General features: G+C 40.9%; 8 protein-coding genes across 12 annotated transcripts; 2 read left to right on the plus strand and 6 right to left on the minus strand.

The window, feature by feature from the left end:
- Window positions 1–2,754: 2,754 nt before the first annotated feature.
- slc16a4 (solute carrier family 16 member 4) lies at window positions 2,755–32,627 on the minus strand. Of its 3 annotated transcripts, none has more exons than XM_023292518.3 (11): window positions 32,066–32,627; window positions 31,633–31,706; window positions 29,139–29,267; window positions 20,101–20,233; window positions 19,690–19,822; window positions 19,363–19,506; window positions 19,067–19,228; window positions 18,319–18,969; window positions 12,407–12,618; window positions 8,149–8,242; window positions 2,755–5,782 (listed from the first exon to the last, which is right to left on the minus strand). In XM_023292518.3, the coding sequence occupies exons 4-11, from the start codon at window positions 20,215–20,217 to the stop codon at window positions 5,574–5,576; spliced, it is 1,722 nt and encodes a 573-aa protein (XP_023148286.1). In that variant the 5' UTR covers window positions 20,218–20,233; window positions 29,139–29,267; window positions 31,633–31,706; window positions 32,066–32,627; the 3' UTR covers window positions 2,755–5,573. The 3 variants fall into 3 exon arrangements, with proteins under 3 accessions (XP_023148286.1, XP_023148285.1, XP_023148288.1); XM_023292517.3 differs by having other exon boundaries at window positions 31,633–31,709; XM_023292520.3 differs by having other exon boundaries at window positions 31,633–31,811.
- A 189-nt stretch (window positions 32,628–32,816) lies between these two features.
- lamtor5 (late endosomal/lysosomal adaptor, MAPK and MTOR activator 5) lies at window positions 32,817–38,258 on the minus strand. Its single transcript, XM_023292514.3, has 4 exons — window positions 38,120–38,258; window positions 37,968–38,029; window positions 34,842–34,959; window positions 32,817–33,185 (listed from the first exon to the last, which is right to left on the minus strand). The coding sequence occupies exons 1-4, from the start codon at window positions 38,152–38,154 to the stop codon at window positions 33,125–33,127; spliced, it is 276 nt and encodes a 91-aa protein (XP_023148282.1). The 5' UTR covers window positions 38,155–38,258; the 3' UTR covers window positions 32,817–33,124.
- Window positions 38,259–40,758: 2,500 nt separating this feature from the next.
- On the plus strand, window positions 40,759–43,350 carry prok1 (prokineticin 1). The gene is made up of 3 exons (XM_023292521.3): window positions 40,759–40,981; window positions 42,387–42,512; window positions 42,890–43,350. The coding sequence occupies exons 1-3, from the start codon at window positions 40,907–40,909 to the stop codon at window positions 43,007–43,009; spliced, it is 321 nt and encodes a 106-aa protein (XP_023148289.1). The 5' UTR covers window positions 40,759–40,906; the 3' UTR covers window positions 43,010–43,350.
- Window positions 43,351–45,820: 2,470 nt separating this feature from the next.
- On the plus strand, window positions 45,821–48,632 carry LOC111583420 (pepsin A-like). The gene is made up of 9 exons (XM_023292508.3): window positions 45,821–45,965; window positions 46,246–46,387; window positions 46,476–46,593; window positions 47,115–47,233; window positions 47,338–47,534; window positions 47,624–47,740; window positions 47,862–48,006; window positions 48,218–48,316; window positions 48,406–48,632. The coding sequence occupies exons 1-9, from the start codon at window positions 45,910–45,912 to the stop codon at window positions 48,541–48,543; spliced, it is 1,131 nt and encodes a 376-aa protein (XP_023148276.1). The 5' UTR covers window positions 45,821–45,909; the 3' UTR covers window positions 48,544–48,632.
- A 431-nt stretch (window positions 48,633–49,063) lies between these two features.
- On the minus strand, window positions 49,064–51,353 carry LOC111583428 (uncharacterized). The gene is made up of 6 exons (XM_023292522.3): window positions 51,215–51,353; window positions 50,808–51,119; window positions 49,992–50,118; window positions 49,772–49,890; window positions 49,596–49,642; window positions 49,064–49,489 (listed from the first exon to the last, which is right to left on the minus strand). Exons 1-6 carry the CDS (start codon window positions 51,246–51,248, stop codon window positions 49,334–49,336), a joined length of 795 nt encoding a protein of 264 aa, XP_023148290.1. The 5' UTR covers window positions 51,249–51,353; the 3' UTR covers window positions 49,064–49,333.
- Window positions 51,354–53,348: 1,995 nt separating this feature from the next.
- LOC111583421 (zinc finger protein 335) lies at window positions 53,349–67,995 on the minus strand. Of its 3 annotated transcripts, none has more exons than XM_035958285.2 (28): window positions 67,757–67,995; window positions 65,641–65,834; window positions 65,243–65,519; window positions 65,031–65,108; window positions 63,635–64,705; window positions 63,371–63,553; window positions 63,086–63,250; window positions 62,731–62,989; window positions 62,461–62,638; window positions 62,252–62,364; window positions 62,133–62,151; window positions 61,659–61,775; window positions 61,368–61,444; window positions 61,083–61,243; window positions 60,762–60,982; window positions 60,139–60,238; window positions 59,955–60,043; window positions 59,588–59,844; window positions 59,323–59,437; window positions 59,034–59,231; window positions 57,998–58,140; window positions 57,753–57,892; window positions 57,008–57,105; window positions 56,821–56,907; window positions 55,481–55,567; window positions 55,319–55,378; window positions 55,102–55,207; window positions 53,349–54,060 (listed from the first exon to the last, which is right to left on the minus strand). In XM_035958285.2, exons 2-28 carry the CDS (start codon window positions 65,830–65,832, stop codon window positions 53,939–53,941), a joined length of 4,713 nt encoding a protein of 1,570 aa, XP_035814178.2. In that variant the 5' UTR covers window positions 65,833–65,834; window positions 67,757–67,995; the 3' UTR covers window positions 53,349–53,938. The 3 variants fall into 3 exon arrangements, with proteins under 3 accessions (XP_035814178.2, XP_023148278.2, XP_023148277.2); XM_023292510.3 differs by having other exon boundaries at window positions 62,746–62,989; window positions 63,635–64,756; window positions 67,757–67,994; XM_023292509.3 differs by having other exon boundaries at window positions 63,635–64,756; window positions 67,757–67,994.
- Window positions 67,996–68,275: 280 nt separating this feature from the next.
- Window positions 68,276–72,742, minus strand: mmp9 (matrix metallopeptidase 9). Its single transcript, XM_023292507.3, has 13 exons — window positions 72,422–72,742; window positions 71,894–72,132; window positions 71,608–71,756; window positions 71,362–71,490; window positions 71,090–71,263; window positions 70,809–70,982; window positions 70,543–70,716; window positions 70,293–70,448; window positions 69,960–70,185; window positions 69,725–69,864; window positions 69,489–69,639; window positions 69,129–69,232; window positions 68,276–69,011 (listed from the first exon to the last, which is right to left on the minus strand). The coding sequence occupies exons 1-13, from the start codon at window positions 72,557–72,559 to the stop codon at window positions 68,887–68,889; spliced, it is 2,079 nt and encodes a 692-aa protein (XP_023148275.2). The 5' UTR covers window positions 72,560–72,742; the 3' UTR covers window positions 68,276–68,886.
- Window positions 72,743–82,862: 10,120 nt separating this feature from the next.
- On the minus strand, window positions 82,863–88,343 carry adora1b (adenosine A1 receptor b). The gene is made up of 2 exons (XM_023292513.3): window positions 87,166–88,343; window positions 82,863–85,672 (listed from the first exon to the last, which is right to left on the minus strand). Exons 1-2 carry the CDS (start codon window positions 87,504–87,506, stop codon window positions 84,865–84,867), a joined length of 1,149 nt encoding a protein of 382 aa, XP_023148281.2. The 5' UTR covers window positions 87,507–88,343; the 3' UTR covers window positions 82,863–84,864.
- Window positions 88,344–115,501: the final 27,158 nt, after the last annotated feature.

A 115,501-nucleotide genomic window follows, 5' to 3' on the forward strand; every position in this document is an offset into this window, starting at 1 on the left:
GGAGACGAGTGAAGACGTGTGTTTGCTTTCCTGAAGCTGTCCTGTGCCGTCGTCCGAGGTCTGCTGCAGCATGGAAATGAAATGCAAACAGGCCAGATTGTTTACCCTTTTTGACATCGCTGGAAGGAATCCACGCTGCGGACCTCGCCCTCCCTCACATTCTTCTAGGAGACTTGTTTATTTTGCCAGCTCCCTTTTTAAGTTTTAAGGCCACTTTACACAGCAAAAGAAAGTTTTCCATTCCCTCCTGCCATCCATTTTAGCCATAGCAGTATGAAAACACACGCCGTGTCCTGTGCTGAGAAGGACGCCTTGCTGCAGCAGAGAAACATTGCCATCTTGAGGACCACGGAGCACCTGCTTTCCTGTCTCGCAGCGAACCACCTGACACCCAGGACAGAGCCGGCATCACTCTACAGCTGCTGTTTAGAAGCGGCACGATGGTGAGTAAGGTGAACAAGTGCAGCCTGCCAGGTCTGTATCGGTGGCTTAGGCAGCAGCGGTGAGTATCAAGTGTCAACACCACATGTTTTCCACTAACTCATGCAGAATGGTTTTCAGACAAAGTACTTACAGAGGTCTTTTTTCCCACTGATGGCAATTGGGACAAATCCCAGAGGCCAGTATAAGAAAGTACAACCCATAATATTATATTGCATATTGTGCTGCTTTTACCACGATCAGCTCCAATAGTGAACATTTCTTAAACTTAAATTGATACTCTTGGTAGCATTCACATTCTGAGATGTTTGTTTACATTCTTTGCATTTTTGTTTACTGTTATTCTATTGCAGCCATCAAACTTTTTGCTAAATTAAAACACTGCACATTTTGTTGTTTCTGTAGATCAGTAGAGATGTTCAACTAAATGGGGGTTTCTATCAGTCACTTCAAGATCTGAATGAACGACCAAAAGCCAGAATCTGCAGGTAAAGTTTAATGTGGTGTAGATTCAGTTTAAAGTCTTAATTCTTTCATGACATAGCGAATAATAGTTTTAAACACTTCTGGTGAGTGAAGTACATTTACTCAAGTACTGTCGGCATACAATTTTTAATTAATTTTATTTTACTTGAATATATGTAAGTATGTATTTATACTTTGAAGGTTTTCTATACCTTTACATACTGGACTGGTTATTATGCAGATTCTGATTAATAATACTAAATAAATCAGAATTTAGGATCAGAGACACTTTATTTATTCTTGGAAATAAAAACGAAGTAAATGTAGTGTCATGTTTACCAGCTAAAACACTAAAGTGATGTAAACGTTAGTGCATAACTAAATATAATGTATTGGTTCAAACCACCGTTGTCCTTTTTAAGACCCCACAGATCATGGTCATAGATGAGGTTATCGATTATGCAAAAAAAAAAAAAAGCTTTTATTAGATTATTACCCCCAGCTCAGGAAATGGACAGTATTGATTAATTGATGGATTGCGAAACCTAGTCCTCAACCCCATGAATCCAACATGTAGCCACTGAAATGTAGCTTGTACAAATAAACCCAATCAATCTGTGGCCGGTACTTGACTTTCCTGATCTGGCAGCGAGTCTTTTATTCAAAGCAGGCAGTGGAATCGGGCTGTATGAAGAGCCCGATTCCACTGGCAGAACAGTCAAATAACACAGATAATAAAGAAAAAGCAAATAGACATTTAGGTTTATATTCACTCATTAATGTATTTTTAGATTAATTATACATTAAGATATAATTGGCTCATCAAACACTACTGGAGCAGCAAGTTGATGCTTGTTACGGTATTTTTTTTGGGGGGGGGGGGATATAATCTTTCTAAATAATGTAAAAAAAAGTTTTTCACAATCAGTTGGTTATTTTAGTCATTGATTTCTTGTTAGTTTCTATACACAGGAGGGGGGAAACATGTTTTAAATCTTTGTAAGATAAGGAAATCTAAAAAAAAAAATCATAAATGTGAAAGGTTGCTTGCTGAAACCCATTTCACAAAATTTCGACAAAGTAAAACACTGAAGTTTATAATAGACTGACTGCAGTATGGTCAAAGTGCCACAAGTAATGTTATGTTGTGCTGTTAGTCTTAACGAGACACCTTAACTAGATAACTAGTTTTGCAAATATTTGTCTAGTTCTGGTGCAGACTCGTGTACATTAACGATGTAGAGTGAACTCAGTTTGAGGTGCATGTTCTAATATCCTTGTTCTGTGGAAAAGATAATCTGATTTACTGGAACCGGCTGTAAAAGCCACAACATGCACATTTTCACACATTCATATTATCCATGCTGATTGCAGTGCAGCTCATTCACTAATCTGAATGTTGTCAACATGCTAATGAGCACTTAAATGTCTCACAACAAACAAACAAGACTCTTTTTTAGTTCTGATTTTGGAAGCATTCAAGCTACTGATATCATTGTCAAGATTAAAACATATTTCTGTGTCTTCTCTACAGCGTTTCTCTGGACAGCAGGTTCTTTCCAGGACACTAAGCGAATGATCAGGTGTCGTCTGCTGTGAGTAACCTGTTTGTTTTTATGATTAACAATCTGAAATGACATGAATGTGGAGCACTTTAAATGAATTAGACAAATGCTGTAAGAAGTTTTACAACCAAAGATGAAAGTGATTGTAATAATTAACATGAACGATTTTGTTTATTAAGCGATGTGTTAATAAAATGTGTTCAGTTTGTTTAAACTTGCGGTTTCTTGGCCTGGTGTCGGTGCCTTTGTTTCTCCGAGTCGTCTCAATCACACAATGACAGACTTGAATCACACATCAGTTTATTACAGCTGACCTGTGCACTGTTACAAGGCTTAAAAATGAACTCTACGGGCTTGGAACAGAATGTCTATGATTGGTTAAGCATTTCTCTAAAAGTCAATCAGTTAACAAATCCAGGAGCCAGAGAAGTGACGAAACGGTGCTTCAGCCGTTACTGCATTCACTGCAACAGAAACGTAAGATCAAATGCCATCAGAGAGCACTCAGTTCTTTATCAGCGGTGTTTGAGACAAAAGAACATAAAAATTACACCAAGATGTAAAATAAGTAAAATGATCCCAACCTAAATCTACCTTTTAAAGCATCAAATACTTGTTCATAAAAGATTTATTATGGTACAAAATATTCAGTGGCCCTAAATCACAAGCACAAGCATACTGGTGGTGAATGCAACTCAGGAGCCAAAAGAGCTTTTGTGCATGACTTGTCGTTATAGAAACAATACAAAGAGCCTTGCTCAGTATTGTGAAAGCGAGCTGAGGGGGAATAATTTGGTGCTAATTGACACAGCATTCTTTGAGCAGAAGCCTCGTTCTGCCACTAGATGGCAGCATAACAAAGCAAATCCATCACTGGAGTTCGGCCTGCTTAGTTGTTGAGTAACTGACGGCCCTCGTGGTTGAAATTACACACATCGTCCACATTATTTTACTGCTAATAAGCTTCAAGTTGTTGGTTTCTATCGTGATCTTTGGCTGATGTTACTGGAAAGTTAGTAAAAGATACATGACCTTGTAAGGCAAACAGTGGTGAAAAACAAGGAATCCACTGAAAACACAAAAATCTCTACAATATAAAAAAGATTCGACAAAACCAACAGACCCCCATGTATAAACACAATATCATTATAAGTTGCATTGCCATTAGCTGGCCGCCTGCAGGCACTGTAGAGTCTGGCCTTTAACGGCCCACGTGGGGTTTATGTTCAACATCACTCCATCAACACAGTTGGTCAGAGATTTACAGACACACAAGGCCGACGCAACAACACTTAATCACACACAATAGCATAGAAAACCCTGCTGTTCGATCCGACTGCCATCGAAATGTGTAGAAAACCTCAACCAAACAGGCCTTTTCTTCTCTCAGGAGCTGGTATATTTGCTACAGTTAAAATGTGTGCGTGTTAATCCCATGAAACAAATCTCTCGCTCTCTCTGTGTGTGCTTGCATAGAACAGCTCAGGAACAATGAGCTCAGCGTGACCATTATCTCATCTGCAGGTGCTGCCAAGCTGAACGTGTTGAGAAAAAAAATGTCTTATCATCAGTGACCCACAAAAGGATGAAGGTAGTTTATAGATGTAGTCTTTAAAAAGGTCACAACTGAGGTTTTGATTGAATAATTCCAAAAAGAATTAAGTGTTGTGACTTGTGCGGAAGATTGCAGGTGCAATTGCAGTAAACAGGTAAAAATGTGATTAAAGGAAGCCAAGTGTCAGCTGGATTTGCATTGGTTTGAATTTGAAGTGAAAGGAGCTGAGGTGTCAGTTTAAATGTCAAGAGCTGAAAGCAGAAGAATCCGTAGTTGAATCTTCACTTGCAAAAGAAACTAAAATGAAAGCAGCTAACTAAGTGTCGGTGTGAAAGAAGTGACAGCGGCTGAATGCAAGTTCATTTCAAGAGTAAAATCAGTTAAAGTGTCGGCTTACTGCTGAAAGCAGTTTAAGTGTCAGCTTAAAAATATGACATGAATGTTGGAATGTGAGCTGCTAAAAGTGTCAGTTGCTGGGTAAAAGGTTTAAAAAGGGGTTCATTTAAGTGGAGAGAGGGTTTAGTCAGACTTTCTAGTGTCCTTAAATGCTCCACTGGTTTCTATAAAGCAGCAAACATCTATTTTGACTCCAGAAGAATTATGAAAAACTGAGCTAAAGTACAAAGTGTAGAAGAGAAGATGATAGGAACATTCAACAGATTCATTTCTATGAAAAAAAAAAAAACAGCTAAAACAGGGAGAATATTTAAAAATCGCAGATTAAAGTTGAGAATATTGAGTTGTGTGTCCATATGAAAGTATGCTGTAATATGAATAATAAAGATATAAAATACAAGAGTATCAGTGTGCGTCGCTGGAAGTGAGTATACCCGTTAAATGCTAGCACATGCCTACAATAGTTACATGTTGTTTCTGTTACTGGTACTACTGGAGCAATCACGGCTTTTTGGCATTGTACAACAGATTATACACTGTGTCAGCAACAGGCTGCAGTTATGTGGCTGTCTGATATCTCGACTGTCCTGGCAGTTAAGGGTTAAGAGAAAATGTCATGCAGCATAATCACAACTTGGCCCAAAGTGCGTATCAGTGAGTACAGGTTTTACAGGTAAAGGCTTCCAAAGACATCAGGTGGAAAGAACGTCTTCATGGATATGTGCTTCTGTTTATGTTGTGGAGGACTGGAGATCGACTGCATAGCTTAGTTCCAAAGTCAGTGTTTGTCGTTGCATCAGGAACCAGAACTTGTTGATCTTTCAATAAGTTATGCTTAATATGTGTAACTGAGTGTCGGTTTTCTCAGTTTTGATGCTGATAAGAACAGGAAGAGAGGATAAAGTATTTCACAGAACACTAAAATTTTGGCTTTTTTAAAAAAATGATCTTCTATTCACCAACATCCTGACTATTGTATGTTCTTAGACATCATGTTACCGCGGTCACAACTGTCTGTTCCTCGGCCCGGGCTGCGGTCCTGCTGAAACGAATGGTCCGACTGTAAGCTGGAGTCAGAGGTCCAGGGTGTGCAGGCCTGTGGTCGTGAGCGTGTTGGTCCGAGATCGAAGGCCTTCCTCTGGATTTCATTCCTACACAGCGCCGTTCTGCAAGCGGTCAGGGGTGAAGCAGCCATTGGTCTTACAGCTGCTTTCCGCCCTCTTGGTGTGGGACAGTTTCTTCCGGGCCTTCCAGCGCTGAGCCAGCGGCTCCATGAACAGCGAGAGGGAGGACAGCAGGTAGCAGAGCCCAGCCAGGTAGAAGGAACAGTCGTACGTCTGAGTGTAGTCGTACAGGAACCCTGCGAAACACAAAACACCACGGGGACTGAGCACGTTTACTTTAGAATAGCATAACTTTACTTGCACATCATGCTGGGACAAAGCTGGGGAAACCAGATGGAAGTACAGATGTGGGCCTTTCACATAACGCCTAGTCTAAGTCTGTAAATGCAGTTTTAAGATATTCTTAAAGCTGAAATCAACAATTTTTGAGATTCAGTGAAAGAATAAAAGAATAAACTTGGATAAAAGCATTTGGAAACATGGAAAAAGACTATTGTAATTTAAAATAATACTGCTTTTTAATAGTAAAAAAAAATGAACGCATAAGTGAGAAAAAAATGCCAAAGTGAACTTCAACTCCAGAAAACACTATTAAAAAATATATATATATATATAATAAAAAATACAGGTATATACTATATGGGCTAAAATGCAGCAATAGGACCTTCACTGTACAATTCCCCACTTTTTTCCCCCACATTTCTTGTCTGTCTTTACTGTATATGCACATTCGAATAAAGCTATAAAGATAAAAAAAAAACAAAAAAAAACAATTTTTTAATGCAGCACCTTTTACAAGGTGTTTTTTAAAAACTATTTTCTAATGATTAATCATAGATGGGTTCTGGGTAACTGCTTTATAAAGTCATTAGATGGAACTTACCAATGTCATTTCCAATACTTCATTTTTCAGGTGCAATATTTCAATTTAATGTGCAATATTTCATTATCACGTCATATTACTTATTACCTTGTCATCAATGCAAACATTGCTTTTTATTTTATTTTTTATTCTAGTCCTATTTTAGTTTACTTATTTTATTTCAGTAATGTATAGTACTTCAGTGTATCATGTTATGTCATTTTGTTTTTTCTGAGCGATATGTGGCCCAAAAATTTCCTTTCGCGATCAATAAAATTTCATCTTATCTTATAAACCCTAAAATAAAAATATTTTTAAAGAAACTGTTACCTACATTTATTTCTAATATAATCTTAAATTTTTCAAACAGTAAGTTTCAGGTAAGGTTATGGAATGTAATTTTTATTTTTACCATTCTCATCTGACAAAAACTTAGAATTACTTTACATTACAACATGTGAAGGATCACGTTTTTAGCATTTCTTTACCATAAACTATTCGTTCTGTGTTCCTATTTGTCTTTTTCATTTCAAGCAAGCGAATGTGAATGAAACAGGACGTAAAGCAGGTCTGATCACGCTACAGCTGCTGCTCACACAGTTGACAGTTGGTGATCCTGACTCAAAGACTTGGACAAACGGGGATGTTATCGTGCCCTGTGGCCCAAAGGAGCCCACGGTTTGCCAAACGTCAGTTTCTTGCTTGAACAGTGGGGAGGGTAAACAGAACCACATGCTATATCCGTAGCTCTCTAAAGGGGGTCATTAGTCACGTTTCAACCACCGAAATCCATCAGCTCCTCTCAGGGCATTGCTCAGCACAGTGGGCAGGGGTCCCGTCAGGAGGTTCAAGGCCCCCATTCGCTGTAACTGGGGCCAAGTGTTACCAATTAGGCCAAAGAGATGTTATTTTTCCTCGAAACACCTCCTCGCATATTCGAAGACAAAAAGCACGGGTGAGGATTTATGTTTCTCAAAGTCGTGTAGTTCAGGTCTTACACAGATGACTGGTACTGATGGTGTTTTAACGCTGATCTGGAGAAGACTTAGTTAGTTACAAGGAATCTGATGTAACAAAAACACTGTAACTAAAAACTGATCCCAGAGTAGAAACAGCTCTCTAACACTAACAAAGGCAATCTGCCATCGGTTAAACAGACCGCCTCAGACCTGTCATGAATACAGTGCTGTTATTCCGCTGGCTGGGCTTGACTTGCTTGTAGGCGAGATGAAATCTGACCCACTAACCTCCGTATACATTTTTCTCTTAGCAAACCCAAAATTCCAGCACGCCTTGAGCACTGCACTAACTTTAGGTTGTTTTTCTCCTGTGAGTTTCAGTTTTCACACTATGCAGTGACTGACACACACAGACACACACATGCACGCACACACACACACACAGACACACACACAGACACACACATGCACGCACGCACGCACGCACGCACGCACGCACGCACGCACGCACACACACACACACACACACACACAAGAAAAGCCTGTGAACCCCTTTAACTGATCTTCAAACACTTCCCCGTTTGAAGCTCTTTTGGACCAACACATGTTCAAACTTCACCCTGCCCTCTGTGCAACTAATCACTCTGGAGAAGTGGACGTCATCACTACAAGCCTCTGCACATGCAGCACATATGGATGTGTTTGCTCTTGTGTATATTTTGAAAAGTAGGTTAACACATGTGCGACTCCTGACGGTTTTCCATGATGTGATTCGACTTACCTGCCAAAGGAGGCCCTGTGAGGCAGCCGAGGCCGACAAAGAACATGGAGAAGCCCATGGAGTTATTTAGTTTGTCTGATCCCACGAGATCTACCTGCAGGGCAGAACAGACACATTCAACCCCAAAGCTCTTCTTATGTTGGGACTTGCAACTAGCAGCTACTTTCTGACAACACTGACTATTTATTCAGTGTAATCACACATTCATTCATCATTAGCATCTTATAGCAAACATTTGACAAAACACACCATTTTATAGGAAGCTGGGGACATTTTTATAAAAAAATAAACAAAACCCGAACCTATAGCAACCCCAGTCCAAATGATATCAATGCACAGCTGTGTGTGTTCATATTATCAGATGGGAACATTCTTGAGAAAATTCCTACACAGCATACACTGCTGATTGCTGATTTATGATACTGATTCTAATTGATTTCTAATTTTCTGTTTTTGTTTTTTTGAAGATTTATCCTTTTTATAATGTCTTATTGTCATTGTACAGCCACTTTGCATTTCACTGCACAGACCTCATGAGCATGTGACAAATAAAAACTCTTCAAAGGTGAATTTTAAAGCACATTAGTTAAATCAAAGGGCTGCACAGTGGCTGGATGGTTAGCACTTTTGCCTTGCAGCTAGAAGATCCCCGGTTCACATCTGGGCCTGGGATCTTTCTGCATGGACTTTGCATGTTCTCCCTGTGCATGCGTGGGTTTTCTCTGGATACTCCAGCTTCCTCCCACAGTCCAAAAACATGCTGAGGTTAGATAGTGATTCTAAATTGTCCGTAGGTGTGAATGTGAGTGTGGTTGTTTGTCTCTATGTGTAGTCCTGTGACAGACTGGTGACCTGTCTAGGGTGTCCCCTGCCTTCACTCAGCTGGGATAGACTCCAGCCCCCCACGACCCTGATGAGGATTAAGCTGTGTATAGATAATGGATGGATAGTTGCTTGTTAGTTTGAGTTAAATTCACAAAGACAAGCAAGCATTGTGTCTTTATATGTATTATACCTCAAAAATAGATGCACTTCAAACATAATTAGCTGCATAGAAAACATGACCTAACTCCAGTGGTGGTGGGATGGTACTTTTGCATTCATATCAGTTACAACTTACAAACAATTTCTAAGAAAATCTTGCCAGGAAATTTGGTCATTTATGTCAACAGGAAGAGATCTCTTTTATTCAGATTCAGAAAAAAAAAAAAATCATCATTTAGGTCGTCACACGTCATCATTTAAGCCCAGAGGCCTGTCCTGGCCTTTGAGACCAAACCACGGGCAAGTCAAGTCACACCACATGCGTCCTCACGTTTTTGTTTTCAGCAGTGACATAACCTGAAGATACTGGATACCCGTTGACTTAATATGTCGTTCCACCCATAACAGCAGTTGGGAAACTTCTCCAACGGTCTGCTTCACGGATACGTTTTCATTTCCTGGCGTAATGTAATGAAGTCGCTTCACCTTTACTGGGTACAAAAGTTCCCCAACGCAAATGCACTTACTATGAACTCACCGGATTGGAGAGTCGGACACTGTGAGGTCTTTGAAAGTAAATGAACTACAGACTGATGATGTAGTGAGAATGATCCTGGTGAGATCGTCTGAAAAAGCAGACTGTGGTCCTATCTATAGGCACCACGGATGCTTTAACTGACCTCTAGTAATCTGCATTGATTTGACATTTGTCGTTAGAATTCTTTCCAGGATTTGCTCTCTGCCCTGTGATGCAATATGTTAAAAAATAAATACATTAAAAAACATGCCCTAGATGACATAGTTCTTGCACCTTTGAATTTCCAGTGAAAATTATTTTATGGATTTGTCGCTTCCTAGTAATTTGTGTGCAAGTTTCCCGTAAAGAATTAAGGAATTATTGAGTTTAGTTGGTTGTGTTGAATTCATACACCAATAATTTCTGGTTAATTTTTCAGAAGAATTGAGAAATTTAGAAATTCTCAGATGTATGTCGCTTTGGATAAAAGCGTCTGCTAAATGAAATTGTCAAAATTTTCTAGTATGTACTAATTTATTTTGAACCAATTTGGACTAGACTCAACTTTACAGCAACTATGAAATGATTTGCCATGAAATTTTGCTCAGCAATTCATGGTCCCCAGAGGAGGAACTGCAGTGACCTTGCTTTTCCTCTAGCGATATCAGCTTTCTTGTAAAAACCTCAACATCTATTGGATAGATTGGTGCAAAATGGTGCACAGACATTCATATTGACCTCAGGATGAACTGAGGTTGGGGTTGAGGGGTGAGTTATTTCCCCAAGCGAAGGAGTTTAAGTATCTTGGGATCTTGTTCACGAGTGATGGGAAAATGGAGCGAGAGATGGACAGGTGGATTGGTGCTTCGTCAGCAGTTGTTGTACTGAACCATCGTGGTGAAGAGGGAGCTGAGCAGCAAGGCGAAGCTCTCAATTTACCAGTCCATCTACGTTCCAGCCCTCATCTATGGTCATGAGCTCTGGGTAGTGACTGAAAGAACGAGATCACGGATACAAGCGGCTGAAATGAGCTTCCTCGGCAGGGTGGCTGGGCTCAGCCTTAGAGATAGGGGGAGAAGCTCAGACATCTGGAGGGAGCTTGGAGTAGAGCTGCTGCTCCTTGGCATCAAAAGGAGCCAGCTGAGGTGGTTTGAACATCTGATTCGGATGCCTCCAGGGAGGCTTCCTTTGGAGGTTTTCCGAACATGTCCGCTTGGGAGGAGACCCCAGGGTAGACCCAGAACTCGCTGGATGGATTATGTCTGGCCTGAGAGCGACTTGGGATCCCCCAGGAAGAGCTGGAAAACGTCGCAGGGAGGAGGGATTGTCAGGCTGGCTGCTGCCAGGCTGAGAGAGTGCCCTCTCCCTCTTCCTCCGCCCTTTTTTCCCTTTTAGGTTTGGTTCAGCAGTGCAGTGGCTGCAGCAGGAGATCCTCATCACTAATTATCATCAGCCTGGAGCAGGAGCAGGTGGTCTCTGCCAATCAAGTCCCTCTCTCAACACAATATAGTCTGACGCCGTTCACCTCTCTGTGCCGGATCGTGACACCACCAGTAACAGTCACTTCTCGTTCACAAAATCTTAGTATGCATTTTCAAGTTGCTTTTAGTAATACTGGTTGTCCTCCTCCGTTATAGTTCTGGTTCCACCTGCTCCTGCTGGTTCCCACGGCCTCCGTCATCAGCTCCAGTTCCAGTGCCATTCAGCGTCCTGGAATTCACTCACCTGTGTTGTTTCTACCTCGTGGTGTCCTTCCACACCGTCCTGCTGCAGCATCTCGACAACCACCACCTGGACACCGGCCTGCCAGCCCAGAACAACGCACCTCCACAGTTATGTACCTAGTCCAAGCATCTAATAGTTTTTTGTGAGTTAATTCAAGTTTCGCAGTTTCGCATACTCGTTAGTTTCCTGGCGTAGTTCCTAGTTCGTGTAATTGAGTGAATTTGAGTTATTGTCTTTCTTGCCTGGGTGTTACCCAACGTGAGTTAGAATTTTGTAGTGAATCCTCCTCGCTTATAGTAGTCGCCATAGGTTGGCAATCTATTTTCGTTGACGTACTTCCTGTTGTAGTTCTCCGTTACGATTTGTGGTTCTTATATAAGTTTTTGTAAATAAACCCTTTATTGCATTCTGATCTTGTCGGTTCATTTCCTGTGCTTGAGCCATTCAGAATCCGTAACATTGATGTCTGGAATGACCTGCTTCATCTGCTGCCTCCGTGACCCAACCCCGGATAAGCAGAAAAAAATGGATGGATGGATAAATGGATGGATGGACGGACGGATGGATAGACTGTAATCACTTTAGGGATAACTTACTTAATCCCTTTTCATCTAATGCCATCAGGAAACATGAGGTTTTTTTTGAACAACTACCTGAAAAATGAACAAACTAATCCTCTAAAGCAAGCATCAGCATGCTAGCTTTGTCTCTGTGAATATGCTGGCATGCTGACATCAGCATGTCCATAAGCTCAGCCTCACTGCTGACCTGCTGTTCACTCACTAAAGGAATCTATATGTGACACAAGCGATCGATTGGAATTTATTATCTGCATGTGCACCAACTTAATACTGCGACCATCCCCCTACTATTAAGTATCAAATTACACAGCCTATTGCAGAAACCTTCCTTTAAAATTGAATTTACACAAAACTACACCACCTGTAAATTAAAGCATCACAACCACAGGGAACTAAGGTTGATATCTTTCAAACAGGATGCACTGCCTATGTTCAGAAAGGGTTTTCTTACTAGAACAGGCAGCAGCAGAGCCATGTAGCCGCCGCAGAAGATGGCAAAGAAGACAGCGTAGACCATGAGCAGGATGTAGGAGGTTGCCAGCGGGGAGAGGAGGTTGACCAAACCACAGAGGATCAGGTAGGCTTTGTGGTAGTGATATTTATGGAACAGGTTCCTGTCTGTCACCCAGCCCGAGGCCAGCTGGGCGATGGTCTCTGTGATACCTGAAACAGAGTCGGAGCGGGTGGACGAACGGATGAGAAACTGGGATGCCGTGAGACAACAGAGGAAAAGGTGACATTACATACCGTTACAAAGTTCAATGTGAGGGAAACTGATTAAAGGTTAAAGTGAAAACTGTAAAAAAGCAAGTACAGCTACATCATATGCAAAATAAATGCAACAGATGTATCGTTTATGTAGATACAGGATTTCAAAAGAATATGTTTCTTATGCTTTTATCATTTGTTCCAATTGTCTTATTGTTGTTTAAAATGTATACATGTCAAACTACTCTGAGGAAAACAGCATTACTACAGTTAAAGCGGATTATCCTGGTTGATTATATTAAAGGAAGATGCTTCTAACAGCTACTGTAGGCAGGTTTGAGGGGGGGAAAGTGTATACTGGTTATGTTTGGTAAGTTTTTAAAGCAATACAATAAACATACCATGCTACTAATGTCCGGATATGGGGGTAAAAAAGGCACACTGATGATTAAAACACGAAGAATAAATAGTATATTACTGCAACACATGTACAGAGATTTTCTACAGCATTTAGTACACTGGGGTAACCATGCACGTAGTTTGATTTTATTTGCATCTCTGACATTTTTACCCCCAAAGCCAGGAAAAGAAAGAGGTAGAGTGACATCTCCAAACTAACTGCACGACTGGATAACACTGGAGGTGAGTGAGAAAACATGTTTTTCTTTTTGAGAAGATGGAAGTGTGTCTGCAGCAGCTGCTATTTGTAACCAAATGTCCACGCAATATAAGCATGCTTTGTTGAAAAATGAGCAACAACAGCATTACTCTGTGTTTTCAGGATTAAAACTTTAACCAGCAGTAGATGTTCTGTAAAAACATGAGCCACAACGCGTGCTCCAGTCCACGAACTGCAACGCTTGAACAACAACACATGCATAACTTAAAAGTTTTGTGATAAATCAACTGCAGCTTTTAAAAGAACGATGCCTTACATCATCTTCCAGTTTGTTACACTGACAGATGTGACCAGATGTGTTCATCAACAGCAGCCGTAGACCACCGGATACATTCCTGGCACCTTGCTGACTCATAAATCATTAGCTGCTCATTGAACTGCTCCTGTTTCATGCACTGAATACATGTTTAATGAACAGCTAAAGTAGTTTGGAGTCGGTTTACATGGAATATCGATTAGGGGAATCTGCCTTCTTTTAGATTTTGGAGCCAAATGATGTATACAATTGTTCTAAATTTTTAATAACGTTATGATTAAATGCTCTTTATGATTTCAAACTACTGTATAACTGTGTGACTGTGAAATCATATAACCCAATGTACTCAGTCAATTTCCATGATTAACTTTCACCATGAAAATATAACAAGCTGGTTTTGCAAGCAGCCTGTTGAAACTGGCTGCTCAGAAACTAATTATACCACTGCAAAACCAACATCCTGTAACTCATAGTAGTGTAATTTGTTCATGAGCCTGTATAAAAGCTAAACAGGATGACTCCACTGAAGAATTTTCCTGATAATAATTATCACTACAAATATTAATGAAAGCATGTAGATGCCTGTCTTCTGTGGTTACTACCACTTCAATCATCCCCTGACTTTTCTTCTAGCACCAAAAGGACATTTTTCTCATTTTTTTTTTTAGTGAACTGTCTTGACAACTCAAGGATGGATTACCATTAATTTGATGCGCCTTTATTTCCACTAGTGAACGACATAAAGTTTTGTGAACGTTTAACTTTTCACAAGCTCAAAGTTTTAATTTGTCTTGTGTATTGCTCCAAAATAAGCGGCTACATTATATATTGTTGGGAAAATCCTACTGGGACTTAAGTGCAAAGTTGCAAAGTGCTGCTGCAGCAGAATACTGTGGTCAGAGGCCAACAGTCCTGGCTGTATCCTGAGCTGATGAGGGAGAAAGTTCACTGTCAGAGTCAACCACATCAGTGCAAGGAGCAGTTTAAGTTCACCAAAGGTATTCTGGTACATGCAGAGACACGAGAGCATTTAATGACTTGCATCCTGTCAGTGATTGTGTGTGTGGATGTGATACTTTCATTAAAGACCACACAGGCCTGCACTACTATCAGACTGTTCTTCTTGTTTCTGGCACACGAGTGCTGACAGAAAATAGAAGGTGGCAACACATTTACCTGTTAACATCTGCCTTACGCTACTAACAGCCAGAAAACTATTTATTAAGCGCTCCACCTTGTCTGCCTGATTGTTTGCTCCGCTCGGGTATGATGACTGGGCAGATATGGTCTGTTCTCTGCTGAGGTCAACTGGAACGCGATAGGCGATGCTGAAACTGCAGTGGCGTATTGACCGTCGCAGGAATAGCTACAAGCAGGCGGTGCAGAGCCATTAATCAATGAAACAAACTGGTTCTATGCAGATCAGAGTTACCCATCCTTTGCACAGCCTCTGCAACACAACTCCACAGGCTGCAGCCATTAAACCTCAGCTTGAAACCACACGAGATCCTGTTGAATATGAGTTGGTGAACATTATGTCTTACAAAAAACACGTCTGCTGAAAGTACATTTCAGTCAATGTTAGATTCATCTACATACATTAACAGGCAGATGTTGAGTAATCAGGTACATCTTCATTCTTTGAGGGTTTGATTGAAGTCTGAATGAATTTACAATAAAATGCTGCATCAGTGAACACCTCTTCTTTCCTTACATAACAGAACCTACAGCGTGTCTCTGCACCGAGGTTAGAGGGATGACATGAGGCAGCTGTGCAGTGTTTATGTGTCCTCTGCTAGTGACCCAAGACATGTCCTGGGGTGTCCCCTGCTTGCACACAGACAAGTTGTGAGTTTGTTTGTGTGTTTTAGCCTCAGCAGGTTGGTTCAGCCCTGCAGCTGTTCCTGTTCAAACTCAGCATAATGCTATTTAAATTTAGCACCTTGAGCCAAGTGCATCAGGGACATTAGCTCTGGTCATTTTTCTCCACAGTGCTAACAGGTATAGTGGTTCTTGACTGGCTCTGGGTGCTAACACACCATAGGGGGTTGCGTGGCGTGCAGAGATGTCATTTATTCTGCAGTAAAGATGGATGTTTTGTCACTAGATTAAAGCAAAGTGGCTATAAAAGGCATGTTGGTTTTCCCAGCTCTTCTGAAGCCGCTGCTGGCTGGTCTTGCCTCCTCTTTTATACGCACTGCCGCCTCAGTGCTCCTCTGCAAACTATCAGCCACTTTAGAACTGGGCTCAAACAAAACCGGGAGCCCCTCTTGTCGCCACGCCAACAACTTTACTCAGTTAGTTGTTGCTTAGCGACTCCCATCAGCTCCAGCGTTGGCGGCAGAGGGTTTGATGAAAGGACTGACCCGGACGATAGTGGCCTCTCTCTCTCCCTCAGCCGAGTCAATGGGCCTCTATGACGAGGCCGGGTCAGGAAGAAGAGGGACAGCGGGACGTTGGGATGGTGGCTTTGTGGTGTGGGTGGCACCCCGTCTCTTTAGCTCTGTCTCTCTTCTTTCCCCCTCATTACAGTGCACATGACCAGCAAATGTGACAGAGCAAACGTGTCTGAGTCAAAAGAATCTGTCAGTCTTGCAGCTTGTTGGACTGAAGCTCGTGTTAATAAACCAACAGGCCTTTCTTGGAAAATTCCGACATCTATATCCTCTGGATTTCATCACACCTCGATAGAAACATTGTTGGGATTTAAAGCTCTTCAAGACGTTTCACCTGAAGCCTCTTGGATGAGAGGGGAAACATCTTCTAAAAGAGAAGTCCAGTCACTTTTTACTGAAGCTGATGGGGTTACAATGACTTGGATGATTGAGAATCTGCACAGACATTGTAGGAACTGGTTTAGCTGCCCTTTTTCTAGCTAATTTTGATATATTTGTGTAGTTTTATACCACAGCTGCAGTCGTCTCATTTCACAAAGGTTTTCACCCCAGCTGTGTTCCTGACGCAGGTTATACTGCTTTCTTGAGACCTATTTCATTCAATCTTGCCCATTTTGTGCAGCAGTGTGGTGCTCAGCTGCTGTTGCACACCAATGCTGACAAAGGAAATTCCGATCTTTTTTCCTCAAAGCTTAAAATGCATTGTCCCAACGGTGATCTCAAATTAGACACAGATCATCAAAGTTCTGTTTGAATTCAAAATCAAAATCAAATTCAGTTTCATGACTGAGTAATGTGAAAGAAAAGAATGTTTGAAATGTCAGGTGCTAAGATAATGGCGTCTTTCAAACTTTCTTTTGTTGTCTCTTAACTAAGAAATCAACTTTCATCAAAGGTTCCAGTCTGTCTGCTGATGGCTGATCGCCAAAGGAAAGATTATAAAACTGAAGAGAGTATCTCATAAATGCACGGACCCATCTGGAGCATTTCAATTATTCACAAAGACCGAACAAGCACTCTTACAGAATTACACGCACATGTGGCTGGTCAGTGGTCAAAACGTTAATGCTGTTTTGTGTTCGTATGGAGTGGCCTCATCGATGGCATACTGCTGAACCCTGCCGTCCTGGCCAGTGGACCAAAGTTCAGCTTTTATGTAAGCGCATTCATTACATAAGACTGCAGAGTCTGAGCAGCTCACAAATAATTAATGCCTAGAAGTTGACTGAGCACTTTTTTGCATCACTTCTTTAGACCCAGTCTTAAAGAAACCTGAACCTCCCTGTTCACAGTCTCTGCAGAATATCTGCTAGAGGACACAAATGCATGAAAAGACATAAAGGCAGAAGTGTGTGTATTTAATCCAGAGTCTTTCAGATCTGTAGAGTGAATTTAACTCTTTCGGTGATGACGCTTCATTGATAAAACCGACTGATTTTGACTTTCATGAAGGTCAGTGAACAATGAAGAGCATTTAAATAGGAGAAATGAGACCCCATTTAAATCCTGTAATTGAGTGGGAAATTTTCACGCATTAAAATGGCCACAGAATGGGTCAGCTGCTAGCCTGCTATTGTTAACTTCTCTTTGAAAAGGGGGCTGCTATAGTAACTGTGTCATTGGCTGCTGCCCTCTGTATTATATATGTGACAGGCTGTTTTTGTGTTTTCATACTTCTTTTTAAAATGATGCCATCAATAAAGACTAGGGCTAATGAAAACCTTAAGACAAATTAAGAGATGAAGTTGAGCCTGAATACAATCAGACTGAATTCACATGACCTTACTAAGCTTTATATATGCAAGAATACCTCATATATTCACACATATACTGTATGTCTGTGTACGTACAGTATATGTTTAGATGGCTTGCAATTCTCTACTTATTTTTCTTTATTACATGTGGTTTTTGTAACTTTTTGTGTGATGAAGGATCCATGCTCGTCTGGTCTTTATGCTGTAAGGCTTCAGGAAATTTACTGCATATGGCCAAGAAATAGTTTTGCACATAACTCTCTCTGTGGTTTAAACTTGTCATTTTCACACTTAGCTTTTTGTGCTGATTAAACAAAGGGGGCAGAACATGTTCACTGAGAAGTTTTAAAGACGGTGGTAGTTTGAAAAACCTTCCCTTGTTTTTCCTGTTTCCAGTCTTTTTGTTAGGCTAAGTGGCTGCTGTTTGTAGCTGCTAATTTACTGTGCCCATGTGACAGCAATTTCAATATTTTCATCCAATTTTTTGCCAGAAAAAGCAAGTTAATTTTATTTCCCAAAATGCCAAACTGCTCATTTACAGCTGAATTAAGTCACCAATATAAGCCTCACCTGCCACAGAGATGATAAACGAAGCATCCATGGCATCGATGCCGAGGGTTCTGGCCCGGGCGGACAGGTGGAAATAGGGGATGAAGTAGGCCAGCTGACTGAAGACCAAGGACCAAGTGTAGATGCAAAAGAACGGGTCCTTCAGCAAGGAGAAGTCCAGTACTTTGGCTTTCATGACGGTCGCCTCACTCGGCATACTGGCTTGGGAGGGAACTCCAACGATGGTGGAACCATTCATGCTGCCATTGAGCTCCACTGAGCTGTCTGGAGTTGTGGGTTTACACTGACCCATGTCATGGTGGGGCTCGTGGCCATTCACACCATTGAGGACCAGCCTGGTCAGTTCAGGGTTCACTGGCTGGTCCTGGGGTCCCTGAGTACACTGCCCCCCCTGACTCTCAGATTCCTTTTGAGATAGAGGAGGGGAAGGGAAAGAGTCTGATTTGGAGACGCCGTTGGATAAATGAGAGGAGCCACTCAAGCAGCTCTTAGAGAACTCCTTCTCTGCAGAGCTCTTGAGGGAAACAGCAGGGCTCTTTTGGATGGGAGAAGAGGTAGGGTTTGAGATGGGCGGCTTCACGTTGATGGGTCTCAGAAGCATCCCGGAGGCCACCAGATTCAGCATGAGACCACCGAGAATCAGCATCGCCCCTATGAGGGACAAACAGAGCTCACAAATTAAAATGTCACCTTTTATATTCTGTAATTCTAACACAAATACACTCATTAAAAGGTCCATTCTGCCTACCTTGCCAAGCATATTGGTCCAGAAGCAGCTGAGTGAATGGAGCAAGAGCAAAGGTCAGTCCCATCCCAGAGCGCCCGATCGCATACGCTGTTGCTAACCTTTTTCGGAAGTACAGCGCTGTGACCACTGAGAAGGACTGGTATAGAAGTGCAAAACCCATTCCTGGGAGGAGTGAACACAGTCATCATTACCAAACACTGGGTCAATCACAGGATCATACGGGATGAAAAGTGAAAACAGTCATCAGGGAAACAGCTTTATGGAGGTATTTTTGCTTACTACGCATTTCAACCCACCAACTATCACTCCCATGCTGATGTAGAGGAATACCACGCTGCTAGCAAAAATACTCATGAGGAAGCCTCCGCTAACCAGAACCGCCCCGACGATGGAGGTCACCCTGGTTCCCACCTTGGCACAGGCAATAGAGGCAATGGGTGCTGCAGACATGACACAAAGAAACCAGAGCTACAAAATATCTACTGTTTTCTAAAATCCAATACCTAAATGTAAGCATTCTGATGAAAACGTGTGCAAATAAATGTTGGGGCAAGCCGGAAAGAATGCAAAATCAGATGTAAGAGTTAAATGGGTGACGCATTTTGGCAGTTTTCAAATCGAACCTCCAGACAGACGCAGACTGGACATGATGGAACCGATCCAGCTGATGCTCTCTGCTGAACCTCCAAACTCATCTTGGAACGCCACAAAGAAGATCCCAAAGCTCTTCAGAGTGCCCATCACAAGGACATTTACCTGCACACACACAAAACGGAGAGAAATGGATGAAAATGAACCCTGTGGAGGTCATTTCTTTCCATGTTACACAGTGTCATGGTTCCCTAATATACATATTGTTAACATTCAACAGCTTTAGACACGTGCAAACAATGAGACTTCCTAGTCTGATCTATAGCTATCCAAATCTATCAGTGTTACGGTTAATATTAGATGAAGATTTAAAACCATCCTTAGAATAAAATAAAGTAATACATTCAGCAGAGAAATAAGGATTTTAACTGAGGTGTACAAACCAGGAAGCAATGCAGCACAACCATCCAGCCCCAGCCTCCATCTGGAGGATCCTCATACTGGATGTCTTTCTCTTTGTCCTTCTTCGTGGCCATGACGTCCTTCCTGAACAGGTTCATGATGGCCTTAGTTTCACTTCAAGACAAAAAGAAACATTAATGGAAGCTGAGGCATTCGTGTGGTGTCTTAATGTGGGGTAATGTGGATGTAACCACACTTGTGATCATTTGAGGTACACCATTTTAAGGTAATGTACAGGATCCACCTGCTTCACACACTCTCAGTACTGTGTTTAGTGATTTCAATCATTTCTTAGTGTCACAATAACATCAGGAACAACAGCAATAGCATAACATTAAAGTTTTATTCATTTTTTTTAAAAGAGGAAGACAAGCAGACTCTTATCAAAGGCTTAATTATTTGCTAAATAAAACTTTTGATCAGTTTTGCTTCATGCAGCTCTACGGAAAACCGCAGACCAAAGAGTCAATCAAATTATATAATCATTTATATTTAACATGGATTTGTTATCAGTGCACTCTAGCACAGAATGATCTTCTAAATGTGAGTGACAGCAGACAGGCATATTATAATAACCTGTTAAATCACTGAGCTGTGACTCAGATCAGTGACAGTACAACTAACGCTGGTTACTTTTCCACCTCTTTTGCTCTTATTACAGCTTCTGCACCAGACTCAGTGTCTCAGCACTGTCACACACACTTTCTATAGAAAGCAGAGAGTGTGTATGTCCAAGAACAAGCAGCTACACAATCTCTATGCTGATGAAGCTGAACATTTGTGAAAATTTAATTTGTGAAGTGAAAAACAGATCCTAAGAAGAGGCGCATAGACCTGGATCTGGTATAGCGAAGAAAACCTGTTACTAGAAAGCCATTTTTCAACAATTTGAAACAGCACAGTCCCAGAACCATGACTAACAAGCTCAAGTTTCTGTTTTTTTCCCTTTCATCCCATGCTGTCACGGCAGCACTTTGAAAAATTCTGTCTAAAAGCCCAGTTTATTGTATTCATGGCCAAGAAATCAAGTTTCTCTTGCAAAAATGTTGCTGTGTTAACCAGCTTTTTTCTGAATAACACCAATTAAAGCGACCCAGTGGAGCTTTTGGCCATTATCAGTCCCACAGGGTGATGCTGTGGGTCCCGTTTTGTGAGTTTATATTGCAATCACAGACACGAACGCTTGATGATACATGTTTGGGTGACACAACACACAAACCTGCTGATATGCACCAACAAAGGTGGGAAAGAAGCAGACTGCATGCAGATAAATGTGGATGTAAACAATGTAGAATTTGAAAGCTAAATTCCACCTTCACAGGGCACCTTAATGTAAACCAGGTTACTGCAGAAAGCACCGATAGTTTGTGTGATGATGCAGTTTGATGTCTGTATTGGCAGACAGCAGAGGAGGTCAAAGAGGACAACAATGGATTACTGAGTTCACTGATAATTAAATGTTGTTTTTTTTAAACTAAATTTCCACCCATATTGTTGTGGCTCACATGTGAGCTCACACGTGTGTTTATGTACACGTATATGTGTAACCAAGGAAGTTAAGACTTAAGCTGTAAGCTCTCTGAAATGAACCTGTGCTCCTGCTGAGAAGTGATTCAGAAGCTGCTGCGCTGTGAGATCCAGCTGTACTGCTGTTCGACCTGCCATCCCAACAGGCAATGTGTGACCTTGAATCATTTTGAGTGCATCTTGGAGCACATTTCTACAGGATCCTCCTCCCAAGACTTGTGTCAGCAGATTCAGAATGAGCCTTGTTAAAGTGAAACATACACTCATTTATGCACTCACACGTGAGCTTTAACAGCATCAAACATAGGGAAAAAAGCAACTATCAGGGAATTATTTCCAAGGAAAAGGACATCCAAGACAACCACTAGCTAATATGAGGATTACCAAAGTCAAAATTAACTTGTGCAGCTCTCTGTAAGGACCAAACCCACAGCTGGATGCAGGGGCCATCCAGAGATACAGCCTGAGGGCAAACATCAGCTGAATGAGAGAGCTTCACGCCTTTAACATCCCAGCTGATGGTTATAAGCAAACTCTGGTATTCACTGCACATACCGTACATAAGTCATGTGTCTTCACCTCTGCTGTTGACTTACACTCAACCACCTGCACCGAATCACAAGGAGACAGAAGCACGTGCACTGATGCACCATCTACGGTGTACTTTAACATTTTATCCGTGCAAAATACCGCCTCCTCTGAGTAACTCATTGACTAATCAACTTTATCCTGATCAACTTTGAAGAATGATTTACTATAAATCACGGGATTTGGTAGAAGTTCTAGTTTAACTTTTATGCAGACTCAATAAATGAAAAGAGTCAGTGGTGTATTTACAGCTACTCGTTTGTCCGTATTCAGTTAGTTCATTCAAATCAGGCGACTGCTCCATCTGCTACGTTTCACCACATTGCTGTAGTTTGTTTGCATTTTCTAATACTTGGCTCTCGCTCATTTTCTCCTGACAGATCCTCATCCCTCCGTGGAGATGAGCTTTGAGATTAGCCAGCCCTGATTCAGCAATAAATGTTGTACACATCATTTATCTCCAAATACCTCTCATTTACAGCTTCAACACCGCACAGCTCGTTCCACAAACTCTCTAGTTTAATTATCATTTTGGCAGAATTTAACATTTTAAATGATCATGAATAAACACAGTCCGTCCTACAAGACATCCTCATGTGGTTGTTCTAACTCTATGAAACTTAAACCAAAGATACATGTGCTGTCCACGAGGACCAAACAAACAAACAGTGTTGTCTCCATGTAAAAATAGACCAGCCAGTATTATTCTGCTGCACCTGGAGAGTAAAGCAATGCGACATCAGATCAAATATTAACCATAAGCTCTCTCTGTGTGTCTATGAAGACGATGCTTTGCGCTAAGATATGGGCAGCATTATCGAAAGGAAGTTTGTAAAACAGCTGCAGGGCGTGAACTTAGTTAATCCTTGTATATGTTATCTATACCTGCTTATCCTGAGCCTGAACCATAGGAGTCCTGGACAGTTCCCACCATGATACAAACACATTTCATTACGCGAAACCGCCTCGACCCTGAAAAAGGACATGTGTGGTATAAATATTAAGTAGAGCTCTAAACTCTAAACAATGCATGAAAGCAATAATGTGCAATATTTTTTTTCCATTTCCAAACAATAGTTGGTTTAGATCTGTAGAAGGTCAGAAGGTTGCACTGAAGCAGGAAAGGCATGAATAGAGGTGTGAGGTGAAGAAAACATGCAACATGGGCATGAATATTAGCAAGACGAAAGTGGAATGTGACTGTATTTGAACACATATAGAGTTTCAAATATTCATAGTCTCGTTTACACACTGGAAAATGTGGAATTTGACTGTGGGAGGAAAATAGATAAACAGAGAAACATGCATATGAAAAGGATGGCAAAACCCAGAACAGAGAGTCAGCAGTGCTAAAAACCTAAACCTATAACAGAAATAATTACTAATCCATTAAGAAAAGGCTTTAAAAGTAAAGACGTTTCCTCCTCTACAGATGTAAGTATAAATATGTAAAGACAGTATTAATGAGGCTTTAAAAGTTTCTCTCCAGGTGCCAGTATAGCTCAATGTGTTAAGCAGGGTGATCCATGTACGGGGGCTGGTCCCTCATGCAGCGGCCCGGGTTCGATTCCCGCTTGTGGCCCTTTGCTGCATGTCTTCCCCTGTTTCTTGTCTCTCTCTCACTGTGCCTAAATAAAGCCGAAAAAAGGTCAAAAAAATAACTTTAAAAAAAAAAAAAAAAAAAAAAAGTCTCTCTCCAGTCATTGATTTAACTCCTAAAAACACAACTCTGTGTATCGTATCGGTTACATATTAAGAAGTTATTTCCATGAAAATAATTCCTTCCCACCTTAAAATGGCTCACATGTAACACTACACTTCCTTTAGAATGTGAGGATGTATGAAAGTCCCACCTGCTCATCTACAACTCTGCTCCAACTCCGTAAAGCTGCTACACAACGGCAAGTTTTCATGTTGGAGTAATTTAGCCACACGTGATAAAACTGGAAAGTGATTCTGAGGAACAATAATGATATAGAAAGGCCACACTGTGTAGTTAGACAGGATCAATTCCTTAGGTTTGTTACATATGAAACTCTGGAGGTCTGAATCTTTATGAGACTGCCATCAATACACTGCAGTTTAAAGGTGGGAGAAGAAGACGAAACACTTTGTCAGAATGAAATGAGATTAAGACTGGTACCAGGTCTAATGCTCAGTGGATCATTCTGCCTCAGTTCACCAAAAGTCCCAAGCCTGGCCGTCTTCAGTTTGACTGATTGTCTTTAAAGTTTAATTGAGTTGACCATGTACAGACTCTGGACTTAGTTTCCTTACATTGTTTGATATTCTACTGTAAAGCACTTTGTAACTCTGGCTTAGAAAAGCACTATAGAAATAAAGCTTGTGTTATTATTAGTTTTTGAGATGTAAATTCTTAATGAGTGTAGGGTTTGGTTGATTTTTGCGTTGTTTTCTTCATGCAAACCTGTGGAGCAATGTATGTGCCCTAACTTGAGAAATAATGTAGTTAGTGTCACAGGCTGAGCTCAGCCCCGCCCCCTTTCGGCTGTACGTTCCCCTGCCGGTGAGTCGCTGGTCTGTGAGGCTCTGCAGCTGTTGATTAGTGGATTGGATGCAGCTGCAGGAGAGCCTCACACCTGCAGATCATTCCATCTACTGCTATAAAGCTATAAAGCCCGGCTTCACATTGCAGGGCACGAGGGACCATAGTGCCTCAGTACCTTCAGCTGAAGTTGACGCTGCAGCATTGAAGCCACGGGAGCAGCCCGTTTTCCCCGAGCCGTCCACCAGATAGCGGGCATGGACCCCTGCCACCCTCTAGAGAGAGCATGCCCCCCCCCCACAAAGTAAAACTTATCTATGAAGCACTTTAAAACAACCAGCAGCAAAAAAACCTTGATTTTCACCTACAAAATGAAACATTTGTCGAATGTCACGAATAAACCCTACCCTTTTTCACCTCACTGCCAGCATGTAAAGAGCACAAATACAACCTGGTCTTAGATGCTGGACAGAAAAGTCACCTAAAAGAACGTAGGAGGTTGAAGTCGTAGTAAAAGCTTGTGTTTATTGCCGGTCTTTTGTAGCCTGCATCACTAACTCGCTGTGACTTAGACATGTATAAGAAGCCAGGACCAAATTAGACGGAGAGCACAGAGCGGATTAAAAGTGGAATGAATTGGGCCAGTGTAGTGTGAGGAAAGGATTTCCCCCCCATGTGCTGTTAACAAGTTGTCCTTAGAGTGTGCTTGAGTGCATGTTGGTGAATGTGCTGAGGGGTTTGAGTGCTGGGGGATTGGAGTTCAGCACCTTGTAGTGCAGCATGAACACCATGTTGCTGCATACTTATACAGGGACGTTCTCTCTGTCTCTCTCCAGCTTTTACATCGCGTTGCACGTTTATGGTCTCATGGCAGATTCTAGTAACTTGGTGCATAACGTTCTTCGAAATCTGTCCCTGTTTAACCTACATTTCATTTACGGTGCTGTGATTTAGAACACATTTTCTGTCAAACAACAATGAGATGAATTCAACGAATCTTTTCGCCTTCACCTCGAAAGCCTGATTTATGAGGTCAAGACCGTGTGTGGGATCTACACTGAGCAAACTGAAAACAGAAGTTTTCGATGTATTCTTATAAACACTGAAGAGTTTTGGTTTCCTTCAGTTCTAACAAATATGTTGGATGCATTCACTCCTCCTTAAAACACTTGAAATTCCCCTTTTATCTTATCTATTTATCAGTCTTTCTGTTCCTTGTTGGCTCATCGCTTTAAATCTTTGTCACCAGTCTATCACAGGGATACACATACAAACAACCAAGCACGTTCACCTACAGACAATTTAGAATCACAAACTAACTTCAGCATGTTTTTGGACTGTGGGAGGAAGCTGGAGAGAACCCAGGTATGCACAGGGAGAACATGCAAACTCCATGCAGAAAGATCCCAGGTGCCCTAACAAGGCAATGATGCTAACCACTGCGCCACCTTGCAGCCCCCATATTCATTCCAGATTTCTTTATTTTTCATTATTTTTTAAAATGAATAATCAAAGAAATTCAACTTTCATTCTGATTTTTTTATGGTTTATGCCATTGGAACTTTGTCATACTGCACAAAAGGCATGTTTGAGTTCCCTCTACTTCTAGCTATGATTAGGCTGTTTCCATAGATGTGCAGGACTTAATACTGGAGTGAAAAATGAGTTCACAGTGAGTAAAAATGTCACCCAGAAAATGTCTGCGGTTCAGAATATTCATCTGCCCAAACACCTACAACATCCATCCATCTAACATCTTTAGACCGCTTACACGTCATTAGGGTCGGGGGGGCTGGAGTCTATCCCAGCTCTAACTCAACCTCAGCATGTTTTTGAAGTGTGGGAGGAAGCAGGAGAACCTGGAGAGCAGGGAGAACATGCAAACTCCAAGCAGAAAGATCGTTGGAAGGCGGGGATGCGAACCGGTGATGTTCTAGCTGCAAGGCAGAAGTGCTAACCACAACTAAACCAGAAGTATGAATATTAAAATGTTTTGGCTGTAGGTGTGATATTTCCCTCCTTGTTTCCTGTCAGTCTCTACATTTTCCTTTTCTGGTAAAAATGGCAAAACAAAACAGGAATTTGTTGTATAAGAATGAAGAATAAGAATCTTCTCATCTGGCTCTCGGCAACAAAATATCTCCCAAAATGTCAAACTACAGTTTAAAGTGCAGACTTCTGTTGAATAGTGAGTGGAACTGTGTGTGTTCATAGTAGTCACAAAGCCATTGTGCTCTTAGTGCCTGTAGCAGTAATAGCAGCAGAGAGACCAAAAGCTTTGGCTTTAGTCCGACACGAGTCCTGGAGCTGCAAAGCCCAAAGTCAGAGTTTCAACTTCAACTTAAAAGTCAGCCTTGTGCACACACACTAACTGGAGGATAAACTGATTACATGGTCTGTGCAGCAGTGCAATAAAACAATACAAAAGAGCAGTTAAATAAGCTTCAGAGTGGAAACATTTTCTCCGGATCAAATGTCAAACTATAAAGTTTTCTATCTGACTTCTGCATGAGAAAAACATAAAAGTTACACAAGTGGGAGCTGAATGATGCTCCACCTGTCAGTCTGGTCTATTTTATTGTTCACATCAAAACTGTTGTGTAAGGACAATTAAGTAATGAAGGTGGGAGCGTATTGGAGCACAGCTCTGTTACAAAATCTAAAAAATAACCCTCTTTATTTCTGCATCAAATTCCTGAGAGGAGAAGCAAACAGATCCAGGGACAGTTGTGTTTTTAGAGACGTTTTGCGTGTTTCTTGGTTGATCTTAGTTGATCAGAAATTAACACCTGTAGTTGGCTCATTGGTTTCTGCCCCCATCTCTCTGCTTGGCTGGTGATCAGTGCAGAGTGAGAGCAGCTGTGGCTGATCATCATCATTACCAGGGCTTTAAGAGTGAGTCCCACACTGCATGCAGGTTGCATGCTTGCACTGTCTGCGCTGAGTGAGCACTGTTTCGAGTCCTTTTTCCGGACTGCACGACTGAGCTGCCTGCCTTCTCAGTGGGACCTCCTGATAGCGGTCCTGGATCAGCACTGGCCTCCAGATAGAGGATGTACCCCCCACCGACCAGCTCTGTCCCTAACCGCCAAGCCACCAGAGCCTGCCTTCCTTCCACCTCTTCCCAATGTTTGGAGTTTCTGGCCATAGTGGCAAATTATTGGTTATTGGTTAATTCTAAAGAAATAAAGGAAATCTGATTACCTCCACCTGCGTACCTCTCTGTGAATTTTCACTCTGGGTTCTAAATTCCACTAGAACCGCAACACCTTAATACTGTGGAAAAGACAAAAAAACGCTCTAATCTATCATTTGGTCAGCTGAATAATTCTGGATAAGATAAGAAACTGCTGTTTTACCGTGTTTGCACTGTGTTTTTGCTGCTGTTGCTCTTGTAGCTGTGCCACTGGTTTCTTTAATCAATTTTTCACCATTTGAGTCGTTAGGATTTGTGCTTTCAAATGATTTCTATTTGGGGTCATTGCCAATAAAAATACATGCGCAGAAATTTCACTCGGCCCGTATTCAGGTTGGAGCATAAAAGGGTCAAAGACAGAAGCTGCACATTAAGAATGAAGAAGTAAAAGGCTCATTTTCTCAAAAATCACATCCCGGAGCAATGTTCTCATGTCAAAATGTGCACAGCAACAGTTTTTGTTTGCTGTAGTTGATCCTGTTTTCCACAGTAGCTGAAAGGAGATGCCCTACTAATGCGATTTCCCAAAACGATGGGAAGAAAACTGACAATTCTTGCATTGTTCTATCCAGTTGAAGTTAAAACAAGTCTACAGGGACTCAAGTGAGAAAAATTGTTGGGTTTCATCGTCCACCTTGTGCTGGCATCTGGTTGTGACTAATTTGGGCAGAAGGAACAACTACAGCATCTGGCTCCTCCGATGCAATCACCTCTTCCATGTCAAACTGTAATCAATGTGTCCCCTTTACAGTCTGTGGATGCAGTTTGCTGTGAACCTAATATTACACAACACACACACACCTCAGTTGTGGAAACAAATGGCACTAAGCTTCGGAGATCAGGGTCAGCGTGTTACGAGTTTATCCAGCCAAACTGTGCAGATATCAATCCTTCTCTTTGGGACCTTATAATCAGATTTTACCGCAGAATATTTTACCAGCTGCAAATTTTTGTATTCGCTCAGATCAAAAAAAACGATGTCAAAGATTTTTTTCAACAACAGTGTCAAAACAACAACAAAAAAAAAATCAATAAAAAGCCTCCCTTCACTGTGTGCGCTGCATAATTTACTTTCAGTCGGGCAGATTTATTGGTCTGGAGTCGTGCTCAGTTGCACATCAGCTGCTCTGAATGTTAACTTCATGCACATTACAGCTCCTCTGTATCAGAAATCTACCACTTCCAGAGGCTTGTGGAGTTACCTGTTGTGCTGTGTCGGTAGTAAGGCACCTGAGGTGAAGGGGAGCTCAGAAGTCCTATTTTCTGAGCGACATTCTCCGGCTGGTTGAAGGGCACTTGAAACTACAGTTGCATCAAGATTAGCTTCAGACCTACAACAAGAAAGGCGGCGATGATGAGTGAAGGAACAGGGTCAACATATAATTGACTATTTGTACCATAGTTGACATTTTTACTGTTTTCAGGCTGAAAATCAACTTGGCTGCCAATAACCAAACACCACATGGCATTTTTACAGAAAGATTCTTCTAAATATTATATACACAATTGAGTAAAACTGAAATTGAAAGTTATTTATAAAGATATTGTAGTAAACCTGTTGACATGCCATAAATCCACACTTGACTCACACACTATTAAATATTAAGTATTAAATAACTAAGAAAAAAAAGAAATAACTGTCATGATTATCTTAATAAAAAGAACACAATCAAAACTGTTTTTGAATAAGCTCATTTTATTATTGTTTAGCTAATTAGAAGGTGGTTGTTAATAAATTGGGATGATTATTTAGTTGACATTTTAGTGATATCCAGTCATTTTTTATTGATAAATGATTGTTTCCATAATTAAAAATTATGGAATTTGTAAAGACGTGATCATTATGAACATAAAAACATTACTTTTTTTTTTTACTTTTAATAAAAATGTATGCACGATGTATCCCATGGACTTCAAACGTCCCTCAATTATATATTTACCAAACGAGTGGTACAAGGAATAAACAGTTTGGATATTAGACGAGGAAATCTGGCACCAGCTTCTAAAAGAGCAGTATTTCTAAAGCAGTGGTAAATGATGACTTAACCGTTGATAACATAAAAGCGACGATTTCTAGGTGATGCACATTGTTTTGTGTCGTTTGTCTCATTTTTTTTGTCATGCGTCTCATTTTTGTAATATTTTGGCTTGTTTTTGCTGGTTTTTTGTCTGACTTCTGTCACTTTGATCATAAAGTTAAATACTATATTGTTCAGTTCCTGATACCTGTGACTAAATGTTGTGTTCCTTTGCAGACACTGATCTGTAGGTTGTAATGTGTAAATGATAAACTGAGGCATAATATTGTTGAACTCTCACTTATTTTTCTTAAGAAATTTTGGGTTGTTCATAGTGGTTTGTAAAAAGATAATTCCTTAAATGTGAACATTTCCAGAATGTACTTTTTTGCACTTAAAGGAAAAATTTGGAGTTGTGGTTATTTATAGGTCATTATGTTGTGATTTTACTGGTCTGGTCCACTTGTGATCAAATTGGGCTGAATGTTGCCCCTGAACTAAGATGAGTTAGACACCCTGGTTCTATGTGTATGTTTCTTCAATGACAGGAAAATTTTAATTAAAACCATAAATCCAGTCGGCCTGATTCCCTCTGACTTCTGTACTCTGAAGAGGAAAGCAGCTACACCTGGGGAAAAACTCACCCACCAGGTTCTACAGGTTATGAGTCAGTAAGGTGACGTTCTAACATACTTTTCTCTCCTAGTTTATTAAAATACATGTGTTTATTTAAACTGTCAGGGTGAGTCTGCGGTCTGACTGATGGCATGTACGTCAGTACGTTAACTAGAACTGTCAGTGGCAGACACTTTAAGGCTGACACACTTAAAACGATCTGCACTGACATGTCAGCTGCAGCATAAACAGCTGGCGATCTGAAGTCTGCCAATGCTTTGTTCTTCATATATGTTGTCTATAAGAGCTCCGAGCTAAAACGTGAACATCAGCTTCTTGTTGGCAAAGCAACCGTTTAAAAAGTGGGTCAAATAAAGATCATGACTTCCAAACAGTGACACGTTTTACTCGAAAACATCCAAAGCTGCACTGTGTCAAAATTCTGGAAAACAGGTTAGAGTGACAAAACACATCATGTTTCATTATGGATCCACTAGAGCGTCTGAGATAACCAGACTGGTGAAATGATCTACCTGTGCAGCTTTTCTGTTATTTTTAAAACTCTCATTGAGCCAGTAGCAGTGAAGGTTTATTGACTGGAGTTCAGAAGTGCTGTTCAGACCTGCCAGTTGATCATCAGAGGCAAACAATAGCATCTTTTAATCCTATTAGGATGGTTTTGTAAATTATAAGGAATAGAAAAAATACTCCCACAAGTAAAAATATCAGGAATTGAGCTCCTTCCAACACTAGTAATCTACTTTTGTGCAGGTCTGAGCAAATTTCTAACTCTCGGAAAGTGTCACTTTCATCATGTTCCAATTATTTTTGAGATCATTTTGAATAGTTTTCATCCATCAAAACAAGCCTCGACCTTGAGTCTCCAACTCTGATCACAGCTTCACTTCTGCACTGAGAAAAGCCCGACATCAGTCGTGAGGAATTGTGAGATTATGTAGTAAATGCAGGCTGTTTAGCTCAGAGCTTTTTGGCTTAGTCCGCAGGGTGCATACAGAAAAACGCATTATTGTGGCGGTGGGGGGAGAGAACAGGGTGGTCTTACCGTGTGGAGCTGTGAGCCAGTTGTTATCTTCACTTCGCAGGCCTGTTGCATTGCGTCCTTCGCTCAACTCAACTCTGCTGGTTGGACGAGAGAGAGGAGAAAAAAAGGGGTCGAAAAGCAGACGCGAAAAAATTTCAGACACTTCACGGGTGAATTTCAAGATGTCATCTGGGTGCCATCTGAGCAAAAACACAAAATAGAGGCTCTAAAACCAGCACTGACGTAATCTGGGTGAAAAGTTTTACACCCAAAAATAACTTTGGAGGGTCACAGAGGAGAACAGTTTGGGGGGGAGATTTATTTTTTACGCACGGGGTAGCCCAGATGAAATGACTTCAATTTTAAACAGAACGTCTTCTGCACACCTAAAATCGTTTAAATGTTGTCAGTTATCCATTCTCACACCAGAAGAACAACAAGGAGCTGCACATACCTGGATTCTCCTCCTGCCGTCGACTTGTTTTTCTCCGATTGTATTTAGTTTAATTTGACGCGTAATTTGGTGTTTTCCGGCTCCGGGGTTGTGCGTCCCTGAAAGACCTGCGCGGCACCACTGAGGTGCTTTCTGACACAGAGAGGGATCGCTGCGGGACCTGTTTGTCCGAGGATGGCCGTGCCATAACTTCTTCGCCTCTATGCACCTGAGCCTCTGGATTGCATCTCACACCTCAGCCTCAGCATCGCTTCGCTGTGCCGAGGAGCCGCAGAGAGCAAAAAGCCTTCACCGAGGGAGGCCACGTGACTGAGACGTAGCAATGAACCCCATCTGAAGGCTCAGAGGGTGGGAAGTAGGAAAAAAAAAAGAAAAGAAAAAGCTCTGCGGTCAAAACATCAGAGCCACCGCAGGACTTTCCTCAGATCCTGGAGAGGAGGCGGTGCGCCACCAAGACGCACTGCAATCTAATATGCGCAAAGGGAAAAGCAGGTTTTCCTTTTAGAAACATCTACAAATAATACCCCAGAATCATCCAGCACACACAATCCTGCCTGTTCCTGCACGCTCCTGTTCTGTCTCTATATAAGGCAGAGCTTAGCGCAGAGTAGCACGGGGTTCACGGCACTGTGATTAATGATTACAAACTTCAAAACTTGCATCAATGTTTCGCAGGTGTCAAAGGGAAAAATAACTGGATAACCAAGGCAAAGGAGAAAATAATGAATACTTAACACATAAGAGGGCATGCTCACAGTCAGGTTAAAGTTTATTAAGGGTTGTTCATGACTGTGCATGACTGCCTGGGAATAAAAGACAACACAAGAGACACACACAGCAGCAACAGCACGGCTGCATTCAGCATGAGGCAAGCCCTGTTCTGTACATGACATCAGTAGAAGAGCATTACTTACAGAAAGAGAGGAAGAGCACACAAAGTTAACAAGCTTTTGGAATATGAATTTACAAAAAAACACAGCACATCAGTGTAGAAACTCCAGATTCCTCTTTCTCAGATTGTGTGACTTTCTTTACAATGAAACTCGTCAGTGGTTGTCTTCAGGATGCGATCTTGTGAACTGCTACTGTGATGGTGCCGTGACTCCTCACCAGGATGTTTCTACAAAACAAACACAAATAAAAACACTAAGAGAGACATCCACCTGATAAATACTAGCAGTACAGACAACAGGGATAAGTTCAAAGCGATGATGTCAGTCATTCACCTCCACTGCAGCTACTGGATGATCAATCAATACTACGTTCCCTCCACAAAACTTCCTAAAAAGCAATATTACTGCGATGCTGTGACTTATTTTTAGCAACATCATCTTCATGAAGCATCCCTTATTTATGCTGCTGCAGGCCCAGGCTGCTGGGGGAGCTCCCATGATGCACCGGGCACCTCTCCTCAGCTCTCACTCTGCATGCATTTATGCCACTGCTGCATGTTATTAACTGTGTCTCTCCCGTGGTTTGTCCTCTCTGTCCTCTCTCTCTCTCTCTCTGTCTCTTTCTGCACCTTTCAGCAGGTATTTCCTGCTCCAGAGCTGTATATTTCTGATCTGCAGTTACTCGCTGCACCACCCAGCTCCTTGTTTATTGTTTGCAGACAGTCGACTTTCCTGAGTCTGGTTTTGTCAGGTTTATTCTGGTTAACTCTGCCAGGAGGTTTGAAAGGCATGGTATTGGTTTGAAAAAATTATCAAAATGACAGCATTTATCAGAGCCAGACACTGTAAAAGAAAAAAAAAAAAAAAAGACAAACAGTCCTTAAACTACTCATCCATTAAGGGCCATTCAGTGAGATAACTTAACCAAACCTAAGACCACTGTAATTAATCTAAAGTACTGTTTTCTACTTGGCTCATTTAAACAAAAAAAAAGTCCAAAGTGCTTCTTGGCGCAACCATGGAGCCACTAGAGACTCAGGGATTCAGTTGAACTTGCCTGAACTGCAGAAGGGAAACAAATTAAAAAAAAAATGGAAGTAGTAAAACATCTACAATATGTAGAGTCACCATTTTTTCCCAGTATTGGCAACACCTATGAACACTTGAAAAAATGTACATGTTGAATCCCAATTTTTTTACATTTTTGTAAAATGTTTCATTATTTACAGCATTATAGCTTTGTCACGTTGCTCAGAGGACATTTTTGAGTTCTCTCTTTTTCCATAGAGGTGCAGGTTTTTACACTGCAGTTTAAAACAATGAGCCCACAGTGAGTAGAAATGTGACAGGAGCAGAGAGAGGAGAATTAATGTGAGATTTTCCTCCCCGCTGTTACCAAATGCTTGCTCAAGGGGCATCGTTGGGTTTCTGTGTATAATATAAATTGTAAGATATGGATGTTTGTTGTGTATGTGAAATATAGATTTTATTGGAAAGGGGTTGCAGGGACTCACACTCCCTTCAGCAGGTTCATCCACAGTTTGTATGCAATCACTACAAAGTCCAACATTTTAGATCACTTCTCTCTAATAATCAGAAGTACAGCTGAGAGTTAAAATTACTGATGCCAGTCCAGCAGATGATGTTTTGCAGAGTCCAGAAGGTGGCAGTGTAGCCACAAAAATAATCTCCCTTGCCAAGGCTTTGGAGGTAGAAACACAATCTTTGATTCTGGATCTCTTTCAACACTTTCTTCACGAGTTATTGATCTCCCCACATATTAATCAAAAACCCCCAAAGACGCACCTTAAATCCACTGAGACAGAGATAAACGAGTTGAGTCGGTCAAGCAAAAATGGACAAGAGGTTGTGTCAGTTCTCACCCTGACTCAGACTCCAGACACACGGTCGGGGTGTCGGTCGGGTCTCTGGTCAGAGCTGCAGCTTGTTTGGCCAAAACTGACACGACTCCACCATGTTCATCCGACAGGGACCCACGGCCTGGAAATAACACAGTTATTACACAATGTTAAAGAAACTGTGAAGATGGTGCTAAAAAAACTTCCCCTGTGAATAACTAAAATCAAATTTGCAAACTCAAGCTGTTTCTCCAAAGCTGAAACATTTAACCATCGAGAAGCCAAATCAAAGTGTTTTTGACTTTATTATATTATGAATTATTTGACATCTTTTCATAAAGGTGATGAGCCGATTGGGTTTTCACTGCTGTGAAGTCGCTCCGGCTGCCCTTAAAAAAACAGTTAAACATTCAGGGACAAGCACACTAATTTCCTGCATTCGCTGCTGGTTTCTTAGCAAACTCATAATGGTAATAACAGGCCTGGAAGTTACTGCACCTGGCCAAAAATTTTGGCACATAAATCCCGAAAAACACAATTTGCTATTTGCAGACCTCAGTTTTTGTATGTATGAGAAAAACCTACTACAGTATCAGGTGTTAATTAGTGAAGTTTGCAGACTTTGGAGAGATCCAGGCTTTTTGTTTCTTCCTGTTTTTGGTCTTTATGCTAAGTTAAGCTAACTGGCTGCTGCCTGTATATTCAGATTTACGATGGAGACATGAGAGAGCTAAAAAGCTACTCATCTAAATCTCAGTGAGAAAGCAAATATGCACATTTTCATGGATATGTAACTGTAACTGTTCTTCTAAGCTCCTCTTCTGTGTTAAGCTGATTTACTCTTGTTTTGAACAAACAGTTAAATCATGAGAGTGTATTTCCAAGGATAAAGCTTATGTATTACAGGTTTTCTATGCTTTTCCTCATCTCTATCAGAAGTGTTTTTTGTAAGATGATAACAAAATCTGAATGTAATGACCAGTGAATTCTGTGATATTTAGTCATTAAAGTCCACATGTCAGTGGACAGAAAGGAGGTAATTTGCTATACCTGATTTTGCTACTTATTATCAGCAATGCTCACAAATAACTTCACTTTGTCATTTTTCTTCAGTAATTCATTTAGCATTTATTTCTACAAAGTAATTTCCGATATGAAGCAGTTATTACCCTGATGACTGTGATTAAACCCTTCAGTGTTCGTGGCGCAGTTGGACAGAACAGAATGAGCCGTTTGTTTCATACAGGTTTAAAAATGTACATTTTCCATCTGAAGCATTTGCACCTGGGTTTTGTGATTATAATGATTGTCTACTTAATCTTTTTTAGTTGCTTAAACTGGCACAAACATCACAAATGATCAAGATTATCAAAACAAGGCGTGAGATTCTCAAAGTCATAGTTCATTTTCTCACATTTGTATTTGCATTTCTTTCTGCTTTGGAAAGGAATTCAAATGTGTAGGTATCTCTTCCCTGTCAATGAGAGGGGCAATGCTCGTTTTATTAAATCAGCCCTAAGAGCAGCGAATAAATGTAAAGTCATTTGTTGGAAAAATTAAAACCATCTAGCGTATCTTTGTGGCTTACAGAGCTTTCATCATGTTTACCTTTAGAAAAGATTAGCTTCTGTTTAATCTGAGAAATATATTATTGCTTTTCAATAAATGCTGGGGACATTTATTTTTTACTCATGAACTAAATGTTCTGAGTTATTTCCATTATCAACATGCCTATTATTTTCTTGAGTTATCAGCTACACATTGGAATGTCATCAAAAACTTATCGACTGACTGTCATAGAAGACAAAGAACAACAAAAAACACTCTCATCTGAAAACCAGATTCTAGTAAATTTCAGGAATTTATGCCTGGACAATTATTTAGCACTGTCTGATTTATTTGTGTTTGAGTGATTTTATATGAGCTAATCAAAGTTTAATCAAACGTATGCTGGTACCACATTCAGGTAAGATACCATTTATCAGGTTTGGGGGTTTAAAGCTTTAATTAATGGCTTGTTCAAACATTTACCAACACTTCGTGTTTACTTTTGGTGGCATCTGTGATATCCTGTGTGGTGTGCTGGGGAGGGGGCTGCTCTGAGTGGGATAAGAACAGACTCAACAGACTGATAGAAAGAGCCAGCTCAGTCTGTGGCTGCCCCCTGGACTTCATGGAGGTGGTGGGAGAGAGGAGGGCTCTGGCCAGATTGTCCACTATCATAGGAAACACCTCCCACCTTCTGCACCAGACTGTGAACTCTGTAAGCAGCAACAGACTGTTACACCCTCAGTGTAAGAAGGAGCTTTTCTGCAGGTCCTTTATTCCAACATCTGTCAGGATTTACAATGCCGCATTATAAACTGGTCTACCTCTGTTTACTGCTGCACTTTTCCCTCTTACATACGCAAATCATCATCTGTATATAATGTTTCTCTGAAAATTTGCAATGTGTGTTTTTTCTTATTTATTTTTGTGCTGCCTTTATACTTTTTCTTTTGGAGCTGCTGCAACAGTGAACGTTCCCCACGGCGGGATCAATAAAGTTTATCTTATCTTAATAGATCAGTTACAGGAATAACTTCTGTATGTAGGCACTGCTTTTTGGTTATTTGATTCATTCTGCCAGAGCAATTATCGCCTGGGAAAAGACTAAACAACCATTCATTACCTGCCTGAGCAGATTTACAACTGCAGAATTATTATGGTAAAATTACTAATTGATAATACACACACATGTAGAAAGAACCATACAGTAAAGGTGAATTATTTTGGCTTATGCTACATCATCTGCTTTACAGCTGATTTTTTAGCATAACGGTGGAGTTACAACGCTGAACTAAAGTGTCAATCAAACAAAATCATCAATTATTTTAATAATCAATGAATCATACTGTTCAGAATTTAATACTGTGATGGTCTAATTTTCTGTACAGTCCATACTTTGCTCTTATTGATTTCACTAACCTGATCTATAAAGCCTTTCTAAGTTATGTGTTGACAAATAAAACGGCCACTAGTTCCAACTTACAACCCTTTAAAAAGGGAACCGGACAAACAGTCAGTAGAAGGTCAGTTCAATGTGAAACCAGTTGAAATGCATTTTACTGTAAAGTTTATAAAGAAAACAGGAAGAAAGTGTTGTCTTACAGCCCAGGTTGTGTCCTTGCTGATCCGTACAGAGCACACCGACCACTGCTGGGTTCTTCATGCTGCCAGAAACACCGACAAGGAGCCCAAAGTTGCCGTTAACGGAACAAACTTAACGATACAAACTCAGTCACGGTGCGGTTTTAACTTACGTATCATCAAGATGCTGTTCGAGGGTCGACTCCATTGTTATCACTCCCAAAGAACTCCGAAATTCAAGTTTTCTGCATGAAGACCTGCTCTTGTTGTTGTCTACTTCCTTAACGGTTCCGGGTGCAGTCAGGTGACCGTCACGTGCACGAAGGATCCCCATGAAGACCAAAATATACGAAACGCGGAAACGAAAGAGCAAAACCAGTATCTCTCAAGCAAACCATTTTCAGGAAAGAAAATGCTGCATGTATAATATTATATTTATTTACTGCATTATAGATAGATAGATAGATAGATGGATAGATAATATCTATTTTATATCTATCTTTTTTGGGGGATATATGTAGATGTGTATGCGATTTTCTTTTTTTTAAAAGTTTTTTTTTAACATAAAATATTGCTAAAATACATTTGCAATTTTTTTGTTAGAAAGTCAGAACTTTTTCTTAATTCATTTTTAATATTTTCTCTCTCTATATATATGTTATTTCAATAGATGAGATTGTTAAATTCAAGTTTTATACTGTAATTATACCTCAAAAATAGATGCAATTATGACAAGAGATAAATCAATTTTCTTTTTTCAAAGATTTTTTTTACATAAAATATCATTAAAACACATTTGCAAATTTATTGCAACTTTACAAATATTTGCTTTTTATCAAATAAATGAAACAGCGAAGCAGTTACATTCAAGTTTACTATTGTAAACATTGTTTTAAATTAAATAATCCAGTTTCCACTGTGTTCTCAAGGACTGCACAAGGAAGCACATATGACGTCTTTCCTGAATAAGCTGAAGATGCCAAACAGCTCCAGTGCCACATGATTCCCAGTCTCTCAGTTATTTGGACATGACGTTTTTGTTTGGCGTTATCATCTAATCACTGAGAAATCACGTGCAGAAACACAATCATCTCCACCGCCCCTGTTACCATCTGAGTCAAACATTACTGTTACCATCTGAGTCAAACATTATTCAGCATAATAAAAGCTTAATACATTTAGCAAGATAATGTGACCTTTACCAATGGCTTTCTTACTGAACATAAAATATGGTGTTAATACTGTGAGTCTTAAGCCTTGTTTCTTGCAGCCTCTTGTTGATGGATTCTGTTAATGTGTTTTCTTCAAAAGTTAGCTTGAGGCCTCTTGGCTCACCATCTTGCATGATTTCTGCTGGCTGTCCCAAAACGGTGAGGCTTCAGTGCTCCTGCTGACGGGGCAGAAATGGCTGAATGTAATTATGTGGCCGCTGCATTGGAGGAATCCATCACCTGAGCAGCAGCAGGGTAATGTCCTGCTGACTAACCCACGGGTACGCTCCCCCTCCTCCCCTCTAATTCCTCTATCTTAGCCTCTCCTCCTCTCGTGCTCATATTTCTCTCCTCACAGCTTAAATCACAACCCGCCCGCCTCCACTGACAACCAGCTGCCCATCACCGTCCCAGTATGCACGTAGGCAAACACCAGTCCAAGTTTATGAATGCAGAATTATTTACTAGAGTCACATCTTATCGCTTACACACACACATACACACATACACACACACACACACACACACACACACACACACACACACACATACATGCACGTGTAAGGAATCTTCAGTCTTGTTCAAAGTGAGGCTGACATAAATACTAGATCCCATTATTTGTAACAAATATCCACTTTACAGCTGCTGTAAATCTGCAAATGAGCTGGAACCCAAATAGAGATCAGAGCCAGTGTCGCAGCACCCTGATGTACGATATAACAGCTGCTATAATTCAGGGACATCAAGACCCATTACAACTATTCTGGCATATGTACAAAGAATGTGCAATAAATGTGAAAATCATGCTGATTGAAGATATAAGGTGCTACAATTGCTGATATTTACAAGAAAGGTGCAAAATTGTTGGTATTTGCAATGAAGGTACAAAATATTGCTGATATTACAGAGCCAATGATGAGCATATAGGCTGGGTCAGGATGATTGGTTTTATATATTTGTAGTTTATTTTGGGGGGTTTTTGTCAGTGTGGATGCATTTGTGCTGCGCAGCGATAGTTGACGACGGCTGTCACAGTGCACGGCATCAAGACACACATATCTCAATATAATATAATGAACATCATCTCCCTCCCTATAAATGCTTTACATGATGCCCCGTCCCCGTGGTAATTTTGGTAAACTCATTATACAGCTTTGATTTTGATTCGTTTTGTCTTGGGTCCTTCAGACAGACAAATAATTCAGGGTTTCATTGCACCTGTGCCCTTGTGTCTCACAAAGAAGTGCCAGATTCATTTTAGTTCAAATCCATTTCATCACTTTCTGATCTGCTCTCCACAGCAAGTGATGAAATTGCTATGGAAATCAACTCAGTGGTGTTTTGTTATATATTGTTGCTATCATGTTTTTGTTATTTTGAACTACTTGAGTCATGAATACTGATGGAAAGGCAAATGTGGAGTCAAATGCTGCACAACAGCTACAGCAAGCCTTCATCAGCTGCCATCTGGATGAGTAAGATGACGAAGCTTCAGAACAGACAGGCAGGGAGGGGAGATGTTTGACATGAGGAGGGAGCAGAGGGGGGAGGGAGGGGAGAGAGTTGGGTGGGGGGTCGCATGTGGATAAAGAGAGGGAGATGCTGAGGCTCCTCTCTAAGGAGTTCTGGGAACCTTCATGACCGGCTGAAGAGTCGGGGATCCAGCGTGAGGTGCCCGAGAGTCTGTTTCGTGGTTGCTGTTGCTCACTGTTGAGGGCGTTGAGAGAGTCCACTTCTCCTGTTGCTGTCATGAGCTTCAGGGTGGTGCTGCTGTCCTTCCTGCTGGTGTCTCTGAGCTGCTCCAGAGGAGCCGTCATCACAGGGGTGAGTGACAACTTTCTGGTTCAGTTGCTCAATGTTAAATATGATATTTTATTAGTTTACCAGTTTTTCAGAGGTGTGTCTAATCAGTCTAAATTATCAGTTAAATTCAATCAAATCCAATTTTATTTGTCACATACACAGTTGTACGATGCATAGTGAAATGTTTTGTGCACCTGATCCTGCTTGTACATACAGTGACAGCACACAGAGGAGGGAATGGTAAAAAGAAAAAAACAAGACAAGAGCATACAAAACACAGAGCCTGCATAGATATAAACAATATATACAGACAAAAGTCTAACAATATTTACAACTGAGTATGAAGATTAAAATATAAAATGACTGTAGTCTTGTTGTTGTGATGTTTAATAATATAAGAAGAGAGTGTTTATGTAGTTCTTATAAAATGTGCAAAGTATGAATGTGTGTTTATGTCATGTGCAATATGTGGTGTGAGTGTAGTGTGTATGTTGTGTGCAATATGGATGTGCGTCCAGTAAAGTCCTTTTGAGTTCTTGATCAGAATTACTCTAATTTTTCCTTTGAACATACTGTCAAGTTTAAAATAACATTTTCCCTTGTTGTTATCCACTCATTCTGTAACTGTTTTCTTTCTTCTTCTTTTATAATGTATATTAAGAAACTGTGATTTAAATATGAATCCTAGAATTATTTACTAGAGTTGCAACTATCATTGCAGATCAGTTTGTCTTCAAGGTTTATATACACTTTGTTTTCAAAGATTATCAGTTGTTAATATCTAAACCATGCATTTTGTAGCATGTATAATACTGTAAGATGCTAATCAGACGTATTCTGAGTCCAAGCCAATGTCCTCAAACTGCCTTGTTCAGTCTGAAATTAAACTAAATATGCAAAGATTTGAAATCTGCAGCAACATAAAACAGAGAAAAGAAGAAAATTCAACTGTTGGACAAGTTTGATAGATAAATAAACAATGGGTGGATTACCCAAATTATTTGCTCTTGATCATATATATATATATATATATGTGTGTGTGTGTGTGTGTGTGTCTGTGTGTGTATGTATATACACATATATATTATATTATATATGATTACAAATTACAATCAAGAGTCCACATCCTCCTCCGCTGGAAAAACCAGAGGAAATTATCTCAGTCCTCTGACTGATATTCATTTGTAAATGGATTAGGGAGATGACAGGCAAAGGATGAATTGGCTTTAAGTGTACAAACATGAGAAGGTATCTCTGTCGCAACAAGTAAAAATGCAACGGTTTGAAGCCTGATAGTCTAGCTCTATCAACATGAACAAAAATAAAATTGACTGACTGGCATTAAAAAAACGTTCTGTGTCTCTCTGGTCCTTTTATTCCTTCCTGTCTGTACCTCCACCGTCTCGTCTGTCCATCTGCCCTGCAGGCCTGTGAGAGAGATGTGCAGTGTGGCTTCGGTCTCTGCTGTGCTGTCAGTCTGTGGCTGAGGGGTCTGAGGATGTGCGTCCCCAGAGGAGTGGAAGGGGATGAATGCCACCCCTTCAGCCACAAGGTGGGCAGAAAAAAATGAAGTCGATAATCTTCCTGCGTCACAAACACACGCAGTCGAATGCCTTTTCCCTTCCTTCCCACTCTTGTTTTGAAAAATCCAGATTGCATCAAGTGCTGGCAGATCGGCTGAAGCTTTAGAAAAGCTGCTGATAAGTGCAGAGACTATTGATCTTCTCGACAGGGAATCAGAGTCGTTCATCTCTTTGATTATCTGGACGAGGCAACAATTAGTTCAGCTAACACCACATCCATCACTGAAATTCACACTTTTAAAGGATTTTTTTTTTTATATCTTGCAGCTCTAGGTGTCAGCTGATGAAGGATTTAAACTGTCAGATTATCCTCCCACACTCATTTCCTCCTGTCTCACTCGTCCAGGTGCCCTATGCAGGGAAAAGACAACACCACACCTGCCCTTGTCTCCCCCACTTGGTCTGCACCAGGTACGCCGACAGCAAGTACAGATGTACTGACGACTTCAAAAACATGGACTTTTAACCAAACATTGAGATGAAAACAGAATTTCAGAGGACAACTTGAACCGGATCAGAATCACCTTCACTGACTGTGTTCTACGTTTGTTCGCTTTGTGTTGAAATATGAAGTTGGGATTTTACTGATGCACTCAACAATCAAATGAAAAGAGATGTTAAGACAATTAAACTTATTAGCAAGAGCCTCTATAGACGTGAGACACTTTATAATAATTAAAGCCGATGTTACCCAGGAAGTTATTTGTGAACCATTAAAACATCTGCGTTTTTTTTTTCATGCTAATTTTATGTTAATTTATCAAGAGAAAATGTACGAGTGTTACTGTCAATAAAAATATAACAACACTATCGTCTGGTTCGTGCTCTGTGGAGGTTTTTCCATGTTTAATTTGTCTGTGACATAAAGTGGCTTTAATCGCAGTGTGATTATGATGAAGGTCACAAATCAAGAGTTAAACTCCGACCTTGTGCAACGTATCTGATTTGTGTAGGTGCCAGTCAAAGGTAAATTCAGGGGAACATTTTTAACAGTTTTTTTGTTTAGCTTTTTGAAAAGCAGACAAAAGTGGTTTAGCATAAAAAGTCCAAGGAGCTTTAACATATTAAAAAAAACTGAATGAAACAGCAATGTGACATCACGTTGCAGTTGTTAGAGAGAAAATGTCATTCATCTGAAAAGACGTGTGATAAAGGTTGAATGGTTTTTTGTCCTGTTTTGGGATCTTTTTTATGACACCAAAACCTTTTTCGTCTCTCTTATAGAAGGAAATTATAAGGGAATATGAATCACATGCTTATATTATTATTATTACTATTGATAATAGCAATTGTTTTGATATTAGAAGTGGTTTTATTACTAGAAACGCTGCATGAACTTTTGCTAATATGCAGATGACAGCTATATTTATCTATGAAGCCAGATGGATTAAATCAATTACTCAACTTAAATCATGTTTTAAGAACATAAAGATCTGGATTACCTGCAGTCTTCTTGGAAGATTCAAGAGCTTTTATTTGTGAGACGTTCATACAGTCTGTGCAGAGAAATAAAAGTGACTGTTCTCAAGGCAGTGCAATAAAAATAAGTGATAATTATAAGAACAATTTTTTAAAAAGCTATAGAAAATCTGAAAAAATGAGAATGTCATGAATAATAAAGAGGAGGTACTCAATTTAGACAAAACTGAAGTCTAAAAGACATTAATTTTAATTAACCATATGGTCACTCTGGATGACATTATTTTGACCTTCAGCGCTGTAAGGAACCTTTAACTGAGACATAAAACAGATCTCTAGAACATCCTTTTTGTCACCTGGGCAACACTGACAAAATCAGGACATCCTGTCTCAAGGTGATGCTGTAAAACCAGTGTAGGATTTTTTTTTTTTTTTATTTCTAGACTGGACTGTTATAATTCCTTACTACCAGAATGTCCCAATAACTCTCTAAAAAGCCTGCAGCTGATTCAAAATTCTGCAGCTAGAGCTTTAATAGGACATCATATTAGTTTTTCTTCATTTGTTCCGTGTAAAATCAAGAACAGAATCTTAAATCCATTTATTCTGTAGTCTTGCTTGATAGAGTTTTGAAATGGTTAACATAATAACTGATAGCAACCATTTTCCTGCCGATGAGGTTGCATTTTGAATACAGGATTTATATTTGAGTATGTTTCCATTGTGTATTGCAATAACGTAACAATGCTTTTCCCACCACTGTGCTTGGACTATAGTTACTTAAACATGTAAGATTAATTATGTCAACATAACATGAAATGAACGTTGCAATCAAAGTCAAACTAAAGTTTACGCTGGATTTTGAGTAAGCGTCTGCAAAGTCACTGAGTCACTGTTTTGTTATTCTTTGCTCACACCTCATGTCACTGTACCTTTGTTTTGTGTATTATTGCTATCAGATAACCCTGCCCAAGTCACCTCAGCCCACGCCTTTAGAAATGTCTGTGGAAAGTCTTTGTATCACCTGATCTGCATATCAACATGTGAAGTGTTGGTGAAGTCTAACTACTATTTAAAACTTACAGTTTATGAAAATAAACTGTTTTAGATCATAAAATCTGTCATCTGGGATTACGAATTAGAAGTATTCATGTTGCTTAACTCATCAGTACACCTGGGGTCCAACTGTTTGGTGTCCATGTGTACTCCAGCCAGACCCCAGCCAGACTGTGCATCTTTTTTCATGTATGTTTGTGTCATGTTGCTCTTGTGATGACTGCTTCAGTCGCACTGTGTTTCAGTTCAATTCAGGAGTTCTTACACTGATACTGAAAGCAATACACGTCAGTAATCATCAATAGTAATTTCAACGTCTTTTTCATATTTGTATCTATAGACCACACACATTTTAGGAAAATATATATTCAGAGGATATGGACAGGTACAGAAATGTGAAACAGATGAAATTCTACTGGTGTCCAGCTGGACCCCAAGCGTACAGATTAATAGGTTTTGCCGTGTACTGATGAGGGTTAAGCTGACTGAGAGCACTGCAACAGCAGGATTTCACTTCAGTAGTAGAAAAACATTTCAGTAAGTCATGGTTAAATTATATCCAGCCTAATTTCTCCTAATTAATATTATTTTAACACTATTTTAAGGAACGACATTCTATATAGTCACATAAAATTCAAGTCAGTTTTCTTTGAGGGGAATGACTGCTACGGAATAATTTCACAATTGTGTGTTAACAAGTTTATTGTAATATTTGCTCACTGATATGAACCCATTTGTCACCATATCACTCATTTCTTATCTTCAGCTGATACTTGATATCACGGTACGTAGAAGGGCATTTTGGCGACTCGACCTTGGTTTACAGTATATAAGGACTGGACTCTGCTGCTGGAACTTCACTCAACTGAGTCCAACAGCAAAGACATCAACATGAAGTTGCTCATCGTCCTCGCAGCCCTCGTGGCTTTCTCCGAGTGCCTCCATAAGTAAGTCTGACCTGGTTGGTTTAACAAAAGAAACCTGTTTCTTTACTTTCATTTTTCCTTTGACATTTTAAGCTTGACTTGGCTGAACTGTGGGAGACGGTCTCACCATGTCGGGGGTTCCTGAGGGGGAAATCTGAAGGCCATCTTGTTCTGTCTTACTTTGAATTGTCACACCTTTTAAACAAAGTTGAAAGTAGAGCTAACTTTTCTGTAGCTGTAAAATCCAGGACACGTGTGCATATTTTTTTTTCTGATTTTTTGCTCTCTTTACATTGTGTAGGATGCCCCTCATCAAGGGTAAGACCGCCAGGCAAACCCTGAAGGAGAAAGGCCTCTGGGAGGAGTACAGGAAGAAGCACCCGTACAGCCCGATGGTCAAGTTCCTCCAGACCGGTACTGAGTCCATGACCAACGATGCTGACGTACGTCCACACCAGCACAAAGCTTCGGACTGTTGTTTGCTGTTGCTATATATAAATAAGGTTACTGTTTATCTTGTGTCCCCTGTAGTTGTCCTACTATGGTGTGATCTCCATTGGCACCCCTCCTCAGTCCTTCACTGTCATCTTTGACAGCGGTTCCTCCAACCTGTGGGTTCCGTCAGTCTACTGCAATGACGAGGCCTGCCGTGAGTGTCACTTATACACTTTGAAAGTTTTGTTTTACACTGCTGTGCAAAGTGTGATGAAGTACAAATTAAGTTCACATCAAAGCTCCTTTTCTATTATATGCTGCCTTGTTCTTCATTTTTCTGCACAATGTTTATTTGGCAACTATTGTAACTTGTTATTTTGTAGAAAATTTTCAATTATCATGTATATATAGTTCATAGGTTATTAGAACGTGTCAAACTTTAGAATTAATTTAGTAATAATTCCCCACCAATAAAGCACAGACACAAGTTATTTTCCAGTAATACCACTTGCAGCTTTGTTACTACTTTTAAATTTTCTCTAATGGTTCATTTTGCTCTTACACTTTCCTATAGTTTGTTGTAGTGATAATTTTTCGAAAAGAAGATTAAAACACTTGTTTATTAAAAGTTTGTTAAGTTTCAGCGGTAGGAGGCTGAATGCAGTTGGTGCCTGATTAGAGGGAGTTCCAAGTTGCTTGACATTGTCATAAAGTTCAGATACCGTTTGTCTACAGAGAGCCACAACAAATTCAACCCTCAGCAGTCCTCCTCCTTCCAGTGGAACGGCCGGTCTCTGTCCATCCAGTATGGCACTGGCAGCATGACTGGATATCTGGGCAGCGACACTGTTGAGGTAATCCTAACCTCTGGAACAAAATGGATAGTCTATTTAGACTTCAAACGGGCGTGTCTCTGTGGTCTGTTGAACTGTGACTGACAGCTGTCTCATGTGTCCAGGTGGGTGGCATCTCTGTGGCCAACCAGGTGTTTGGACTGAGCCAGTCAGAGGCTCCTTTCATGGCCAGCATGCAGGCTGATGGCATCCTGGGATTGGCCTTCCAGTCCATTGCTTCTGACAATGTCGTGCCAGTCTTTGACAACATGATCAAGCAGGGACTGGTGTCTCAGCCCATGTTCTCCGTCTACTTGAGCGGGTACTGAAACAAGATGGAAATCTGTTGGTTGGGAGTCTGTGTACTGTTTTCTCTCTCGGTTTACATATGTTTGGTTTTGTTTCTCTTAGCAACGAGGCCCAGGGCAGCGAGGTGGTCTTTGGTGGTGTTGACAACAGCCACTACACTGGACAGATCACCTGGATCCCTCTGTCCTCTGCCACCTACTATCAGATCAGCATGGACAGGTACAAAGAAACGCATCCAAACATAGAGCAAAAGTGCTGGCAATCTTATCGTGAACCAACATGAGCTGCCTTAAGCCTCTTGTTTTGACTGTAATCCATGTCCTGCTGCTCCTCCTCTTAGTGTTACCATCAACGGACAGACCGTGGCTTGCTCTGGCGGCTGCCAGGCCATCATCGACACTGGTACCTCTGTGATCGTTGGCCCATCCAATGCCATCAGCAACATTAATTCCTGGATTGGAGCCTCAACCGACCAGTACGGAGATGTGAGTCATACTATGGTGCCATAACAGTTTGACGTACATTTTCCCTCTTTTCTGAACCCAGAGTAAACTGACATTTAATGCTCTGACGTCAAAACTCTCAAATAAAAATGATTAAATAGGACTTGGTTAGCTGCTTCAGCTGGAAACCTTTAAAATACCAATAAACACAACTTCTGTCACTACATGGTCTTCAACTTTGTTCTCCTAACAGAGCACCGTGAGCTGCCAGAACATTGGGAGCATGCCTTCTGTCACCTTCAATCTCAATGGAAACGCCTTCCCCGTCCCTGCATCTGCCTACGTCTCTCAGGTCAGTCAGACTATTGCTGGCACCAGAAAATGAAATTTGCTCCTGATAATCTGAGGGAATAAACCTTTTTGTCTCTTCTCTACACACAGAGCTCCTACGGTTGCAGCACTGGCTTTGGCCAGGGTGGTTTCTCCGATCTATGGATCCTGGGTGATGTCTTCATCAGGGAGTACTATGCCATCTTTGAACCCCAGGCTCAGTACATTGGTCTGGCCAAGTCTGTGTAATATGAGTGTGTATTTCCCTCTAGAGGGAGGTTGTGGAATACAGAGGTTTAAACATGTAGCTGCCTTTGCATTAAACATATTGAAGCAAATACGAGCCTTCTGTGCATTTGTGTGTGTGTGACAGTTTGACTTTAGTGCCTATCAACCACTATCCTACATCAGTACAGAAAGAACTTTGTGTTGTGCTGAAATGTCACAGGAAAAAAGAATCAGTCCAGTCCATTCATTCATTCGTTCATCCGCTCTTAAGATAAACTTGACCTTTAACAAAGGATACAAAAAATGGAAATCACCAGCTTTTTTTGTGCAAAGGAAGAACCGGCCAAGAACAAAGTATCAAGCGGCTCTCAGAATAGCCGAGGTGCAGGCTGCTGCTGTCGTTGTAATCGAAAAGAAACTGATAAGGACGAAGGCTGATATAACAAACGATAACCTGATGACATGATCTGACAACTCTGCTGCTGTCTCAGCCTGCGGACACGAGTGTTAAAAATCCAGAGAAAACACAAATCCATTAGTTTCACTATTCCTTTAATGCCATTATGATTTGATTTTTCATGTCAACAATAATTTTCACAAACTTCCATAAAGATTGGAACACAAACAAACAAAAAATGAATCAGTACAGTTGAAGCCAGTATATGATGGATCCTGCATTTCCATAAGGCAACCAACTGCATCTTTTTGTTGCATCGGTAAATGCTGTATGTTAGAAACTCTGCAAAGTAAACTGACAGTTAAAAACCCTTTAAAAAGACAAATCAAAAAGTATATTCAAATCTGAAATTGACTATCTGATTGCTAGTGTGGAGTACTCCACCATGCCAGCATGCTCTGAGTTGGGGGCCTCTGCTCGTGTTTTGTGGACGCTCAGGTTTGCATACACTTCATCAGGTTTCTGGTGCGCTCTGAAGTCCACGGTTGTGTAGACGATGCCGCTCATTTCCTAGAGGAGACAAACTTTGTCAACACAAGTCTGAAGCACAAACGCGTCTCATATTTAACCTGACAATGAGTCACGGAGTCTACATGTGTCCTGTTTTAGCGCCTACCGGGGCTTCTGGTTTCACTGACTCACACCGAGTTTCCCCATATTTGTCTGCAAAGAAAAACATCACATTGGTTAACTATTCTAAAAAAGACAAAGAAAAAGGAAGAGTGTATTTTTGTCAGAAACCCTGGCAGACAATCACATTTTTGCAATAATGAGTTGCAGAAAACTGCTTACCCGACTGTTTATATTTCGCCTTGACTCTGCAGCAAAAAACCCCAATAACTGAAGTGATAAAGATCATCACTGCTATAGACACGATGATAGCTAGAGGCAGACCAAAACTCCAGGGAACTCTGGAAAGACGATGGGAAGGAAAGGTTCAGATTAACCATTAATTTCAGCTTCATTTTGACCAGTGTGCAACAAAAAAAGTAGAAATCTGCAGTGTGAATACCCGCTGATGTCACTGTGGTCCTGAGCCAGGGCAGCCCCAGTGGAGTCTGGGAGTGTTGTGGAGGCGTTGGGGGCTTTGATGGTTGCTGTCACTGGAGGCTGAGACTGGCTGTGATGATGTGAAGCTTCTGCAATTGCAAGAAAATCAAATAAGACGCCTGAGTTCCTAAAAACAAAACCATGCTTATATACACTGAAATATAGAAGTATAACTATTAAGTAGGGATGTCCGATATTTGCTTTTTTGCCAATAACCGATATGCCGATATTGTCCAACTCTCAATTTTCACTTCCGATATCAACCGACACCAATATATGTGGGCTATTTAACTAATTTTAGGTAACATCACATATCTCCTGTCGTGGAATTAACACATCATGCCTAATTTTAGTGTGATGCCCCATTGGATGCATTCTCAAATGCAACTAGACTTTCCAAATGTAAACATTGTCTGTGCAAAATAAGAAAACTACTTCAGCTTAAGTTATGGAAAAATGCTATATTTATGACATATTTATTTCTCTTTAATTGTCTCGAACAACAGTTCACAATCTCACTCCATCCCTCTATGAGCTGATAAATGCAGTCAAAATCCAAGCATTATTTTATTGGTTTTCGTGATCGGCAAGAAAACCCCAATAACGATATTGATCAATATTACATTTCTATGCCAATATTGGCCTGATAATATCAGTGGGCTGACATCCCTACTATGAAGTAATAATACTAGGGGTGCAGATTTATTAAATACTCTTATAAATACATCTGACACACATTTATAACACATCATATCCATGAAAATTATAAAATACTTACCAAACACCTCCACATAGTAGTCTCTGTAGATGTGGTTTTGGGTTCCCAGCACCCCACATCTGTAAAAGCCTCCATCCCCAAATCGCACATTCGATATTTTAAATTCAATCCAGCCGTCCATCTCAGTTTTGGTAACTCTTCCTTTCAGTAACTCGCAGGTGTATCCTGCGCTGTCCAGCAGCTTGTAACATCCTCCCGGGTACAGTTTGCAGCAGGACTTGCTGTAGCTGTTGTAAAATGAAGGGAAGGAGAGCCTGAGCAAAATCTGTTCAAACTCCTCGATCCTCTGCTGCCCTTTCAGAAGAGGGATATCTGGAAAGAAAACATATTTTTAGCTAATTATTGTGCCCTTACGGACACTAGAGCGCAGAAAATTGCAAAATGTGACATTAGTTTTCTCATCTTACCTAATAAAAGTATAAAGATAAAAGAAAACTTCATCTTGACTGTGTCGTTCACTGGATCTAAACAGTGTTATTGCAGTGTTTCAGGACTGAAAGCTCCATGAGGAAGTTGTCCATGTGTCAGCTAGAGGACAGAGAAAGACATGTTGCTCACGAGGCCGTCGGCCCTTTTAGAACTGTTGCAGCACACTTCTATATTCCATTTTTAGTATCTTGAACAAACATGTTCACTGTTCCCATAATAGAGATGCAGAGGGACGTACAAAAGACGAGCAAAACCTGTTCAATATGGTAAAATAAAACAGCTCTGCTGAAAATTATGATCCCAACACGCTCATAAACAAGCTGACTGAATTTCATTAATTTTTACAATTGTGCGTGTGGTTGTGTTGTGGATTCATTACACCGTACATTTATTCTTGTCATTGCATCAACTTCCTGTCACAAGAACGTTGCCACCCTCTGGGATTTCCATTATCACATTATAATGCAATGTAACACAACATTATACATCATCAAAATGACTCCAGGGTTGCATCAACTCATTTATGGTCATGGAAAAAATTATTAGACCACCATTGTTTTCTTCAATTTCTTGTTCATTTTAATGCCTGGTACAACTAAAGGTACATTTATTTGGACTAACACAATGATACAAAAAATAGCTCATAAGAGTTTAATTTAAGAGCTGATATCAGACATTTTCCATGGTTTTCTTGATAATAACCAAAATCACTGAAGTTCCTACATCAACAGCTATGGCATTGTTCTGCCAAAAACAGCTTTTAGACATTCCATGTTTTCTTTTCTGTCAGTTTTAGTCACATGATCCACACAGGAGTTAGTTTTTGATTGCATAACCATTGTTTCTGATGACTGCAGTCATGCGTCTTGGCTGCTCTCCACCAGCTTCTGACATTGTTCTGCTGTCACAGCAGCCCATTCCTGTTGCACTAATTCAGATTAATTAGCTTTGTTTTGGGGCTTGCGGTTCTCCATTTTGCGTTTGATGATTTTCCACAGGTTTTCAGTTGGATTTAGATCTGGTGATTGAGCAGCCAAGGCATGGTTCTAATGTTCTGGTTCTCTATCCAGGCTTTAACTGACCTTGTCTTGTTGGAAAATCCAGTCATTGGAGGCAGGAAAGAGTTTTCCAGCTGATGGAAGAAGACTGTTATCAAGAGTAGCCCCAAACATGACCTGGTTCATTTGCCCTGTTCCACCCAGACTGAAACTACCCCAGATGGTCACTGATCCACCCCCATGTTTTACTGTAGGGGCAGACAGGCTTCCTCCTAACCAGTAAGTTGGCTGGAGTGGACATCAACTGAAAACTGGATCCATCCCTGAAGAGAACCTCAGTCCAATCATCAACAGTCCAATCCTTGTGATCCCAGCAAAGAGTAACCAACTTTTGTCTGCCTTTCCTTGATGAAGGGCTTCTTCCTGTCCTGTGTGACTTCAGACCGGCTTCAAGAAGTCACTTTCCAACTGTCCTTGCCGATCAAATCACATTTCTCCTCAGTGCCCGCTCATTTTTAAGGTTCCTGGAGGTCTGAGGATGATTCTTGACACAGAAACGGATGAGTGACAGTCAGCTGGTGGGTAGAAAGACGTTTCCTGACCAGCTAGCAGTTTGGTAGAACCATGTTGGGCTTGGTTTTTTTTGACGTAATGAACGGCTGTCTTGGAGATCTTCAGTTTTATTGCTACCTGTCTCTCACTAATGCAAATTTCCAGCAATGCCAAGATGGTTGCCTTTGTGGCTTCACATAATTCATTAGTGTTAGGCGTTATGTGAGAGCTGACAACTTCTGAGTTGTGCTGCGGCTTGAATGTCAGCAGGAAACCACTCTAGGCCTTTACATGTGCTGCTGATGACATGAAATGTCCTCTTATAGACCCTGGGAATACAATGAAGCTGAAGGATGTCAGATAGGACATAAAGTATTATGGAATCAGCTGCATTTTTGTTGTATTCATTGTATTCTTCAGGTAATATACCTTTAGTGATACCAGGCATTAAAATGAACAAGAAACTGAAGAAAACAAGGGTGGTCTAAAAAATTTTTTCCATGGCTGTACATAGAATCAGCTTTTTAAAGCAGAGAACTATAACATAAGGAACAAACACGAGTATAAACAAAATGATATATTTGGTGTCAGCTTTCAGCTTATTAAACATTTATACTTGCCAAATCAAACCATATCTTCCATCACACAACAGAACATAAATTCAAAACCTATGTACATTTTCATTCAGTAAACATGATGCTGCAGCATTCTAACAATTATATGTTATTACAAATGGAAAATAAACACTCCCTTTTCATTTCACTTCATTCAAAAACTAAAATGTTCACTCGTACATTTTCCTCAATCATGATAGAAGCCTTTTTATTTTCTCTGGTAACATTGCCTTGCAAATCCAAGCAGCTGAGGCACATAAGCATCTATCTGGTTCAATAATTACAGAAAAGATCGGCCTTGCTTAAATTAACTCTTAAATGCACAGCCCCTATGAGTAAGTTAAAAGCAATGGGTGCAATATTCTGAATGTACAAAAAGCTGTTGATCTTGAACAATCTAGCCGCCCCGAGCAGGTGATGCTGTGGAGAATATAAGGCTTTAAGTTCACAGCCTGCTGAATGCATAAATAAGTTGAGGTCACTGTTCTATCAGCTCATAGTGGTTTCTATTGGTCCTGCTCTGCGCACGCTTTTAACGCTATTCGTTGGTGAAAGTAATGACGTCGTACTGGATGCCCTGTTGCTGCAGCTGCTCCAGCTGTTCAGGCGTAGCTTCAGTGTAGACAGTCTGGGTCTGCGCCATGGCTGCGTCTGCAACAGCTACAAGACAAAGGTTATTCTGTTAGTTTGATTTGTTGTCAGGCCGCTGTGCTGACCAGTCCTCTTCATAGTGAGGACTATGTGCTACTATCAGGTCTCTAATTATTAATAATTAAGAAGATCATGAGCTAGTCAAGTTTCAGCCCATTAAATGCAGATGTTGACAATTTTCAAGAGCATTCATGTTCCATTTCACCAAAGTTAAACCGAAACGTTTGAACAGTAGTGTACATGTAGAGCAAAGATAACCACAACGCTTTCCATTTACTTTTACTTTTTATATTCAAGAGCAGGCTTTCAGTTCAGGAAACTTACATCAAAATAGCTTATGAATAAAATGAACTCTGGTAGCTGACTGTCAGTTTTGTGTGGGACCATTTTTAAACACATCACCAGGTAGCATTTTGAAAATGGGCGCTGCTCCTGGATGCAAGAGGCTGAAATGTGCAACAACTAAATCTACAGTTAATGGATCGCTACATAATAAATGAAGTATGATGTTTCTGCATTGATAGATTTTAATAGTAAAGTATGTGGAGGTATTTTGCAGCCTTTGAAAGTTATGGTATGCTTTGAAAAATGTTACATATAAAACACTAGACACTGAATATGATCAACATATACATTATCATTCAAAGGTTTGTGGTCATTTCGAAATGTTCTTATTTATGAAAGAAAAGCAGTTTTTTTCAATGAAGATAACATTAAATGAATCAGAAATACAGTCTAGACATTGTTCATGTACTAAATGACTATTCTAGCTTGAAATTTTTAATGGAATATCTCCATAGGGGTACAGAGGAACATTTCCATCAACCATCACTCCTGTGTTCTAATGCTACATTGTGTTAGCTAATGGTGTTGAAAGGCTAATTGATGATTAGAAAACCCTTGTGCAGTTATGTTAGCACATGGATAAAAGTGTGAGTTTTCATGAAATTGTCTGGGTGAGCCCAAACTTTAAAAGAGGAGTGTATATAATCAAAAACAGTGTAGGAGAGATGTGAATATCAACCTAATCTGTTCTATAAAAGAGCTGACCTGTGACAGCAGAGTGAGCAGCAGCCTCCAGATCTTCAGAATTCACTATCTGCTGCTCTGAGCTGACTGGAAGGTACTGGATCTGACCGTCATGACTCACAGCAATCTGAAAACACAGCAGACATGGAGCAGTGAGACAAAACAAATACCTCTCAGCGCAGATAATTTCCTGCTTAACCTGAACAAAACAAGTTACAGTTTTTAAAGTCTGCTTCACCTGTTGCTCCTGCACAAAGGCCCTGTCATGCTCATACTGGATGATCTGTCCATCTGGCATCTGAGGGAGAAAAGAGGAAACAGTTAGAAGAAGACATTCTCACCTTCAAACACTGCACACATTGATCAGTGAAGATGAAGTCTTATGACAGAACACACTAACCTGTATGTGGTTGCCATCAGCTGCTACTACTACATACTCCTGGGGAAGTAAGTGCTGTACTCCATCCTGTGAGATGATATACTGGACCTGAAACAGAAAATGTGGCAAATAAGGTGAAGTCAAAGCTGTAAAATACAATAATGACTTTGTATTAAAAATATATAGTATTATGTAAAGGTTTAAGACACTTTAGATATTGGGATTGATATCTATTGCATAATACTAGCAGATAGGTCTACAATTCTTTCTGCAACTTGAAAATAGCACACATGGAGTGAGAGTTTTACAGCAAATCACCACACACTGATTTAATTTATGCTTTGTCTGTCACAGTCTCGCCCTGGTTCCCTGTCTTTCTTCTCCTCTCTCTCCCCCTCCTTTTCTCCTCACTTTTTGCCTCCTCTTCTTCTCTCCTCTCTTTCCTCCTGACATCTCTCTCTTGCTTTCTCTCTCCTGTCTCCTGCTCTCACTCCTGGCCCCGCCCCCCTCTGTGCTGTGCCTCTGACTGCATCAGTCATCAGGGCTCATGGGCTCCAGCTGCAGAGAGAGCACAGCTGGATCAAGATCTGCCATCAGCCAGGGATAAAGCCGGGCTCGCCCTTCACCTCCCTGCCAGATTCTAGCGTCTACTACGGGGACAGGTTGCTCTGGTCTTTTTGTACACTTCTTTGTACACTCTCTGAGTGAGTCGTGTTTGAGCCTTGTCTACTCGGCTGGCAGTTTCTGTTGGCTGTGCTGCCTGACAGCCTCTGTCCTGCCGACCCAGCCGTTAGTAGGAACTCGGTCGCCTCCTCCGTCCCTGGGAGAGACTCCCCCGCGACGCTGTTTCACCTGGCCGACCTGCCGGGTGATTTGGACGCTGCCCGATTGGCAGTGCCGGCGTGTGTCTCAGAGACCACTGGAACCGGTGCCTGCCCACCCCGACATTTGATTTAGGTGTTCGTAAGTCAGCCGTTTTGTTCCCTTTATTGCTGACCACCCTTAGTTCCAACTTCGACCCGATTCATTGGTTTAATTACTCGGATTATTAGTTTGTAGTTTAATCTTGGCTTGTGTGAATTGAGTTTGGTTGGGTTTCACTTTATGTTAATACATTTGCTTTATTAAAGAAGTTTTTATTGGTTAAGTTAACCTGACTCTGTCTGGTCTGTGTGCCTACCCTCTGGGTTCTCATCTGCCCAGCCCCCGTGACATTGTCTGTTATTGCACTTTGTATAAAGATAACTGATAAACAACATTCACTGCATTTCTTAATGCATCCCCCTTAATTAATGCTTAAAACTTTTGTAAATCAGTTTTATGTACATTAAAACAGGTAGAATTTACAGAAAGGATCTTACCTCAGTCACCTGGTTGTCTCCTGTCATCAGGTGCTGCACAGTCTGTCCATCTATGGTGGTTATCTGCTGGATGTATGTGCCTTCCTCCTTATATTTATTTACAAAATGCAGAGTGGTTATAAACTGCAGGGGAAAAAACTGTTTGCAAGAAGCTAAATTACAAGTGTGGTGGGTTCAGCATGAATACCTGGTCTGATAGAGCCTGTTCTTGAGCCACGATGATGTGCTCTTGTCCCAGAGCCTGCAGCCGCTCTGGAGTGATCACCGTCTGATGCGCTTGTATGGCTGTTGCAAAGCCACCAAAACACACAAACACAGACATTAATTTGGAGTTTATTTTTGTGGTTTTGGTCTACACTGACTGTGCTCTAGTGCACCTCAAAAAAGGAGTCAAGAGAAAGATAAGAAGCACCTAATCCAAAAATACTGACGAGCTTAAAGCCGCTATCGAAAGAAAACCGACCTTAAATAGCTCAGCGGCACCACAGGCTGATCGCCTCCATGTCACGCTGCATTGATGCAGTTGTTTGTAATAAAAGGAGCCTCAGCAAAATATTGAGTCAATAAATGAACATACTTTTTGGAAGTTGTACTGTAAATTCAACTTTTGCTCGATCTTTATTAATTTTAGATACTGGATTTGTGATTTTAATGAGGTCGAAGCCACAATTGTCAAAATGAAATTAAAAAAAGGATTTAAATATTTCACTTTATATGCAATGGATCTAGAATATATTCAGTTTTTTTTTTTTTTTTTAACAACCGATGGATATATTAAACTTTTTTGCAATGTTCTAATTTTTAGAGATGCACTAGTATATTTATAAACCTGATACGAACCCTAATATGCTGCATTATTCTTCATCATACATATTTATTTCCTGCACACATCTGTCTGTAAGTCTTTAGTGGTATGAAGCTGTGATTCTTACACTGTAGTGTGGCCAAGGCCTCCTCATCACTGTTGACTATAATGGTTTGCTGAGATGGGGTGGTACGACTTTTCCGAGTGGGATGATCCTGACTGTGGAGACGCTCCATGTGGAACTTCAGATGGCCATTACGGTTAAACCTGAGATTAAGGACGAAAAACAAAAAACATAAAAACACTGTAACTGATAGCTGTTCAGGACCTTTTATATCTAACTGGAACAGATAGATTGTATTATGCGCCCACCTTTGTCCACAAAGTTTGCACAAAAATGGTTTCTCATTGGTGTGGGTCATCATGTGTCTACGCAGGTCTTTCTTGTTCTTGGAAGCAAAGCTGCAGTTTGGACACTTGTGAGGACGCAAGTAGGAATGCAGCTCCATGTGAGACTAAAAACAAAACGGGACTTCAGTCACATTCAGCAGCAAAGGTCAGTGGGACAGAAACGGGTTTAAAATGACAGGAATGGTTTTAAATACACAAGTGTGCTTGAGTACATAAATAGGAGTGTGGAAATACTCATTTGTGTAAAAAAGCGGCTTGTCACTGCGACTTTTTTGTCTGATCTTTTGTATATGAATGCTTCTGCTCAATGTCTTTGAATGGTTGACGCTGTGTACCATGCTTTTTTGAGGTTTATTACGAACTGTAAAGTGTCAACGCACCACTGTGAGTTACACTCTCGGGTGGGATGGCCTGCTTTAACCACAAGAAGGATCTGTCATTGGTATACTTTCCAATGACAGATCCTTCTTGGATACAAGGCAGTACTTGTACTACTGCCCACCTACATTTGTTCTCTGGCTGCACAGAAAAGTTCACTTCACTCTCTCTCCATTCACAAGATCATTTGTTACTTTCTGTTCCTTGTTCGTACTGAACTGGGTGAAAAGGCTTTTGTTTACTCTGCACCTGTGACATGGAATATGTTGCAGAAAGACTGGAAATTAACCAAGTTAATCTCAATGAGTGCTTTTAAATCCAAACTGCAGGTTCTTGAGGCCGATTTCACAACATGCACTTGTTTTTCATAACTTGCTTGTAAATTTCATTTTTTTATTTGTTTCTTTTGTTTGTTTTTTGGTCGTGTTGTAATTATGTTTTGACTGTGTAATTTTATAACTGTGTTTTGTATTTGCTGCTGCCTATCTTGGCCAAGACTCCCTCGCAAAAGAGGTTGTCATTCTCAGTGGGATTTCTCCTGGTTAATTTGGTCTTTTACCCTGAGTAGATTTTATTTGATAAGATATACATGCTGTTACTGCCTCTACTGGTAACATACCTTGACCTCAGGCCAGGAAGTTGATGTGAAGTCACAGTCTGGACACTTGAATGTGTTGGCATCCAAGTGCGCCCTCTTGTGGTTCTCCATGTCAGAGCGTCCGTGAAAAGACTCCATGCAGATTCGGCAGGAAAACCTTTTGGTGCTGAGACTAGGAGAGCTCACTGCAGAGGGAGAGGCTGGAGCTTCACTGCTCAGCTGAGAGAAAACAAACAACACAGTCAGAAAGTTGGATAAAGAAGAATACATCTGTACATGCAGCAAATTCAAAGTTACGGTTGACAGTTACCTCCACTTGTTGCAAAACGCCATCACCCAGCGCTGAAGCAAGATAGTACTTGTCACCTTTCTGGCTTTCTGACCCGGAGACTTCTAAAGCCTGACAAGGACTGCTCTCACCATTGCTACAAAGACAGCAGTTTAATGGGATGCGCTGAGACATCATAAAAGTAACCAGAATGCCAAATCTACATTCAGTCTCGTTGTAATTCAGTGTTTCTGAGTGTAACAGCATGTGCTCCTAAGCAGGAAATATTGATTGTGTATAATATTACCTGTATTCTGGGCTATGGATTTCTTCAGCAGCCTGCTCCACCACACTGAACTCTTCTCCCCTCTCATATGCTTCAATAGCGATGTGGGTGAGTTCTCCTGTATCAGATGTGGCTGCCTCGTAGGCCTCTTGTAGCACCGTCTCACCGTTTTCAGACACATGGAAGGTCACGATCTTCTGGGGCTGGCCTGGCGCTGTGGCCACCGTACTCCAAGTGCCCTTTTCCAACGTTTTTCCCTCTGACTTCAGCACTGCTACCTAAACAACACGATCAAGGCATTTTGACACCATTTACTTATTTGAAAAACTAAAGCATGGCATCCACATAAATGCTGATTTATGTTAATAGGAATTCTTGATGAGCAAACCTGTAAGGAGTTTCCAACTAATTCCCGGGCATTGCTCATATTCAGCAGCAGGTCCAGGGCATTCTGAGCAGACAGATCACTGGATTCAGCTGAGGAGCAAATGGAGGAAAAATTTGAATTGGTCCTTAGGGTAATGTACCACACTATAGATATTAAAAAGGTTTACTTAGAAATCCTAACTGACCTTGTTCATAGATGATTGTGGTGTTTCCCAATGCATCCTGGGACACTGAGGCATTTTCCATACTCTGCATGGCTTGTAGTGTTGCAGAATCCACTGCAACCTGATGAAGCAAAATGAAATAGTTACAGTAAAATAATCTTCTCAATGCCACAAAATAAATCGCAGGATAATACTAAAACAATAGAGCAGAATCCCTGCTGGACAGGGACTCCCACCCCATGTACGACACTCGGAGGGCACTGGACAGCTCCTTTAGTGACAGACTGAAGGAGCGATACTGCAGGTCCTTCCTTCCTGCTGGTATCAGACTCTATAATCAGCACTGCTCCCAACAGACCACACACACACTCACTTAATGACAATTAACAAACTGTCATGTGCAAATAAACCAAAGTGCAATTCATTTCTGTATTTATTCTTAAATTTGTGTTCTTAATGTCGTGTTCTTCTTTTTTTTATTTATATTGTATGCATAGTGTATATATTGCACATCTTTAATTTATAGTTGTGTTTTTTTTTTATTTTTCTTACTGTCACTTTGCTGCTGTGGCATTGCAAATTTCCCCTTGTGGGACTAATAAAGGATATTCTATTCAATTCTGGAAGACCTTTCCCAGACTTACAATAGTGTTCTGCATGCCCTGTGTGTCATCATGCTGTTGCTTGAGCTCCTCTATCTGCTGCAGGGTGAAGAAGGGTCTTCGTCGTCTCCTCACAGGCTCTTCAGGGTGAGACACACACCACTCCTCAAACGCCTCAGGGTGGCGACACTGCACATGAAGACGCAGGTTCTTCCTGTGCTTGGTCATGAAGTGGCACATTTCACAGGAGAACGGCTTCTCGCCTGTAGAGATTTATAGTGCAACATTAACAGGTATTATACTTTCAGGAGGTAAACACAAAAATGATGCTCTTTTTAAATAAGGCCTTCCTGCTGCACTGACCAGTGTGTTTGATGGCCAAATGTGACACCAGGAACTCTTCTTTAGATGTGGAGTATTTGCAGTAGTCACATCTGAAAGGCCTGTCGTTAGTGTGGGACAGCTGATGGTTGAGCAGCAGCTTCTTGTTGTCACAAGTGTAGTCGCAGAACTCACACTTGAACCTGGCACATCAAAATATCAAACAAAACAACTTATTCTACCCAACATTTCCAGCTACTCATCTTCTACATTTTTGAAAGAGTACAGACTGATACATGACAAAAGAAAATAAGTCTGAGTACTGACTTGTTGTCTCCGAGGCTCTGGATGTGGGTCAGTAGGTGCATTTTGAATGTGTACCGCTTCTTGAAGGATTTGCCACACTGCAAAGACAGAATAGAAATATTTATTTCAAGAGATTTAGATCTCTACTGATCTGTCCTGTAGTAGCCTTTTCTCAAACACAGTGAAATGTCTCTTGTAATTGTTGGTAATTATTTAAAATATTCAGTGCCATAATATAAGGTATATATTGAAAATAAAATGATCTAATATATGAAAATAATTGCTCTTAAGTTGCATCATCTCATTTCTGACCTTGTCACACATGTGTGGTTTCTCTGAGCTGTGGGTTTTCATGTGCTGGGTCAGTCTCTTTTGCATGGGGTAAACTCTATGACACACTGGACAGGGAAACTCTAAAACCTTTGGTGCCTGCAAGGATCACAATATGTTTAATTACATTACATTTTTAATTTCAGCAAACAGCCCAAAATACAGCAGCAACCAGTCACAACAGAAACTGACTATTCTCATTTCTGTGAATCAAACTGGAATATTTAGAAGGCTTTTTCCATGAAAATAAATTGCTTAAATATAACTCTACACTGTTGTTTCCTCTAGAATGTGCAGATCTATGAAGTCCCTGCCTCCTTCTCCACTCACCTCTCCATGGTTGCTGCATTTTAAACACACCAGCTCACCTACATTGTTACTCTAACACTGTAAAATTACTCCTCCCCCTTTAGCATTTCAGATAGCATTCAAACATGACCAAAATAAAAATCTTACCAACTCTGTTTTCCTTTTCCTGCAAAATAAAAAAGAAGTAATGAGTCATGATATCTGAAAACCTACAAAACATGTTTTGTTCTAGCAGTCATTTATTGTGTATGTACACTGTGACTTACTTTTCTTTGTTGTGAACTGCTGAGTGGCGAATTACATCTTTCCTATAAACACTTGTGTAATCACACTCGTCGCACTTGAATGGCTTTGTGCCCTCATGGTTGAACATGTGTTCCTGCAAAACAACCCCAGTGATTTTTAAAATGCTGTGGAAACATGCATGTAAACTGAAGGTAGCCTGAATTTTGTGACCCGTTTTATTGCGACTGACCTTGAGCGAGGACCAGCGCTTGCAGTGATAGTTGCACTGCAGACACTTGAAGAGCTCGGGGTCGTTGCCTTCATGAGAGTCCACGTGGAAGCGCAAATCCTCCTGGGTGAGGAAACGTGAGCCACAGATCCAGCAGTTGTGAGGTCTGAGGAGCGGTTTGAGGGATTTATAGTACCGACTGGAAAGCAATGAAGAGGAAAATGCCATTAGTGTGTTGTGAAACCTTCTTTTATACTATTTATGACAAAACTCTAATAATAAGAGACTTGCTTTCGATTGATATACTTCTTATATTTCTTGCGAAGGAAGCGCTTAGATGGTCTGCCACGTTTTCTCGGGAAGAACTCCTCCTCTGGCTGTGTGTTGGAAGAAGGGTCTTTGTTTTCTGAGTCTGACTGGCTTATTGCTGCCTCAGCTGTGTCTCCATCGGTGACGATAACCGGACCAGTCCCTAGCCCAGAAGAGCTTGCCTCTTCAGATACATTAGAATCTGCACTGATCCTGGACTTCTTACTAAGACTTTCTGCTTCTGAAACAAACAAGCAAAAAAAGAATGAAGTCACAGCAATCTAAAGGTTTGAATATAGGCTGTTTTTTCTTTTGCTCTGTCAAAATGAAAATGTACCTTTGCTGCGGGAGCCTTCATCTAAAACGCAGTACTTCCTCGGACGACCGACCTTACGTCGAGGACGTCCTTGAGAGGAGGAGGAAATGGGAGTAGTGGGTTTCTTCATAATGGTGGGTGGTCTTCCTTTGCTATCCTCTTCTGCTGGGTTGTAGTCACTGTCCTCTGGAGATGAACAGGGTGAAGGATAAGTGAAAGTAACTCTTCATCTTCAGGACAGTATGAATGTTATGAACTATTTGGAGAGACCTGAATGAGTGTTAAATGACAATTGTTCTCACTGACCTTCAGGATCATCAATAGCACCAGCATCCACAATATCATCCTCCTCTTCTTCTGCTTGTTGAGGCTCAGCAGCCTTCACCTTTGCTTCCTTCCTCTCCCCTGCGTCCTCCTTCTCTGTCTTTTGACGAGCCAACGTCTCACTTTTAGGAGGTCGTCCACGTTTACGCTTTTTTGGTGTGTCTCCTAATAACCAGACATAAAGGAAAAGTGACTACCAAGTCAGCTTAGCGATATATCACTGTAATGCATAATAAACTACCGTACCTGCAGGTTTGAAGTGTTTATCTCTCATGTGGTTGATGAGTGTGTCTTTGGAGGCGCTCTTGTATGGACACATCTTACACTTGAACTGCTGTACTATCACTACTTCCATCATCTCCTCTAGCTCTGCGAGGTTCGGCGGTCGGTCTCCAGAGCCTTCTTCCACAGTTGATGTCTCCATGTCCCTGACCATACCAGCTTCATCTTGGGAGCCTTGGGGCTCTTCTTGGCTCGGTGAGCACTGCTGGGCCAGCTCAGGCTCTGGATTAGAGGTATACGTGCCACTGCTGCTGATGTAGGGCCCAGGCTGGCTCTCACTGCATTCCAGTGCTTCGGGAAGTCCGCCTGAACCAGCCGTGTCTGCCAGAGGGTGGTCTGATGAGGAGCTGTCATCAGCATAGAGAGAGGCCTCTGGACCGTTGCTGCTCTCCATGTAACAGGAGTGCTGGGGCTGCTGTTGAGAGTGCTGTGGCTGATCTGGATCCTGATTTCGCTCGTCATCTTCATCATCGTCCCTTGTTTGGTAACGAGAACAACCTGGCTGCTCAGAGTCTGCAGCCGCAACACATTCTCCCCCGTACTCAGCAGCATATTGCCTACTTGTCTGTGTCCGGTGATCTGCACTACTGTCAATGTAACTGCGTGAATGATGTGGCTGCTCTTCCTCGTCTTCTGCACACTCAAGATACCCAGCGCTGCACTCCACAACATAGTGACTTCGGCTGGTGGGATTTGAGTCAGCTCCACTGCACTCCACGTATCCAGGCAAATCCTGATCGCTGTTATTACCACTGTAGTCAGGAAAGCCGGACTGAGAGCGTGTCTGGTCAGGCTCCTCACCCGAACACTCCACATAAGAAGACGAAGACTCTTCTGTCTGGTCAGGACCATCTGCACTGCAATCCATGTACTGGGATGGGTGGGAATGCTGGGGCTGGTCAGGCTGACTGCTGCTGTCCTCTGGGTAACCTGAGTGTCCGGGTTGATCATCAGGCTGGTCAGGTTCCAGATTGCCCTGCAGGTCTCCCTGGTCCAGACAGGTGGATGTGGGACCTTCAGCGAGAGCTTCTATGGCTATACGATTGGACAGGGCAGAAGATGACATCTGAGCTACCATGGGAGCCCCTGCACCAGAAAAACACATGTAGATGAACTGTAAGCAACTCATTAAAAAGGATTCCCATACTGATGAGTTGTTGTGAGTCATCAGCCTCAGGAGATTTTAAATTACTGTGAAAAGTCCAAATTTACTTCTTAGAGGACTAAACCAAAGTTGGTGCTTTAAATTTATATCATGTAAACATTTGCTGTGTATGAAGATGAGGGTAATGTTTTCAGAGTCTAAAATATTTTGAAATTGACTGAGGAATTAATGAGTTAACAGTAACAGCACACTTACCATCATCTGGTCCTTGTAATATCAGGTACTGGGTTGTTTCTGCACCACCATCTTCTGCACTGGTCACAGCTATGCAGCCTGATAGCAAAGCAGCAGACAAGATCACATATATGCTACTTAATGATCAAGTTTTCAAAATAACAAAAACTCAAAATGCCTCAGTCAACTGCATCAACTAGAGTATAAAGGAAAATGCAAATCACTAGAAATACCATTCATGATGTCAGGGCCTATGGTGGATTCTATGATCTTGTCAATGGCAGAACCCAGATCTGACGAGGTAGAGGCAGTCGAGTCTGAAACCATCATTGCTCCTTCAGACACAGCACTGGAGTGGACCAGCACTTGGGCTGACTCAGACACCAGCACTGACTGAGTCACTGTGGAGACGCTGGAAACGCTGGTGGACTGGGCCACTGAGGAGGAATCTGGGAGGTGGACTGATGAAACTCTGACATCTGTACTGGAGCTGGTTTCTGGGATGAACACCTACACAGGGAGGAGAAAGAAAACCATGATAATGTCTAAAAATGTTTAGCGTAAACAGCTGCATTGTTTTTTATTAGGTTAAATATACTGTTTTCTCGAACAAGAGAAAAAAACCACTCACCACAAGTCCCTCTGAGCTCTGTCCAACATGGCAGTCAGACTCTGGGGCCTGTGCATGAGAGGCAGCAGCATCACTGCTGTCTGCAGACATGGCCTCAGATGACTCCATACCCATACCGCTTTCAGACGGCTCCTCCATCCCCGACGGCCCTGCATCGCTGCTGCTCTCCACTTCATTCTCCTCCAAATCCATGACTGTCCAGAGAAATGAAATAAATCCAATATCAAACCTGTCTTTAAAGTTTCATTTAGCATTACTACAAGATTGTCAACTCACATCTAGTTGAAACTAAAATATCAGTGGCTATTAGTGTTAGAATTTTTTATAGTTACAGCTTAGTTGTCACTAGTTAAACAGCAATGTATGGAATGACTAAAGTAAGGGCTTTGACACCCGCAGACATATTGGATGCAAAAACAGAAACTGTCTCCAACTTTCCTAAAAGTGTCAAAGTTGGGAAAGTTAACTTTAAAACACTTGCTAAGGAAAACATGTTTATTGGTTATTGTATACTACCTATTCATCATTGACTCAGAGAGAGAACCACCTACAATTTTACTCTGGAGCGTTTGTGGCCTGGTTTCTAGGTTTTCAAGGTCACTTTGGATTTTGTATACAGCTTACATTTTAGCATGTCCTCATGAAGAACCAACTAAAGTACACATCAGGACAAAGTTTAACACACATAACTGGGTCATGTTATGTGTCCTGAAGAGTAGGCTGACCAAACGTCCTGTTTCCCAGGACATGTCCTGTTTTCATGTCCTGTCCTGGCCATCCTGGTTGTTTTTTACCAAGTGAAGAAAATGGCCTGGTTTTCATTGTTTTTCAGTGGGCCACTAAATTGATCTAAAACTAAAGCTAAAGATATTTTATGTAAGTTTGTGAGAGCTATTTTTGTTAAAGTTGGATTGCTAATATAACAGAGGTATTTTTGGTTGTTTATTTCCTAAAAGAGAGGAGACATTATTTCTATCATATTGAAACTTGTCATAATAAAACATGTTAAGTAACCTCTGAGAAGCCTGTCTGAATTTGTGTCTTTGGTTATAGATAGTATTTGGTAATATAACAATTTTGTATCCACACAGAGGAGGCATACTTTAAGTGTATTGAATTTATAAGGCATCTATGAGTAAACTTCGAGTATCTTTTGAGTATGTCATTGCCAGGTCCAGTGTCCTGGTTTTTGGTAATCAAAATATAGTCACCCTACTGAAGAGGAAAGTAACAAAATACATTTATTAAGGTACACTTAGAGGTACTGACATTTGTGGCTTTATGTAACTTTATACCTTTACTGACTAAATTTATGCTCATTTGTTATACTACGTGCATTTTATTAATATAGCAGTAGTATACTAAGCTCAGACACCTGGATGGAGGTATTTTTGCTCTAGAGTACATTATAAGTTGTCCTTTCCAACATCAACTGTACTAAAAATGTATATCTCTTAATTATAACCCAATGACATGCACAGAACAGTTATATGTTAAGTGTTTACGCAATGCGTTTGCTTATCAACATTAGCCATATGTTGCGTTTCCTCTCAAGGACGTTTCTTCTTCAGAGGATTTAATAAATAAACCAATTGTGGTTATGAACAACTCAGTGACTTTCTTCATGGCTATACCTCATGACTGCCATGGACATAAAAAGTTCTTTAGAAACAGGCCAACGGACAGTAACGTTAGCTGACGATGACAACAGCTAGCTAGTTAGCTCCTAGCATGCTAACCAGTATGTTGTTGGCTTAATGTTGTGCTTGATGAGACTAAAACAAAACATAAACAGCTCATATTTATAAAGTGACAGCTTGCGTGGCTGGACACTACAATGCAGCTGTACTCTACACAGCTAAGTCGACATATCGCACGGATCTGCGTCTACAGCTGCGTGTGCTAGCCGCTTTAAAACGGGCCTAGCTGCCCTCTGTCCTGCCTGCTCCGCGTCGCCATTTTCCACCAGGCAGCCCCGTTTTACACTCAGGCATTCTGAAAGCTCTACTGGGGACCTCGAGGGCCTGAGCTGCGGCAGACCGCCCGAATTCTCTCCCTGAAGAAAATTAAAACATTTTCCCTCCCCGACACTGGAATCTTTGCAGATTTTTCTTACCGTGTATTTTCGAGTAGAAGGGCGTCCTTTAGTGTAGATGTGCTAAATCGAACAGGGATTAGTAACCGATAATTGTCGCTTCATTCTAGTCGGGCGCCATGAGTCTCTCCTTGCTTCCTGTCAGCGCAACCGGATCTTTTTATTATTTTTGTTGAAAACGGACTCTCTGTTAAATCCAAACTTTGTATACGTTCCCATTTTAACAGTATGTTCCTACTAATTTCTTACATGTCATATGTTGCTCCAGATATTTGTGGATAATGTGTTTTTAATCACTTAGTGGACTATTGTTTTTAGTGGAAGGCGTATTACGCAATTGGGTGCGGAGTAATATGCGTCCACTTACAGCTGTTGTGATCTCATTTGAAACAAATAAAATGACATTTTTACTACTCACACTGCTGCTTAATGATATATATTTATGTAGTGGACATTTTGATTCACATGTGTTTAATAGTAGAGGATGTGGACTTCAGAAAATCCAGAGTTTTAGTGAATGACTGAGACTGCAGGCAGGGGTAAGTTGTTCTCATGAAATGTTTATTGCATCGAAAGTTGAAACTTTAATACAAAAAATTGTACTAGACTCATAAATAATTTCAGTGAAGGAGACAAGCATTGTCTTCCAGTGCAAGTAAAGTGGCTCTGAAGCCATTTTCAGGAAACAAAAAACGTACAAAACAAATAAGCTTGAGACACAAAAATAATATTAGATATTGCTATAAATACCAAAATAATCCAATACTGTTAAGAGTCTGAGCCTGTCAGACATAAGAATTATTCAGCAAATCTGGACAAATCTGATCCAGACAGCGTTTGAGAATAGGAAAGTTGTGGTTATAGGCCACAATAACCATCAGTTCACAGATTATCAGACTGAGGGCAGGGCAGTGCCAAAGGTTGCAATTTGCGTTCCTGTACTTATATTTAGGCCAATGCTGCATGTTTTGTAATCGGTCAACATCAATGAAGGCCTAATTATTCACATCTCAGAAAGCACACACATCTTACAACAGGCGCTATACATAAACACTGCATCACATTCTCCCTGACACCTGCACAGAGAGAAAGAGAGAAATAGGTGCTGCCACATTACAGACAATTTCCAGCTCATCTGTGTGTTCATCTCCTCAGTAGCGAGTGCCGGAGGCATCTGAGCAGTTGAGGAGGTCATATTTCACATAGCCAACACGGTCCACCTGCCTGCGGGAGTTCATCCGCCAGTAGAAGCGATCTCTGCAGAAATAGATGTGATCTAAAAGAGAAAAATAGATTTTAAAGCAACAGAATGCAGATGAGGGTCCCTAGCTTTTTGTAGATTTTGATTATTAAGGCTTGTGGATAAATATTACAAATGCATAGGTTTATTCACCTTTGTAGTGGAACACATCATGAGCGTCATTAGGGACACCACCAAAGTAGGTATCAGTATATCTGGGGTAGCCTCTGTCGATTTTCTGGGCCTTAACATCAAGCCTGTATTAATCAGATGCAAAATCATGTTAGATAATGCATTAGCATCCCAAAACAATTGGTTGTTCTTCTGTTAGATGCAAAAAATCCAGCAGATTTACACATTTAAATGCACTAAAGGCAGAGTTTAAACACACCTCCAGAGGTTCTCCCTAAGAAATGGCAAAAACAACCCGTTGTTTTTCACTTAAATGCAAAAAATCGCTGTCTGCTGGAGAGTTACACATTTAATTATACAAAAGGCAGAATTGTAATTCACCTCCAGTAGTTCTCTCCACTGAAGAGCAGCACTTTGCCTTTGCCCCTCTGCAGAGCTCCCTCCACCTTCAGAATGGTGTTGGGCAGCCCGAGCTTCTCAATGCTGCGAGGACCCAAAACGTTCTTTCCTTGGTACACCCAGAATCTAGTCCCTGAAGAAAGAAAATTGATGTGATCATCAGCACTTTTGGCTAATGTGTTAGTGGTCAATTAAATGCTGATGTGAGGCATCATTACCTGAGAAGAAGTATTGTTTCCTGGTCAGAAGGTCCTCAAAGGCAGAGTCAATGACAGCTGGCAGCTCTGTCCACTTGTCAGAAATGGAAAAGGGTCCCTTGAGTCCTGTTTCTCTCCCACTTGACATCTTCCAGTAAAGTCTGTTGATCGAGCAAAATGAGCACATCAGTATTCCTGAAGGTGAATATCTTATCCTCACATATTTGACAAACATAAACTAGAATGATTTGCTCACCCATCTTTGAAGAAATGGAGTTCTCCTGCAATCACAGTGATGGTGTCGAATTTGGTAATCTTGCAGGCGTCTTTGGTCGGATCCACAGGGGTTACGGCGGTGGTGGTAGTGGTGGGCTCGGTGGGTTCAGGCTCATCCGTTGGGTCAGTGTCATCGGGGTCTGGGTAGGGAGTTTTGGTTGGGGGGTTGGGCTTAGGAGGGTTGGGGTCAGGGCCAGTTTTGCTTCCTGAAAATAAATTAAAACAGTGTTGTTTGAGGAAAATTGTGAAGAAATTGGAAATGCGAACATTTTGATCTGATGTAGCACAATAAAGGAGTTTGTCATGATCTTACCATAGAGATATTGGATGCCTTCGATGTCGTCTTCATGCAGAGAGAAGTCCTCCACATAGCTGTACATGGGGTACATCAGAGCCTCTCTAATGCTGGAGTGATCCAGGCCAAGGGCATGACCAAACTCGTGGGCTGCCACCAGGAACAGACTATAACCTGGAAAACATATCAGAAACATTATCAATGAATTTATAAGGAAAATAAAAATCTATTGCATTTTAATCTGCACAGATTTCTCCGTCTTACTTACCTTGGTCGGGACAGAAGCCCCATTTCTTGTCTTCATCATAGTTGTCAGTGGTGCCGCACCACAGCTTGCCATCTCCTCGTCCCTCGCTTGTGCATGAGGTATACTTCTGACCCAGGAACACGAAGGGGAAGTGGCAGGGCTCTCCCTCTGAGTTTCCACCAATGACAGCAGTGTCTGGACAAACAGAGACACAACAACAACAACAGTCAAACAAAAAAAACAAGCCATTGTGGCAGCATTTATGCACAGGGTTTCCTGCCACTCACCACGACTGGGACAGAATCCAAATTTCTTGTCTTTGTCAAAGTTGTCCGTGGTGGCGCACCAGCGGTAGCCATCACTGCGACCCTCTGTGGTACAGCTGTCATACTCCTCCCCCAGAAAGATGAAAGGGAAGACGCACTCAGCTCCGTCGGCATTTCCTCCGAATGTGTACAGAACTGTCGGGTATGAGAATTAAGGGCAGGGATAGGTGAGTCAGCATCTCGCAAAAGCAAATGACCTTTTGACCTGTGCGTTGCTCTGGAGAATAAATTGCCAAGCTTACGTTCACTTGGGCAGAAGCCGAATTTCTTGTCCCTGTTGTAGTCAGCTGTGGTTGAGCACCATGGCAGGTTGTCTGTGCGGCCTTCAGTGGTACAGGTGGTGTAAGATTTGCCCTCAAAGGTGAAGGGGAAGTGACACATAGCACCATCTGCATTCCCATAGCGAGTCTTCACAGCTGAGGAGATAGAAAGGATTGTACATGTGGTGAAAAAATCCTTTACGTGAACACTAGGGGGAGGCAACTGTACACTATACCACATGTTGTGTGATTACCTGGTCCTTTTCCCAGGGTCCAGTGCTCATCATCGTCAAAGTGGGCATCTCCTTGCATATCCGGACCCGGAGGGTAGGCATGGGCCAGAAGGCCATCCTTACCATCAAATGGGTATGGGTCGCCGTGATCTAAATAATAAATCAAATAATAACATATCTATGTTTGATTTTATACTTGTGTTTCGCACAAAATGCAACTATGAGACATCAGTATGTACAAAACGAGTTAAATCTACAAGCACATACTGGCTTTTCCAAATGAAATCATGATGTCAGCCTCGCCGCTGAAGAGTCGGGTAAAGGTCAGAGGGGTCACATCGCTCCACACCTTGAAGGCTCGGGCGAAGGCGTCATCGATCAGAGAGCTCTCCATGTCTGGAGAATAATTTAATATCCTGTGGAGGAGTGCAGAATGACATATGAAGTGTAACTGATGGTGTTAATGAAGATATTTGATGATAAAGTCTCATCAGAAACTTGAGATGCCTTCTAAATGGTGCCAAAATGTCATTGACTCTTGCTTTCTACTCACCTATAAGTAACATCATTATGGTCCCATTTGAGGTCTCCATCAAAGGTTTTATAGTTGGCCACATCGGGAACCCCACAGCGAGGTTGTTTCATGGCTTCTAGGGTTGACTTATCCAGCTCCCCAGTCTCCTCCAGCCCCATCTGCCTCTGCATCCTCTTCAAAGCTTTGGAAGTGGACACCATCGACTGGAAACCACTGCGGTGCAGGGTGTCCATGTAGCCAAACTTCTTTAAATAATTCTGGAGCACATGAAAAACCACATCAGTGAATGCAACTAGATGATTTCATATGAATCTGACTAAAAAAAATGTTTTTTTTTTTTTTTTTTTTTTTAAAGAATTAAAAAATATTCTATCATGTAATATGACATCTGCTTTCACTCTAACACAATCATGTAGCTTTAGAAAAAATATATTTTCATTAGTATTGTTATAGGCATCTCCATGCAGGTAATTAGTTTCCTGCACAGCTTGATTGCATCCTGTTTCTGAATTTCAATCAGGACAAAATAAACCATCTGCTACTCACTTCTGCCAGCTCCGAATCAGTCATGTTTTTGAGGATGTCTCCTGGGAAGGTGATAAACTTGGACTTGAGGGGAACGCTCCATATCACCTGCACACTTATCCCCAAAAGCAAACACGCAACTGAAGCACAGAATCTCATGATGAGATCTACTGTACTGCTGTTCCCAAATACTCAAAAATCTAGAGTTTGGAGTCAGCAAGTGCTCAGTCACACCAAAAAATTCAAAATGCGTCTCCCCTGAGGATCAACGGTGTGTCTCCTTCAGTCTTGGTTGTCTTCCTTCTTTGTTTTGACTGGTGGCTCTTATTGTCTCTCTGCTTTGTGCTCTTGGTTGGGGTTGTGGACCTTGTATTTATGCACCAAAGAGTCTTAGTCACTTAACCTCGTCCCCGCCTACTACTAACCTCAGTCCTCCTACTTACATCTTGACAGACCGTATCGGTTGAATGGACATGGGGAATTTCCAAAATATCCACATTTAGCCTTACCTAACACCTAATGAGTGGTTCACTAATGGTACTTTTTTGGAGATATTTTGATATTTTGAGGGCGTGGTACCGCCTGAACAATGGTAGTGGTGGATAAGAACAATTATTGCAAATTAGGATGTGTGTTTTATGCCATGTTAATAAAATAATGCCTGTTTCCTGCAAACCCACACAAATCATTAACCAATTGACAAATTAGTCTGAAAGCTCTTAAAGCTGCTATTACCATTGAAATTTACAACATTAAAACTGTCAGGAAATAACAAAACAAGAGCATAAACACTTGTTTTAGAGTGTGCATTGTTGTGATTCTTTTGATTCATGGAAACGGCTCTGTTTTATATATTCATGTATTTTACAGTACAGCAGACTGATCATGGGACCCAGTCAGACACTTCTGTTATTTATATGCGTAAGGTATTGACATAAAAAGCTTGGTTCCCCCTTTGTTTCATAAATATAAATTTATTTCCTCTTTATCTAAAGTTGGCACCAAATAAAATGTCAAACTAGGTCAATCCAAAAGTAGATTCTCACAAGAAAACCGGAAAAACATGCTTTCTGCTGTATTATGTAGTCAGATCACCCGTGAAAGCTTGTCTTTACTGGATTAATTGTTTTTAATTGAGATATTTAACAATACACTATGTTCACAGACCAGATTTTTGGGAACTTGCTGTTTCATCATCACTGCACACCTAATGCCTCTGACTTCATCCCCTAAATGAGCCAATTTATTAGCAATGACTTGCATGTCTTGTTTGGTAATAAGTATTGCATCAAGTGTTTTGTATTTTTCCTACAAAGGGGATCTTACCTTTCTCCCTTGCACATTTCTGTTACATAACATTTAAAGTCTTGTGCCAAATACACTTCAAAACACAGATATGCCTTTAACTTTTTGTCCTCAAAAACAATTTGTGCGTTAATCTCTTAATCTTGAGAGCATCTGCTATGCACAGGAGTGTGTATTCTGTGTATATGTTGATATTTTGGGTTCTGTGAGCATCAAGGTGGGCAAGGATGTGTCTCAGCCAGCATATCGTGACTCATTCCATTCCCACATGAATGGCCAAAGCTGCCGATGAGGGGCTTTTTTTCCTCTTTCTTTTTCAGCGAACACACTGCTGACATCCTCTCTTTTCATGCAAACATGTTTACTTAGTTGTCCGCAGCGTTTTCAGATGTAGGAAAATAAACAAGCCTTTTCAACTGATGCACACAATCTAAATACACTGTGTAAAGTGGATAGAGGAAGGCAGTATGTGAATACATACAAAAACATTGGCTGTAACTGACTTTAAGTGTGAGAATTAAGTGGTGCACACCCTCTGTCTTACAAATTCTCCAGTTACTTGCCTTTTATGGTAAAAGAAATGTTGTACCTATCAGTGAAGAGGAGGTGAGAATTTTTGGACCTGCAGTGTGATGAGAAAGATATGCTTCCTCTTTTTGAAATTAATGGTTTCCTGATGTGGTTGATGTCTCACACATTTTGACATGCATATCCTTTATTGAAATGTCGTCACCTTCTTCACATTAAGCATGTCTTCCCGTTTCCATAATTATATTTCTGATATTTATAGTGATTTTCCCCACAAACAGCAGCAATAGCAATACACACTGTCTTTTGCATATCACTATAATCTACTCATGAGTACAGTTTAAGCCTTTCATGTATGTTCCCACTCCTGATAACACACATACCTCTCCAGACGTTCACAATGATACTAATAGATCAAAAGACATTTGGTTTAAAGAGGGATTTAAAATGTTAATTTTCTTCCTCTGATATTGCTGCCTTTTGCCAACAGTCTTATGGTATTGTAGTAACAAACCTGGCACATTGTTCTTAGAAAATATTCAATATAATTGCCCCTGAACTGAAAATATAATATTTTTAACCCTCCTCTTCTCCTCATTTACGGGCACCAAAAAAATATTGTTTCCTGACAGAAAAAAATCCAAAAATTCAGCAAAAAAATTCCCCAAATTTCTGAAAATTTGCAAAACTATCAGGAAGAAAACTCCAATAATTCCTTAAAATATTTCCTTAAAAGTTTTATTTTTTAAAAAAATCCCTCAAATTTGGCAAGAAAATTCTTGTAAATATTTTCAAAAAATGAGTACAAATCTCCCAAAAAATCCTAAATATATCTGAAATGATTACATATATATCAGTAAAACTTATAATATTTTCTTTAAGAACATTCACCAAAAAAAAAATTCAACCAAAATCCAGCAAATTTCGCTGGATTTTAGTTGATTTTTTTGTGAATGTTCTTAAGAAACATTTTTTTAGCATTTCTTTTTTTCCACCACAAAATGTTCAAAAAGTTGGCAAAAATGTTGAAAATGTGGACATCAGAAGTTTCACTGTGAAAATATATTTTTTTCTCCACATTTTCAAACATTAAAACGGGTCAACTTGACCCACAGGCCAACATGAGGGTTAAGTGGGTATAGACAAGTGCATTTATCAGACATTTGGGCATTTGGACACAAAATGTCAGCTGTAATGTAGTAGCATTGCACACTTCTATATTTTTCTACATTTTTAGTCACACAGTATCATTTTCGTGCACACTATAGCAGTTCTATCCCACTTAAACCATAAGCTGACACAAACCTTCTTTTATTTAATGTGTTTTGTTCATTCAGGCACAATCCTAAGGTTATTTCTGGTTTTGTGTGGCTCCTCGGAGGATCCCCAGACCTCCTTTGAAAACATCTGCCACTGATTTTGCATGGCGTCAAAGGTTTAATGAACATGGCTCCATGCATTTTAACAAATGCCACATTTCATTTAGTTTCGCCACTCTGCTTCCAAAAAGACGTCTGACACAGAACCTCGAAAAAATACACATTTTTTTTTTTTGCGTGGCATTCTTCCCAAAATTGCCCTCAATCGTGGCACAGCCTGTTGGCACCAACCATGGAGCTGTATGAGGTGGCCAACTGCGTCATCAGGGAGCTGGATAATGTCAGAGCAGAGCAGCGAGCCCCTCTATACTCACGTGGGTGGGATTTTTATGATTAAGTTAACCGTGAAAATGCCACGTAATACCAAAAAAGTCGTCATTTGTAACATTTCTCTGTTTTTCCTGGAACTGCAGGAAAAACATACAGAGAGGCAGAATATTACAAAAACACTGTAACACACTGCATGGATGTTGGCATTTTAAGGTCAGCACTAGCTTAAGGAGAAAACTCTGAGTCTAGTGTATTCCACCAAAACTCAACATATATCACGCCCTAATTTCCATCAGCTGGCCTAGATTCTGTAGTGTTTCCAGTTCAGCACTGTACAGCAAGTTTTGCAACTCTGTTCTTAATTGTGACAGTCCTTGTTTAGTTTAAAATGCCTTGTTAAAGCAAACTGTTTATGTCTTATGGTATGTTTCTAGCAGGCGGTTATAAATGCAAAAATCACTTCCTGTCTGCCACGGTTGATGTGGTTCTCTGGTCAGCTCCCTAATTCAGCTGTGTTGTGTTTTATGACGGCTGGTTTGTTGATTTTGCGGTGGGACTCGGAGACTGTGCAACACACAGGACCGTCACTGTGTTTGATGTGGAGGAAATGTTACCCCATCACCACGTCCAGGTACTTTACCAGGCCCTGCTGAGTCTGCTGCGCCTCGCAGTTATTCTGGGAACAGTTTTGTTTTCATACCCCACTAAACTCTCACAACAGTTTATTTTGGCTTTCTCAGAGAGCCTCTGTGTTTCCTTTTGTTTTATTTGTGATCACTCTGGGTTGTTCGCTTCATTATTACAGTAACAATGAATCCAAAACAGTACTGAGCAGCTCGTCCGACGTGTTGTGTCTGAATATTCGTAACCCTTTGCAATTTGTCGGGATACTATGCATGTTTGTGGGTGAAACTGGCACACAAAGATCCTTAGAGCACAACAAACAAAACAAATGACACAACCAAAACAAAAAGTAATCAAAACAAGCAATCGCCAAGGCGGAAACCATGTTGCGCCCTCTGAGCCCTCAAATGTCACTCATATAGCAACTTGTCTGTAATGAATCATAAGTCAATGTTAAAAGTTGGACAGAAATAATTCCATTAAGAAACTTCGTAAGTTTTGTACAGTCATCTGAATGGGCTTGGAAGAGCTCTTGGCTTTGACTCATGTTTCCCTGGAACAGCAGCCAAGAGTCTTACTTCTGCTTCAACAATCACTTTATCAAAATCTAGACTATTAGTCACCTTTGGGAATATTTTTTTCTTTACTGTGCAAACACATACGCACAGTATTTGATTGTAGCCCTCTATAAATATGTTGTGAAGATTAGGAGATACAAAAGAGGGATTATAAGGGCATGATATATGCTGATATTAGTCATATAAATATAAATTCTAACGTTTTCCAATGCACTGTTGGGCTTTTAATTGCTGAATGATCATGAAAATGCTGATTCTCATAGTGGTGTGTCATCCTCAGTCACGTCCAGCCCAGAATGAACAACATAAAACAAAGGCTTACATTAAATATTGAAAAAAAATTAAATAAATGAATAAAAAAATCTGCATAACTGTCTTAATGTAATGCTTTTGAAATCTGAAGACATCATCTGGACGTCATTAGCAGATTTCGGCTATTTTCCAAATGATACAGAGAAATGATGTTCTACTACACCAGAAGGAATCAAAGCAGCTTGATCACAGCTGTTAAAGCCTACATGGAAAGTTTTTCACCATTTTCTTTCCTGTAACTGTGGCTCAGAGTCTTTTGGAGGCAGCTATAAACCAGAAGTGTGCACTTCCTCTGCTTCCACTCAGGTACTCCACAGGATTGGGACACAGTGGCACTGATGACTTAAACAGGATGTGACAGAAAGGTCTCAGACCCACAGATTTCATGCAATTTTTCTACACCAACGGGATGCAAGTCATTATTGCAGGAACCTTGTGTTGATATGTTCTTGATTATAACATTCTTGGTGCTTCATTGGGTCATTTTGGGGCTTTGACAATCAAACATGCCATCCTAGTTGTGTACATATGTCACCAGTTTGAAAATATCCTGAGGACAGACAGAAGCTTATTAGATAGTGACAGAAAACAAAAGGAGTCAGAGAAGGAGCAGAGGTCCCCAGCAGGAAGTGAAGTGGGGACACTGTGGTTCATGGTTGGCACCCCACCCCCTGGGCCTTCAGGCAGCCTGGGGAGATATAATTTTAAGTGACACTGTAGGCAATTTGTATGAGTTCATGTAATTATATAATAGAGGGCTTGGCTCGGAGCCAGGCGTGAGGGCAGACTGTGTCTGCTGCCAGTGCAGAACAAGTTGAGGCAGGCGGAGTTGTGTTGACTTTATGGACAGCCATCTTTCACCACCACCATTAAAAGCTAATTACTGCCAGTCATAAGCAGTGGCCTCTGTGGGCGGGTGCCATCCAAGGCACAGCCACAAGGAGGGACACCACGGGCCACGATGGGAGCTCTGATTGCACTGAATATTATTATTGCTTCTTTAACTGCATATGGACCAACGCCTTCATAACTTTTTTAAAGAGTTGTTTTTTAAAAATCTGCCGCAAGGAACAGCGGGGCTGCAAACCAAAACAGAAAAAAAGGCATTTGTGACCTAATACTCCCCCCCAAAAATAGACTGAAGAAGCTGTGTATGGTTAAGTCCATTCAGCAGGTTTTAAAAACCACTGTTTCAGAAATGGGAAAGGAGACGGGAATTTCCCCTTCTTGATAAAAGACAATCAGCTGATAGCAGGCGGGAAGTGAGTCAGGCCAGCACTTCAGCTGCCTCGGCACACTTTGGTTCAGACTTGTCGAGGCAGGCAATTATCCCTCCGTCTGATGTGTTTTTGGGGGGGATTTGAGTTTCTGTTACTGTGTGTGGGGTTGTCGAGGTTTGAACTGGCATGGCCTAAGATAAATGCTACATTTACCCCCGGGGACAAAAAACTACGCTGTTGTGCTCATGCTGTGTCATTTTCCTGTAATGCAGCAAAAGCTTCTGTAGCCCTGAAATTACTGCTTGTGGTTACACATCTGCTGATGGCTCTGCTGTGTCACTACATTGGACAGCAAACATTTTTACCATCAGTGGCCTGTTTAAAATGCCTGAGGAGTGCAGCATTAAAATCTACAAACAGAATCCACAGTGTGTTTAACTCGTAGGAACATCACACTGAAGTTCATGAGTGGGTCCCTCGACAACAGGAACAACATTTTGAACAGAGTGGTGGGTGGCCTTAGAGGGATGAGGGAACATTATCGCCATCATACCTGTAGCATCACTTCAAGATAGTCAACAACTTCAAGAAGTTCTTTCATGCTCAAAAATCTAAAGAGATACACAGACACTTTGTTTGTGATAAAAACAGATGATACACTATCTTGTCAATTCAACTGTGAGTTCTATGGAAGCACAAATTCTTCATTTTGTTTTTTCTCTGCTGAACTGCATGAACCACAAGTCCAGTTTACCCAACATGTGCTCCTTCTTACTTAGTAACAATATTTATAATGTGGTGGTTAAATCTGCACCATGTTATTATGGATGAAGAGTGACTTTGTCATGTGCACCAGTGAATCCTGTTTTTTTTTTTATTGTTGTGTTTTTTTTCCTGTATTCTTGCCCCATGAGAAGAAGAGAAGCTTCATGAGGCAACCAGATGTGAGTTGGATCAACAGCACTTCTCCTCTCAGTTTTCCAGCAGGTGGCACTCTGTCATCAGGACAGTCAGTGAGGGCAAAGGGGAGTTAGAAGTAGAGCTCTGGTACAGGGAATTAGTGTCAGAAAGAAAATGCAGCATCGAGCTTTAACAGCCACATACTGCATTTGGAGTATCTCTCATTTACCCATAGGAAGTGAATTACGCCACTAACAAAGCAGCAATTCATCGCTGCTCAACCTGCTCCGTAAAAATGTCATTTCAATGAAGCCCTGTGAGCGATTTACTGCGTCTTTTCTTTAGTCTGGGTTCACACAGGAGGCAAAGCTCCTCTAAATTCTACAACCCTGATTCAAGGCTGTGCTGTCAGGATACCTCCTAAGGCAGAAATCGGATTTTCTTTTAAAATAGGAGATAAAATATTGATGTTGTTCTAATTTTGTAAGCCTGTTTGGTGAATAATTGATTGTTAGTGGGAAAGGAGTTTGTTTTATTTGCAGCACCCTAATGCCGTTTTGCTGAATGGTTTGAACATTCTGACAGCCTATTGGTGTTTTTTTGAGGTTCAGTGAGCAGATGGAAACCATTTCTGTAGGACAGTAAAAGACAATTGATATGTTGTGTGTCATCGCATCCCAACAGACAGTGTTCAGTTGGTGATAAATGCAAATTTTCCATCTGTTGCAAATTTGCATCCACCCGTATTTTTTTTTCCAACTTCTCATTTTCATGCTCATCATTTTGGCTGCAGCCTCTCATTAGCTGCGATGCCAACCAGGAATTGATGTTCCCACACTGCTGTATCGTAACAGATGAGTCTGACACAGATGCTATTTCAGCAGAGGCAGAACTGTTGGCCTTGTTTTTATGACCGATTGCATCTCAGTGAAGTCATACATGCAGAACAAACAAAACCAACGATTACATTTATGTGACAGTGGATATTGCTCCGTGCTGGACGCCACCACACTGTGAAGGCTGGCATGACTTGACAAAAACCTCCTTAAAGTAGGGTTTATCCTTCTTGCAGTTTCCACAGCTCCGTGTTACAGCTGCTCCCTAAGACAGATGTTGTGATGGTATATACTGTAAAGAGCTCTGACAGGGAGCTGTGTTTCCTGTTGTGCAGCGGCACCGGGGGCATAACACGCTAGCTTATTCATGACGCCTGATCACAGCTCAGGTAGATCAAACCACTCCTCTATTTTTAATGGAAAAAGCTCTTTACAGGGGCATAAATATTATGCTGTGCATTTCCCCCCCTTTCAGCCTGCCTTACTGGAGCTACAGGGAGTCTTTGGAGGACTGGAAAGCTCCGGCAAATGTACAAAGCTCTTATTGACCTGAACAAGACTGAAACAAACCACCCAGAAAAAAAATATCGATCCACATCTGTGCATTTCACCAGAGGAGATGAGGGCAGGTTCAGAAGTGTGGAGGTCATTTGTACCCTTTTCTGTTACATATTAGTTTCCCATCCTTTTCAAAAACACAATCACCACAATACGCATCTCTTAGGAATTTTCCTTGCAAAGGTGCACCAATCAGCATTTACTAAATGGATTCGTAGTAGCTTGAAGGTAGCTTGAACTGCATTTGGTTTTTACTGCAGAATGAAAATATAAAGTGTGTAAATAGAGATTCGTGTCCCTCCCTCAGGATCTGCGGTTAACACATTACCCCCAAGGACACTAGGCTGCTGTGGGGAAAGGTCACCTCTGCTGGTCTATTAGAAATACACAGCTCCAGTGTTTCCTTTCCTCTTATTTGCTGTTCTTATCTTAAGTCTGCATCCTCTTGATATTCTAGCTCCTCCTGAAAGCCCACATGATAAAAATAGCCTCACAGATTCAACGATTACTGTTATAATACCATTGAACCGGTTCATTGATTTACAAAAGCGTTCTGGTCAATGTTAAAACGTGCACATACAGCACATCTTCTGCTCTATGGATTCTGGACATGTGTTGTATCTGAAAAAAGGAGACTGAAGTGAGTCTGTTGACAGCTTGTGAGGAGGAGACCTTGCAGACACAGTCAGGGTGAGCAGTCATCACTGGGATTACTCGGTCTTTTCAGGAACTTCATACGTCTCCAAATATCAAAGGAATTCATATACTGAGAGGAGAAATGGGCTGTCAGGGCTGTGACAACTCTCAACTGTTATCTAACAGCCACTCGCTGCCTTATTGCAGCACGTTAATGAGAATTTTGACAGCACCACTGAGCTGCAGTAAGGTACCAATAAAAAGCTGAAGGCTTTAAAGTGTTGATTGCTGTGGAATAATTGCAACTCAAGAAGTGATGACTCGTAAAAAGGTCTGAACAGGTAGAAAGAACCTGTATATTTGAAAAGAAGTACTCCAAATAGATGCACTGGGTATGTGGTTGTGTTTGGGTGAATCCTCCCTTAGTATGTAGAAAGAGGTTAGAAGGAAAACGCATAAGAGCTACCAGTTCCAGTCTTCAGAACTGTTTTTTGGCCATTCAGGAGCAGCAAAGATGAGGTGTAAACTCAAAATTGGCATATTATTACCTTTTAAAGGGCACTATTTAGAGGCACTTGGCTGTGGAGCTGCAGAATGCAACTAAATAAATGTCCCTCTTGTGCTTTCTACGTATGTCGTGATTGCTAATAACGTAAAAACATGAAAAACCCTCTTTCGATCCAGTCTTTGGTTTGTCTATTTTGTGCTGCTGCATGGTGATGCAACAAGGCAGACTCTATGGTAGAGGACCTTCATCCACTCTAACATAATGGAAACACAGTGATTCTTATGCCAGTTGATTATACGCGAATTCTGAATATTACTATTTTTATTTCTGCTGATAAATCCCGGTAAATCCTTAACACTGGACCTTTAAGTTAATATGGCAAAACTGTAAACAAGCAGCTGCTATTCACATATCCTAAGATAGGCAACAACATTACCATACTGGAGCTTTTAGCCCTCATTTGACCTTTGCTAGCTAATAAGTAAAATCTTTTCCTCTTCCTCTGCTGAATGCAAACTCATTCAGATAAACGGCATAGTCAGACTGAACCAAAGCAGCTAAGTCTTGTGGTTTCCTGAGGGCCAGACAACCAAAACCAAAAGCTAAGACTACCCTACCTCCAGCAAAGGGGATCTGCAGAGTTGTCCAATAATCAACTGTCACATCTTTCACATGGTGATAAACACCCATGTTAACATCAAAATATTGATGGTAGCTACTTTTTAAAGTGACTAAACAAGTGCACTAGGATTTTGTGCCCTGTCTGTAAGTTATACATCACAAAGTTAAACATCTTGGGAGGCAACCCTTGTAAAAGAAGATGAACATTTATGGAACATATTGTCACAGAGATGGTGAATGTTGTCATACAAAGCACACACTCTGATAACACAGACTTGGAGGTTGCACCCAGACTCCGTAGTTTAGTTCAGCCAACAAAAGTGCTCTGAATATGGTTTTGGAAGGGTTGTAATTTGAGTTAAATGTTGACAAGCAAGTTGTGTCTCCTGCTTAAAGTCAACCAACACAACAACCTTTGTCTAAACTTATAAATAAATAAATAAAACGTTAAAAAAATGGCAAGATGTCTGCACTGTCAAGATTTTGCAACTTGCAAAGTGTCTCATTTAACATTTTTTCCTCGTTGGATTAACAAAAAACACACTGCGTTTCCTTCAGATGATATTTTCTGTCTTAACTTCCACGACAAACGGTTTGATTGTGTTGTAGCATTTGTGCCAGGAGTCATTTATAAACCTATTAAATGACATAAAATGATAACACAAATATGAATATGTCATTGTTCAATTGGAATCAAAATTGTAAACCTTTGCAAATAGGATTACCTATAGAAAGCATATGATTATACATTTATTCATCCACTTTTCTCTTAAATGTATTTATGTACAGTCCGCCCAGCCTATATAAGATTGTAGACAAATTAAGATACAGGTGGGGTGGATTGCTTGAAGTTGTGTTTTCAGCCATTAAAGCATCAGAATGTTCACTGTCTGTTACTGAGATGTTTGTTATGACTGTAATAGAAAATTATGTAATCCTATATGAGAGATTGTCAACAGTTTAGGAGAACATCATTGAAGTGTCTTGGACAGTTTTTACAAGAGACAAAACAAAAATTACATTACATTCCCATACAGTGTTTTGAAGTCAGTGGCGTGGAACATAGTTTAATTACTAATCTACAGATGCCAAAGTTTGGCAATTATGCAAAAATGTTGAGCTTACAGAGTAGCAAATACTCACAATCTTCAGGTTGTCATTTCTGGGTCACTTACAGAGTTCAGTTCATTCTCAGTAAAGGAGTGAATAAGGCCGTGGAAGGCGCCGTCTCTGGTGGTGAGTGGTCACAACGTTATTATCTCTCCACATGGGGAAAATAAAAGGAATAAGCCTGGCTCTCAGCAGCAGCAGCAGCAGCAGCAGCAGCAGCAGCAGCTCGCATGGAGGCTGGATAAAGATGGGCTTTAAGTGCAGTGAGTGTTTTTCTCCCCCATGACTATCTGTCGTCCTGCGGTTAGAAGCCTTCTGCACGCAGCTCCTAAAAGGTTAAAATCTCCCGTTCCCTCCATCTGCTTGTTCTTTATCGGTGTCCATCCTGTCTGCAATGGATCAGTGCTGTTGGGTCACAGGAGGACTCAGTTCACAGGTTACACAACCCTTCTATCAGCACATACACACACCTCTGGGCTGCAAAAAAAATCATTTCCCATAGTGCCACCTTGTTGTTGTGCAATTAAGACCCTGAAGAAGAGATGAGCATTCACAGCTGCGATGCTACAGTCTCGTATTTACATCATTACATTCATATTCTTTTAGCCACCGTCAGTTTCTACATACACAGCAGTAGGATTAACCTGCTCTGGTAAATGTATAAACAAGTTCTAACATTTGATAATCGGATACTAACCAACCACAATAACTTATGTTGCACATTTTGTAATGTTCACACCACCTGTTTCACCATAACAAAGAGAACAGTTAAAGCTTAATGTTTTCAGTCTGTTACTAAGATAAACACACAGCCAGTGTCAGAAAGACTTTCATTATTGCAAGTTTAAAGGAACCCTTTTTACCTTTCTTTTTTTTCCCCGCTCTGACCAACTTTCAGTAAATACAACCCTCATGAGTAAAGATAAATTATCTTTTAGTGATCCGAGTCACCTCAATCAGTGAAGCATTGTAGCCCTGTGTAGCAATTCATGCTCCTCATTAGGCTGCATTCATTGAGGAGAGAGCCAACGCTTGTGCTCTGATCATTACTTCTCCAGCCATCAGCTCTCTTCCTGCGCTTAGACTGCGTTCTGCTCTAATATGGGCAGATGTTCTTTAGGTTGCTGAGGTGGTTCGGTCTTCTCATCCTGCTCTTGCTCTGCTGGAGGCTGCTGCTGCTGCTGCTGTGGTGGATCACATTTAGGGACTTCTTTCTGAGGGGGCTGTGTTGCTGTCGCCTGCTCTGGCTCTGGATTGGGCATCTCCTTCCTGTCGCTGGGCTGAATCTCCAGAGCCGGTGTGTCCTTGCAGCAGAAGTACTGCTGCCAGATTTTCTGGAAGGCCGAGCGGAACTTCTTAATGCGAAAAGCGTAGACAATTGGGTTGACAGCGGAGTTGCCGTGGGTGAGCAGGATGGCTATGTAGAGGAGCACTATGGGCTTCTTGCAGTCAGGGCAGAATAACGTGATGCAGTTGATGATGTGGAGTGGCAGCCAGCTGATGGCGAAGAGAAAAAGCACCAGAGCCAGAGATTTGGCGAGGTTCAGCTCCTTGTCATAGTACTTGTTGGGGTCCGTGTGGCTGGTGGTGAATTTCTTACTGTTGAGCTGCTTGTGGATCATGTAGAAAATCTCCGCATAGATGAGCAGCATGAGCAGCAGCGGCGGCAGCACCCAGCCGAAGAAGTTGAAATAGACCATGTAGTCCATGCTGATGACGTTTTCAAACTGGCAGGTGATGACGAGGTCGGAGCTGATGGAGCCGTTCTGCTGGAGGCGCTTCAGGTTGTTCCAGCCCAGCATGGGAGTCAGACCCACGATGAACGCCACCGTCCAGCACACCACCACCGCCAGGCCTGCTCGCCGAGGGGTCACCACCCGCTTGTACCTGCAGGAGCAAACAGCACAGCATCATGTCAGCACTTTCCCTCACAGCTGGGACACGCATGCTGGGCATGATTCACAAGAATCCTTTAAGCCCCCTGGACGCTTAACTAACAGCTCATTCCAGCACAAAGTTCCACTTGAAGTGTGCCTGTGAAGCCCTTATCAGTAACCCTCGGCCTTTACTGCACTGCTGTTTTTCATGCCTCTTTTGTTAAGGGCAAAGCTGAATCACTAAAATTGGCTCAGTATTACTTTCTAATGTAGTACAGCAGTGCACTACAACCAAGCTGCAGTATTTGGCAGGCTTCCAGCTGTACAGGTTTGGCTTTTTTTCCGTTGCATATAGTGTTTTGTGGGTGAGAAGCAGCAGGTAAAAGACACGGAGGCTCTAAAATCTTATCACTGCTGTCCCACCTTGTGACCAAGAAATGACACAGAGAGAGTCAGGCTGATACTCGCCTCGAGGCAGAGATGAAAACCCTTATCTGATCTAGCTCATGATGGAGAGCGTGTGCAGCAGCGATTGATCATTTTTAGTTTACTAATGGGTGATATATAATGTGTCTGATGTTATAACTGTAAGGGAAATGCTAGCAGTTAAAAAAATACCCTGACCTTTGCTGAAATGAAGCAAAACAAGAGGCTGCAATTTAGCCTGGTTGTCACAGGTAGGCTCCCATGTGTTGGATTAGTATTGATTCGGGACGTACGTGTTAAGTTAGGCTTGTCTCTTAAGCACAGCGAGAAAATCATTATTCACACACTGAGCCTTAGAGGGAGGCTGCTCGGAAGAGATCAGATGCTGATCTAAAAACAGAAAGCGTGAGAAAAAAAGTGACAGAAAGCAGCACGACGAATTGGTAATTTCAACTATTGTACCTCGTGATGGGAAAGGAGCGGCAAAATTTGTGATTTTAATAACCCGAGCAAGAATCCACAGACACAAGTAGTTGCTGCAGACAGAGGAAATGATTAATCCTGGATGGTTTAATACAGAATAAGAAGTCAAAAGCTAAAACTCGTGATAAACTGCTATCTTAAGCCTGGAAGTCTTACACAGGAGATTAACGTCTCAGGCTACCACAGACAGTATTCAGAGACAATAAATTCCCCCTCTTCTACTTAGCTTATCTGTTCAGCCTTTCACCAGCCTTGTGTTTGGGCCTGGGATGATAAACCATTGGTGGCATGTGCCTGAAATACCAAGTGGGAGACTGAACTGAACATCACTGACAGGCAGATCTGGCCACTTGTGTGTCACTTGTCTTCCACACATGTTCCTGAGGATACAAGGCCCTAATTAAACCTGCTGCTTGATTACCCATGCTCTGGTTTAGCTGCCATGTCTAATTCCATACAAAGAAACTGGCATGGATGGAAGGATGGAATCACCAGATCTCAGGATGGACTTCAAACAACATCACATCTCCACATTTTGGATGCATCTGCTTGCTGTCATGTGGATTTATCTTCTTTTCTTTTTGTTGCATTTACCTGGTTGGGATCTTGACCCTGAGATAGCGGTCTATTGCAATAGCCAGGAGGGCCAGGATTGAACTTTGCGTCAGCACCAGCACCGTGCACGCCACGAGCAGGCAGCTGTAAAAGTGAGTTTGAAGTCCGATGCTGATAGTGATGGCCAGAGGGATGACGAGGGCTCCCACCGCAATATCCGCCAGAGCCAGGGAGACAATGAAACAAAACGTGGTGTCTCGCAAGGATTTATTAATTTTCACCGCCCAAACCACCATCACATTCCCGATTACTGACGCCACAGCAATCAGCACCTCCATCCCAATGTAGAGGGTCTCCGCTGAGAGAAGCGCCCCGGGCATCCTTGCAGATAATAATGTCCTTGATAAGCAGCGGGATTGATCTCAGTCAAGCAGCCGTGTGACAAGCCAACAGATCAGTCCTTGAGGTGTATTTGTCACTACAGTATTTCCCAAATTAGCTGCGCGTTCGTCAGTGTCACGGCGCCCTCATTCTTCTGGTCAGATGGAAGTTGTGCCGAAAAATCCACTTATTTCATGCAGAAGAGGAAGCAAAAGAAGAAGAAGAGGTGCGTTAAGCAGCAGCATCTCTAATAATGAGGGGGTTTTCCTTTTTGGAGCAGGTGTTGTGGCTCAGCCTCGGTGGTGCGTCGCTCCTCGCTCTGCGTCCTGCGCCTCCACTTGGCTCAATACACCTGCTTCTCCTGAGCGCAGCATCCTCCTCATGCTGGATCCAAGAGGGCGACTCGTGCCCATCAGCCCACGTTTTTTCTTCTCCTTTTTTTCTTTTTTGGTTGTTTTCTTCTTTTTAAACAAAGCAGGCTTTTAACACTGCAAATAAGAAAGTACCTTGTGGAGAAAAAAGCGCGCACAGATGCAGCTCCTGCGCAGGAGGACGCTCCCTCCGTCTTTCTCTCTCTCTCTCTCTCTCCCTTCCTTCCCCCCAACGTTGTGCTTTCAGCAAGAGCAATAACACAGTTGCTGAAAATAGCGGTGTGATTTTTCTCGCCTTTTTTGTTCCATTTGCTGCCTTTGTTGCATGGGGGTATATAATCCTGCTGCCTTCATTCCATCTATTCCTTCTTTGCTGGTTGCTTCATTATCTCTCTCTCTCTTGCAGAAATACATAAATGCCACTCTAGCCCTGTGTGGGACCGTCCCAGGGAAGTAGAGCGAAGGTGATCTGAACTCTTACTTTCCATATACCACCATGTCTCCCACGCCCTTCCAAACGCTAGTGAACCTTGCTCAGCTGCCCATTGTTCTGCAGAGGGGTGAGGCAATAGTTCTCTGCCACAGGTGACAAAGAAAACACAGATAAAACAGTTAATGGCACCAAATATATAAGGACTGGATAAATAACATAGATATGAAGGCAGAGAATTTTTTTTAAAAAGGCCCACTTAGGTTGCTTTTTACTTCACAACACCTCAGACAAGCACGAATGTGAAATACAAATACTTATTCAGGTCATTCTAAATATATCCTTCAGACTTCAAAGACCTCCTCTCTGAGCCCAAGGCCAGCCCTGCAAACAAGACTTGGAAGCATTAGGACAGATTTAGATCCATTGATCATCCTTTTAAAAAATCATCTGGATATTTCTTGCTTCTGATATTGATTGATCACCTGCCCTGTTGCTTTCTGAGAACAAACCCTGACAAGTCAAGCATTGCAGACATATAGGACTAAACCACAGGCATCATGCTTTCACTTGCTGGGGTTCAAAAAGGTCAACAGCGGGCGGCAGTGTGAGCTCTGACAGGATCACCGAGCAGGCAGGAATGACTGTTTTGATTGGATGTGTAGGCGTCACAGATGGTGCACTGCGCTCACTCACTGTAACTTATGCAATATGGAAGAAGGCAGGGTGAAAGTCCTGGGTTTCAGCTGACAGTTGGCATGTGATTCATGGTGAAACGAAAACAAAAAGGCAAAGCTGTGACCGGTGTTCATGCCTAGAGACGGCAGGAGGGCCGGCAGTCAGCAGGAGCGTCACAATTTGGTGAAAGTTGTCAGGAGGAGATATACAGGTCAGCCAATGTTCACTGAGGAAGGAAGGAGACATATGGCTTCAGTACAATTAATGTGATCTGACCCAGTTGGAACATTTTAATGAGCGTGGTGGCAAAGCAATGTGATTGTTATGGTTCACTATGTGTGAACTAAGAGCCAAAAAGGCCGACAATCAAGTTTCTGAATGTTTTCACTTTGAAATAAGCCTCAATCTTTGTTATAGTATGACTTTGTTACAGTATTGTGCATCAAGATCAGCTTCACCCGACTGAAGTCATAGGGTAGGACGTTGGTGTACCTGTTGTTGGGTCTGTTGAAGGTCTGCTGCATCGTGGGAAAGATCCAAATTGACACTCTTCAGCTCCTCAAAGTGCAGGGAGACCTTATAGGCCAAATCTTTGCTCATTTCTTTAAAATAAGCATATTTTTTTCCATCATTAAGGAATCATAAATCTTTTATTTTAGTTGAGTTATTATAGGCTTTTTAAAATTATTATTTGTATTTATTTTATGGCTTGTGCAGTTATAGATCCACCAGTAGGATGCTTGCAATCTTAAGTTGTACTTTTGAGTCAGACCGTTTTCTCACAGCGTAGACACTCAGAGCTGGAAACACATGCTTAACACGGCCAACACAGAGCTCACAATACTGTTTGTTGTTGTTCACTGTCAGCGCCTTCACCAAACACAGCGCCGCAGCCTGACAGTGTGAGAGATGCAAAGCGCTCCCTCCATCTTATACAGATTCTGAAGTACTTCTCATTCTATCAAGGCCTTCCAGGGGTGAATTTCAACAACCCTGAAGTACTTATTTGACAGACATTTCAGTTAAACTAACTGCCACGAAGTCCACAAAGCCTGGAAATGAGGAAATGCTTCAGTAAGCTTTTGGCAGATTTTGCCGTGTGTGACCAGTGAATTGCAGGGTGCTACAGTTGCATGAGACAGATTCCACAGTTCAGTGCACTTTTCTAACTGAGCCCCGAATCAAAGAATATCTCTGCTGTTACAAAAAGCCACAGCGTATGAGCAGCCTGCAAAACCACAGCTCGAGATCATTTGATTGTCGAAAAAGGAAGCTGCTCAGTAGTGAGGTTCAGTGCTTTCAGTGAAACTTCTTCATTAAATGTAGATCATCCTGTCCTGGTAGGTGACAGGAAGACCACTAACAGGCACCGGCACAATGGGACCTCCTAACAGTGTATACAGCACGTCAGTCTTCTTTATTCTAATGCAGATAAAAAAAATATAAAGGCTTCAGCTGTTTGGCTCAAGAACCACACAACAAGCCATATTCAAATGAGAACAGATCAGATAGTGTCTTCCTCCCCTGTGTCTGCTGAACTGGGTTCAAAAGCAATATTGCTCAGTCATTAAAAAAAGCCCCAGTGATGAACTGTAGTGGCCTTCTCAGTGGACCACTGAACCAGACAGCAAGAACATTATTAAAGACTTCAGATCTCATTCTATTAGCAAAGACTCCTTACAAGGAAACAGTTTAGTCATTTCAAACAAGACCGCTGCCATCGAGGAATAAAATTGCAGTGTTACTATCAGGAACATGGACAGGCCAGCCGCTCTGCTCATCAGAAAACCTCTAATGAAAATCTCACATATGAGATTGCTGAACACTCACATAAATCCTGATATGACAAGCAACAGAACAGCCTCTAAATGACTGCAGCTGCTGGGAATAGACGTGGCTGTGTCATTTACATGGAAATTCTGCATAACACGATCACTCACAGAAAATAAATGAAAGTGTAGTAATCTCTTCTATAGAAGCTCCCTGTTCCCATATAAACACAGTCATTACCGCAGATTGTTTCCTTTGCAAAATGAATACGCATGTAGTGCAAAATTAAAGTTCATAATGTTGTTTAAGATCATAGTAAAGAGCTGTACACTGCAGAATGAGAATGTCCACTGAGGACAGATTTACTTCCTCAGGAATAATACATTTGATAGCTTTAAAGAGGTGATTTTATGGTCAGAAATACTGCACATTTGACTGCAGTGAAAATGCATTTACTGTTATTAAATTGTGCGTTATCCATGTGACCCAGATTTTAGGTTACACTTCACAGAAATACAGTAAAGCTGGTTGGAGTCCTGACTGTTGAACGTCATTATGATTCAGCTGCAGCGTTGTGAATGGAAGTACTTGAATATGTGCTGACTTCCTGTTTACACTCAGGAAAAACAACTTTGCAATAGCTCCTCTCAGAGCTGCCAGCTGCGCTGCCCCACATCATCTCGCCTGCTCCTGACCCACAATATGGCTGGGAAATCTGCCACCACTCCCACTTGAAGCTTGAGCTGACAGGGTGAAAATGAAAAATGTCAACAGCTAGCGTGGTAGCCTGCTGTCTGGTACCATAGAAAAGCCCTCCCACGATCAAACGGGGATATTTTGATGTGTGACTCTTTCCACGTGGCACACAGAAGGCTTTGCCAAATGCTGACGGGGCTGTGGGCCAGACTTTAAAAATTCGGAGATCATGAGTCATCTAGTTTTTTGACTACCCACCAAAAACGTCAGCTCTGATCATTTAAATGACTCAAGCTGTAATTATCAATAAATTATATTTCACACACATACAGTTACTGTCAACAATATCCAAAATCCCCAAACAATCATCCATGAATCATGTGTAGCTTTAGTAGCTGTAGATCATTGGAAAAACAGTAACAATCACAAACACAAGACATCAACAGTAGCTGCAGCCTGTAAAAGGAAGTTGATAGCTGGAGAAACACATCTATTGAGTAAAAACTTTAGTAACTTCAATAAAATCTATACATAAACACAGATCCTGTAGATCCTGGTAACCTTATCTGATCTCAGCTTCCAAGTGAATGTTCCAAAAACATTCACTGACATTACCAGTGACTTCTGATAATATTTTAATCAAATGTTCAAAGAACCTTTGGAGAATGCTTTCTTTTCCAATAATGGTTCTGTAAGGTTAATATAATGTTTTACCGTCAACATTCAGAGGATTTTGTCAAGAGCACAGAGGATGTCCCATAATAACAAAGGAGGAACGTTCTCAAACCAACATTCAGAAATTGTTTTCGAGGTGGCATCATAGCATCAGATGATTTTTATAAAACGTTCCTGTCATGTGATAAAAGATAAAAGTGGAACATTCTTCATGCGATGATGTTTTGGCAATGTTGTTAAGTGCACATAAGATAGAACATTCTTCTATTAAACATGGAACAAAGATGTTCTCAGTGCATCATTTGGAAAATGTTTTCAAGATGTTATTGAGACCTCAGATAACAGAACATTTTGTATACAGAACATTTAATAATGTTCCTGTAATATTATATATTAAAGGTAAAACATTTAGTCTTTTTTTTTGACAAAACATATTATAGACTGCCTTTCTATAAACATTCTCACAATGTTACATGCTAATGTTTTCAAGATGTCATTGAGACCTCAGATGGCAGGACGTTCTTTATAACACGTTCTTATGATGTCACATATTAGCAGAGGTGGAACATTCTGCCTGTAATGTTCTGAGGATGTTTGAAGGATGTTGTCGAGGCAGCATATTATAGAATCTAACGCTCCCACAATGTTACATAATAACACAATAAAACAAAAAAACTTCCTATTACAAACATTAGTAAAACTTTGTCAAAACGTTTTTGGATTAATAAAAGTCTGGCTGGGTTAGCACCGATAGCAAAGTCTACCTATCAGCGCCAAGAAATTTCAATTCAATGAGATTGTATTTTTATAGTGCCAATTCACTCCATACAGTATGTCATCTCATGGCACTTCACATAGTCAGGTGAAGACCTTACAAATTGTAAACAGAGAGACCCAACAAATACAAAATTTTCTCCCAATTCTTTTTAAAAAGGGAGAAACAAACAAACAAACAAACAAAAAAAACCTCCAGCAGAACCAGGCTCAGGTGGGCAGACATCTGCCTTGACTGGTTGGGGTAAGGGTGATTTTGAAAAATCACTGGCTGGCACATTATATTTAATTCTCATCCATACAATAAACACTGTGCCGTTTTTACGAGGGATCATTTGACTGCAAATTATTGTTTTACACTGTGGTTATATGGATTAGGTAAAGGCTTGTGTTAAACAGTAGTCATTAGAGGTGCTATTCGGCAGATTTTGTTACCTTTTGCAAGCTGTTTCACTGTCTCAGTCTTTATTATAAGTTCAAAGTGTATCAATCTTCATATTTCTTTAACAATAGCTTCCTCCTTAGAAAAAAAATATCTCATCATATTTTCGGATGAATTGCTCTAAGATGATTTTCTTTCCTGTTTCAATGAAGCTGAAGCATAATAAGGGGATTCCCCAATCTGTTTGCGTCTCCTCATGCATATGACTGTGTGTAAGTAAGTGCAGTAACATGTGAAGAGGAGGACCACTCCAGCAAAAAACGCAAAACCGACACCACAGGCTCCCTAATGCAGCTCCGTGGGGAGAGCGTCTCCCTGTCATCTAACACCAGCCCCAAATAAGATTACGGTGCAGAAAATACTGAGCCTCTCAAATGCTTCTGCTGTATCTCCCACAGCGCTTCACCGAAAACAGACAGCAGTGAGTGTCGCTCTGTGCTCCTCTCAAAGCATCAAGGCTAAGAAGATCATTCTTGTTGGATGTTGGCATTTTTAATATTCAGTCAGGATTGCTTGGCCTGCTGGCAAATGAGGAGTTGATTTGGATGAAAGTATTTTAGCTGCACACATACAAAATTACATGTAGAGCTGGGTCAATATATAATTGAGGGACTTTTGAAGTCCATGGGACATATCTTGCATATATTTTTATTAAAACTATAAAAAATAATGTTTTTATGTTTATTATGATCATGTCTTTACAAATTCCATAATTATTTATTATGGAGACAATCACTTGTTAATAAAAAAATGACTGGGTATCACTAAAATGTCAACCAAATAACCATCCAAATTTAATAACAGCCACCTTCTAATTAGCTAAACTATAATAAAATGAGATTATTCAGAAATAGTTTTGATTGTGTTCTTTTTATTAAGTTCAGATAATCATGACAGATATTTCTTTTTTGGCAATATATCAAAGTTTATATGGAAAATAGCAAATTGTATCTGTGTCCCAGAAATCACTTTCAACTAAGTTCCCCATTACAAAAGCACCTCTCAAGGAAGTGTGTTAATTGTGTGTTAAACAATATCTTTAGAAATAACTTTTCAATTTTATTTAATTGTATATATAATATTTTAGAAGAATCTTTGTGTAAAAATGCCATGTGGTGTTTGGTTATAGGCGGTCATGTTGATTTTAGGCTTGAAAACAGCAAAAATGTCAACTATGATACAAAAAGTCCCGCAATTCTATATTGACTCAGCTACATGTAGTTAAATGTGTGAAAATGTAGGTGTTGAACTCACATCCTGTTTTTATGAAGGCAGTGTTATTTCTGGTGGTATTTAAATTAGCCACCATGAGCCTATAACCAGTGCTAACAGTATGAAATAGATTGTTTTTCTGTGTGATTGTACACGTGTTCAAAGGGTTCTGGATGATTAGAATGAACAGCCAATTTCTTTTTCTAAATATACGCTGCATAACAATTACAGGAAGCACTGTAGAAGCAGTGTGTACACTAAGATCTCTTACATGATCACAGCTTGCTCATGAAATATTGATGCTTTATATTGTATCAGCTGTTGACGGCAAATTTCTAATTAGTCGACAAAGGTGATAATTAGCGGAATAGGGGAGTGTTTAATGTCTGTGCGTGCTTATTACAGCATAAATTCACTGCATAAAATTAAGTCACTTCATATTCATAAGAAGTGGGGAGAATAAAAATAACGGCAGAATAATTATAGCTTTTAAAAGTCAAAACAGTCAGTCAGCATTTTCCTTTGAAACCAGGTTCTTGTTCGCTTCAATAGCTCTGAACTCTCTCTCAGTTCAGCCTATAAAGGCACCACAGAGGAAAGTGGGGGAGAATCAGTGAAAGGGAGAGAGAATATAATTAGATAGAGAAGTAGGAGAGAGGTATCAGTTAAAGCTCTGTGCAGCGACAAGATAGATGAGAGAGGAGATGAAAGGAAATGGAGGTAGAGGTGGAAAAATGTGTGGGTTAATGACAAAACTCTGAATCTAATCTATTTGAGAGGTGTGGTCAATCTGGAATCAAAGGACTTGATGCGGCCTCTTGTGCATTTATCACTTCAGAATGTGTCTTTTAAGTCTCGGCCCATTTTGCCGCGATGTTCCTTTGAAGAGACACTTTGGAAAAGCAGGTCTTGACTAGTAAAAGAAAACTGGGTCAAACATGTAGTTTGGGTTCTCTGTGGGAGAGAATGTTGTGCTCCAGCTTCAGCCTCTTTGATGTCGGCTCAGTGATTTTTGGAGGCTGTCAGGAGCCAGTGTTGCAAAAGAAAGAATTAATAATCAAGCCTAATTCTATAGCGGGATACATCATGAAGCACGAGTATTCAGCGTACACAGTTTGCATACTAAAGGCTGGGTGTTTCATTTCTGGCTTCTTATTCTCGTCGCTATACCACACAATGAAATTAGGTTGGGACTGTGGACTATTCTCGATCTTTCAGGCACAACAGTTTCGATGCCACTAATCAGATGCTGACATGCTTTGGGGAACGATACACAAACATATTTTAGGTTCTGCTGATTAGGCTGCAGAGGCATTTCATTTCCTAATCTATTTGGGTTTCTGCCTCTGTGTTTATTTTATTGTCTATAGGCTACGTGATGCATAATTTATTGCTTGTCTTGATTTTAGCAAAAAATATACAAGTCATTGCTGTGTTCTGTTAATATTCAGAACTGCACTAGTTTGTTAAAGGCTGGCACCACACTGATGGCTGCCACCACAGTTACCCCTTTTCCACCAAAAAGAACCAGGTGCTAGTTCAGTGCTAGTGCTTAGTTGGTTCAAATCTCATGCCTCCTAAGAACCGGTTTGTTTTTCCATTAGCAAGAAGCCAAGTTAGAGCCACAGCATTGTGTCACTGTAAAACGTCAATATGTCACTGCATGTGTCCGTTCCACAACGTTCGCGCACCGTAACCATGCAAGTGCTGTTCCTGACTTTGCAAGCCTACGTTGTGACCCAGAAACAAATAATCAAACTGTTAGTAGATAGTTAGTAGTTAGCACCCAGCCCGTGACATATTTGGTTCTTAACTCTGGCCCAGCAAAGAGTTGGTGCCTGAAAAGCACCAGTTTTTGGATCCTGGAACCGGTGCTGAGGTGGTGGAAACACAATGAACCAGTGCTAAGTCAGGCACCGGCTCCGAACTAGCACTGGAACCAGCTTGGGAGAGAAGAGGACTCTGTGTGGCTGGCACCACACAGAGTTCACATGATCTTCTCACCATGGACTCTGGAGAGAAGATCACGTGGTTGCCTCGGTCCGGCTATTTGTTTTTCTGTGGAGAAAACATTCTGTGTTTCCACAATAAATACTTCCAATGCTTGACGCTTGCTATACAGATTCACATGAATTTACCGGAGAAAACACCTGTTGATTTTTAACAATGCCCTGACCTTTTGTTTTTTCCTTAATTAGTCCAAACCGTCATTTTTAATGACTACATTTTCTGCTAACAGTTTGCAAGCACCTTCTCCAACACATGATCAGTGTTCTTTCCAGTAATCATTTGGTGTTTTGGGTCTCACAACAGACACACTCTTCTAGGTGACCTGACTGAGGTTTAATAGACCTTAGATTCTGCCTGGACTATTCCCTTTCGTTTAGCCAGAGCCACGTAGATGTCTTCTCTGCTACCTCCATGTTGTTTCTAATTGCTCTCTCCTGCCTGCTCCAGTAATCTCCAGGGGTCAGCAGATCTTGCTTCGGAAATGACTCGCAAACCCCCAACTGCTGACCTCCATTGGCGTACACACATGGTCCTCCACCTGTTCCTACAAAAGTCCTCCACCAGTTCTTGGTATTTTGCCCTCTGATTTCCATATGCCTCCTCCATCTTCTCCTCCTAAAGCACAGTTAGCTAAAACCAGATGTATTTTCTTGTGGCTTTGAAGACCAACATGATTCTTGGTCTCAATAGGGACTGGTTGATGTGTGATGGAATTTCCAGGTCAACTATCATCACCCACTTTGAGGCCATGGTGAGCAAACCACTATAGCAGTTTTTAGGTCTTGCCTTTGGCCTATGTCTCCTTGACAACCCTGATGGTCTTGCCTCCAACATAAGTTTAGCTGCTGTCCCTGATCCCCTTGCTGACTGCCTCACTGATGGATTTAGGACGTGGTTGTGTCTCCAGAGATGGCAGCCCTCGCCCAGTGCCTTAGAGCAGTTCCTCAGGTTGTGTTTAAAGGGTGCCTTGCCTTGGGGATACATGGGGCATGCAGGTGTTTCTATTTTGTACCATGTGAACAGGTTGGATGGACTGTGGAGGACATCATAGACCCCTTGAAACAAAACCTTGATCTTCTGGGGGTTCCACCTCCAGCTGTCCTGTCAGGTGACATCTGCTCCATCTTTGTGTTCCCACTTCGCCCAGGCACCCTGTAGTTACATTAAAACTCCTCCCCTGGTTCGCTTTTCTCCTCTAAAGCATGACACTCGCTATGCAGATGAACACTAACATACGAGCAAACCCCTGCTGATGTTGACAACCCAGTGACCTTTTGCTTGGTGGCCTAATTAGGTCAAACTGCCATTGAACCACCTTTTTATTGAGTACATTTTCCAAAATAGCTACTAACATAATATTTTTGACATTTACAGTGCATGTAATTCGACGGACCTATTGATTTGGTGACCGCCCAAAGTCTCCTTGTAATAAAGGGGACTTTTCATTTTTCTCACGGACTAAGAACCTTTGGAGAAACTTTGCGCATTTTCATTACAGAGACCAGGATTTAAATTAAGTTCTCAGGAAAAGTCTCTGCTTTGGAATAGGACTATTCAAAGGTACAATAACTTTGGGGGTGGGGCATGTAAGCATGAATATAAATGGTCAAGCACCCTCAGCATTTTATAAAAATCTGCACTAGCATTTACGGTTGTTCTTTGTGCAGTTCTGACACATTAATACACTGCTACAGAAGAAAGAATATGACAGCTGGACAGAAATATAGTATAGTCACACACAAACCGACATGTAAGAAATGCTGCGTTTTCATACATTAGTGACCTGATTTTCCTTTGCCTTTAGACTACAGTAAAAAGACAAGCAAAAACACAGCTAAAGTTAGACTTCCACTAAATAATTACTTTGTCAGCTGGCAGCTTTATTGGCAGCAGAAATGGAACAATTGTTCTGCCAGAGCTTCTGTGCAAAGCAAGAGCATTAGTTGAAAAAATGAAATCCATGTTTCCCTTTTAAACCATGACTGCTGTAGTTTCCCAATACTGCAAGCAAGTGGATATTGTTGTAACCATCATGAACAAGGTCACTAAACCTTAGCAGAGTTATAAATTTAACCCAAACTACCATATTTTCTTGACTTTACCTATGCATTTATTACCTTAACGGAAATACCAGCCTTTCATTAATCAAACTTTAGCCATAAGGTCAGAAAACAGTTGTATTTTTCAAATTGTGATGTTGTCCTTTAACTAGTGACACTGGATCAGAAAACATGTTGTACTGAAGGAAATGCTCATAAGGCTGAATCAGTCTGGAGAATGTGTTAGTTAATTCAATGCCACAAGCTAAAACTAACACAACTAAAACAAAAACAGCCTTCCAATAAATCCAACCTTCATAAAAGTAATGGTTCTATTTTGTTTTGGAGCGTTTGGTTAAATTTTACGGTCATTCTGGAGGCTGCAGTATTTATCGCATCACACTGAGAGGTGTGTCTAATATACCCTCACTGATATGAATATGAATCCACAAAAAATCTGAATCATTTGTTTGCGTGCAGGGAGAATGTGCATCCTGTAGTTTTTCTTTACCTAAACATATTGTGCATTGTGCATAAAGACAATGTGTTTCCATGAAACAAAGCCTGTCCTCTATGAATCCTTGGGGATTTGTTGGTGCTTGTATATACTGTAAGCCCAACCTCAAGGCCAACATCTGCTCTTCCCACAGAATAAAATGAGCAGTCAAGATACTCTTGCTTCACTGCATTGTGCTACATTCCCTCTGCATGCCGGCTTGTGTGGCTTTGCTGCAGCATTTTTTTTCCTGTTCACCACCTCTGAGCAATGAAATCCCTTGACTAAAATGTGGAGAGTGAGATCTGTAAAGGGGTGTCTGAGAGTTTTGAAATACAGAACACATGGTGTAAACACAGAAGGAAAAAAAAACTTTATTTTCTCACCTTTACTGCCTCCAGCATTGATAAATCCCTATGAATAAGAATCACTGCTTGGCAGGTACTACAGAAGCCAATACTCTCTTTGGCCACTCTATTAAAAATTGACAACCTCTGGAGCATAAATATTGCTATCTGTAAGGCTTAAAAACAAACAACCACTTGAATCACAAACAAGGAGGGAGATGAGTTTTGTGCAAATAGTTTAAACCAAGGACACAATTCTTCCCTGTCAGTTTTTATAGCAGTTACCTTCTTTGCAGTCCCCAGAAGAGAAACTGAGAATTCATTTTAAAGGGCCTCTTGCCACCCTAAGTTCCTTTCAAGTCATTTGAGGCCTGAGAGGAGCCGTGATAGTTTATTAATGAGATAAAGCCCTGCACTCCAGCCACTTGCCATTTCACCATAAAAGCAATATTGCATATTAAAGAAGTTGTTGGCAGACCTGAAATTGCAAAGCACCACTTGGAGAATGGTGGGTGTCTGTTTACACAATTGGCAGGAGGGGTTAAATATCGGTGCCTGGACAGGAGATAATTAGAGCAATGTGAAATGCATTATTCCTGCTTGTGTGCAGATGCTGGATAGAAGCAGGCAATAAAAAAAAGGGTTCTGCAAAGTGAGCGCTTCTGTCACCGGGGGAGGGGATAAAATCCGAGTGAAATAGGAGGATGCATTATTAATATTCAGAAGAAAATGAGCAGGGACCATTTTACTCTGTCACTTGAATTGTCATGATTAAATTATCAAGGCAATCATCAATGTAGTGAACTATGCCCTGCATCGTTAGGCTGGAATAGACTTCACTAGATTCAGGTTTGATTGATTTGCCGCAAACAGGTTTGCATGAACTTTTAAACCAAAGAGAAGCTTAATTGGGGAAGGATCATGTAGTCGGTGTCTTTATTTTCATTTGCATTTCACGAACATTGTTGTAGATGTTGCTGATATTGTAGCCGTCTTGCTTCTTTTATCATCCAACCATCCTTTGATTCCTTTTATCTCACGATTCATCCATCACTTTGTATTCATCCATTCATAGATCCATCCATTCAACCACATTTCCATATGTCTGCCCATCCATTTTCCATTTGTTCATCCTCCATCCAGTCAGCGTTCCTTTTACTCATCCATTAAGTTATTCTCCATCCATTCAGCCAGACAAGACATCCATCCTTCCTATCCATTATGTTTATCATCGTCCATCCATTATCCTTCTATGTTTATGCTTAATTGACTTTTAGTTCAGATAATTGACTCTCTAATTAGTACCTTCTTATAGGCAGTTCTGTCAATCATTGCATCGATCCTATGCAGGAATATGTAACAACACAGTTGACACCAAAATAACTGACATGACCGTGCTCTCCAGTTAGAGGCGGCTGGTTGCATGTGCTGCCCTTGTTGTATGTAATATTTCTATATGCAGATTGCTTCATGGCTTTGCATGTTTATGTGAAATTTTCTCTGATTACTTCTCGGCCCAGTGGCCCTCACAGCCCATGTGACAACCGTGGAAAAGCTCTTGATTAAGTGCTTTGTTCGGAGCAAAAATTCATTCCTTACCCATTGATGTATGCGCTCTCCATCATCCAGCAGCCTCCATATGGGAATGCCTGTTTGTTCCTACGGTAACAGACATCAGTAAGGGAACAAACCCATTCTTTAAAATTTCTGTGAACATTTAAAGTGTTTAGAGATAGAATCACTCACATCCACTCAGGCACACATGAAGCACTTCTTTAATTGTGGGTAAGTCAAGCTAAATGTTAGTTTTCAGCGGAGTGTAGCTTCAGAGGGTAAACATTGAGAAAAACAGATGAGGCTGCTTTTGCAAAACCACCTAGTGAGCATTTTCCCCTCATTTCCCCTCAAATCCTTTAACACAGGTCTTTACTCCGTGGCTGCAAACAAATTAAATGTATTACGCCTGAGTGATCGATGTTAATGCACACAGCACTGCAGTGAGTTTGTGACAGTAAATAAAGTAAATAAAGAAAGAGGTCACCAAGGATCAAGACCTCCCATTTGCAGGTGTGTATGGGCCCATTAAATACCAGATGGAGAGTGGATGTAGGAGTAAGATACCAAACCAGCAGGGTCATATGAGGACTGCTGGCCTTTGGGAGAAAGATAAGGCAGACTTTGTCAGCAAATGTGAAGCGACGTGGAAAGAAAAGTGCGTTTTTAACATCTCAGGATTTAGCCGAAAATGACGTCCTTGAGAAGAATTACGCAGGAGTTTTCCTCACTTGACAACTGCTTTTTCTGGTGGCTATTGCTTGATGCTTGATATGCTTCATTACGCAAGAATTGAGAGAAGGAGTTTATCAGTCACTACAAAGATCGGCTGGACACCTCGGGCCTCAAACAAATTACCGTCAATGCTGGCAGTGCGCAAACTGCTGACTGACTCAGTGCTACTAAAGCTGAGGTGTTACAAGGCAGTGAAAGCGCCAGAGGCATCTTCCTCCTCTATTAGCATATTCATGTGCAAGAATTGATTCTGTATGACACAACTGAACAAACACAAGCTGCAGCTGCAAACCGAGGCTTCTTGGTAGCGTAAATATGAAATTATTAAACAGATAGAAATGCTGCATTCATTGGCCAGAGAAATTCATCCTCAAATAATATTTACGATGAAAACATCTGCTTGTATCACAATAAATGCCGAGATCTTGGCCATGAATAAAGTGTTTTGTATACTCCAGATGTTTCTTTAGTGCCAATTTAAAACCTAATCTATACGTTCACCCACACAATAACACTTTGGGCAATAAAATATCATCTGCCAGAGTGCTAAAGACTCTGCTGGGTTAAACTGACCCTCAATCACAAAGCTGCTTCACACTAATTATACGTGAGGTCAGTGTGATTGATTGCCTCGGAAGAAACTTCTCTTGTTCAATCAGTTCAGAGGCAACATTTATAATGTTATCATTGAACACGCTAATAGCCAAGACAACAACACATTCAACAATAAGCTTTATCTCAGGCATTTTGCAAAACAAGGTTGTTTGTAGAAGAAATGTTAAATCTTTTAGTGCACACTGGCTTTAGTCGACAAATAGGAACAGTCAGAAAGGCTTTGTCTGCAGATCTGCGATTATATAATTGTTCGCTGGAGCATAAATTAACCAGTTTCTCCTTTGTTCTATTTCAAAATTAATTGAAAACCAGTGTGACTAACTGCAGGTACCTTAATGTTTTGTCACTGAAATCAGAATACAGAGGAGTTAAGATTCAAAAGAATGATTGTTTTTTTCTCCATAAATTACTTTCACAGTAAAGTCTTCAGATTTATAGCTGCTCTAGGAATGAGAAGGTCACTGTCTTCCCAGCAGAATACAGAAAACAATTGCAGATGAACAGCAGCTCAGAGATCCATTCATGTGGACGCTAATGATTTGCTACAGCCCCGTTTTTACATTGTTCTGTGTCATCTTCACATGCTGCTATGTGATAAATGTACTGCAGAGGTGTGCAATATTTTATGCATGCAAATTTTCCAGTACCAGAGAGAACTAAAAATGTGAAGAAATTAACATTTCATTCAATAAGTTAAAGTTAAAAAATCCCCTCGCATGCAGTGGTTTATAGTTCAGAAGGGCGGGAACTGCACAGCATTTCTGCAGACAGTGTACATGTGAACTGCATTGCATGTGCAGTGACATAAATATTCATGACGCAAGCTATATTCAGGGTTCCTGTTCTGTACTTTTCCTTGACTCCGCCTTACTGGACTGACCTGTATTGTATCATGAAAACTGATTAATGTTGCGATCGTGTGAACGCTGACATTTTTAAACCACAAATTTTCTCAATAGGGTTGTAACATGCCTGCGTATTGGACTGTAAAAAGTAGATTTTTGTGCTATGAGATTATATAGGGCTGACTGAGGAGTTGAGATATGACCATAATAATTCCAACAAGCATGTTAACATAAAGATGTCTGAAGTAATGTTAGATTACATGATGACTCCCAGGGGCATAATTATTCTGCACCATTCTTAGTCTTTTTATTTGCTGGATGTTATTGGCTGTGGTGCAGAAGTCTGAAAGAGAACAAAGGGGTGATGTGCAGTAAAGGCCCAGTACTCATCTGAAATCAACTGAGCTGCTGATGTTCAATTCAGTTCAATTATTACTCCACCAAGGAATGCAGTGCAGTTATGTGATGATCAGCGTACATTTGTGTGTCTGTCCGTGCAAAACATTGCTCAAAAATGTAAAAATGGATTTGGATGCAATTTTCAGGGAAGGTCAGAAATGACACAAGGACCACCTCATTAGATTTTGACAAGTGATGCAGCTTATCGTCTGATTCCACGGATTTGTTAAGGATTTCCCATTGCGAGATAGCGGCACGGTGTCACTGTGACCATGACAACAAGCGAATGCTACCAGCTGCCTGCTGACAATGAGGGTGACTGCAATCCGACTACATATCGACCAGGACTTAGCCCAAGGAACAATTGATTAAATTGTGGGAGTGTTTCCAAGTCCCATCAATTAACGGTGGCCGCTACATATTTACGTCATGCGATCCGTACATAACGTACACATGCATAACACACACAAGACCGAGCAGCCTTGGTGGAGTACTGTACTCTCTGAGTGCTTTTCTTGTATTAGCTGTGGTGCAGAAGTTTGAATGAGAACAAAGTAATGACATGCAGTAAAGAACCAGTACCGATCTGAAATGCATAAATATAGTGGCCACTTCCCCAGTATATGTCATCTGACAGCGCTTAACATAGTGAGGTACAGACCTTACGAATTTTCAACAAAGAACAGAGAACCCAGTAATCCAAAGTTGCCTTTGGATTCCCCATGAAGGAAGAAAGGTGGGAAGGAACCGAAAAAAACCCCTCTCTGAATAGGGAGGGGAAAAAACTATCTCTGACAGAACCAGGCACAGGGAAGGCAGCCGTCTGCCTCGACCAGTTGGGGTGAGAGTGGGAATGAGGGGTTGAGGTGGGAATAGAAGGACAGCAGATGGAGAACAAACAATACAAACAGAACAGTGAACATTTTGAACGTGTTGTTGATTTCATCCTCTATGTCATAATTTCTCCTCCTATTTGTGCATTTTTTAAATCTTGGTATAGGTATTTTGGAACCATATTTCTGCCAAACAGATGAAAACCCCCCAACCATTCGCCAACCTTTCATCTCATGCGCAACATTTGAACCGTCACACAGTGTGTTATATATTGCCTCCATATATAGTGCTGTTATCATTCATAAAATTCTCTGTGGCATGGCACACTAAGCGGTGCCCTGTGAGGAGGAATGAGATTGTCCCGGCTGGATTCATGCTGTATGGTTTACTGACAAATGAGGGCGCAGATTAAAACACACACACACACACACACACACACACACACACACACACACACACACACACACACACACACACACACACACACACTTGACTCCCACACAGATGCCGTGATGCTGCGATCCAGATAATCCCCGCGTTGTTTAGGTATCTGCTGAGATTCCTTGATCTGTTCAAGTCTACACAAGCTGTCTGAGCGTTTACATTTCTCACTGACACACAGTTTTTTAGACTGAAGGCTTTGAAATCCCGCATTAATGTGTTTTTCCTACCCTTAGAGCAACATAAATCTGTATTCTGAAGTTGTGATGCCATTTAGTTTTTGAAGTGCCCTTTATTAGCTCACTGTAAACGTACATGAATAATACATGCCAAGGTCAAGGGCTTCTATCAATTTTCTTTAGAGGATCTACTGATGTGTCCAGGCCCTTATCCAAGGGCAGGACATCCAGATCCTGCTTTCTGTGCATACTGATTATTTATACAGCACATAACCTTTCACAAACAAACTCAGTGACACAGGTTTAACCCTATGTTTGGCCTTTTATGTCACTACTAAATCAAGTTCCATATGTCAGCTTCACTGACACGATTGTAAAGAATGAGAAGTTGTTTTTCTGTATAAATTTGAGATAGTTACTTCATCTACAGAAAAACAACAAAATCTTATTGTCTAGTTTTCTCAAAACACTGTATTGGATCACTCAATCTCAATTATAACTGCGTAGAATCATAAAAAGTGATTTGTAAGGGTTTTGAATTGAAATGACAAATATTATGCTCGGAGTAAAAACCAGGCCTATTGTATGTAATTATAAACAAAGCATTCTGTCGATTCATTTTGACTGGTTGTAAAACAATAGGAGCAACCAGGGCAGAGTGGAATAAATGGCTCATTCAGCTCTTTCTGCATAACGTAGGCTGCGTTTACCCTTTCATAGCAACGCTGAATTGTACTTAATGCATTTAAGTGACTTGAAAGCACAGCTGTGCATTTGTGCTCCCGGTCTGTGAACATGCACTGACCTCTGAACATTAAGGGTAAACACTGCTGGTTGCTTCAATCTGGGAAGGCCAAAATATTCATCTGCCTCGTTCAGAATATTCCAATAAAAAAGCTAATCTCTACAGATGAATCTCATGCTCTTCAGCCCAACACTTGACTTCTATACCCAAAGGTCAAATTGAATTAATTAGACACTCCACCACAGAGCACTTGAGGGAACACCTGATCTAAAATCAAAATCAACAGCACTCCTTGTTGTACCGCAGACAAAGAGACCGGAGGGGGCACACGAATGCTCCAAAGTAAGCAGCTCCACAGGACAAACCTGCTAAATTATTGATGACCTGGACAACTGAAAGTGCAAGTTGTCGTAATGGAAAACTTTTTAAGCAACATTGATGGATGGGGGAGAGAGAGGAACCACTCTTTCTGAAAAAACGACACTCTGCATCTTGACGGAGAGCTACTGTAGCTTTGGAATGAATATTTTATCCTTCTCTCCCTCTGTCTCCGCATAGTATCTCTCTGACAGCACGAGTAATGCTCGAACACAGTGACTGTCTTTGCCGAAGCGTTTCATGGCCTTGGCCACAGCCTCAATCTCAGCCCGTCGCTCCCACCGAGACCAATCACTGATCACGCCTGCCTCCGAGTCATGGGAGTCCAACTCTGACAAGCAGCCAGTTGAATTCAAGATTTAGCAAGGTGGAGATTTCTCTTGCGATCCAGATGCACAATCTCTTTTTAATCACACTATTGCATTACCCAGCCGTCTTTTTTTTAACCAACTGTTCTTCTTCTCTCTGCTGCTCTCACACATGCATTTCTTTCCTCATGTCACCCGGGAATCTGTGATTTTTCCCAAACATCAGTGCTTCAGATCTCCACTTCACGGACCCTTCCCCTCCCTCTTTGTTCTCCATCTTTTCCTGTCTGCACTAATACTATGTACAGCACCCTTCCTCCCACATCAGCCATCCACAGACGCACACTTTTGCACTCTTGCAACCCCCAGTTTTAAATTTCACCAGCTGCAGCCACACAGTGTGAACATTACACTCGTGCTGACATGAGGGGCGTTATCAATTAGTAGAGGGCTGTAATGTAAAACTCTGGGGTGCTCTCGGTAGGAGGCTAAGCGTCATCTCAATCAGAATACAGTCAAGAATGACACTTAGTTCAGCTGTGACTCTGACAGCTAATCCCTGACATGCCATCACAGAAATGTCAATTTAATCGTGATGAGGGGGAATTTACTCCCCGCATCTTTAAATGTTTTCCAATTCAAATTGCACATCATTATGTGTGTTGTACTAATGTGTGTGCATACAGACTTGTGTGTGTGTGTGTCTGTCTTTGCCAACAGTTGCCCGTCATGTCATGTCACTTGCTAATACGACGAACAGTTTCAGCCATGACACGGTGGCAGCTGTAACGAGCAGTGCACTATTCCTCAGAGAGTGTTTTCTGTCTCACCTCCCTCACTAACAGCTCTGGAACCACGAGCCTCCTCCAAAGGAGTGCTCGTCTCGCTAACCTAGAGGAACCTTGCGTTGCAAAGTAGATGTCTCTTCCCCAAGGCAGGGAGACATCTCGGGGCTGACGGCATGTCAACACCTCATTCTGCTGCTCTTTTCACCTGCTCAGGTTGCATGCAGGATGAGGTGACCAGCAGCTGCAGAGATGGGCTGAAAAGTTTCTGCACAAGAAAGTGAATGTGCTGTGTTAAAATGCGCTGCAAGAAGGAGAGTGCAGTCAGCAAATCAGCAAGTGAAAGTAAGACAGTTTTTTTTTTTTTTTTTTTTTTAGTTTGAAGCATTACAAAATTAACACATCAGCAGATTGTGAAGAAATAACAGTATTGATGGTATGTTAAAGATATCTGTTTATTGTGGTGCAGAGATATGGACTGAAGTATGGTAATCAGCTAGCTCTGGCCCATTCTGCCTTGTGATATCACTTCCTATCTCAAAAAGCAATAGTGAGTCACTACAACAACCAGTCTGTATGTAAAAGATGGATGTAGCTACAATGATTTACACTCTCAGTGAAGCAGAAGACATTCTGCATCAGGTAGAGTGAGAAACAAGACAGACTGGACTCTTCCTTAATGCTGGAAAGACGAAGTTCATGCACCTTAACCCAACATCTGAGGAGACATTGCATGCACTAGATTGGTCAGAAATTGAAATAGTTGATGATTTCCTATATCTTGGAGGCTACACCAACATAGCACATGATATAGAAACAACAATCGGTAAAGCCTGGGGAGCATTACACTCTCTGTCAAAAATATGGGTATCTCCAATTAAAACGGCACCAAAATGAGAGAATTCAAGGCATCAGTGGAATCCATCTTGCTCTATGGATCTGACTCCTGGTCACTATCAAAGACTCTCTCAAAAAGAATTGATAGGACTGATACCAGAATGCTACTGATGGTACAAAACATCTCCTGGAAATCACACCTCACCAACAAGTTGTTATATGGCTCACATCCACGCTAGTCAGCCATCATTAGGCAACGTAGACTAGCTCTGGATGGACGAGTGGTGAGACACAACAAAGCAGCTGGTTGAGTACTATTATGGAAACCTGATACTATCAGAAGGGCTGGCAGGCCGAGCACAACATTATGAAAGAACGTTTGACTGCATTGCTGGACAGAGGGAGCTGGATGAAGAAATTTATTCATGTCAGCGATTCCGTCAGAAGCAATTGAATGACTGCCATGATGACAATGATGCCGCCCATTGGTTTATGAGAAACCGAGTTGAAACATCAACTTTGGCATTTAGCTATCATTCACCATCTTGATCTTTTCAAACCAGGCGTAATGAGCGAGAGGGAGATCTGACTGACAACTCAAGGACATGGTAGGATGTGGTAGCCATAATTTATTTTTTTAAAAGATCAAATGTTGCCTTTAGCAGTTGAGAGATGACGTAAATGATGGGTGAGAAGAGAAAGGAAAACAACATGCAGTAAATCATGCTGTGGGTCGGCATCATTTAATGTGGAGATATTCTAGTTTCAATTCATAGGTTGGCTACTGAACCAGGTTAGCGATCCAAACACCCAAATAAACATACAATTTACTAAATGAACACTATGCTGTATTGAAGGAGATTTGAATCTAGCAACTGACACCATAAACTCATTAGGAAGTGTTTACTGAAATGGCAAATCAAGGGAGAAACAGGATTACTTTCTCATTGGCTTCGATACAATCTGACTTCTTTTTGCAGTCCCCTGGTGGCAATTTGGAAGAAAGCAGATTTAATTGTGCCCCATTTCAGCGAATTATTGAGAGTATCACAAATCGCCAAAATGTGTCTTTCAATTTTAAAACCCAAACATTGCAAAGATGGTTAATTCCACTATGACGGTATAACTACTGGTTTTAGCCCTGTTCTAAATCAGCTGTTTAAATGTCTGTAGCTTCCAATGCATATGATCTGCTGCTGTCCACAGCCCCTTCAGGAAGAAGACTCTGTCTGCTTCTGTGAGTGACGGCACAGAGCACAACAGTTGACATAACAGCAGCCAACACAGACATAAATGAGTGTGAGACCAGGATTTCCAATGACTTCTAACTTTCTCTCTGAGTTAACATTTTGCATGGAAATATCAATTTAGAGCACAGCTGTTGTTAACTCGTGTATAGTGAGTTTGTCAGACAACATGCTGGCTTGTAAAGCTGGGAGGCTATTTAGTTTGCGTGTGTGTGTGTGTGTGTGTGTGTGTGTGTGTGTGTGTGTGTGTGTGTGTGTGCATGTGCGTGTGCGTGTGTGTGTGTGTTTGCGTTGGGGTGGAGGAGAAGTAGGAGGCTTGATGAAAGGCAAATAAATGTCTTCATATCTTAACAGCTTTTAGTTTACACCTCCAAGGTGTAAATATTAACCACAAAACACAATAAAAAATCAATTCTCCCTATGTTGGACCTTTAAGGCACTTTCACACTGACTTCACTGTTCAAACCCGGAGGCTTTGTCAATCTTTTGTATACACTTAGTGCTGCACTCAGTCCAACATGAGAGGATGAAGAACCAGTGCTGAGTTAACACTGGTGTTGCTTTTCCTGGAGACAGTGCTTGGCAACATTGCTGACAGTGTTTTATGTTTGGTAAGTTTCCTGTTTGTTCACATTCAGTCCACACCACTCAGAATAGCTGTATCTGACTAGCTCAGTTAACTCATCATCTAGCTATCTGCCAAACCGAAGCAATTTTATGTTACAAACAAACCAGGCGTACCGACTTTGTTCAGACCATCTGTAGTGCAGCTGGTAACAACACAAACTCTACTGAAATTTAACACAAATTTCATGGAGAGATGTTCTGTCATTCTTCGGAGACAATTTTTTCTCTTCGCTGGAGGGGCTGTGATGCTCTGTCTTTCTCTGTATCCCTTCATTGGGCAAGTGATAATATTTGGTGACGTCCATTAAATATGGTGCTGCTCCCACTTCTCAGTGAGGTTGAGAAGCATGTGGTTTCCACCCAGCCAATCGGTGAAGGTGTTTCTACGTTAATGCACACTACATCGTGGCATTTGACCAATCAGCAGAGGCCTGAAACGTATCAAACTTTCCCTTTTTCTCTGAAGTTGGAAAAAGACGGACTTGCGGCTCAGTCCTCTTCCATATTTGCAGTCGAAACGTCAAAACTAACCATGGTTAGTTTGACGAAACTCACACAGTTTACAGTTGAATAGTTGTGCTGAGTGATGATATCTACATTTCTTGGAATGTTTTTTACCACTAGTGGGCAAGGAATCTTATATGGTAACTTCATTGACCTTGAATTTCAACATGAAAATTAAAAAATTTGAAAAATGTCACAAAAGTAAAAACTTCTTGTTATGTCCTCCAATACCACTCTATGGTTGAAATTTTGAATTTCATAGTATTTCAATGAGTGCCCTTTACACCCCAATCCCAGCTAGATTCAAGTCAGGCAACATGCTTGCCCAGGTCATAGTTTTATTATTTTTTGCTCTCTAGAAACTCTTACGTGTTTGGAATCATTGTCATGCTGGAATATATACCTCCTCTGCCAAGCCTCTGCAGACTGGAAATCATCTTGTCAGCGAGTATTTTGGTAAATCCACAGCTATTCGTTGTGCCATTTATAAATGTCACATCCCCAACACCTTCTGCACTCATGTAGCCCCATATTATCACACTCCCACCTATACGTACTTCACTGTCAGGACAATGCATTCACTGTGGTAGTTCCTGGCAGGTTTACACCAAACATAAATAACTTATCTTAGCTTCATCTGACCAAAGAAAGGGCTCCCAGCATTCATCCGGCTTCTTTGCATGTTTTTCCATGTTTCATCCTGCAGTTTTGTGCCAAAGAACAAGCAAAGATTAATTTCTTGGAAACCATCCATAGAAGTTGGTATTATAATGTGTCCTTCACGCTATCTGAGCTGTTTCCTGATGATAACCAATGTGCCGAGTCTGAGGCACTGCCACTGTGGCTCTGATTCATGATACTATGGCTATATTTAACCCGATTACTGCGGCACATGTGTTTTAACTGACTTTTGGTTAGTTGCTTCCTTCTTTCCATCTTAGTGAATTCTATCAGATTTTTTAAATTCCTCTGGCAGCTAGTTTCCACATGAAGCCATGATGCAAACTTGCAGACTGACACATCCTATTGATCCAAAATAGAGAAGGTTCTGGTGTTTACAGGTTATTGTATAACCATAGTCATGCAATTAGGCTGACTGGAAATCACAAGGGTACTGAACATTGTTGTAATCAGGTAGGTGTATTTAACTTGTGATTCAGTGATTGCGAGTGTTTTCTCTTTGGTTGCACAGAGCTTCTACTTTGGGGCCTCTACATTCTTTGTCTTTGATTGTTCATGAAAGGAAACACTGTCGTGCAAACAATAGGGAGGTTTTACAGTTCTTAATTATTAGCATTTAAGTGATATTGCATTGATATTGTGCATGTATACTGTATGTGTAGATTTAAGATTGCAGTGTTATCATGATCAGTTTCAGCAGGAGGAGGGACCAAAGACCTTTGGCAGGAACGATGCATTTCCTAGTTTTTTACAATATGGGGTGGGCAACACCAACACAACTCTCTGTCTTTATGCTGCCCCCTTCTGTTGAAAGCTTCAGTTAATTTTTGAATGTTAGTCCAACATATTGCACCTTTAAGTTCAGGTCAGATTTGTTTTCTGTTCCTTAAACATCACCACTGTTATAAAATCCCACACATGCTGCGCAGCTACGTACATGAAAAATCTATAGTCGCGTACATACAGAGAGTGCTCTTGATCACATGAATAATGAATGCCCCCTCATGCTGCTCTCGAAATAGTCTACTGTCAACATGGCAGCCTGGCATGACAGAAGGCGGATATTGAACATTGGATTGCATCTCTCATTCCTCCAATCAATAGCTGGCAGGTCAGCGTCTCTACAGTCTAAGAAACTGACACAATGAAATGAAAAGGATATTCAAGGTTAGACAGAGTGCACCTTCCAAATCAGGCCCACCTGAGTGAAACTGTCAAGAGAGTAAATTACACGAATCACTCACTGATTGAAAGTTGATGAAAGAAAAGAAATGAATGGTTAAAAAAGGAATGAAAAGGAATGAAAAGTAGAGTGCTTTGCTGTTTTTGCTATCTCACTGTTTCTCTTTAGCTCTTACTCACAATGAGAAAATCTGGCCGTAAGGAAAACATTAAAGCAAAGGCAGATACCTGATTAAGTAAAAATGCAGTCCTCCCTTGTGGCCTCGCTTTCCTGTGACATTAATTGCACAAGCACTCCTTAATGAGTCAAACAGTGAGAAGGTACATATGGAAGTCTGGGAATTTGGTTTCTTCTTGGAGCTGCTTCTCAGTTAACAAACTTAGAAGGGGAAAAAAAGTAGAACAGTTTGTCTGAAACGGGCCAAGAAAGGGTGAAGATTTAAGAGACTTCTTGACAAAAAGTGAGCAGGTTACATTTAAAAAGGTTTCTTTCAGCCTGAATAACTTCTTCCTAGAAAAAGGTCGTTTTCTATTACTTTCATTTGCACACAACTCTAAACCACTCTGTGCAAAATAACTTCCTCAGTGAATATCAGACAATCCAGCACCATTCATGGACACAGAGATAAGGTTAACAGCCTTTTAAAAGTGCTGAGGTGCTGAGTTTGGAGCTGTAATCTTTTCCGGTCTGTGCCTCTCTGTTCAGTGGGCTTCCAGCAAGATGAACAAGCACATCTCACAGTAGATGAACGCTGCTGCTTCTGCTTTGTAAAGAATATAGAACATTTGCAGGAGATGTCTCCCTGGTATGAGTAATTCACCCAAATAAACAACATAATAATGATTCTCAGCGACAATCCGATACCGAACAAGATAATAAATGGATTGCAGCATGCCAGGACTAGTTATTATCTTACTAAAAAAGATTGTTTGTGATGTTTTCACTGGGGAGAAATACTGGGCTGCTGCATTTAAATGGGCTTCAGTTTCACACTTGTATTGATTTTAGGAATGTAGATGCTCTGCTCATCTCAAAATGATGCACCATAGAGGAGAAGTGCATTAAAAGTGAAAGTCAAATAATCTACAGGGTCCAACTTCTCGATCCTGAGCTGTTATCAGTAAAGGTCCCAGCACAGATTCGATCTTTTACTGTCTCAGCTCTGGACATTTCGTCCCTGCAGCCTCAGCCTGAGAAGATGCTAAAAATATCTAGGACCAATGTCTGAATCCTGTTTTAAATTAATTCACTCCAAGCGAGTTCTTAGGCGTACAGCACTCTGCCAAACACTCTCTGCCAACCAGGCCTTATAAAATGGTAATGAGAGCGCTGCTGTCTGCTGACAATGAGATAGACGCAGCTAACACAGATGCACTGGCAGCAGATCGAGATTGGCTGCTCATTTCACAGCTTTGAAAATATATTTGTGATAACTTGAGTTTGTCAGACTGGCTCAATGTCTGCAATAGAAAAGAACATTTATTCAGAAACGAGCGGTTTCTTTCGCTGACTCTTTGGTGTGCAGGTGATGGAGCTGTGTCCTACTTCTTCTGCCATCACTGTTGAGAGAGCTTCAAATTTGACAGCAGCAAAAATCAAAGCGCCAAATTAATTTGTCATAACCTGTCTGCTCTGGAATAACGCTTTAAAAACTCTCTGCTGCAGTCCCCAGTGAATAGCAAACATCTTTTGTTAACACTTGGAGCCCTGTGTAAGACCTAAAGTCTCAGTGGGATTCTGAGGATATTAATATTTCACTCTCTGTACATAAGATGAAACTTAAAAGACCATCAAACTGACAGAGTGTGTTTATCTAAAGGGTCAGCTGACACAACAAATGGAGGGAGATGAACACAGATCCAAACCTTCAAACTCAGCAGAGGACAGGATAGATAGATAGATAAATAGATAGATAGATAGATAGATAGATAGATAGATAGATAGATAGATAGATAGATAGATAGATAGATAGATAGATAGATAGATGATAGATAGATAGATGATAGATAGATAGATAGATAGATAGATAGATAGATAGATAGATAGATAGATAGATAGATAGATAGATAGATAGATAGATAGATAGATAGATAGATAGATAGATAGATAGAGTCACAATTTTCTAATAAAAAATGAAAGTAAACCAACAAAAAACACAACAGTAATTTTATGGATTTTTTTTGTTTTTATTTTACAATTTTTTCTGTAACTTTGAAATACATGAAAATATCAAGATGTAAAAACAGAATTTATACAAAATTAAATTATATAAAATAATCCACAAAAAAACCTTCAGCGGTGAACAACCAAAATTTCTTCTTCTTTTTTCTTTTTTGTCATATAAACACTCAAAAAGGCAGATTTTCATAAATAGATCAAGTCTAGAAAATGCATTTTATTCATGGAACACATTTTTACAAGATGCTTATTTTTCATTATTTCACTGTTTTGTTTTGCTGGTGCACCAGCTGCCAGAAATGTGCCTTCTTTTGTTTCTTTTTACTGTTATTTTCAGTGTGAAATAAATAAATAAATGAAATAAACCAACAGTAAATACAAATGAATAATTAAACGCCTCCTACTGTGTAAACTACCATCTAGAAGCTGCTGCACCTCAGCTGAGTGAATGTAGAGCAACAGCATCCTGTTGTCCACATTTGTGGATGTATACTCATACTTCGTAGGTTGGCGTGATGGAGAAACCTGAATGTGATAGACCGGTACTGGACTGTAAACCATATTTGACTATATTTGACTTTCCAGTGCCAGTAGAGAAAGATGGCTTTATGTGGCACTATAATTTGAATAATGTTTTTTCTGTTTGGTCTCGCCGTGAATTGAATGCCCTATTGACATTACCCATGTTTACTTCTCAGTTTTTACCATTGAGTCACACATATTTCAACAGATAAACCGGTAAATCATCACTGAGAATTTCCCTGCAGTGCTTTTCATAGAAATTTGCAAAAGAATGAATAAATAATTGTTACATGCAAATGAATACATGCAAATTGCTTTACATTCTCACGCATAGTACCTTTAATTTTGATCCCCCTTTTTATCTGACATCATCTATGTATCATCCAGTTTGTGTTTGTTTTGTAACTCTAGATGAAACATTTCTCATAAGCCCTATGATTACAACCCCTTCATGCCA

This window comes from Amphiprion ocellaris, chromosome 8 (genome assembly GCF_022539595.1).
Source record: "Amphiprion ocellaris isolate individual 3 ecotype Okinawa chromosome 8, ASM2253959v1, whole genome shotgun sequence".
In the NCBI taxonomy this organism is placed as follows: Eukaryota; Metazoa; Chordata; class Actinopteri; family Pomacentridae; genus Amphiprion; species Amphiprion ocellaris.

Excerpts from the sequence above, each read along its gene's own strand:
- slc16a4 (XM_023292518.3), bottom strand. The coding sequence starts at position 20,217 with ATGAACCTGTTCAGGAAGGACGTCATGGCCACGAAGAAGGACAAAGAG. Across the intron at positions 19,823-20,100 it reads TTGTGCTGCATTGCTTCCTG|GTAAATGTCCTTGTGATGGG; the intron begins GTTTGTACACCT and ends GTGTGTGTGCAG. Across the intron at positions 12,619-18,318 it reads GTTTATCATCTCTGTGGCAG|GTATCACAGAGACCATCGCC; the intron begins GTGAGGCTTATA and ends ACTCTGTTTCAG.
- lamtor5 (XM_023292514.3), bottom strand. The coding sequence starts at position 38,154 with ATGGAGTCGACCCTCGAACAGCATCTTGATGATAC. Across the intron at positions 38,030-38,119 it reads GAACAGCATCTTGATGATAC|CATGAAGAACCCAGCAGTGG; the intron begins GTAAGTTAAAAC and ends TGTTTCTGGCAG. Across the intron at positions 33,186-34,841 it reads TGTCTGGAGTCTGAGTCAGG|AAACATCCTGGTGAGGAGTC; the intron begins GTGAGAACTGAC and ends TTTGTTTTGTAG.
- prok1 (XM_023292521.3), top strand. The coding sequence starts at position 40,907 with ATGAGCTTCAGGGTGGTGCTGCTGTCCTTCCTGCTGGTGTCTCTGAGC. Across the intron at positions 40,982-42,386 it reads GAGGAGCCGTCATCACAGGG|GCCTGTGAGAGAGATGTGCA; the intron begins GTGAGTGACAAC and ends TCTGCCCTGCAG. Across the intron at positions 42,513-42,889 it reads GCCACCCCTTCAGCCACAAG|GTGCCCTATGCAGGGAAAAG; the intron begins GTGGGCAGAAAA and ends TCACTCGTCCAG.
- LOC111583420 (XM_023292508.3), top strand. The coding sequence starts at position 45,910 with ATGAAGTTGCTCATCGTCCTCGCAGCCCTCGTGGCTTTCTCCGAGTGC. Across the intron at positions 47,535-47,623 it reads TTCTCCGTCTACTTGAGCGG|CAACGAGGCCCAGGGCAGCG; the intron begins GTACTGAAACAA and ends TGTTTCTCTTAG. Across the intron at positions 47,741-47,861 it reads TATCAGATCAGCATGGACAG|TGTTACCATCAACGGACAGA; the intron begins GTACAAAGAAAC and ends TCCTCCTCTTAG.
- LOC111583428 (XM_023292522.3), bottom strand. The coding sequence starts at position 51,248 with ATGAAGTTTTCTTTTATCTTTATACTTTTATTAG. Across the intron at positions 50,119-50,807 it reads CTACTATGTGGAGGTGTTTG|AAGCTTCACATCATCACAGC; the intron begins GTAAGTATTTTA and ends TTGCAATTGCAG. Across the intron at positions 49,891-49,991 it reads GACCACAGTGACATCAGCGG|AGTTCCCTGGAGTTTTGGTC; the intron begins GTATTCACACTG and ends TCGTCTTTCCAG.
- LOC111583421 (XM_023292509.3), bottom strand. The coding sequence starts at position 65,832 with ATGGATTTGGAGGAGAATGAAGTGGAGAGCAGCAGCGATGCAGGGCCG. Across the intron at positions 56,908-57,007 it reads AACAGGCTCTATCAGACCAG|GAGGAAGGCACATACATCCA; the intron begins GTATTCATGCTG and ends AATAAATATAAG. Across the intron at positions 55,379-55,480 it reads CTGATGGCAACCACATACAG|ATGCCAGATGGACAGATCAT; the intron begins GTTAGTGTGTTC and ends TTTCTCCCTCAG.
- mmp9 (XM_023292507.3), bottom strand. The coding sequence starts at position 72,559 with ATGAGATTCTGTGCTTCAGTTGCGTGTTTGCTTTTGGGGATAAGTGTG. Across the intron at positions 71,491-71,607 it reads GATTTCATTTGGAAAAGCCA|ATCACGGCGACCCATACCCA; the intron begins GTATGTGCTTGT and ends TTTATTATTTAG. Across the intron at positions 69,865-69,959 it reads CTCCATTTCTTCAAAGATGG|ACTTTACTGGAAGATGTCAA; the intron begins GTGAGCAAATCA and ends CTCGATCAACAG.
- adora1b (XM_023292513.3), bottom strand. The coding sequence starts at position 87,506 with ATGCCCGGGGCGCTTCTCTCAGCGGAGACCCTCTACATTGGGATGGAG. Across the intron at positions 85,673-87,165 it reads AGGGTCAAGATCCCAACCAG|GTACAAGCGGGTGGTGACCC; the intron begins GTAAATGCAACA and ends TTGCTCCTGCAG.